General features: G+C 53.1%; 7 protein-coding genes across 15 annotated transcripts in view; 4 read left to right on the plus strand and 3 right to left on the minus strand.

Moving 5' to 3' along the window:
* The first annotated feature begins 72 nt into the window (after nt 1–72).
* ARHGAP4 (Rho GTPase activating protein 4) lies at nt 73–15,822 on the plus strand. Of its 2 annotated transcripts, XM_027534466.1 has the most exons (23): nt 146–229; nt 1,388–1,458; nt 4,096–4,303; nt 4,410–4,572; nt 4,784–4,846; nt 5,100–5,279; nt 5,877–6,005; nt 6,094–6,315; nt 10,092–10,193; nt 10,321–10,512; nt 10,613–10,697; nt 10,942–10,969; nt 11,189–11,291; nt 11,817–11,877; nt 11,989–12,066; nt 12,148–12,282; nt 12,391–12,496; nt 12,599–12,832; nt 12,922–12,995; nt 13,086–13,269; nt 13,460–13,552; nt 13,738–13,852; nt 14,948–15,822. In XM_027534466.1, exons 3-23 carry the CDS (start codon nt 4,098–4,100, stop codon nt 15,179–15,181), a joined length of 2,787 nt encoding a protein of 928 aa, XP_027390267.1. In that variant the 5' UTR covers nt 146–229; nt 1,388–1,458; nt 4,096–4,097; the 3' UTR covers nt 15,182–15,822. The 2 variants fall into 2 exon arrangements, with proteins under 2 accessions (XP_027390266.1, XP_027390267.1); XM_027534465.1 differs by lacking the exon at nt 1,388–1,458 and having other exon boundaries at nt 73–229.
* A 114-nt stretch (nt 15,823–15,936) lies between these two features.
* On the minus strand, nt 15,937–18,921 carry AVPR2 (arginine vasopressin receptor 2). Its single transcript, XM_027534467.1, has 4 exons — nt 18,294–18,921; nt 17,726–17,777; nt 16,561–17,442; nt 15,937–16,401 (listed from the first exon to the last, which is right to left on the minus strand). The coding sequence occupies exons 2-4, from the start codon at nt 17,748–17,750 to the stop codon at nt 16,196–16,198; spliced, it is 1,113 nt and encodes a 370-aa protein (XP_027390268.1). The 5' UTR covers nt 17,751–17,777; nt 18,294–18,921; the 3' UTR covers nt 15,937–16,195.
* Nucleotides 18,922–41,168: 22,247 nt separating this feature from the next.
* On the plus strand, nt 41,169–64,613 carry L1CAM (L1 cell adhesion molecule). Of its 4 annotated transcripts, XM_027533857.1 has the most exons (29): nt 41,169–41,285; nt 50,366–50,561; nt 53,193–53,207; nt 53,735–53,840; nt 54,022–54,224; nt 55,201–55,323; nt 55,448–55,618; nt 56,049–56,160; nt 56,320–56,504; nt 56,646–56,777; nt 56,882–57,025; nt 57,614–57,725; nt 57,855–58,021; nt 58,133–58,289; nt 58,483–58,607; nt 58,739–58,849; nt 58,994–59,191; nt 59,375–59,445; nt 59,580–59,802; nt 60,382–60,497; nt 60,700–60,901; nt 61,001–61,123; nt 61,219–61,392; nt 61,481–61,600; nt 61,707–61,862; nt 62,438–62,572; nt 62,765–62,837; nt 62,942–62,953; nt 63,346–64,613. In XM_027533857.1, exons 2-29 carry the CDS (start codon nt 50,486–50,488, stop codon nt 63,575–63,577), a joined length of 3,774 nt encoding a protein of 1,257 aa, XP_027389658.1. In that variant the 5' UTR covers nt 41,169–41,285; nt 50,366–50,485; the 3' UTR covers nt 63,578–64,613. The 4 variants fall into 4 exon arrangements, with proteins under 4 accessions (XP_027389658.1, XP_027389662.1, XP_027389660.1 ...); XM_027533859.1 differs by lacking the exon at nt 62,942–62,953 and having other exon boundaries at nt 41,182–41,285; XM_027533860.1 differs by lacking the exon at nt 53,193–53,207 and having other exon boundaries at nt 41,182–41,285.
* Nucleotides 64,614–70,436: 5,823 nt separating this feature from the next.
* LOC113887488 (60S ribosomal protein L21-like) lies at nt 70,437–70,976 on the minus strand. Its single transcript, XM_027534622.1, has one exon. The coding sequence runs from the start codon at nt 70,946–70,948 to the stop codon at nt 70,466–70,468; it is 483 nt and encodes a 160-aa protein (XP_027390423.1). The 5' UTR covers nt 70,949–70,976; the 3' UTR covers nt 70,437–70,465.
* A 23,819-nt stretch (nt 70,977–94,795) lies between these two features.
* Nucleotides 94,796–122,818, plus strand: PDZD4 (PDZ domain containing 4). Of its 3 annotated transcripts, none has more exons than XM_027534261.1 (8): nt 94,796–95,330; nt 116,771–117,024; nt 117,992–118,082; nt 118,514–118,612; nt 119,027–119,089; nt 119,515–119,616; nt 119,803–119,880; nt 120,107–122,818. In XM_027534261.1, the coding sequence occupies exons 1-8, from the start codon at nt 95,271–95,273 to the stop codon at nt 121,670–121,672; spliced, it is 2,313 nt and encodes a 770-aa protein (XP_027390062.1). In that variant the 5' UTR covers nt 94,796–95,270; the 3' UTR covers nt 121,673–122,818. The 3 variants fall into 3 exon arrangements, with proteins under 3 accessions (XP_027390062.1, XP_027390060.1, XP_027390063.1); XM_027534259.1 differs by having other exon boundaries at nt 94,799–95,330; nt 119,803–119,913; XM_027534262.1 differs by lacking the exons at nt 116,771–117,024; nt 117,992–118,082 and having other exon boundaries at nt 94,802–95,330; nt 119,803–119,913.
* Nucleotides 122,819–125,403: 2,585 nt separating this feature from the next.
* SSR4 (signal sequence receptor subunit 4) lies at nt 125,404–129,276 on the minus strand. 2 transcript variants are annotated; one of them, XM_027535510.1, is made up of 6 exons: nt 129,072–129,276; nt 127,167–127,285; nt 126,320–126,394; nt 126,065–126,154; nt 125,740–125,805; nt 125,404–125,565 (listed from the first exon to the last, which is right to left on the minus strand). In XM_027535510.1, the coding sequence occupies exons 1-6, from the start codon at nt 129,136–129,138 to the stop codon at nt 125,461–125,463; spliced, it is 522 nt and encodes a 173-aa protein (XP_027391311.1). In that variant the 5' UTR covers nt 129,139–129,276; the 3' UTR covers nt 125,404–125,460. The 2 variants fall into 2 exon arrangements, with proteins under 2 accessions (XP_027391311.1, XP_027391312.1); XM_027535511.1 differs by having other exon boundaries at nt 127,167–127,282; nt 129,072–129,189.
* Nucleotides 129,277–129,427: 151 nt separating this feature from the next.
* Nucleotides 129,428–135,871, plus strand: part of IDH3G (isocitrate dehydrogenase 3 (NAD(+)) gamma) — an 8,553-nt gene continuing 2,109 nt past the window's right edge. The window contains exons 1-9 of one of the 2 annotated variants that reach the window (XM_027535508.1): nt 129,431–129,574; nt 132,985–133,023; nt 133,344–133,355; nt 133,630–133,727; nt 134,017–134,129; nt 135,067–135,127; nt 135,210–135,342; nt 135,468–135,601; nt 135,786–135,871. The exon at nt 135,786–135,871 is cut by the window's right edge and continues 17 nt beyond it. In XM_027535508.1, the coding sequence (XP_027391309.1) occupies nt 129,494–129,574; nt 132,985–133,023; nt 133,344–133,355; nt 133,630–133,727; nt 134,017–134,129; nt 135,067–135,127; nt 135,210–135,342; nt 135,468–135,601; nt 135,786–135,871 (757 nt within the window). In that variant the 5' untranslated portion in view covers nt 129,431–129,493. Of the gene's footprint in view, nt 129,575–132,984; nt 133,024–133,343; nt 133,356–133,629; nt 133,728–134,016; nt 134,130–135,066; nt 135,128–135,209; nt 135,343–135,467; nt 135,602–135,785 lie in introns of both variants that reach the window. The other variant, XM_027535509.1, reaches the window with a different exon arrangement.

Raw genomic sequence — 135,871 nt, forward strand, 5'->3', positions numbered from 1 at the left:
GCCAGGCCCGGGGCGCCCCGCCCCAGGAGCCGCGTTGGGGGCGGGACAGGACAGGGCGGGGCCGGCGCAGGGTGCTGGCTGCTGGCCCGCGGGTCCCCGCGCCTGGCCCGCTCGAGGCCGCGTGGGAGCAGCCGGGCTCAACGGCGCGGCCGCCCGGCGGTCATGGCCACGCATGGGAAGCTACGCCGAGAGCGAGGGCCGCAGGCTGACTATGAGGCGCAGGTCAAAGGTGAGAGGGCACTGGGTGCTCCTGGCCCGTTTCCCCGCGGAGACCCCAAAGGTCGTGGGAGACCCTGCAATGTGCTGGCTGCTGGCCCGGGGCTCGCGGCCTACCCCCAGCAACCTCCGGAGCGGGCTGAGGGAGGGAACCCGAGCCCCCTGCCCGCCTCCTCACGCCCCTTCGGCCTCAACCGCCACTGGTCCCACTTCCTTCCTCCTTCCCTCCATTCCTGTCCTGGTAGCTCTGCTCTCCTAGGTTCTCCCTGCCCCTCAGGAGCCCGAGGAGGAAAGGGGGGCACCTGGTTTCCCTCAAAAAGTGGCATTCTAGCCACCAGAAAGTGGAACACCTTGACTTTGCTGAAGGGGGCTGGGTAAGGGGGTCTGGGGGCTTCAATGGGTGGATTAGTGATGATTTTACCCTAAGACCACTCCAGTCCTGTAGCCCAGTCCCGGTTGCCCTTCTTTGGGCCCTGCGGTGGTTCCGAGTTGAAGGCCACTCTGGGTCCAGCTGGCACAGCGAATGGAGGACTGCAGAGCAGACCTCTTTGGGTTCTGATAAACACTCTGTGCAAATCGCATGCAAATGAGTCTTGCAAACTTAGTCGACAGCTTGTCTCCGGGTCTTATTCAGGGTGTGGTGGCTCTCGCAAAGGGAAGAAAGCCACATCCAAGCACCAGCAGTTTCCTGGTGTCTCAATCTCTCGATTTTACTGATGAAGGAGACGCAGCTCAGAGTGTGCTCATGGTCACACAGCACCATAGGTCCTAGGAGGTGTAAGAAAATGAACCTCGAATGTCCTTCCAGTCCAGAGGTGGAGAGTCCAATGTAATTCTGCGATACAAACAATTTGCACTAAAGTGTGCACGAGTCCTTCCTGTCTGGTAAAGGTGGGCTGCTGTCCAGACCCAGCTTGATGTGACTGAGCATGGCGAGCCAGCTCTCCAGGCCTTGCTGCATCATCCCTCAGATGGAGAGAGCAATCCCAGCCTGTATCCCCCAAACGTCATGAAGCTGAAGGACTTTGGAAACCCTTCAGTCGGCAGATATGTGTCAGTTCACTCACACCAAAAAGATTGGGCTTTGAGCAAAGCTGTCTTTAGATGTTCGTCACCTGCTGTGGGCGTCTAATGACTTGAGCTTCTGTTTCCCATCTCCTCCGCTCTCCAGCCCCCGCCAAAGAAACTTCCTACTATGCTACAAAAAGAGGATCAGTATCTCAACACCCGAAATTCTGAAAGGTCAGCACAGTCATGGTTTGGGAGGCTGTCTTTTCTGCTTCGCTTGTCAGCAGAAGTGAGACTGAATGCCTCGCTCACAGGAAATGTTGTTGGGGCCCAGTCCTGGCTCTGCAATGCAAGCAGACATGGATTCCATCCTTTTGACAGATGTTTTGTATGCGTCGGTTCTCTGCCAGGCCCTGAAGATACAGCGAGGAGCGCACGAGAAGCCATCCTTGCTCTCATATGGCTCACAGTGGAGGAGACATATAGTAAACAACTTATCACACAACTTGTTTCAATTATGATGAAAACCACTGTAAAAGAAAAGCGCAGATGTCCAGAAAGGAGATGGGAAGAGGGCCAGCCTAGTTTATGGGGAAGTCGGGAAGGGTTCCCTGATGAGTACACCTCAGCTAAGATCTGAGAGCGGATGCTGCTGTGGCCTAGAGCCTGGGGATTTAGGTAGGTGCCAGCTGTGCTCAGACCCTGCCGACTCTTGTCTGCTTGACACCAGGTCTGCTGGATCTCAGCCAAGGCTTGGTTGCACTGAAGAAGAAATGAACATTTTGGTGTGCTGGCCCGGCGAGCACTACTCACTTATGATAGGTCCCCAGGGAACTATTGTTCCAGGAGGGTGAGCAGATGCCAGTGGACAGCGGGGCAAGCCAGGACATCTCAGTTCTTTCTTGGAATCAAATGAAATTGACTTTTATCCGAAAAAATGTTACCATGATTCAGTGAATAGTCTCATGATTCCAAGTGGCTGAGAGCCCACTCCAGGCGGCCTATGGAGTTGAGTCGGCCCCTGGGGCCAGGCCTCAGACAGTGTAAGGAAACGGCGTTGGTTTCACCATCAGGAAGCAGTCCCGCCCACCCAGGCTTCCATTAACCCAGCTTGACTCTTAGGTGGAAAGAGAGTGCTCCCATTCAGTGTTTGCAGTGAAAGCATAGGCTTGGTGGCCCCCAGGCCTATCACTGAGCTAGTCCCAGCGGTGGAGTGGGGGGAAGGGGCCACAGCTGGGGTACCTGGAGCCAGGGAGACAGACCCAGGGGTTGAGAGTAGGAAAGGGACCTTCTCCAATGGCAAATCAGAGGAGGAGATGGGAGTGCTGGGCAAGCAGGACCCATGGAGGCTGCCGCAGGCTCCACAGACCCCCCTGGGATGGCACTGATGGGACAGAAATCCCAAGTGTACCAGTACTGAGTCCTTACCCACAGCCACCCTGGGTCCTGCCACTTCCTGCCTCCTCTAATTCTGGCTCTTGGTCGAAACCCCCAATTTTCTATTGCCTAGATGGGTGCAGTAGTGGCCACTGGGGCTGGGCACTTTTCCTTTGTCACCTGACCCCTGCCCAGGCTCTGAGGGCCCAAGTGGGCCCTGAGAGCAAAGCAGGACCCTATGGCTCCACTGCTGTGGCTGCCCTCTCCCTTGCCGTCTTCTCCCTGCCGCCCCTCACCGGCACGGCTCTCTTCAGCCATGCTGCCTGCAACAGCCTTCACAGTGCCGTCTGTCTGAACATTCTTCCCCTGGATGTCTCCACGGCCCCTCTGTCACTTCCTTCAGCTCTGTGTTCCAAAGCTGCTTGTTCCTGACCACCTTCCTCTAAAAGAACCCCTCCCTGCTGCCACCTCCTGCTCTGCGTTGTCACCCCTTGTTCCCCTGCTGTTCCCCCCACCCACACTGTTCCTATCCCTGCTCCAGGAGGGCAGGAAGTGTGTCTCTGAGTCTAGACCCACTGGGTGTATAATCAACATTCTGCTGAATGAAGACATCAGTTAATGCCCCTTCCCCACCCCCGGCATCTGGACAGCTGTTAGTACAGGGGTGACCCACTTGCCAGAAGCCAAGATACAGGGCTTCTGTCCCTGGGATGCCCAGGGCTTGCCAATGGCTTACTTAAGCTCGTCATTCTCATTGAGGTGGTTCTTTGATTTGGGTCTCTGTGGAGAAAGTGGCATTGCCAAATCAAGCCAGTGATAAGATGTCACAAGCCAGCAGTGTGGGGACCCTGGGTGTGGCTCTCTGCTGAGAGTGTTGGGGGTGCCCTGGAGTTGGGTCATCAGGAGTCGGTACTGGGAACAGAAATCAGCCCCATTGCCTCAGTCCTGTCACTGGTCAGCCCCCACCGGCCGGCCTGGCCCTTGCAGTGGGGCCGCCCTTTCTCCTGGGGGCCGAGGGCTGGGTTTCCAGTTCCCGAGGCCGCAACTTCACAGCAAGTTTGGCAAGAATGCCGTGGCCGCCCCAGCCCTGTGCAGCCCTGTGCAGCCCCATGCGTCCCTGTGTTTATCGAAGAGGCTGCCCTTCCTGGAGTCCTGGGCACCTCAGGGACCGCAAATGGCAGGGGAAGTTACTGGGGGCTTTCTGGGAAGCAGGGAATCATGGGAAGGCCACGTGACTGATGCCTGGCCGGGATGGGCCCCACTCCGTCTTAGCCCTGGCCCATGGTCCCGTGAATGGCCTTTCTGTTCCTTGGGCCCTAGCCCACCTGGCTGGTTCCCCTTAGCTTCCGCTCGGAGGTCCATTTCCTCAGGCCTGCCCGGAGCCCAGCTGGACTGCTGAGCCCGGTACTGGCCCCTCTCCCCCCGGGGCCAGCATCACCTCCCCGGACTCAGGGGCCCCACAGCCCCAGCCTGAGCTGCCCTCCCACCCTGCAGAGATGCGCTGGCAACTGGGTGAGCAACTGCGCTGCCTGGAGCTGCAGGGCGAACTGCGACGGGAGCTGCTGCAGGAGCTGGCTGAGTTCATGCGGCGCCGCGCCGAGGTTGAGCTTGAGTACTCCCGGGGCCTCGACAAGCTGGTAGAGCGATTCTCCGGCCGTGGAGGCCGCCTCGGGGGCAGCAGTCGGGAGCACCAGAGCTTCCGGTGGGTCCTGGGGCCAGGCAGCTGGGATGGCCAAGGTGGGGGGAGGGGAGGCCTGACGCCCACTCCTGGTCGGTCTGAGCCCCGATCTCCACCCCCCCACCCCCAGGAAGGAGCCGTCCCTGCTGTCGCCCTTGCACTGCTGGGCTGTGTTGTTGCAGCAGACTCGGCAGCAGAGCCGGGAAAGCACAGCTCTCAGCGAGGTGCTGGGCGGGCCCCTGGCCCAGCGCCTGAGCTACATTGCCGAGGATGTGGGGCGCCTGGTCAAGAAGGCAAGACCCCTGCCCTGGGCCCGGGAGGCGGGCAGACCCCAGGATCCAGCGAGGGCAGCCCGTGGATGCTCAAAGCCCAAGTGTCAGGAACGGGAAGGCCCTGGAGGCCAGGGGGAGCTGGTGGGAGCCTGGAGTGCTGAGCTGAGGGCTGGCGGGATGGATGTGGGTGTTGCCCTGGGGCAGGGTGGCACTCAGCTCGCCTCCTCCCCAGAGTAAGGATCTGGAGCAACAGCTGCAAGAGGAGCTCCTGGAGGTGGTGTCAGAGCTTCAGATGGTGAGAGCCTGCGATTACAGGGAGGCCGTCACCTCACCTCTCCCGGGGCCAGGCTCAGGGAGAAGGATCAGGTGCCTGGGAGAGACCTGGGTTTCGGGGATCGTAAGCCGGGCCCTTTCTCCCTGCCCTGGGTGCTGAGTGCTTGGGCCAAGTGCTCAAGGCCCAAGTCCCAGATGGGCTGGGAGGAGGACGGGGCGGGCTGCCTGTGGCCACGGCCTTGAGCAGGCCTGCCTGGCCTCGGGCCTCCCTGCAGGCCAAGAAGACCTATCAGGTCTACCACACGGAGAGCCTGAGTGCTGAGGCCAAACTCCGTGAAGCCGAGCGGCAGGAGGAGAAGCGGGCAGGCCGAAGTGCCACTGCCACCACCACCAGCACCGAGTCTGGGCCCCTCCGCAAAGGCTCTGTCAAGAAGGGAGGGCGGCTGGTGGAGAAGGTGGGCCTGGGGGGCACCTGTCTGTGTCCAAAGGCTCTGGCTTTGTCCTTTGTCCTTTCACGTCCTCAACCCTCACTGGGCCCTGCAGGGAGGTGGTGTGTGCATCAGGAAAGCAGGGCTGGCTCTTGGGGTGGGGGGCTCCCCAGGCTCGGTTGGTAGACACAGGGGGCAGGAGAACGGCCTCTAGGTCCAGGACAGCCCACATGCTCCCCTCCGTGCAAACCCAGCTGGCAAAAGAGCTATCCCAAGCCTGGGGGTCCTACCTCCCACCCATCCTCGCCTCATACGGTGCTGGGAGATCTTAGAGGAGTGAGGGGACACGTTGGATGGGGGGCCGAGTGATCAGCAGGGAGGACGCATGTTCTAGGTGGTCCCCGAAGGAAGGATGGGGAAGTGGAGGCTGGCAGGGTTTAGGAATAAAGAATCTTTCAACTTCTGGGCTACATAGTTTGAGGAGCCCAGTGGGATAGTGGGGGAGCTGTCCAAATGGGGAAGGGAGGGGTGGGGAGTGTGTGTCGAGGGTGGTGGATACACAGGAGGCAGGGCTGGGGTATTCGGCCATGTGGATGACCCGGGGGCTCATGTGATCCTGAGCAGCGTCACGCCAAGTTCTTGGAGCACAAACTCAAGTGTACAAAGGCTCGCAATGAGTACCTGCTAAGCCTGGCCAGCGTCAACGCCGCCGTCAGCAACTACTACCTGCGAGACGTCATGGACCTGATGGATGTGAGTGTGGGGTGTGGGGAGGGGTCCGGAGGGGTCCGGGCGCCCGTGCCCTGAGCCCTCCCAAGCCGTGTCCTCGCTTGTTCCCCAGTGTTGTGACACAGGATTCCACCTGGCCCTGGGCCAAGTGCTCCGGAGCTACACGGCTGCGGAGAGCCGCATCCAAGCCTCCCAGATGCAGGGCCTGGGCAGCCTGGAGGAGGCCGTGGATGCCCTGGATCCCATAGGTGACAAGGCCAAGGTGCTGGAGGTGCACGCTATCGCCTTCTGTCCCCCGCTGCGTTTCGACTACCAGCCCCACGAGGGGGATGAGGTGAGGGTCTCTGCCCAGCCTTCAGGAAAATGGCTTTGTGTTCTGATCTTCACTGTGATGGTAGCTGAGTGGAATGGATTTCCTTCCCTTTGCTGAGACCTCAAACCTCTTGAATGCCACTTACTTCTCAGACCCTTGTGCAGTGGCCTCAAGGCAAATGGGGTTCTGGAGTTTCTGCACTTGCATTGAAGCAAGCAGACCTCCCCAACCCACTTCTGTGGTACAACTAGTGAACACAACATCCCCCACAAGGGCAAACATAGCCAGCATGGCAGCAATTTTGAGGCCGGCTTGTTGGTGGTAGACAGCTGCCCGTATACTGTTCTTTTGGTGGTTCTGTGTGCTTTAGACATTTCACAATGCAAACTTGGGAGGGAAAGAAACCATACAAACACTAGCATATAACTAGGCATCTTCTTTTTTGGCCACACCATGTGGCATGGGGGACCCTAGTTCCCTAACCAGGAATAGAACCTGTGCCCCCTGCAGTGGACCTCCAGGGAATTCCTCACTAGGGCACCTTTTTATGCATCTCTGAGCTGTACTCTCCTTTACCAGTTTATCCTCATGAGCGTGGACTGGGATTACACTGGATTGTAATGTACACTGGGGTTCCACTGACCTTTTTCTTTTTTTTTTGCTTATTTCATTTGTATTTTGACCGAAGTCATATCTGATAAAGTCAAATGTTACTCAAGGCATTCAAGGGCACACCTCCCTTCTCTGACCCACCCTTCCTGTTCCTGATTCCCACTCCCCAGATGCAGCCACTTCCCAGTCTTCTAGCTGCTGCTGCTGCTGCAGACAATGCATCAGGTGCTGCTTGTGCTTTGCAGCTTGTCAGAGGCCCTACAATCCCCTTCCGTGGACGATTAAGGCTCCACCCCACATCACCACCGTCTGTCTCCACCATATCAGGCAATCTTTTCTCTTCAGAGCCCTGCTGTGGAGCCATGCAGTCTCAGCTTGTAGGCCTTGATTGACTTCTAGGCCAGCACAGTCCAGGACCTTTCTTTCCCCATTGTCCTGAGCATCCCTGCATTAGACCCTCTGCATCCCAGATCACGTGTCTTCCTCTGTTTTGTTTTATTACCTTGTTTTCACAGACATCTTCCTACATACTTTCCTGACTTAGACTGTCTGAAAAAAAATGCCTGTATTCTGTTCTTGAAATTGGTTGGTAGTTTACCTGGGTGTAGAAGTCAAGGTTGAAAAGCATTTTCTTTTTGGAATGTTCAAAGTATCCCTCCAAGCTTTCAGTAGTATTGTGGGTGAGAAGTTCAGCTGCCGTTCTGATTTCTGCACTGTTGTCTGTCACCTGTAATTTTTCTCGTTGAAGCTTTTAGGATAGTCCCTTTCCCTCATGTACAATTTTATAATGATATGCCTTGGGGATCCTTTTGCCTTCATGATGCTGGGCCACCTGTGGGCTTTGTCAGTACAGAAACTTAAGTCGTAAGGTTTTGAGCTCATATTGTTCCTTTGGTAATTTCCGTCCATTAATTTTCTTTGTGCTTGCTTTCAAGAATTCTTGTAATTAGATATTGAACTTCATGGGTTGTCTAATTTCGTTATCTTTTATCTTTCCTATTTCTCATCACTACAACTTTTATGTTTATTAATACTATATAGGTGTATTTAAAATGTTTATTTGGCTGCATTGTGTCTTTAGTTGTGGCATGAAAGAGCTTTCTCTACTTGTGGCATGTGGACTCCAGAGCTCGAGGACTCAGCACTGCATACATGTGAGATCTTAGTTCTCAGACCAAGGATTGAACCCAAATCTTCTGCATTGGAAGGCAGATTCTTAACCACTGGGCCACTAGGGAAGTCCCATCACTATACCTTTTAATTCTGTTCTCTTAGAGACTTTTTTGACTTATCTCTGCCCACCCCTTTTTAATTTTTCTTAAAAATTTACTTTCATAAGTTTTTTTAAACAGTTTTGGTTTGTTTTACATGTTCTTATTTAAAATAGCCCTTTGTTCTTATTTCATGGATACAGTATATTCTCAAATTTTTCTGAAATGTTTATCATTTTTCTTGATATTCCCATGTCCCCTACATTTTTTCTGTTTTCTTGCATTGATCTCTGTCTTCCACTTAATTTTTTTAGATTTTTTTTTTTGTGGACCATTTTTAAAGTCTTCATGGAATTTGTTAGAGTATTGCTTCTGTTTTGTATTTTGTTTGTTGGCCTTGAGGCATGTGGGATCTTAGCCCCCTGACGAGGGATCAAACCTGCATTCTGTGCATTGGAAGGCAAAGTCTTAATCACTGGACCACCAGGGACGTCCCTATGTCTTCTACTTTAGAGCTGTCCCTCAAATTGCTGCCAGTTCTTGGCTGTCAGTTCCTATTCCCGAGGAGGCACTGAGAGATAGATTAGGTATTTGGTATGTGTGAGAAGAGCTTGTCAACAGTGGTTTTCCCCACAGGGTGGCTGGGTAGGGACTTGGAATGTTCTGTGATGCTCGCTTTCAGCACGGGGAACTGGAGGTGTCTCAGCTGCTGGAAAGAACTTCAAGGACTTGGGGGAGGGGCTCGGCTCTCACTTGGATGCTGTCAGGAGGCAGGGGTGACTCTGATTCTGTGTTTTGATAAATCTTCTCAAGAAGACAGGGCGGAGGTGGGTAGAAAGAGGCTAGAGCAGTCATTAGCGAGGAGGGAAACGCCCGGCACTCTAGCCGGGCCAGCGGGAAGTTTGGTAATTTTTGTGGCTTGGACAAAGTTCTTGTTCTGGTCCGTGCTCGGATGTGCTGATGAGGTGATCTTGTTTTTATCTTCAGCCGCCATGGCCAGAGAGTGGCTTTGTGTGATGCTGATGCTCTGTGACGTTCCTTATGTCTGACAGGTCCACGCCGAGGCACAGATGGTGGTGGCTGCTGTGCCTGCTCATCAGGACTAGTCTCTGATTTATCCTTTCCAAAGAGTCAGTTTCTCATGATCTGCCCATTATGTGGGCTTGAGGGGGGTGGGTCTTCTCACGTCAGCGTTTCCTAGAGCCTGGATAGAAATATTTCATTGCTGCTAAGTAGCTTCAGTCATGTACGACTCTGTGCAACCCCAAAGACGGCAGACCATCAGGCTCCCCCGTCCCTGGGGTTCTCCAGGCAAGAACACTGGAGTGGGTTGCCATTTCCTTCTCCAATGCATGAAAGTGAAAAGTGAAAGTGAAGTCGCTCAGTCGTGTCTGATTCTTAGTGACCCCATGGACTGTAGGCCACCAGGCTCCTCCATCCATGGGATTTTCCAGGCAAGAGCACCAGAGTGGGGTGCCATTGCCTTCTCCGTGACTGCTCTAGGCACCTCATATAAGTAGTCTTATACTTTTTGTCCTGTTTTTTTTTTTTTTTTTTACAAAAGGCTTATTTCACTGATTATAATGTCCTCAGGGTTCACCCATGTTGAAACATGTATGAGAATTTCCTCCCTTTTTACTGCTGAATAATATTCTACATAGAGACACCACCCTTTGCGTATTCACCCATCAGCTGCTGGACACTTGGGGTGCTTCCACCTTTGGGCTATTATGAGTAGCACTGCAAGTACATCCATGCATGAGTCTCAGTGCTCATGAGTGTACACTGCCTTCCTCTCAGAAGGGGTCCTTGCTTCAGATCTGGCTGGACCAGGTGTCAAGGCTGGTGACCCTCTGCAGTAGCCCCTGAGGCAGTGAAAATCAGCCCCAGAAACCTCTGCACCTGCTGCACAGCCCACCCCGGTGTCTCAGGTGCAGCCCTAACTGCCCCCCTACCCAATGCTGCACCCTGCAGGTTGCTGAGATCCAGGTTGAGATGGAGCTGCGGGATGAGATTCTACCCAGAGCCCAGAATATCCAGAGCCGCCTGGACCGCCAGACCATCGAGACAGAGGAGGTACGGGGTGGCCTAGACACACGGAGCCAGATGGTTGTGATCTCCTTTTCCCCTTCCTTCTGACTCGACCTCCTTGTTCTTTGTCTCTCCCCCATTTCTTCCTGCCTGGGTGCCATCTCCTCCCAAGGTGAATAAGACGCTGAAGGCCACACTGCAGGCCCTGCTGGAGGTGGTGGCGTCAGAAGACAGTGACATGCTCGACTCCTTCCAGGCCAGCCTGTCCACCGAGTCCCTCAAGTCCACCAGCTCGGACCCGGGGGCTCGGCAGGCTGGCCGGCGGCGGGGCCAGCAGCAGGAGACTGAGACCTTCTACATCACGGTGGGGAGGTGGTGCTGGACCAGGAGGGCGGGTGGGGTGGTGGGGGCCAGGGAGGGCAGGGCTAGGACTAAAGCCCTGGGCTCTTCCGGGGGCTTGGCAGAAACTCCAGGAGTACCTGAGTGGACGGAGTATCCTTGCCAAGCTGCAGGCCAAGCATGAGAAACTGCAGGACGCCATCCAGCGAGGTGGGCCCCCTGCCTCGCCACCCCCAGGGCCTGGAGCAGCCCAGCCATGGTGTGGCTCTCCTCCTGCAGCCTCTCCCTGGCCAGAGAGGGTGCTGGGCACACAGGAAGGAAGCCAGCCAGGGTCTCAGCCCCCATCCTGCTCTTTGTCCTGAGGCTGCCCTTACCTGTAGGCTGCCCTGTTCCTCTGCCACGCGCCGAGAAACCTCCTGGCCCAAGAGGCACACCAACCCTTTCTCCTTCCCAGGTGACAAGGAAGACCGGGAGGTGACTTGGTGAGTCCTTCGAGAGGGACCAGTTTGTCCTGAGGACCCATGGTATCCCCACCTCCCCTCTGCTTGTTCCTCGGTGGCCTTAGTTTCCTACTTATTTTGCCCAGAGGGTTCTGGAATAACTTGCGAGCCCCAGCATCCAGTTGGGCTGGGCTGGGGGGTCCAGGCAGCCTAGTGTCCAGGCCTGCTCCCCTCAGAGGCAGCTCCTGTTCACCGCGACAGGACCCAGTACACACAGAGAAAACTCCAGAAGAGCCGTGCCCCCCGCCCCAGCTCCCAGTATAACCAGAAACTCTTCGGGGGAGACATGGAGAAGTTTATCCAGGTACTTGCCTTACCCTTCAACTGAGTGCAGGCCCCTTCCTGCTTCAGCCGTGCCTCCAGCCCTGGGGCCCCTGTGAACCCAAACGAGTTACCACGAGCTGAGGACTTACCAGGAGCACGGATACCCGCAGGCCCCACTTCTGGGATGCTTGCTAGGGAGGGAAGTCAGGAAAGCACCAGAGATCAGAAAAGGAGAAATGACACTATTGTTTGGGATGATGTGATTCAGTCTCTCACTGTTCAGAAGAATCAGCAGGTTATTTAAGTGAACAAACCCGAGGTTCATGATATTGCTTGATTTGAGGTCAGCAGAGAGAGTTGGGTGGCATTTCCACTCCATAGCAGGAAACAGATAAAATGTCAGGCACGGCACCAGGGATCAGACACCCCCTCCCCACTGGGCATACATCTCCCTAGCCTTGTTTCTGACTACAGAATGCATTAAGACAAAATGAAAATGAGTGAGTGGCAGGGTGTGCCGTGCCATACCCACCGTGGAGGGCACTCTCTCTGTCCTTGTCCGCAGAGCTCAGGCCAGCCCGTGCCCCTGGTGGTGGAGAGCTGTGTCCGCTTCATTAACCTCAATGGTGAGTGAGATCTGGGGCCTCCCGCCTCTGGCCTGCCTGGCCCCTCGCAAGATTGGAGGAGCGGGGGCGGGGAGGAGGTTTGGTGCCCACCAGTTTTCCATCCTCCCACAGGCCTGCAGCATGAGGGCATCTTCCGGGTGTCGGGCGCCCAGCCCCAGATCTCGGAGATCCGTGATGCTTTTGAGAGAGGTGGGGACTGGTGAGGTGTGGCGGAGGGTGGGGAGGCTGGGAGAGCCGGTGTCACAGGCCTCTCTCCTCGCCCCCTCCCAGGAGAGGACCCGCTGGTGGAGGGCTGCACTGCCCATGACCTGGACTCGGTGGCGGGCGTGCTGAAACTCTACTTCCGGAGCTTGCAGCCCCCCATATTCCCACCAGACCTGTTTGGAGAGCTGCTGGCTTCTGCAGGTGAGCCAGGGGCCTGGGGGTGGGGTGGGGGTGGGGGGCTCCCCACTCCCTAGTGGCCACCTTGCCCGGGCTCATGGCTTCTCCCTGGGGTGATGGCCTTGTCTGCAGAGCTGGAGGCTGTGGCCGAGCGGGTGGAGCACGTGGCTGGCCTCCTGGCCCGGCTGCCCGGACCCGTGCTGGTGGTCTTGCGGTACCTCTTCACCTTCCTCAACCAGTGAGTGCTTCTGGGGAATGGGGGGGAGCGCGGGCATCCCAGGTTGGGGTGCGGTGATGCCGAGCCGGGAGCTCCGTGCCTATGACCTGTCTGTACCCCCAGCCTGGCCCAGTACAGTGATGAGAACATGATGGACCCCTACAACCTGGCCGTGTGCTTTGGGCCGACGCTGCTGCCCGTCCCTGCTGGGCAGGACCCAGTGGCTTTGCAAGGCCGTGTCAACCAGCTGGTGCAGACCCTCATCATCCAGCCTGGACGGGTCTTCCCGGCCCCGGCCCAGCTGCCCGGCCCCGTCTATGAGAAGTGCATGGCACCACCTTCTGCCAGCTGCTTGGGGTAGGCTCTTGGTGCCGCCAGGAGAGAGAGACTGGCTGCAGGGGGCACCCTGAGGATGCTCAGCCACCTCACTCTTCTCTGGACTACAGGGATGCCCAGTTGGAGGGCCCGACGGGGGACAACGAGTTGGAGCTGGAGCCGGGGACCTCAGCCCAGGAGGAGGGTAGGGGTGGGGAAGGACAGCCCCATGGGGTCCCTGGCCAGGGCATCCACGCCACCCCGCCACCTCACTTGCATCTCTTCTCCTCCCCAGACCAGGAGGGTGTCGTGGAGGCCGTGGCTTGCTTTGCATACACAGGCCGCACGGCCCAGGAGCTGACCTTCCAGCGCGGGGACATCTTGCGGCTGCACGAGCGGGCCTCAGGCGACTGGTGGCGGGGCGAGCACGCGGGGGCACGGGGGCTCATCCCCCACAAGTATATCACTCTGCCTGCGGGGTGAGTTTGGAGGCTCTCCTTCCAGCCCCCCCCCACCCCCGGGCTTCCAGCCCCTCCCGCATGCCAAGTCCCAGGTTCCGCAGGCCCAGGCTGTGCCTTGCTGACCGCTGCTGGCCCGCACTGTGCCCTCTGCCCTGCAGACCCCAAACCCAGAGTAAGCATTCCAAGTGTCTTGTCTTTCCATCTCCAGAGCAGAGAAGCTCGCGGCGGGCCAGGGGCTGCTGGCCGCCGGGGACCTGCTGAGCAGCTCAGAGGGGCTCCCCATGGTGGAGCTCGTCCAGAGGTGAGCAGGAGCGGGGAAGACCCCTTCTGCGCCTTGCTTGCCCATCCCAGGCTGGAGGCAGGACGGCCAGGGACCAGCTTTGCTGTTTCTTTCCCTTTCCCATGCCCTGGGCTGGGAGAAGCCCCTGCCTGGGAGCGCGGGGCCTCCCAAGGGCCCCCTCTAGGCTCCCTGTCTGTGCCCTGCAGGCCAGAGCCGTGCACCCCACCCGAGATCCCTCTTGGTATCCCCGGGAGTCACTCCGGGTACCGACGGCCCTGCGTGGTCCCAGCATCCCCAGAACGACACGTGGAGGTGGATAAGGTGAGCGCTGGGGATAGTCATGTGGCAAGAGGGGTGCACTTCCCCAGGGGTGGGTTCTCTGCTTCCCCTTATGAGCCACTGTTCCTGCCTGAGGTTCAAGTCTGACCCTCCTGATCGCAGACACACTGGCCGAGCCCAGCCTAGAGAGGGGCAGGCCGGTAAGGGGGTGAGCTTGGTGGGGAGGGACTGGCCTGGAGGCAAGGTAGTGGGAGACCTGGGGGAGAGCACTCACACATTTAGGCCTCACGTTTGGTTCATGAGTGGGAAGCAGCACATGGGACAGGCTTCAAGGCTGGCATCTAGAGCCAGGCTAGGTGACAGGTGGTAACATGGCAGGCGCTTTGTGAGCCAGAGAAGATGAAAGGGGCAGATGGAAAAGCAGCTGAGGGAGGTGGTGAACTGGGGAGCCTGGCGGGGTCATGGTTCTTACAGGGGAGCAGAGAGCAGGTGCCAGATGGGGCCCTGGTGTGGGGTGCAGCCTGGGGAGACCCAGCTGCCTGCTGTGCCCACTGGCCCAAGCAAACCCCTTCGTGGGCTCCTGGTGGGCACTGCCAGAAGCCCTGGGGGACAATGTGAGCCTGGGGACAGAGAGTGAGAGAGCCCGCCATGTCCCAGGTGTGGCCTGGCGACCGGGCCTGGGCACTGGGGACAGAGGGGTTATCAGGGACACACATGTGTGGTGGCTGGGGGAGGATGGGCCAGGGCTGGGGGGCAGAGCATCCATGAGACCCCAGGGCAGGTGGTCGGTAGGCTGGGCCAGGTGGGCTGTGGGGGAGCCCTGGCCTGGGACGTCGGGGCACTTGAGAGGCTGAGGGCCCCCCAAGCCAGGGGGTGGTGGCTGTGATCTCTGCCAGGGAGAGAGTGGGGAGAGGATGGGTACCCAGGGCCCACCCTGAGGGGCTCCCATTTGAAGGCTGAGCTAATCACTGCAGTCCACAGAGGCAGTGGCTGAGGACTTTGTTTCAGGGGGCAGAGGAGTTCAGAGGATCAGCAGGCCTGACTCCTGGGTCAGGTCACTGTCCTGGGGGCAGGGGACCGACTGGGCAGGTGGGGCCCACTTGTGCCAACATCCTGCCTTTCTCTCCTCTCCGCCAGGCTGTGGCACAGACCATGGACTCTGTGTTTAAGGAGCTCTTGGGGAAGACTGCCCTCCGTCAGGGCCTCGGACCGGGCACCAACAACTCTTCGAGCCCCGGGCCTCGCAGCCCGAAGCCTCCAGGCTGTGGGCGCCTGGGCAAGAACAAAGGCTTCTCACGGGGCCCTGGTGCCCCAGCCTCACCCTCGACCTCCCATCCCCAGGGCCTAGACTCACCCTTCAAGTCCCACTGAAGGGCCCCCTCATCCTCTGTAGGCCCTGCCCCAGCCCAGGGCAAAACCGGCCAGGCACCCCCAACCCTTTGCTTCTCCTTGGCCCTGTCCAGCATACCTGCTCGTGACCCTCTGCAGAGAGGAGGAAGTGGCCGCTCCAGCTCACCCCTGCCTTCCCTGCTCTGGCTTGGGCCCCTCTGGGAGGCTGCCGCAGAGGAAGGCAGGGGCAGGCCCCTCCTGGCCCTGGGTGTGAGGGCTCGTGGCTGATTGTCACCCTTGACAGCCAGTAGGTGGCGGGTGCCTTTGCTCAGCTGAGGGTGCCAGCCTGGTGGGGGTTGACAGGCATTGGCAACCATTCATAAAGTCCTGTGCATTGACTCCCAGATGCGAGCCGGTTCTCTGTCTGGCTGGGCGGGGGGGTGGTTGGAAGGTGGGTACAGGGTCAGCCTCTTGGCACCCCCAGCACTCGAGGGCGGGGCGCCCAGCTTCTGGGGCTTCTTGGCACAGGGCTGTGTGGCTTGGGGACCTGCATCTTGGAAGTCCTGTCTCCTGTGTGGTAGGTTCCAGATCCATGCACGTGTCTGTGGGTGTGGGAGGGGCCTGAGAATCTCTCTGCACTTCCCCCACATTTAATGCAATAAACATGCATGAATTTTTTAAAATACCATCCTTGTAGAAAAGGGGGACAAAAAGAAGCAAATATAGAAAAATATGGGAAACCTATTGAAAATGTGTTCCTTTCTCCAGTACCCCAGTATCCAAAGAGACTCACCAGGTGGAAAACGAGCCGGAGTTTTTATGAGGCAAGGTCAGAAGGAAAGGCCAAGGGGGACAAGACGGGGTGGGGGCAAGGATGGCCCCTGGCCCAACCGCCTTTTTTTGCCCCCTGGGCCCCCAGGACTTCCACTGGCTGGCTGCATGTCTCGGCCGGGCCCCCGTGGAGCCAGTTTGTAGGCGGTCAGCTGAGTTCCATGGAGCCTCTAGAAGGAAAGTAGCGCCCACCCCCACCCCTACCCCCGCTGCCACCCCGATTTCTCAGGAGGGGGTGTCCTTGGCCAAGAAGGAGCTGGCTGTGGCGCATGACTCTTCTTGGGGCCCCGGGCTGGGCGGGGCGCGCCTCCAAGTGCAGCAGAGCAGGCTTCGCAGCTCGGAGGAGATGCTGCTGCTGAAGGAGGCGTAGATCCAGGGGTTGGTACAGCTGTTGAGGCTGGCCAGCAGCATGAGCAACACGAAGGGAGGCCCTGTGTGGGGCGGGAATCGGGGCTGGGGCTGAGGGGGCCTCGAGGTCAGCGTACCTAGGCTCGAAGGCCATGCTGGCTGCGTTGGGGGGGTGGAGGGGGATGAAGGTGCACATGCACCAGGATTGGGTGGGCCCCGCAGCCCCAGCCATCGCCACGCACCTTCCCGTGGTGCCTCCGGGTCCCACGCGGCCCACAGCTGCACAAGGAAGAAGGGCGCCCAGCACAGCACGTACACTATGACGATCACCAGCGTCATCTTCACAGTCTTGGCCACGGCCGCCGACACCCGGGCTCCCTCGGCAGGGCTGCCCGGCCGGCACCCTCGGCGGGGCCCGCCGGCCCTCGGCACTGGTCCCGGCCCCAGGCTGGCATGAATCTCCCGGAAGATGAGCACCTGACAGGCAGCAATACCCAGGGCAGGAGCCACAAACACCATCAGGGCAATCCAGGTGACATAGGCGCGGAGGCCCCAGGGCTCGGCAAAGCGGGCCCAGCAGTCAAGGACCCCGCTACCATCCACGTCACGCTGGGCAAAGATGAAGAGCTGGGGCAGGCTGAAGAGCAGCGAGAAGGCCCAGGCCAGCAGCACCGGCCGGTTCCAATGAGTGCCACCCCCATGGCGGTGTGCCAGCATGGGGCGGCAGATGGCACGGTGGCGGTCCAGCGTCATGGCCAGGATCATGTAGGAGGAGGCATACATGCCCACCATCTGCAGGTACTTGACTGCCCGGCACAGGGCATCGGGCCCACGGAAGCGGTCAGTGGCGTCCCAGGCCAGCTGGGGCAGCACTTGGAACAGAGCTACAGCCAGGTCAGCCAGGCACAGGTGGCCGATGAAGACGTGCATCGGTGCCCAGCGGCCCCGCCGGCCCCGCCGCACCAGGGCCCCCAAAACCAGGCCGTTGCTCAGGGCCACGGCCACGAAGACGGTGGAGAGCAGGGCCAGCTCTGCCTGGGCTAGCAGCGGGTCCCGGGCAGTCAACAGCTCCCCTTCACTGCCGTTGCCTGCTGGGGTAGGTTGAGAGAGGTGCCAGGGCACAGCTGGGCAGAGGTGGGGGCAGAGGGCCAAGTCAGTGAGTCTATTCTGCCTGGGCACCAGGCCACTGTCAACCTGGGCCCTCTGTTTCCCTCCAGCCTCCTCCCTCCCGGTTCCTGGCCTTCCAGCACAACACATGTCGTCCAACACCCCCCACCCCCGCAACCACCTCAAACCTCATGTGGTGGGGAGGAAAGGGCAGCCCCAGGCCCAGGTGAACCAGAGGGCCGGCTCTTTCCAGTGAGGGAGGCGGGCTGAGTTGGGGGCACCGAGGGACAGGAAACTTACCTGAGGTGGTGGATGCCATGAACATGGCAGGGCATGCAGGAGTCCTGAGCGCCTGGGGGAGACGAGGTTGTGAGCTCAGCCTCCCACCCAAGGGGCCAGCCGTGCTGCACAGAGTCTCTGGATAAGGGTCCTTAGAGCCTTGGCCGGGGTGGTGGGGTGGGGGCCTGTGCCTGTGACTCTGTGTGTGTGTCTGTGAGACTGTGTGTGTGACTCGTGTGTGTATGAGAGAGACTGTGTGTGTGTGTGTGAGACTGTGTGTGTTTGACTGTGTGTGTGTGTGTTCATTCTCATGTCTGGGCCCTGGGGGGTACGTCTTAGCCTAATCGACGTTGGTGAGGTCTGGCCACTGAGGCAGACACGGACCTTGGCGCCCACGACCGGGCCGGGAAAGATGGCACCAGGGGTCATCAGACAGATGGACGAACTCAGCCTAAGACCCATCCAGGCAGCCCATGAGAAGCAAGGCAGACATACAGAACCCCCCCCACCTCCTGCCCTGACAGAGGCCCAGAGAGGGAACCGTTGGAGGGCTGGGGGCAGGGTAGGAGGGCTGCTACGTCCCCCTTACCTGGCTGGACTCCCGGGCTCCTGGGCAGCGGGGCGGCAGCAGGCGTAAAGGTGGCCCCAGAGCTCAGATCAGCTTTCCATGGGCGGCCCCGCCCCAGCCAGTCCTCTGGGAGTGACCAGCTCAGGAGGGGACTTCCTCCCCCACCTCCGCGAGCCTCCTGGCCTCTGGTACCGGGAAGTAGGCTCCTGGCCTCCTCTGCTTCCCTTCCTGGCCTGCCCAAGCCATCTCAGGTCCGTCCCTGGGGCCCCAGGCTGCCCCTGAGAAGGCCTGAGCCCTCCTGAGCTGGGCCTCGCTATCCCCCAATGCTCCCCCAACACCACCTTATGACAATGTCGGGTCTGCGGAGCTCTGGGCCATCCCCGAGTTCACTGTGTCTTATTTTCAAAGTGGGGTAGCTGCGACCAGAGACGCACTGGCTCAGTGCCACACAGCTTTCTCGTGGCAAAGCCTGACTCCCCTTTGCCGGGACAGGCTCCTCTGGCTCCTCTCCGAGCACCCGAGCACCCGAGGCTCCTACTAGGCAGAGGGAGGGCTTGTCCCCAGCCAGTGAAGGCCCCTCCCATCCTCAATTAGGCCTCCCGGAGATGAGGGCCGGAGATGAGGGGTGAGAAGGTGGTGGAGTGAGGTCCTGCCAGCTCCCTCCCCTGAGGCTCTGGGGGAGGCCGGACACCCCACCCCCCTTCACAGCTACCTGTCTGTCTCTGTACCCCACATCCCATCTCCCCCTCCTTGCGCTTCCTCAGCCTCCAGAACCCCCTCCCCTCCAGCCCATTATTTCCCCCCCTCGACAGCCCTCTTGTGCCTGACCTCCCTCAGTCCAGGCTGGCCCAGCCCAGCCCCAGGAAGCGGCCTACACACCGCACGGAGCCTGACTCCAGGCTGACATTGGCCCTGTCTTCCTGTTTGTTCATCTTCCCTGTTGACCTGCGAGGTTAGAGACCAAAACCACCTCTCCCAGAACAGGCCCGGGTATAGCCCAGGCCAGGCCTCCTCCTGGCCGGACTCTGGCAGCACCAGTAGGGAGACATTAGGACGGGGGTCCACCTGACCTTACGCACCACACACAGCACACACCACATGCCACAAACACCACACACCCACACAGCACACACACTGCACACAGTACACAGCACATACCCACACACCACACACACACACACACCACACACACACATACCACACAAACCATACCCACACACATCCACACCACATACCCACACCACGCACCCACACACAGCACACAGGACACACAGCACACACCCACACATACCACACACCACACAAACCACACCCACACACATACACACTACATACCCACACCGCACACCCACACCATGCACCCACACACAGCACACAACACACACATTACACAGCAGCACACGCCCACACACAGCACACACCCACACCACACACCCACACACAGCATATCACACTCGCATCATGTTCAGTATTCATACAGCACACAGTACGCTCACACACTGCTTGTACACATGCTCCACCCCACACCCCCGCAATACACATGGGTATTTATAATGGTTTTTTCTATTTGGGAGTCGGTTGTAGAATACCAGCTCCGCATGTCTGAACACATCAGCCATACCTCCTAACAACAAGAGCATCCTCACTTTCTGCCTGTAACCACATGAGTGTTATTAACCCAGAAGCATAGAAAGAACTTTTCAGCTGCCATCTGGATCTACTAAAAAGGTAGAAAGTGGAGTTCCCAGGTAAGATTATAGAACAGATTTTTCAAAGGAAAACTGTAAGCCACTGGGAAAAACTCACATCACATCACATCACACTGACTCAATGGACATGAGTTTGAGCAAATCCCAGGAGACAGTGGAGGGTAGAGGAGCCTGGTGTGCTGCAGTCCCCGGGGTCACAGAGTCGGACACGACTTAGTGACTGAAACAACACACTACCACTCAGTGTGTCTTTCTTCTTGCCTTGTGTCCCTGTGTGCCTCATAGGACCCCAGTCCCCAGACTCCCCCATCGGCCTGGGAATCTGAGATACCTGCTTTGCCACTCCCCCACTGCGTGACTCTGGAAGGCTGTGACCAGCTCTCTGTGACTCAGCTTGCCCCTCTGTAAAATTGGAATCCAGTGACTGAAAGTTGAGCCCTGGATCTAGGATGGGCAGAGACCTGAGCCGGCTGGTGATGAAGTGCCAACCCCATCACCTCCTTATAGGGTTCTCTGCCCAGACCCAAACGGGGCCCCACAGGGCTGGATTCTGGCGGCAAGCTGGCGCAGGGCCGGGAACCATCTCTGCTCCCTGTGTTCCTTGTTTCCTGTTGTCAAGAGTCCAGGGAAAGTCACAGGGAAGGCCCCTCCCTGCGGCTTTCTCTGGGTTCCAAGAAGCAAGGGGAGGAATTTGTGTCTACACCAAGGCCAGGGTGTAAAGGGAAGCAAGTGCTGGGGACCTCTGGAAGGGACAGACAGACCCTGAGGCCAGTGGCTATGCCTGGAGAGAGACTCTGGCCTCCCCCAGCCCCTTGAGAGCCTGGGCTGAGTCCTGCTGCCTGCAGCAGAGACCTATGAGAGAGAGACACCCCAGGAGGGCCCTGCCCCAGCCACCAAGAAAGACTTAGCCATGGAGCTATGCTGATTAGCCTCAGGTGGCCTCAGGCATGGGGCAGAGCTGAACAGACACTCTCCCCACCCCCTCAAGCCCCTTCCCCAGCACAGCCCCCTCTGCCCTGCCCAGGACTGCATTTGCAGAAAGGTTCTATGTGTGGCCAAGGAGCATGCCCTGAGCTCCCCTGGCCCAGTGTCCGAGCAGAAGGCCACAGAAGGCTGTTCCCCAGGTACTGGGTGCCAGGGCAGAGGTCAGAGAGGAGGTCAGGAGGGGCAGGACCCAGATTCTGGGAAGTGCAGTCCTGTGCCAAGTGGTGTGCAGGCAGGCAACAGGTGATGGTGGTTGTTTTTCAGTTGCTCACTCATGTCCAACTCTTTGCGACCCCATGGACTGCAGCATGCCAGGCCTCCCTGTCCATCACCAATTCCCGGACCCTGCTTAAACTCATGTCCATCGAGTCAGTGATGCCATCCAACCATCTCATCCTCTGTCCTCCCCGTCTCCTCCTGCCTTCAACCTTTCCCAGCATCAGGGTCTTTTCCAGAGTTGACTCTTCGCATCAGGTGGCCAAAGTATTGGAGCTTCTGTATCAGTCCTTCTAATGAATATTCAGAACTGACTTCCTTTAGGATTGACTGGTTGGATCTCCTTGCAGTCAAGGGGACTGTCAAGAGTCTTCCCCAACACCACAGTTCAAAAGCATCCATTCTTTGGCACTCAGCTTTTTTTATGGTCCAACTCTTACTTCCATACATGACAATTGGAAAAACCATAGCTTTGGCTAGATACGCCTTTGCTGGTAAAGTGATGTCTCTGCTTTTTAATGTGCTGTCTAGGTTGGTCATAGCTTTTCTTCCAAGGTACAAGCGTCTTTTCATTTCATGGCTGCAGTTACCATGTGCAGTGATTTTGGAGCCCAGCAGGAATGGAGACCAAAGGCATTTCTCAGGCCTTGGGGAAGACCCTGGAAGGCTATTTTAGGCATGAGCAAGAAAGAGGAGCCAGTCCAGGACACAAGGAAAGAGTGACAAAAAGCCTGGAGAAAAACCAGGGGAGCAGAGGTTCCCAAGGTTGGGAGGGGAGACAGGTACCGTGAGGGAAGGAAAGACACGAGCCAAGCCGAGGGGAGGCCATATCTCAGGTCAATTGGAAAGAACGCACACCTCAAAAGTGAAGTATGTTTTATTCGGCAGACTTTTGGAGGACTGCATCGCAGCAGACCAGCCTCTCAGAAAGCTCTGAGGGACGGTCTCCAACAGGTAAGGGAGGAGCCAGGATGTATAGGAGTTTTTGCAACTAAAACCAGGTCATGGGAACATCAAAAGATTAGTGTCGGCTAAAGAAAGCTAGACAACTCAAGTGACTGCATCCAGTACTTTTCTGTGTGTGGCAAGATGCAGAGGTGCAGGTGACATTCTTTGTCCACATCAGACATGGAGAGAGGGCCTGTAACTGGGCATCCCCCCAGGAGCAGGTGTTGCAGACCGCAGCTCCTGCCTGGTGGTGGAAGGAATGCGTGATGTCCCAGTGAGTGAACCAGTATGACAGGGACCAAGCAGGGCCAGGAGGCAGGCTGAGGACACAGATGCCCTGAATCCAAACATGCACATGTGCTTTTGGGCAAGTGTGTGCTGGGACAATGGAAAGATAGGGTGACCACTCGCCTGAGGTCTGAATGAAAGTGAGCAGGGATCTTGAAAGTGAGACAAGCCCCGTTTGCCCACTGCGGGGAGGCCGGGCAATGGCACTTGATGGCTTAGGAGCCCTGCAGGCTCCGAGCTCTCTCCGGGTCCTGGATGAGTTTTCAAACATTAAGTCATGAAGTCTTCCCTGGTGGCTCAGGGGTAAAGAATTCACCTGCCCATTCAGGAGACACACGTTCCATCCCTGGTCCGGGAAAATCCCACATGCCTTAGAGCACTTAAGACTGTGCGCCACAACTAGTGATCCCGTGTTCTAAAACCTGTGCTCTGCAACAAGAAAAGCCACCATGATGAGAAGCCTGTGCACCCCAACTAGGGAAAAGCCTGTGCAACAATGAAGACCCAGCACAGCCATAAATACATAAATAAATACACATTTTTTAAATTAATTAAATAATCATTTTGGTCTCACCTCTGCTGGTGGGATCTTAGTTCCCTGACCAGGGATTGAACCTGCACCCTCGACATTGAAAGCACCGAGTCCTACCCGCTTGATGGCCAGGGAATTCCCCAGGAATGACTCTGTAAAATCAACTCTATTGAAGGATGATTAGCATACAGTAAAATTCATGACTTGTTTCACGAGATCTGACACATAATACAGTCGTGTAAGTGAAAGTGAAAGTGAAAGTTGCTCAGTCGTGTCCGACTCTTTGCAACTGCATGAACTCATCCGTGGAATTCTCCAGGCCAGAATACTGGAGTGGATAGCCTTTCCCTTCTCCAGGGGATCTTCCTAACCCAGATCTCCCACATTGTGGGCAGATTCTTTACCAGCTGAGCCACAAGGGAAGTCCAATACAGTTGTGTAAGCACCACTATAATTATGATATGGAACTGTTGCATCACTGCAGAAAGCTTCCTCATGGCTCTTTGCAGTCTCCTTCCCCTACCTAGAGCTTGGCATTTTCCTATCCCTATATCTGTGTCTTCCCTAGAACTGTCTACATGTACAATGCAAACATGTGCAATATTTCATGTCTGGCTTTTTTCACTCAACAGGATGCCTTTGAGTTCATCTCTATGGCTGTTTGTATCAGGACTTTGTTCTTCTTTCTTACTAAGAAGCATTCTATTGTCCAGATGGACCACAGGCAGCTTATTCCATTAACAGTTGATAGACAGGTCGTTTCCAGTTCGGGGCTTTCATAAATAAGGTGACTCTGAGCCCTTGAGTGCAAGCCTTTCCATGCTTTAGCTTCTCTAGCGGGCAGCCTTAGCCCTGGGACAGCCAGCTCCTGTGAGAAATAGGTTTCATTTGATAAGAAACCAGCAGATTGTTTTCTACACACCCCGGATCGTTTTGCATTCCCACAAGCACAGTTTCATTTGCTCTCCATCTTCACCAGCTCTTGCTATGATTGGTCTGTCATTTTTCTTTAGCCTCTTTCAATTTTAACCATTTCAGCGGTATTTTATCCAGGTTTTATTTTGCATTTTCTTTTGACTGATGATGGTGAGAATCTTTTCATATACTTACTTGCCAGTTGTCTATATTCTTTGGTGAAGAATACAGAATATAGAATTCTTTGGTCCAATCTTTGGCACTTTTTTAAAAGTTTTCTCTCTCATTTTCTTTCCATTTTGTGTGTATTTTGGTTACAAGTCCTCCAACAGAAAGGTTTTGCAAATAGTTTCTCCTGCCCTGTGGCAAATGGTTTTCTAAGTTTGACAAAGTCTAATTTTATATATTTTTTTCTATCATGGTTTGTGTTTTTTTGTGTCCTCTTCAAAAAGTCTTTGAATAATTCACTGTCCCAGAGATATTCTATGATTTCTTCTAGGTGTATATTTCTAGCTCCTAGAGTTAGGTCTACAATTCATTTCAAGTTAAATCTTGTGCATAGTATGAGGTAAAAGTCTGGGTTCCTTGTTTTCTGTGTGGATACAGATTTGTGCTAGAACCAGTGGTTCAGAAGACTGTCCTTTTCGTCTTGAATTACCTTGCACCTTTCCTGAAAATTGATCGTATGCGTGTAGGTCTTATTTTTTCCGGACTCGCAATTCTGTTCCTTTGATTTCTAAGCCTATCCTTATACCTTATACCAAGGCTGGCTACACTGCCTATTTAAAAACAAAAATTATGTATGTCTTTATTTATTGTGTGGCTGTGCTGGGTTTGGGTGCTGCTTGGGCTATTTTCTAGTTGCAGAGAACGAGGGCTACTTTCCAGTTGCTGTGCATAGTCTTCTCATCGTGGTCATTTCTCTAGTTGGGGAGCACGGGCTCTAGGGTGCGAGGGCTTCAGTAGTTGCAGGCCTGGGCTATAGACCACAGGCTCAACAGATATGGCAGAAGTGTTTAGATGCTCCTAGACAAGCATGATCCTCCTGGACCAGGGATCGAACATGTGTCTCCTGCATTGGCAGGCAGACTCTACCACTGAGCCACTAGGGAAACCCAAGGCTACACTATCTTGACTACTCTAGAGTGATAGTAATTTATTTTTTTGGATCATACCGCACAGCTTGTGGGGATCTTACTTCCCTCATAAAGGATCGAACCCATGCCTTCTGTGGTAAAAGCTCAGAGTCCTAACCCCTGGACTGCCAGAAAATTCCCTACTGTAAGTCTTGAAATCAGATAGCATAAATCTTGTAAATTTGTTCTTTCTCAAAATCCTTTTGGCTAGTCTAGGTAATTTGCATTTCCATGTAAATTTTAAAATCAGCTTGTCTGTTTCTCCAAAAAAATAAAAAAAAGCCTGCCAGGATTTTAATTGCTATTACATTGAATCTGTAGATAAATCTGGGGAGAATTGGCATCGTAACAGTAACAAGTCTTTCAACCCAAGAATGTGGTGTTTCTTTCCATTTATTTAAGTTTCTTTAATTTCTCTCAGCAATATTTTGTCGTTTTTGATATACAGGTTTTACACATACGTTAAGTTATCCCTAAGTGTTCACATTTTTTATGTTTTGTAAATGGTAGTTTTAAACTTCAATTTCTGATTGCTGTTAGTTTATAAAAATACTAATGATTGTTGGATATTGACTGTTTATCCTGCAACTTTGCTAAACACTTATTGGTTCTACTGGTTTTTGCAGATTTCTTAGAACTTTTTCTTACATAGGCATTCATGTTCTTTCTGAATCAAGACACTCTTACTCTTTTTTTTTTCTGATCTGTATGCCTTTTATTCCCTTTTCGTGCCTTACTGCACTTGCTAGGGCCTCCAGTGCAGCAAAGGGTGAAAGTGATAAGAGCAAACAGCCTTGCCTTGTTCCTGATCATAAGGGAAAAGCAATCTGTCACCATTAAATATGACAGTAACTGTGGGTTTTTCATAGACACCCTTTATCATGCTGAGGCACTTTTCCTCTATTCCTAGTTTACTGAAAGTTTTTATCATGAGTGGGTGTGGAATTTTATCAAATATTTTCTTGCAGCTATTGAAATGATCACGTGATTTTCTTTTTTTTTTATTGTTGCCTTGTTAATATGGTCAATTACACTGACTGATTTTCAGCTGTCGAAGCAAACTGTCTCCTTATTTGGTCATGATGTATTATCTTTTTACATATTGCTAGATACGATTTGCTAAATTGTAAAAAAAAATTATGCCTCACAGCTTGTAAGATCTTAGTTCCCTGACCAAGGATTGAACCTAGGATCTTGGCAGTGAGAGCATGAGTCCTAACCACTGAAATGCTAAAATTTTGATTAGTACTTTTACATCATGTGTGTTCATGAGTGATACGGCTCTGTAGTTTGCTCTTCATGTAATGTTTTCAGTTTTGGTATAAAGATAATGCTTACCTTGTAAACTCAGTATACTGAGTGATATTTTGATGTACATATTCATCACCCCACCCTTTTAAAATTTAAAAAAATTTTTTTGGTGGTGGTGAGAACCCTTGAGATCTACTCTCTTATCAGAGTTCGAGTATACTATCATGCCATACATTAGGTCTCCAGAACTTATTGAACTTATAACTGAAAATGTGTACCCTTTTCCAACATCTTCCCATTTCAGCTGGCCCACAATCTTTAGTACTCACCATTCTCTGTTACTACGTGTTCCACTTTTTTGGATTCTATGTATAAGTGAGATCATTTGTCTCTCTGTATTATTTCACTTAAATTCATTAAGTTCAACTATTTAACAATTTTTAAAAATTCCTCTACAGAAAGTAAGTCATAAGAGAAAGAACAAAATTGATTTGGGACTTTTCTCCTTTTCTAATATAAATAGTTAATGTTGCACATTTTCCTCTCATCACTTATTTAATTGAATTCCCAGTTTATGATATGTCATATCTTTAGTTTTATTCAATTACAAATATTTTCTACTTTAACTTGTGATTTCTCCTTCCATCTATGGGTTACTTAGAAGCATATATTTTTTTCATTTCCAAATAGAAATTTTCTTGTGATCAGAAGTCGTGCTTTGTGTGATTTCTATCCTGTGTGACTTATTGAGGCTTGCTCTATTGCCCAGCAAGTTGTCTATGTATTTGAGAAGAATGTGTATCCTCTTGTTGTCAGGTGTAGTCGTCCATAAATATCAGTTAGGTTACTGTGGTTCAAATCTTCTTTAGCTTAACGATTTTTTTACTATTTATTCTGTCAGTTACTGAGAAAGGAATAGGTAAGTCTCCAACAATGTTTTTAAATTTGTCTGTTTTCAGATCAGTTTGGTGCTGTCCATTTTTTTTTCATGTATAACTCTGTTATAGCGTGCTTACATATTTAAAATGATTATATCTTCTTGATGATTTGTCCTTTTTCCATTATGAAATATTCCTCTTTACCTCAGGTAATATTCCTTGTCTTGAAGTCTACTCTATCTGATGTTAATGTAGCTATACCGACTTTTTTATGTTCAGTGTTTTGCATGGTGTATCTTTTCCTGTCCTTTTACTTGCAACTTCTCTGTGTCTTTGTGCATGTAAATAGCACAGAGCTATTTTATCTAGCCTGATGTTCCCTGCCTTTTAACTGGTGTGTGTGGCAGATTGTGTTTTTCAAAGGTAGCCGCAACAATATTTCCCGTCCCACATGCTCTTCTGGAACCTTTCCATTTTCCCATCAAGAGGTGGGATTTAACCCTCTCCCTATAATCTGGGCAGACTTGTGACTTACTTCTAATCAAGATGATATGGTAAAAGTGGTGCTGCTTGATTTCCGAGGCTAGATCAGGAAAGGCAATGCAGCCTTTAGCTACCACGTGATCAGTCCAAGTGCCCTGAAGCTGCCATGCTATGAAGAGGCCCAAGGTAGCCCTTGATGGAGAGACCACATGAAAACGCTCTGAGACGACATGAAGATGGAAAGAAAGGTACCTGACCAGCTCTAAGCTGCCGCAGCTGAAGCCACTGTCTAATGACAACCGCGTGAAAGACCTTCAGTCAGAACTGCCCAGTTGAGCGCTTCTCACATCCTTTTTTTTTTTTTTAAACTGTGAAAAAAATAAAATAAAAACTGTGGAATCACTGGATAATATGGTCCTCCTTTGTTTAGCTTTTTGAGGAATGCCTGTCCCATATACATGACTCACAGAAACCATGCACAATAAGAAAATGATTTTAACTATTTAAAAACACTAGGGGAGGGAGGTGGGAGGGAGGTTCAGGAAGGGGAACACATGTACACCCATGGCTGATTCATGTCAATATATGGCAAAAACCACTACAATATTGTAAAGTAATTAGCATCCAATTAAAAGTAATTAATTAATTTAAAAAATAGAAACACTAAATTTGGGAGCAATTTGTTACAAAACAGCAGTAACAGGAATAGTTTTAGTACATTTGGTCCATTGATATTTTACCAAAATTATTGATATCTTTGGGTCGATCATGTCAATGTTTGATTTCTATTTGTTCCATCCTTTTTTCTTCTTTTTCTCCTTTTCTCCCCCCTTCTTCGGGGGAGAGGACAAACTGGATTTTTTCAGTATTTCATCTTCTTTATTGCCTTGGTAGTGCTAAATCTTTGGTGTTATTTTAAAAATTGTTGCTCTAGAGACTACCATTTGTTTCTTTGGTTTAGCACACTCTACTCTCAAAAAAATAATTCTACTACTTTATAAACAATGTAAGACTGTTAGAACAGTATTCCAATTCCTTCAGTCCCAACTTTTGTGTTCTGGTTGTTATATAATTATTTTCACACACAACATACAAAAAGATAACTCTACCTTCCATTGTTATTATTTTTACTTCAAAGAGTAAATAGTCATATTTTAACTCTTTCTGGTCTTTTTCATTCCTTTCTTCAGTCTGATATAACTTATCTTCCATTTGGGGATGCAACTTTATTTTGTCTTAATTTTTGTAGGATATATTTTCTGGATATAGAATTCCAGATTAATTTTTTTTCTTTTTTCCCTAGCATTTGAAGGTGTTGTTTCATTACTCTCTGGCTTCCATTTGTTTTTAGATTAGGGGTCTGCTGTCATTCTTAGTATTCCTCTGGATATAGTTTGTCTTTTCTTCTCTGGCTGCTTTCAAAGTTTTAAATAAATTTTGTTTTTTAGCAGTTTGACTATGAAGTGCCTAAGGGGTATTGGAATTATGATAAATACATTATTATGTTAAACCCTCTGTCTGGTAATTATAACCTCCAGGCCATCTATGAGTCTGGTTTCATTAATTCTTTTCTTTTGATGATGGTTCCTATTTCCTTGCTTTTCTACATGTATCTTTTTTAAAAAGAATTGAATGCCAGACATTGTATGTAATAGAACAGTAGGGAGTATAATAAATAACATTTATGCCCTATACCCTGAGAAAACCATAATTCAAAAAGACACATGCTCCCCAGTGTTCACTGAAGCACTATTGACAATAGCCAGGACATAGAAGGGCTTCCCTGGTGGCTCACATGGTAAAGAACCTGCCTGCAATGCAGGAGACCCAGGTTCAATCTCTGAGTCAGGAAGATACCCTGGAGAAGGGAATGGCAACCTACTCCAGTATTCTTGCCTGGAGAATTCCATGGACAGAGGAGCCTGGCAGGACATAGAGACAATCTAAATGTTTATTGAGAGATGAATGGATAAAGAAGATGTAGTACATATATACAATGGAATATTAGCCATAAAAAGGAACAACGTTGGGTCATTTCTGAAGATGTGGATGGACCTAGAATCTGTCATACAGAGTGAGGTAAGTCTGAAAGAGAAAAACAAATATCATATATTAACACATATATATGGAATCTAGAAAAATGCTGCTGATGAACCTATTTGCAAGGCACAGGTAGAGACACAGATGTAGACATGTGGACACAGGGGGAGATGGGGAGGGTGGGATGAATTGGGAGATTGTGATGAACATATATACACTACCATGTAGAAACAGACAGCTAGTGGGAAGCCTCTGTACAACACAGGGAGCTCAGCTCACCGCTCTGTGATGACCTAAAGGGGTGGGATGGGGGTGGGGTAGGAGGGAGGTCCTAGAGGGAGGGGATTTATGCACACATATAGCTGACAGAATGGAAACCACAATTACTAAAAACTAACCTGATCACTTGGATCACAACCTTGTCTAACTCAATGAAACTATGAGCCATGTCGCGTAAGGCCACCCAAGATGGACGGGTCATGGTGGAGAGTTCTGACAAAATATGCTACACTGGAGAAGGGAATGGCAAACCGCTTCAATATTCTTGCCTTGAGAATCCCATGAACAGTATGAAAAGGCAAAAATATAGGACAGTAAAAGATGAACACCCCAGGTCAGTAGGTGCCCAATATGCTACTGGAGATCAGTGGAGAAATAACTTCAGAAAGAACGAAGAGGCTGAGCCAAAGAGAAAACAACACCCAGTTGTGGTGAGACTGGTGATAGAAGTAAAGTTCCATGCTGTAAAGAGCAATATTGCATAGGAACCTGGAATGATAGGTCCATGAATAAAAGTAAATTGGAAGTGATCAAACAGGAGATGGCAAGAGTGAACATTGACAATTTTAGGAATCAGTGAACTAAAATGGACCAGAATCGGTGAATTTAATTCAGATGATCATTGTATCTACTACTGTGGGCAATAATCCCTTAGAAGAGATGCAGTAGCCCTCATAGTCAACAAAAGAGTCCAAAACACAGTACTTGGATGCAATCCCAAAAACGACAGAATGATCTCTGTTCTTCTCCAAGGCAAACCATTCACTATTACAGTACTCCAAGTCTATACCCTGACCAGTAACGCTGAAGAAGCTGAAGTTGAATGGTTCTATGAAAATATACAACACCTTCTAGAACTAACACACCAAAAAAGATATCCTTTTCATCATAGGGGACTGGACTGCAAAAGGAGGAAGTCAAGAGATACCTGGAGTAACAGGCAAGTTTGGCCTTGGAGTACAAAATGAAGCAGGGCAAAGGCTAACAGAGTTTTGCAAAGAAAACGGACTGGTCATAGCAAACACTCTCTTCCAACAACACAAAAGATGACTCTACACATTGACATCACCAGATGATCAATACCAAAATCAGATTGATTATATTCTTTGCAGCCGAAGATGGAGAAGCTCTATACAGTCAACAAAACAAGACTGGGAGCTGACTGTGGCTCAGATCATGAACTCCTTGTTGCAAAATCCAGATGTAAATTGAAGAAAGTAGGGAAAACCACTAGACCATTCAGAAAGAAAGTAAAGAAGTAAGTGAAGTCACTCAGTCGAGTTTGACTCTTTGCAACCCCATGGACTGTAGCCTGCCAGGCTCCTCTATCCATGGAATTTTCCAGGCAAGGATACTGGAGTGGGTTGCCATTTCCTCCTCCCGGGGATCTTCCCGACCCAGGGATCAAACCAGAGTCTCCCGCACTACAGGTAGCCTCTTTACTGTCTGAGCCACCAGGGAAGCAGGTATGACCTAAATCAAATCCCTTACGATTATACAGTGGAAGTGACAAATAGATTCAAGGGATTAGATCCAATAGAGTGCTTGAAGAACTATGGACAGTTTGCAACATTGTACAGGAGGCAGTGATCAAGACCATCCCCAAGAAAAAGAAATGCAAAAAGGCAAAATGGTTGTCTGAGGAGGCCTTACAAATAGCTGAAAATAGAAGAGAAACAAAAGGCAAAGGAGAAAAGGAAAGATATAAATGCAGAGTTCCAAAGAATAGCAAGGAGAGATAAGAAAGGCTTCCTAAGTGAGCAATGTAAAGAAATAGAGGAGAACAATAGAATGGGAAGGACTAGAGATCTCTTCAAGAAAATTAGAGATACCAAGGGAACATATCATGCAAAGATGGGCACAGTAAAGGACAGAAATGGTATGGACCTAACAGAAGCAGAAGATATTAGGAAGAGGTGGCAAGAACACACAGAAGAACTGTACAAAAAAAAGATCCTAATGACCCAGATAACCACAATGGTGTAATCATTCACCTAGAGCCAGACATCCTGGAGTGTGAAGTCAAGTGGGCCTTAGGAAGCATCACTAAGAACAAAGCTAGTGGAGGTGATGGAATTCCAGCTGAGCTATTTCAAATCCTAAAAGATGACGCTGTGAAAGTGCTCCACTCAATGTGCCAGCAAATTTGGAAAACTCAGCAATGGCCGCAGGAGTGCAAAAGGTCAGTTTTCATTCCAATCCCAAAGAAAAGCAATGCCAAAGAATGTTCAAACTACCGCACGATTGTACTCATCTCACATGCTAGCCAAGTAATGCTCAAAATTTTCCAAGCCAGGCTTCAACAGTACGTGAACTGAGAACTTCGAGATGTTCAAGATGGATTTAGAAAAGGCAGAGGAACCAGAGATCAGATTGCCAACATCCGTTGGATTATAGAAAAAGCAAGAGAATTCCAGAAAAACATCTACTTCTGCTTTATTGACTATGCCAAAGCCTTTGACTGTGTGGATCACAATAAACTGTGGGAAATTCTTCAAGAGATGAGAATACCAGACCACCTTACCTGCCTCCTGAGAAGTCTGTATGCAGGTCAAGAAGCAACAGTTAGAACCAGACATGGGACAATGGACTGGTTCAAAATTGGGAAAGGAGTACATCAAGGCTGTATATTGTCACCCTGCTTATTTAACTTATATGCAGAGTACATCATGAGAAATGCCAGACTGGATGAAGCACAAGCTGGAATCAAGATCACAGGGAGAAATATCAATAACCTTAGATATGCAGATGCCATCACCCTTATGGCAGAAAGTGAAGAGGAACTAAAGAGCCTCTTGATAAAAGTGAAAGAGGAGAGTGAAAAAGCTGGCTTAAAACTCAATATTCCAAAAAGGAAGATCATGGCATCCGGTCCCATCATTTCATGGCAAATAGATGGGGAAACAATGAAAACAGTGACAGACTTTATTTTCTTGGGCTCCAAAATCACTGCAGATGGTGACTGCAGCCATGAAATTAAAAGATGCTTGCTCCTTGGAAGAAAAGCTATGACAAATCTAGACAGCATATTAAAAAGCAGAGACATTACTTTGCCAACAAAGGTCTGTCTAGTCAAAGCTATAGTTTTTCCAGCAGTCCTGTATGGATGTGAGAGTTGGACCATAAAGAAAGCTGAATGCTGAAGAATTGATGCTTTTGAACAGTGGTGTTGGAGAAGACTCCTGAGAGTCCCTTGGACTGCAAGGAGATCCAACCAGTCAATCTTAAGGAAATCAGTTCGGAATATTCATTGGAAGCTGAAGCTCCTATACTTTGCCCACCTGATGCAAAGAACTGACTCATTGGAAAAGACCCTGATGCTGGGAAAGAATGAAGGCAGGAGGAGAAGGGGATGACAGAGGATAAGATGGTTGGATGGCATCACCAGCTCAATGGACATGAGTTTGAGCGAGCTCCGGGAGTTGATAAAGGACAGAGAAGCCTGGCATGCTGCAGTCCATGGGGTCGCAGGGGGTTGGACATGACTGAGCAACTGAACTGAACTGAATAGCTGATTTACTCTGTTGTACAGCAGAAACTAACACAGCATTGTAAAGCAATTATACTCCAATTATAAAACGAAGCAGAAACATATTTATGTCCCCCAAAAGACATGCCTCCTCTTCTGTTAGACTATGCATGTGTGTGTGAATGTGTGTGTGTGTGTGTGTGTGTGTGTTGGATGTTGGTTCTGAGTCAATTTGCTCTGTAGTTGAGCTACATCTGCGATTTCTTGTTGCTTTAGGTAGATTCTGTTCTCCGTGATCTTCAAAGATTTCAAGTAAGGACTTCCCTGGTGGTCCAGTGGTTAAGACTCCAAGCTGCCAGTGCCTCAGGGCATGGCCAAAAAGAAAATAAAAATGATTTCAAGGTAGGATCAGAGCCTTCTCTGTAGCAGGACTTGTGATCTGAGACTCCAGTAGGTCCATGAGCATGTGCTTTCAGTCTTCTGCCATAGCAGCCTTCTGCTTTGGGTTTTTATTCACCCTAAGTCTCAGTGGGAGACTTAGGCGGTGGCCTGGAAGGTATCTCTCAGTCCTCCTTATCCTGACTTAGGATCTCAACATCCTTGTCCCTTCGACCTGGGGAGGCTCTCTCTTAGCTCTTTTGCCCCTTACCAGCCACCAACTAGCACTGGAAGGTCTGGAGTGTGGTTTCCCTCAGCCTAGCTGCCCTGTCTGCAAACTTTGTTGGTGAAGGTCATGGCAAAGGGTTGGTGGGTGAATGCAAACTCTATGTCTAAGGTTCCTAGGAATTCAAACTGTCACATCATCCCATACTCAACGTTTAAAAAATTTATCAAAAGTTCCTCTGTTTTCTGCTCACACTAGTGTCTGGCAGCTTCCTTCTCCTCCTGCTGCAGCTGCTGTCCAGGATAAAAGCAGCGATGGGTCTTTTTCCTGGGAAGGACTTGTCATTTTTCAGATTTTGGCCCACTTTTGTTGTTGTGATTTCAGATCCCTGATAGGCTTCAAAGAAAAAAACCTATGACTCTGTTCCCAGACAGCAGCAAAATAGCCATCTATTGACTTTGGAATTTCGGCAACTGCAGAAATCTCTCTTTGGTTCTCTGAATGTTCCTTTTTATGGCTTCTGTTCTCCTCTCATGGATATTCATCTTATTATCTCCCTGAGGAAGTTAAGAAGTTTTTAAGAAAATATTTCTTATTCCTCACAATCCTGTTTCCCATCAGTTGTTTTCCTCTTCGTTTTGATCTTTATTTTTCATGCTTTCATGTTGGAGGCATTCTCAGATGTTTAGTGAGCCTTGGTTGTCGTCTCATATTTAAGGATGGGATACTAAAGAGCTTATTGCAAGAGGCAGGCTTGTCAATATGAGCCCCATGGTAGGGTGAAGTACCTGGGCTGTTTTTGAGGGGAATCCCAATGTTACTCTCTGGGGTCCCTTTCTTGTGGAATGTTCAAATGGTCCAGAGAAAGACCTTTAGTCTGATAGTTGTGGCTGGTTGTCAGCACTTGAAGAACTGAGTCATTGAGAAGGCCCAGATGACCCCATGTTCAGTAGTAAATAAACAGTCTCCTTGTTTTCAACATGGTAATCGCTCAGCTGTTCCTGGTGTTTTCTAATTGAGACACTCATGCTTTCATCATTCCCAAAGAATGAAGTTATTTTTCTTCTGGGATGGACGATGGCATCCAACTGACTCTTGTACAGTTTCATTCCCCTCCCCACCCCCATTTCTACTGAGTTCTAAGCCTGCGTGAGCTCTGTCCTGTGAATTCAGCTGGTGCTCAGTCGTCCCCACTGCCTTGGCTTTCTTGGATCTGCTACAGTGGTTACTGCTCTGCTATCATAACTTTGTTGCTGCTATTTCATCTCCTATTATTTTTGCCCTTGGAATTTTTGCTTTTAAAAAATCATTTACTGTCATTATCATGGGGCTTCGGCGGGGGGGTGGGGAGAGAAAGTAAATGCATGTGTTTAATCTGTCCCCTTTGTTTCCAAGTCCACAGTATGTGGAAAAAGTCTGGAGGAGCCACTGAATGGAAACAGAGTAAGGTTGGCAGTGGGTGTGTGACAGGGCTATGGTGCCCACCAGCCAGCTTGTTTGGAGCCCGTGAGTCCCTAGTGATCTGTCTACACACTGGCTTGGTTTCATCCAGTAGCACTCTCTGCAGCCTGTTGGTGGGGAGCAAAGTCAAATAGGCAATTCTGTTCAAAACCTGGGGGTTTATAGGGAAAACAAGAGACTAGGTGACTTAGGTGTGGTTAGACTGGACAGGCCCAACAAGATGCCTCCAAAGACATAGCTCCCTGCTGTGGGAGCATCTCCAGCCAGTGATTTACACATAGCTGCTGTTTTTGACAACTCTCTTCCTGGCTTGTAGATGGTTGTCTTCTCACTGAGTTCTTACATAGCAGAGAGAGAGAGAGGGCATGGGGACAGGTGACTGTGGGGTCTGATGTGTCATCTTATAAGGACACTAATCCTATCAGATCAGGGCCCCACCCCTATGACCTCATTCAAACTTAATTATTTTCTCAGAGGCCCCATCTCCAAATATAGTCACATGGGAGGCTGGGGGTTCAACATATGAATTGTGGGGGGAGGGGGACACAAAATTCAGTCCATAGCAGATGACCAGACTATATATCAAATAGCCCATCCCAACTTTAGCCTTAGCTGCTTGGATCAGGAGCAAGCACTGGCCAAGAACAACCAGTCTGTATAGACTAGTTAGTTGCCTATCAGGTTACCTGGGATGAAGGTTCTTCCCAAATAAGGATAGTGAGGATTTGGGCCAATAAGCTCCTTTCTTGTAGGTACTTGAACTGCAGTGAGATTAGAGGCCAAAAGACATGCAGAGGAAAGGTCACATGTGACTTTCATGAAGCAGTCGAAGCCAATGGGGAGCAGAAACTAAGATTAGGGAGAAGCAAAGGGATGAAGAAGACAGCCACAGAGCAGAGGTTATATTGTTGGCTGGTGGTGGTAGGAGCTGCAGGTGCTGAGTCACCATAATAGCAGCTCAGGGGTGGGAGGCTAGGCATATAGATCAGAAAACCTGGTCCACAGAGCTGCTTAAAAATCTGGTTCAGATTCCCCAAAGCTCAGGTGTCGGGTTTTGCCTGGGGACCTATCCATATGTCTGAGGTCAACCTCGTCATGGTTAATTTTATGTGTCAACTTGACTGGGCAACGGGATGCCCAGACATGTGGTCAAACATCATTCTGGGCATGTCGGTGAGGGTGTTTGTGCATGAGATCTATATTTGAATAAGTAGATTGAATGAGGTCGATTGCCCTCCGTAAGGTGAGTGGACCTCATCCAATCAATTGAAGATCAGAATAGAACAAAGAGGCTGAGCGAGGCGGACTCTCTGGCCAGATTGCAGGAGCTGGGACATGGGTGTTTTCCTGCACATGGGCTGGAATTTACACGGTCAGGCCTCCAGCTTGTCAACTGTAGATTTTGAAACTTCTCAGGCTCCATACTTACAGGAACCAATTCCTTCTAATAAATCTCTTTCCACACACACACACACTCATACACATCCTATTGGTTCTGTTTCTCTAGAAAACCTCTGACTGACACAATGGCCTTCGTCATTCTTACAGGAATCCTCCCTCAAGGCAGAAACTTGAGCGTGAAGAGATCTGCTAAAAAGCTGAGGTGGGATATGGAAGGGAGAAAAAAGTCAAATGGGATCCAATAGATTGGGTGCAGGGGTCAAGTGGAGAAGGCAATGGCACCCCACTCCAGTACTCTTGCCTGGAAAACCCCATGGACGGAGAAGCCTGGTAGGCGGCAGTCCATGGGGTTGCACAACTGAAAGACTTCACTTTCACTTTTCACTTTCATGCATTGGAGAAGGAAATGGCAACCCACTCCAGTGCTCTTTCCTGGAGAATCCCAGGGACAGGGGAGCCTGGTGGGCTGTCGTCTATGGGGTCGCACAGAGTCGGACACGACTGAAGCGACTTAGCAGTAGCAGCAGCAGGGGTCAAGGGACTGGAAAACTTGGAGCTCAGCTCAGATGCAGGGGTGGTAGAAGGGTGGAAGCTAGAGAATGAGAAGGGAAGATTGAAGGTCATGCCCAGAGAGGTGGCATTTGGAACTTAACACCTCAGAGCAATTCTGTGGGTGGTGATGAGGCACAACTGTGAGATGGAGAGGCTGAGGTGAGGCCAAGAAGGTCTTTAGAGATAAGGTCAAGGAACTGAGAGGTGGGGATGTCGTATGGGTGAAGGGCAGGTTGGCAGAGTGATAGCACAAGAGGGAGCAGAGGGTGGCCAGGCCCGATGAGGAGAACCTCAAACAACATGGTGTCTGACTTTCAGACAGAGCAACCCTGGAAGAGAATGGGAAGCAAGAAGCAGTACTTTTCATGACCTGCTCCCCAAAGTTGCCTGTTATCCCTTCTGTCTCTTTTTATTCATTAGAAATGAGTCACCAAGTCCGGCTCACACCTCTTGAAGAGATGAGCTTCAAAGAGCTTGTGGCCACAGGTTAAAATCGCCAGACTAACTTTAGACTTGTTAAGGAGTCATGTTGAAATGGGAACTACAGTGCTTCTAAACAAATAAGAGGGGAGAATGAAAAAAGAGCACATTCAGTCTGTCTAAAAGATGGCCCAGAGCTGAGGGAATGGCTGGGACAGTAGCTGGCGATCAGCTTTCAGGCCCACTTTTTTTTTTTTTTTTTTTCAGTTCAGTGCAGTTCAGTTGCTCAGTCATGTCCGACTCTTTGCAATCCCGTGGACTGCAGCAGGCCAGGCCTCCCTGTCCATCGCCAACTCCCAGAGCTTGCTCAAACTCATGTCCATCGAATCGGTGATGCCATCTAACCATCTCATCCTCTGGCATCCCCTTCTCCTCCCGCCCTCAATCTTTCCCAGCATCAGGGTCTTTTCCAATGAGTCAGTTCTTCACATCAGGTGGCCAAAGTATTGGAGTTTCAGCCTCAGCATCAGTCCTTTCAATGAATATTCAGGGCTGATTTCCCTTGGGTTTGATCTCCTTGCAGGCCAAGGGACTCTCTAGAGTCTTCCCCAACACCACGGTTCAAAAGCATCCATTCTTCGGTGCTCAGCTTTCTTTATAGTCCAACTCTCACATCCATACATGACTACTGGAAAAACCATTGCTTTGACTAGACAGACCTTTGTTGGCAAAGTAATGTCTCTGCTTTTTAATATGCTGTCTAGGTTGGTCATAGTTTTTCTTCCAAAGAGCAAGTGTCTTTTAATTACATTTCCCTTGTGGCTCAGCTGGTAAAGAATCCACCTGCAATGTGGGAAACCTGGGTTGGGAAGATCCCCTGGAGAATACCCACTCCAGTATTCTGGCCTGGAGAATTCCATGGACTGTATATAGTCCATGGGGTTGCAAAGAGTCAGACATGACTGAGCAACTTTCACTTTCTTTTAAGTAATTTATATTGGAGTATTGTTGACTTAGGGCTTCCCTGGTGGCTCAGAGGTAAAGAATCTGCCTGCCAGTGCTTCCCCTGTGACTCGCTCTGCCCACAGTCCTCTCTTATTCCTCCATTTGTGCATATGGCAGTCATACAGAAACAAGTGCAAATCCCAGCTCTACCATTCACCTTCTGGGTGATCTTGTGTCAGTCATTTGACCAGTGTGAAGCTCAGTTTCTTCATTTGGGAAATGGGAGCAATACTGGTGCTGACGTAGAGTGATGTGCTGAAGAGCAGGTGGGTGAATGCAGGCGAACTGCTCCATATAGCACCCCTGGTTGCTCAATTGCCCCCCTGCCCCTTGGGCCCCTCTCTTGGAGAAGGGGGTAACTTGTGGACACAATGAGCTAAAGAGACAAAGACACTCTTCCCAGCCTTGCTTCCTGGACACATTCCTTGAGTTGGTTGATGTGTTCCACAGTTGACCTCACTGGTTGGTGTGAAAAGTAAGTATGCCAAGACTCGACATGTGCTGAGAACAGTGGCAGGTCTAAGGCAATGGTCAGTAAATGGGATGTAGTGGAATAATAGTAATGAATATACTATGAGAAATGGAGACTGAGCCCATGACTCTGCGCTTAGCAGGAGCACACTGAAATAGCTCTATCCCCTTCTTACTTCAGTGTGGTCATTCTCATCCCAGGGATCAGCATGGAACCCTAGGGTCCTTAATTGCAGCTGGCCGAAGAGTTTGGGAACTTGGGGGTGGGGGGGGAGGGGAGGGTGCTGAGTGAAGGCACAGGCCAGGCCTATCAGAGGTCAGATCAGAGCCGGCAGGAAGCTAAGCCTATCGGAGATCAGATCAGAGCAGAGGCAGGAAGCCAACCGCAGCTCAGTGCCTCATGGAAAATACCCCGTCTTGGGTGCCCATGCCTGCCCTCTGCCCAGCTTCTTCCAAGCCCAGTTCCCAGCCTACTGGCCTAGTGCCCCAGCCAGCCCCAGCCTCCTCACAGCTCCTGAAGGGGCCGGCCGGTTGGCACAAAGGCCCAGCCAGCTCTCCTGCCCTGGGTCTTTTGGAATCGAAGGGTAGGGGGCCACTGGCCACCCTGGGACACACCTTGCCCCAGACTCCCTTGGTTCTCCCTGCCCCAGCCCCCCGCTTCACTCAAGATCCTGAAGAAGCCTGGCAACCTTGCATCCAGACATTCCCTGGGGGCACGAGGGACCACTCAAAGTCTCCCCTTCCAGGGATTGTGAGGTGGGATGGCGAATCGAGGCCCCCTACCACGAGGGCCTCTTGCGACTTGCACGACTTGCCTTAGGAGGCCGAGCTGAGGGACCGAGTATGCTTCACTGGGCCACAGGCATGCCCATAAAAATACCATGGCCACCAGGGCCGCAATCTGCCATCTGGGCCCTAGGCCTTCCTTGCCCTGCGGCTGGGCTCGGCTGGCTCCGGAATAGCTCTGCCCTCCTCGTGGCCTCAGAGGTCATGGCCGCCAGCCCTGGTAGGGGGCGCTGGGGAGGGGATGGTCCCCGGGGGCCTTCCAGAGAGGGGGAGGGCTGGGCCACCAGGAGAGGTCGGGATGAGGCCATTCCCCAGGACAAAGAAATCAGACCCCAGGAAAAGGGACAGAGAGCGGGGGAAGGGGGGGTGGGGGGGTAGTTCTGGGGATGTGTGATGGCAGCTCGACGGGAGACCCTCTCAGCCACCTCCGCACACCCCCCTTTCCTGGGCTCTGCGCTGCTCAGGAGCGCGCGCCCCGCTGTGCCTCCCTGGCGGGCTGAGATCCAGGCCCCAGCGGACAGAGCTCCTAGGAGAGGTTCCAGAAAGAGCTGAGAAACTCGGGAATCCTGCCGGAGGTCGGGGGAGATGAGCGGTCCAAACATCCCCCGGCCAGGGCGCGGCCGAGCCCGCTTGGTGTGTGGGTGCCCGCCGCTCGCCAGCGTCCTCGAAGGCCGGGTGGAGTCTGGGGGTCATCTGTTTCTCCTCCCCCCACCTCGCTCCCCGATTCCTCTCTCCGCCGCCCGGCACTACGCCTCGGGGGGCACACCAGCTCCGAGACTCCTGCCCGGGGCCTCCACTGCGGAGCGGATGCCCGGCTGCGGGGCGCCGCCGGGCCAGGGACTCCAGGGCTACGGGTGCGGGTCCGGCGGGACCCGGCGGCCGGGATGCCACTGAGCTCCCGAGGGGGGTCACCGGGGTTCCCCGGCCTGCGCCGGCCTCGGTCGCCGGGTCCCGCTGGGACGAGGGGCACGACGGGGCGGGGCGGGCGGCGGGAAGGTGATCTCACTCCCCCCGCCCCCACGTCCCCCGCCCTCCCCGCGCGCACGCCCGCCCCGCCCCGCCCCCGCCCCCGCCCCGCAGCCGCGGCCGCCGCAGCATCGGCATCGCAGTCTCGCTCCGGCGGCGGGTCCGAGGCCGGCGCGTGTGGAGGCTGGGCGGGCAGCCCGAGCGGCGGCCGCAGCGCAGGTAAGGCGGCCAGGCCAGCCCTCGCGCACGGGCCGCGCGGGCAGCGCCCCGAGCCTCCTGTCCCAGCCCTGCCCTGGGGGGTTGGAGGGGTGAGCGGATGGGCGAGAGCGGGGAGCCCCACCCGGACCAGCCCGCAACCACCAGCGGAGCGGCCAGAGCCCCACCCAGGCCGGGCGCTCGGCTCCGGGCCCCGCGGAGCGCAGCGGGGCAGGGAAGGAGCATCCCCGACAGGTGAAGACTACCTGGGCGGTACCCCCAGTGCCGTCTCTCCGGGGGGAGTCGGGCAGGGTCGGTGCGGGCCGATGGGGGGCCGAAGTTGGCACGTCTCGCCGGGTGTGCGTGCGCGGGTGAGAAGGCGAGAGGGGTGAGACCCAGGGACCCCCACCCAGGCGTCCCCATCAGCCGCCGTGGGGTGTGGCCCTGGGCGTGGCTGCCCCCTTTCCCCGTTCAGGATCCTGTTTGGTGGAACATTCAGCTGCCCCGTGTGCTTTCGAGGCAGGTTGGACTCGGCCGCCCCTGGGAGGGGAGGGAACTGGGCTGGGCGCTGCCCGACTCTCCGCCCCAAGGTAGGAGAGGGGGGCTTTGTTCTCCTGCTTTCTAAACCTCAACCTGGCCTCTCCAGGGTTCTCCTCCCACCTTGTGCCATGACCAGTCTCCTGCCCTGGAGCCCGCAGGTTCTGCGGGCTCTCGGGACCCAAACAGGAAACCCCGAGTGAGGTGGGCCTGGGCACCCACTAGGGTGCCGCTGGGCGCATGGATGTAGACTGTGGCCCATCAGGTGGGGGGGTTGCAGGAAGGGGGGGCCGCGTTGGTCTGGTCGTGACTCGGCCCTGCCCACTGCAGGGCTTGCACCCATGGCTGTCTTCCTTCTGGCTGGCTGGTTATGGGAGGAGACGGCGATTCCTCTTGCCCTTTCCTAGGGTACATTTTCGGAGACTCTTGGTTGGCAGGCCCAGGGCCATCCGGTCCCCCCAAGATGTGGGGGGCCTGACACCCTCTTCCATGGAGGTACCCTACTTCAGTTAACTCCACCCAGAGAGCAGGGGCTTCTGGGCAACTGGGTGCCATCTCTGCTGACTCACGTGGCCCTGAGGGTGAATAAGCCAGTCACCCTTCCCTCCCATGAAGTGCCCCGAGTCCCACCTTCCTGGTCCCCTGTGGGGTGGCTGGGGTCGGGTGGGAGGCCTCTTGCCTCTGACCAACGCCTTGCTGCAGGTGATGGAGCTCAGCCCGGCCTGGCCAATCACAGGGCCTCCATGCAACACCCACAGGTGCACCCACGGGCTCCTTAGCTCTCGTGGGGGGCTCTTGGCTAATCTATGGCCACATGGCAAGTCCTTATCAGTGCTGAGGCTGCGACACCCCTCCGCCTGACGTTTGTCTTTGCTACATCCTTTCTTTTCATGTGTGTGTCTCTTTCTCTTCACGTGTGTGTGTGTGTGATCCCCAAAGTAATACATCTTATTGTGGTAGGCTTGAAATATACAAAAAATAGAACAAAAGAAATTAGGGATCTTTGGGGATCTGATCACAGAGAGAGACCCCCGCTCAGCACACCCCAGCCTCAGTCTCCCTGCTTGGCTACAAACCACTCCCAAAAGGCTCCTCCCCCAGCACCCAGCCCCCTGCCACCGGGCAGTTGGGAGCTCCTCCCAGCTCAGGAGCTCTGGGGCCCATGGGGCGCACATTCATTCATGGGGCAGCATGCCCTGCCAGGTGCCGGCCTGAACCAGGCTCAGGCCCGCCCATGGAAAAGCCAGGGACACACTGGACCCGCACCTTCTTTGTCTCCAGATGGGTTTTCTGTTTTCCTTTGTGACTCCCTGCAGGGTAAGAGGAGGCAAGAATTGAGGCAGGGCCTTGTCCCGGGCCTACTCCAGTGGGCAGACGTGCCCAGGCTGTGTGCTCCTGTCAGCCTCCTCCTGTGCTGGGGTGGGTAGCTTCCATGGCATGCACTTGGGCGAGGCCAGCTGGGGAGGCGCCCCTGTGCCACACCCGCCATTCCATGGCCCAGCGATGCAGGCCCCTCTGCCCTTTCCCTTCTGAATCGTGGCGTTCTTGGCTGTCACGTGGGGTTTGGACCCCTTCATCTACAAGGTCCTTTTCAAGGCAGACGGTCCCTGGTGCCCCTCTCGATAGACAGAATGTCTCCTGGGGCACTCTTTCTGTCCAGGGGGCAGGCAGCCTTGCCGTACCTGGCCTGGCGAGCCAGGGCGAAGGTGCGATGGAAGCCTTTCTCCAACCCCTTCTTGGGGGTGAAACAGGAGTGGGTGGGAGCAGCTTCCCAGCGGGTGCTCTGGGTTGAGCAGGGGCCTGTTCTGGGGGAGAACAGAATAACGGGGCCCACATCCCTCTTCCACCGGGCCCCCCCCACATGGCATCAGTGGCCATCCAGAGCACCGCCCACCCAGGGCTGTGCCCCACCCTGGGATGTGGACCGTGAGGGAGAGAGAGGATCTGAATCCCTGCTCTAGGGTCCCAGGTGGGCTGCTGGCTTGGCCCTGTCCCTCCTCCCCTAATTAGGAAGGCTGGGTTGAGGTCCCTGGGTGGGGCCTTACCTCCCCCGTCTTTCTCCCTCCTGCTAGCTCTGACCTGGCCATTCCTGGATGCTCCCCCGCCCCCCGCCCCGTACCCTGTTCTCAGCTGTCTCTTTATACCCTCGCCCCCCACCTGTCAGCTTCCTCCTCCCTCTGCTTGCTTCCTGCCCCCTCACTGTGGGGGGGGGCATTCCACTGTCCCCCTCTCTTCAGTCCCCAGGCGCCCTTGTCCCTTGTCTCCCAATTTCCCCTTTTGTCTGTCTCCCCTCTCAGCGTGACCACCTCCCAGCCCGGTCCACTGGGTTGGGCCCCGGCCTCCCATGGAGCTTTGTCTGACCTGCAGGGTGGCCGGGGTGGGGGGTGGGGACGCCTGGTGGCCACCAGCAGAAGACTGGGGGCAATCAGCAAAGGCCAGCCCACCTTCTCCCCAGACATCAACAGGATCTTTGTGGCTTCCTAGAGGCTGTGGTCTGAAAGCGGGAGGGGCCGGGAGGGTGGTGAGTTCCTCTGCAGGGGGAGGGTCTGGATGGACTGCTGGTCTTTCCAGAAGCTTTTCTTTGTCCAGTGCCCCCCACCCAAGGCCTGGGCCTATGCCCCCACCCCCCACCGTGTTCTCCCCAGGTCACAGAGCTGGGGGAGGGGGTCACAGACCCTGCCTCTCCCCTGCCACGGGGCAGTCCCTGCCAGCCTCTGGCCCTCAACTTAGCGGGGCCAACGGGGACAACCTCCGGTTGAGAGGAGCAGGAGGGCTGTGGTGTCCTAGGCCTGGCCCTTCCTGCCCTTCTGGTGTGTCCCAGGAGCCAGGCTTTGCTCAGAAGTGTTCAGAGCCAGGTAGCTGGTCTGGAGGTTTGCACCGGGCAGCTTTGTGTGTGTGTGTGTGTGTGTGTGTGTGTGTGCAGCTTCCCCATATTCCTATTTGCATGCGTGGGCATTAGCCATCTCATTACACGTGTGCAATTGTGTGTGTGTGCGTGTGCTTGGGAGAGCGTATGCACACAGATTGTCCTGTACCCGCGTGGATCCTGTGCTAGGAAGGGGCGGGGCTGATGCTGGTGGTGGCTTCGGAGGAGGCTGTGTGTGTGTGTGTGTGTGTGTGTGTGTGTTTCCCTGCGCCCCTGTGCTGCAGAGGCTTCCTGCTGGGGGGCGGGGTGCCCTCTGGCCCCTCCCCTGGCCGCCTGCATTCATGCCTTAGGAATGCTGAGGCCCAGGGGACAACAGAGCCTCCATTGTCCATCTCCAGGCTTCCGGTGCCCCCTCTGCCCTTTAACCCTTTGGAACAGGGAGCCCTGAGGCAACCAGAGGGGCCCGGCTGTGTCTGAGCTGTTTCCAGGAGGCCCCTTCTCGCTTGGGCCAGTTGTCCCGGGGCCAGTGGGGCTGTGCAGCTCCGGGTGGGCCTTGGGCCGGGCCCCTCCTGCCTCTCCTGTTGGCTGGGCACCTTTCCTCTCCCACAGGACCTGCCACCTTCTCTCCTCTGGGGTCCTGGAGTGGATATATGTCGCCCCTTCTTGCCCGGTCCCTGAAGCCCCCAGCCCCCTCTGGTGCCAGGTTCATTTCTCAGGATGGGGGCTTGCGATCTTATTCTGAGCCCACTTTCCAGACCCAGAGGGAGGGCTTAGAGGGGATGAGGGGCCCCATTTTAGGCCGTGGGCATCAGTTTTCCCAACTGGTCACACACCCTGGGAACCTCCCTGCTGCCCAGGAAGGGAGTCCATGCTGCCCCTAAGCTGTATCTGGAGAGAGGGGCCCTCTAGGTAGCCAGGTCTTTGTGAGGGGGGCCCTGGAGCCTTTGGTTTACAGAAAGGGGTCAGAGCATCCCAAGGTTCTGCATGGCCAGGGAGAGAGGAGCCAGAAACCAAGAACTGTCTGCCTTCTCTTGTGCAGAGTCCTGGGGGGGGCAGCGGGGAAGGGGGTTGAGGGGTAGGGTGGTTTCTGCTTTGTGCTGAGATGGGATGTGGGTCACCTTCTACTTCCGCGTGGCCCGCTCCCAAGAGTTCCCTCCCAGTTGCCCGCATTTGCCTGCCATCTGCCTAGCAAATAGGCCCTTCCCCAGGGGGCAGGCCGGCTTGAAGCGCATCCCTGTCCAGACCCCTGACCCTCTGCAAATGCAGGCAGGTGCACGCACAAAGATGCCTGAGAGGCCCAGAGGCGAGCTGACCCCCCCGGAGTTGTCTTTGGAGGCTTTGGGGGCCCCCACGCCATCTAGAACCCCATACCTGGTGAGCATGGTGCTCCGGTTCTCTGAGCCTCAGTTTCCTCAATGTATACAATGGAGATAATGATAGTACTGCTCCCCCAGGGTCATTTTCAGGATTCAATGAGTGATGCATGTAAGGGTATTTAGAAGTGTCCCTGGCTTGTGGGACGTGCTAGCCACAAATTCAGTTAATAAAATAGGAAAGGGGGAAATGTCTGACTGCCTTTGGGGAGATTCCCCCCTCTTCCTTTCTCAGTGGAGACCGTCCACTCTCCCCTCTCTCCCACAAAGAGTTAACCTTTGCCCCACCCCTTCCTTACCCTGTAAGGAGAATGGTCCATTACAGGTGAGCTGGTGTTGCCTTGGAGACCGCAGCCTTGAAGGGGCTGAGGGTGTGCTCTCCCTGAGAGTGGGGCGAGGCTGGGATCACCGAGGACTCAGCAGCTTCCTCTAAGACTTCCAGCCGCCCCCACACCCCCACCCTCCACCTCAGTACCTGTGAGGGCTCCCACCCAGGAGCCTCTTTTCTGTAGTATCTAAATTACCCATTAGGCTGCGGCAAGCTTTCCTCCCTTCTTCCCCCATCTTTGCCAGTGGAGCGAGCTGGCTCCCATCTCCATGGAAACCCGCCAGCCATAGCCTGGTGGGGAGGGCGAGGAGGAGCCTTAAAGAAACACAGTGCCTGGGGTGGAGGTGACACACACCCCACCCCATTTGTATACCCATCGACAGCCTGGAAGATTCCCCACCAGCCCTGCTGAGCAGACAGCCCAGGTGTAGGTGCCCCCAAGCACCCCTTCAGGCCTACCAGATCATGGCCCTGGCACTGCCACTCTGGACTATCTTATATACCCAGGCTGAGCCCCCAGCCCTGCCCCCTGCTCAGAACAGACCAGCAGGGGCACCTTCCTGTGGCAGGAGCATTTCTGTCCGTTGGGAAGGGCCCGGGAGGAGGCCAGCCAGGAGATTCCCAGGGTGTGTGCAAGGAGAAAAGCAGCCCTCCCAGATCCCAACCTGGCTTCACAGCCTCCCAAGTGTGCCCGCCCCCCCCCCCCACACCGCCCCGCCCTGTCCCCATTTAGAGGATGGAGGCTGGAGGAGAGGACTGGCCTGAGGATTCAGGGTGTGGCAGGGTGGGGCTCCTCCAGGGTCTCACTGAGGTACTCCCTGCTGGCTCTTGCATCTCAGAGCCTGCCACACCCTATCTCCCTCCCTGCTTTCCCCTCCTCTTGAGTTTGCAGGAGGCCTCATGGAGGAGGGGTACTCAGCCCGCCCTGGTCTCTCCTCCCCCAGTGTGCGGGCACTCACTGTTGAGCTGGCCCATGGACGCACGGGCACCCCCTCTGCCCGGGGGCGGCTCACTGTGTGCCAGCAGAAATCTTGGAGCGAGGTCCTCTGAGTACTTGTCCCTCCTCCCTTGTGGGACTCCCCACCTGCTTCCTAAGGGTCTGCCAGCAGCGGCTTGTTTCGTCTGTAACCGCCCCCCATCCTACGGCCACAAGTGGTCAGGGCCCTGCTGCTCTGTATCTGTTGTTGCAGGCTTTGTTTGTCTCTGCCTTCTGTTGGTCTCTCCACCATCCAGTCTGCCCTCCGAGCCCAAGAAGCCCCATTCCTGTGATTCGGGTCCATCTCTCCCTCTGTGGCCCTTTCCTGGCACACCCCTGTCTACAAGGATGTGGAAGAGGTGCCCCTGGGCTTGCACACACTCACACATACACTCAAGCACGCACGCACATACACACCCCTCACTCATCTTGCTCTTTTGGCCATTTCTCATCAGTTGCTTTTTGCTTTTTGTCTTGTCCTTTGTGCTCCTCACCCTTCTCCTCCCTTTCCCCGCTGTCCAGGTCTCTGTTTCTGGGTTTCTCCACATGGGTTACTGTGGTGGTCCAGCATCTGTCTTTGTCTCCCATTCCCTGCCCCCCGACCCCCCCAAGCCCTCCTGCTCTGTCTCTCCTGTTCCCTCCTGCCTCTTTCTCGCCCTGTCTGTCACCCTTCAGTCTTCCTCAGCCTGCCCCCCCTCAGCGGCCCCCACCCCGCCTTTGCAGACGTGGCCTTGGCTCCATCTGTACACCAGCTTGTGGAACACTCCCCCGCCTCCTTTGCCCCTGGAGGTGCTGATGGGGGGTGGGGGGCCTGCTGTGCTGACAACCTGAGCTGCTTGCTCTGTAATTGCCTGAGGAATGGGGAGAGATCAGAGACCCAGCCACAGCTGTCAGGGGCCTCCCCACCTTCTGGCTCCTGCCCAGGCTCCAAGGGCCTGGAAAGGTGGTGAGCTGGGTGGCAAAGACCAGGAGACTAAAAGAGTTTGAATGTGAGACTGCGGGGTGTCAGGATGGGGCAGTAAGTGGAGCCCACAGGGATTGGGGCTATCCTGTATCCCCTGCATATACACCAGGGTACACATGCCAAACCCCATTCTGGGGACAAGCAGCCATCCTCTTTCCAGCAAAAGGGAATGCTCCAGCCTCACAGCCCAGAAGGACAGCCTTGGAGATTCTTGCTTGTCTCCCTTCCCTCCCCCTCTGAAGACCAGAGCACTCAGAGCTCCCAAGGCAGCTGTTTGATTGCCTGCCCTCTGATCTGAGTCTCCTACTGCTTCCTACAGGCCTTGAAGCTGAGGCCAAGGTCGCGTGAGGCCCACCCGGCTTGCGTTGACTTGGTGGACTGCCTCCTTTCTGGGACCCAGCTTGGCTCTTGCCCTGGGGAAGTGACCAGGCCATTGCCACTTACTCTCCTGGTCACTCTCTCGGCCATCAGCCTGTCCACGTTGACCCACCTGGGTGCTTCCTTCCCCGCCTCCCCCTCCAGCTTTGGGTCTGGGAGTCTGAGAGCTCTAGGCTGGCAGCTATTCGCTACTGTCTATTTTGCCTGCTGGGTCCCAGGGCAGTCTGCTGAATTCACCATACTTCTCAGGTCACCTTCCACAACACCAAGCTGTGGCTTCTGGCTGCCTCCTGATTGACTGAGTCTGGATGTCTTGGCATAGCATTCCAGGCCTCCACACCCACTGCTGCTGCCTTCTGAATGAGGCTGGTCCCCATGTTGATCAGGTCCTGGCTGGGAGGGAGTTTGCCTGGGATGGACTTGGTGAGCTCAGGCATCACATCCAAGCTCCAGCCCTGAAGCTCTCGGTCACTTTTACTATTGTCTCTTTCTCACACCTCTTCCTGTTTGGGGGTCACAAGTCTCTGTCTTCTTGGAAGTGCCCTGGGGAAGTGACCAGGCCATTCTTCTCGTTGTTGGCAGAGAAGCACCCTCCACTGGGCCCTCGGTCACTGGGCCTTCTGGCATGCAGAGGTGGCCTGTGCATATAGCTGATAGACTTGGGCTTGGGGTGGACACATCTATCAGTTGAGCCCTGAAGACTCAGAAAAAAAATCCAGAAGGTAGGCCTGCCAGACACTCTAGATGTAAGAAATGCTGTCCCAGAGCTTTCCCTGAGCCCTGCTCTGAGCCTGGCTTGGAGTATCTGGAAGGGGGGAGGCCACAGTTGCCTCTGTTGGCCCCCTAGGAGCCCAAGGGACAGCTGAGAGGTGCTTTCCTCCTTGACTCCCTCCTGCCACTTCTTGAGGGCAGGCTTCCTTTCCCCTTCTTTCTTCTTTTTCCCTCAACCTGTTCAATGAAATGCAGACTTCTTGGTTCCCTTCCCTTCTTGCCGTGTTCCCACTTCCCTAGTCTCCCTGTCCCCTACCAGGTTTTTAGGCCTGAACAGCACCCAAGGACCAGTTGGTTCCAAAACCCCCAGCAATGAGACTGTGACGAGGGTTCTTCTCTACATATGTGTGTGTGCATGCTGTGTGTGCGCACAGAGATAGCAGACAGGAGTCATCCCCCAGAGACACAGATGCGCAGGAGCACACACCCATACTTCTGTGTGCCTGCAGTCATACACACACCCATTCATGAGTGCCTCCTGGTTGCAGAGAAGAGGGACATGTCCTCCTGTGTGTACGCACATAGTCACACAGCTACTGCACACCCAAATCCACACTCATGCCCACAGGCACCTGCTTATGGGCCCTTGAGTCACACATCGGGAGGATGGGCACAGAGCAGCCTGTGGCATGCCCAGGGGAGCGGATGGGGCAACAAGTTGGTTGTGCTGGGGAGGTAGCTGGTGGAGGCACAGCCAGTAGGAAGGGAATGAAATGCGAACTGGAGGCCCAGCTTCTCCTGGTCTCTTCCAGGTTTTCTTCTCCAAAATGGGGGGGTTGGGGGAGGGAAGAGTGGAGGGGGCGGGGCTGGGGGCGGGGCCAGGAGCCCAGGCTCGCCCAGATGTTAGTCACTAACATCCGTCCGTTTTCTCTCCTCCCTCACCTTGCCCTTCCCCTCCTTCCCTCTCGCAGTGCCCTCACCCCCGGCTCCCTCCCACAGCCACCCACCAGCCACCCTTCCCTCCGGCCGGAGCTTGAGCCAAGCCCGGCCGGCTTTGCCGGCAAAGCCGAGCTGCCGGCGCCGCCGGGAAGATGGCCGTGGCGCTGTGGTTCTTGTGGCCTCTCCTCCTCTGCAGCCCTTGCGTGCTCATCCAGATCCCTGAGGAATGTGAGTAATTGGAGGGCGCCGCGGCGCCTCCCTTCCCCGCCACACTGGGCTTTTCTTTATTTTCTGCCTCCTCACCTTCTCTGGGTTCCAGACCCCCCGACCTTCACTCCCTGGGGGCCCGGAGTGCGCAAGAGGTACCCGGACTTTGGATCCCCCTGTAAAGGACCGGGTGGAAGACTCGGGCTGTCTCAGTACCACGGACAGGGACCAGAGACGCGGGAGGGCGGGTGCTGTTTCAGCACCACGGACAGCAGGCCTGACGCCTGACCCGCCCCCTCAGGCCTCAGTGTCGGCCCCAACCCGCCAAGGATGGGGCAAGCGCGAGAATGTCCTCAGCTAGCTAGACCAAGCCTCGCTCTGGCTTCTGACTTGGGTAATCCTATATCGGGCCCTTGGTAGCCCTTTCCATGAACTGAGACAGGAAAAGACCCCTTGCAAAGATCCAGCAGCCTTCTGGATCCTTAAAATGTGATGTGTAGTTACTTAGTGGGGGATTGGGGGTGGGGCTGTTGGAGTAATCCCTTCGAGGGGGGTTTCTGGGGAGGGTGGCTACAGGGCTGTGACTGAACGTGAGTATTTGTGTATGCTTTTGAGCTGGACAGACTATGTAATTTGTCTGGATATATTTTTAGATGTGTATGGTGTGATACATTGACTAAGTGGGGATATTCCAAGTGTGATTTTGATGTCCTGTGTAGGTAAGTTTGTGAGTCACTCTAACCACTACTTACTGGTCAAATTTGTGAAGCTCTGTAGGTATTTGACTGTTGACATTGGATTGTACTAGTGAGTCATACGGGCCTGTGAGTACCTGTCTGTGTGTGGACCGTATGTTACTGTGATGGTGTTTTCTCCTGAGTGTGAGCAGGAGATATAAACACACTGCTATAAGCGGCTTTGGGGCTTGTGTGAGGGACAGTTGACATGGTAGCATTTGTGTATCTTAAATCTGCTCCTTGTTCACTCCAGTCCCCTCCCCCCTCACCTTTCCGCCTTTGTCTCTGAGCCTGCACCGGTTGGAGGCCAGCATCACTGAGAGATGAGCTGTGCGCTGAGGCTGGGGGAGACTGTCCAAGCCAGGAATGGGTCAGGGGCTGAGGGAGGTGACCGTGACCGGCCCCTGACATTGAGGGGTCCTGAGGGTTTGCAGGAGGTGGGGAGGGTCTGATGGGAAGAAAGGTTGGGGCTGTCTCCCTAGATATACACATGGAGCTCTGTGCAGTCACACCCGAAACCCTACCCTAGCTGCAGAGGCACACAGATCAGCCACCTATATCCAGCCAGGCACAGAGACCCCCCAAGAGGACACACGGGGGCACACAGGCACACACAAGTGAGAGGTTGAGATACAAAGGAACACAGCCATCCACACGAACACAGGAGCAGGTAGGCCACACAGAGTCATACAGTAAACACAGGCAGGCACTCACAGCCTTCCAAAATACTCTGGCCAGACACATCCGTATAGAGGCACATGGGTGGATACTCACAACGTCACTGCAGCACTGCCTGGGGTGTGCCCACATGTGCCCAGACTCATACTTTGGCACATTCCCACACATGTGCTCGTCTGCCTCCCCCTTCATCTCTCCCCAGTGACTTTCAGGCCTTACCCTGCTATACCTGTGTGCAGAGGGGTGTCGGAGACCCACGGCAGGTCTAAGGGGGCCCTGGGCACTGGCTGGCACTTGTTACTGACCCTGATGCAACGTGGCGAGCAGCCTGGTACCTCCCAGTTGGAAGCTCTCCTCCAGCTCTCTCCCTCCCCGGCCCCTCCAGGCCCCTTTGTCTCCTTCCCTGCTTGCCCCATCCTGTGGTCCCTCTCACTGTCTCTGCCTCTTGGGCTGCCTTCACTGGCCCCTCCCAAGCGCAGAACCCTCTTTGCAGTGTTCCCAGGGAGCCCCGTCCTCTCTCCTGGGGGCCCCTACCCTGAGGTCTTCCACAGAAACAAAAGCTTTCAGAGGCAGCCCACTGCTGTCAGCCACCCCAGCCAGTGCTCTGCTGAAGCCTGCTGGCACTGGGGGCAGAAGCCCCGGCCTCAGCTCCAGGGAGCTCGGTGGCAGGCTGGGAGGAAGAAAGGGGAGAAATTGAGGCCTGGCGCCGGGCCGGCAGGCCCTAGAAACTCAGATTCAGCAGGGCCTTGGGGAGGATTTGGAAGGGAGGGGGCCGCTGGGCCCAGGTAATTGAAAACACTGAGCTGTGCTAATTGGATTAGGAGGGATATGAGCTGGAGCAGGGGAGTGTTCCCGGGCTGCTGTAGGCGGGCTGTCTGCCTCTCTGGCTTCCAAGGTATCCTGGGTGGAGGGCGGGGGGTCAGTTCTGCAGACCCTGCCAGGAGGAGGCAAGGATCTGGCCACAGTGCAGTCTTTGTTAAAGTCATGGATTTCTTTCTCCCTGCCCGCTAGTGCTGAGGCCTACTGGTCCTGGCCATTGCCCCACCCCAGAACTGGCGATCAGGCTGTGTCCTGGAGGTCTTGACCTGCCATAGCTGTAGCGTGGCATGTGTCCCCTTCTTACAGCCTCTCCCAGCCTCCCCCTCCCCCAGGGTTGTCTGTACTTCTTTCTGCCTAAGCCATGGGGCGACTTGTCAGCCTTTTTCTCATTCTGTCCCTTGCTGCATGGATCTCTCAGATGAAGGACACCATGGTAAGTTGGGGGGAGGGTGGAAATGTTTCCCAGGAGGCCCTATATGCCTTGTGCCTCATGCAAGCTGCAGTCTTTTCTGCTTCCTGGGTCCTGTGGCACCTGGTGGCGGGGGGAAGGGGGGCGGCTTTGTTCTGTCTCCAGCAGGTGGGTTTCCTCCCTGGCTTTCCACTTGTCTCTGGTGGTCCACCCTTCCCTCTGGTCCTCCTCTCTCCCCGTGAGGGGTTTGCCCTCGTTGGTGCTTCTGCCTTTGGCTTCCCCTGTCTCTCTTTTCTTTCTTTCACATGCTTTGTCTTTCTGTTTGGCTTCTTCTCTCTCTTCTGGTTTCTTTCTCTGTGACTTTTGGTGCCATCTTCTCTCTGTTCTGGTCCCTTCCACCTTTGCCCAGCTGCTTTGGGCTCAACTTGCTCCTCCCCGCCCCACCACCCAATGGCCATGCGGCCTGTCAGGCTCCAGACCTGGCTTCTGTCCCCATGGGACAAGGGTGAGGGCCGAAGTGCTCACTATGTCTGTCCCCCCTCCTGCCCCAGTGATGGAACCCCCCATCATCACGGAGCAGTCTCCCCGGCGTGTGGTCGTCTTCCCCACAGATGACGTCAGCCTCAAGTGTGAGGCCAGCGGCAAACCCGAAGTGCAGTGAGTGACCGTCACCCTCTAAGCCCTGGGGCTGACCACTGACTTGACCCCCCAGCCCTTGTGGTCCCCAGGGCCTTCCCCCTCCTGGGCATCCCTCACCAGCCAGGGTCGTCGCCCTGGCCCAGCCCCTGGCCTAGCTGCCCGGCTTCAGGGCTCCTCTGAGCCTTTTTCTGCCCCACAGGTTTCGCTGGACTCGGGATGGCATCCTCTTCAAACCCAGAGAGGAACTGGGCATGATCGTGAACCAGGTGCCCCATTCTGGCTCCTTCAGCATCACGGGCAACAGCAGCAACTTTGCCCAGAGCTTCCAGGGCACCTATCGCTGCTTTGCCAGCAACAAGCTGGGCACCGCCATGTCCCACGAGATCCAGCTCATGGCCGAGGGTGCGAGGCACTGCAGGGACCAGGGAGGGTCTGGGGCATGTGAGCGGGTCCCCAAACGGATCTGCCGAGCATGTGTGAGGCTCCAACCCGAGAGCTGACCTCTCTCAGCTGATTATTAAGAGTGCCAAGGGACCGGGCACCCTGCTGGCCCACAGCCACCTCTTGCCTCCTCCCCCTGTTCTTTTGCCACTCTTTCTGGTCAGCTCCATCCCCCCTTCCCTCTCTTCTGTGCTTTTCCCTTCTTGGCCTTGGGGCTTGCTGCCTGGGGAGTGCCCTGGGAGGGCTTGTTGACTGAATGTGGGCAGGACTGAGCCTGTCTGAGCCTGGGCTTCAGCTTCTACCCCATCCACCCCTCAGTTGCTGTCTGCTCTCCACTTCCCTCCAGTCATCTCCTCCCATGTCCCCTCCATCAGTGTGTCTCCTCTCCCCTCCGTTGTGCACCTCTCACCTGACCTCTCTGGCTTCCCTTCTTACCGCTGTCTGCCTCTGTCTTTATCTGTGTCGCCCTCTCCCTGGGGTTTCCCCCCCCAAGCATTCCATCCTCCTCCATGAGCTTTCCGCCTTCTGAGCTTGCACTCATCTCCTCTCCTCTGCCCCTCCAGTTACCTTGGGAACCGTTGCCATGGTTTCTGTGTCAGGATGATGGAAGGGGCTATGACTCCAGCATCCCACCACGGCTCCCCTCCCCCCATCACTGCACCTCAGCCTTCCCCCACCCGCCCTCATCCCTTCCTCCTGGTAGGAGCTAAGAGTTGTAGAGAGTTAACCCTTCACGGCCATCTGGCCTCCAGCCCATCTCATCTGCATGCTGCGCTGGTCTCAGCCTTGAGCCCAGAGAGGATCCAGAGTCTCTGCCTCCCTCATGTCCTGGCTCGCCAACCTGTGCCCTCGGGTAGCCCTCCTCCTCTCCCCCTGCCCTGCCTTCTCCAGGAAGAGACTGGAAAATCCACGGGGCCGGCCTCTCTGTCCCTTCCAGGTACCCCCAAGTGGCCAAAGGAGACAGTGAAACCTGTTGAGGTCGAGGAAGGGGAGTCGGTGATTCTCCCTTGCCACCCGCCCCCCAGTGCAGAGCCACTCCGGATCTACTGGATGAACAGCAGTGGGTGCCCACGAGGGGCTGCTGCCAGGGGCAAGGGACGGGTCAGTGGGTGTATGTTCCGGGGGAGGGCTCCTGACCTCTGACCTCTGCCTCCTTCCTTCCCGCCCCTCCACCCTGCCCACAGAGATCTTGCACATCAAACAGGATGAGCGGGTGACCATGGGCCAGAATGGCAACCTCTACTTTGCTAATGTGCTCACCTCGGACAACCACTCAGACTACATCTGTCACGCCCACTTCCCTGGCACCCGAACCATCATTCAAAAGGAACCCATTGACCTCCGGGTCAAAGCGAGTGAGTTCCAAAGTCTCTGATACACTGCCCTACTCTTCTCCTACCCTCATGGTGCATCCCATCAGTCTTCTTCAAAGACAGCGTGGCCCACACACCTTCCCTGGGTGGTGAGGGCAGAGATAGGGCCCTCTCTTTAAGAAGAGGAGGATGGAGAAGGAAATGGCAACTCACTCCAGTATTCTTGCCTGGAAAAGTCCATGGACAGAGGAGCCTGGTGGGCTGCAGTCTATGGGGTTACATGACTGAGCATGTGTGCATGAGGGTGGAGGGAGATGGGTTGGTAGCAATAAACTGGTAGAACTAAAAAAAAAAGAAGATGAAACTGAGCCTCGGAGGGCTCCCTGGGGTGTCCAGAGTCACCCAGCCTGGGAACTTAGTGCGTCGGAGCTGGGGAAGAGTGCACCATGCTGCCCGCCCTGTCTCCTCACAGCCAACAGCATGATGGACAGAAAACCACACTTGCTCTTCCCCACCAATTCCAGCAGCCACCTGGTGGCCCTGCAGGGGCAGCCCTTGATCTTGGAGTGCATAGCTGAGGGCTTGTGAGTCTGGGTCCCCTGGGAGGGGAGGGGCAGGGGGTGGAGCCTGTGCCGTGGGGCGGAGCATGGGTGGAGCCTCTGCTGTGGGGCAGGGCTGAGCAGCCCGGTCCTCTCTCCCCTCTGCTGTCTCCCTTGGCCTCTGTGCTTGGTGGCCCCGGGCAGCCCCACGCCCACCATCAAGTGGCTGCGCCCAAGCGGCCCCATGCCAGCCGACCGGGTCACCTACCAGAACCACAACAAGACGCTGCAGTTGCTGAACGTGGGTGAGGAGGACGACGGCGAGTACCGCTGCCTGGCTGAGAACTCGCTGGGCAGCGACCGCCACGCCTACTACGTCACCGTGGAGGGTATGGCGCCACTGCGGGCATTCAGGCAGCCAGAATGCCATGCCCACGGTCACGGGGGGTGGTGAGGGTGGGCAGAGTCAGGGCCAGCCCGAGAGCTGGTCACCCGCTGTGAGCTCATATCAGTTCTTCCCTTCCTGGCAGCTGCACCATACTGGCTACACAAGCCCCAGAGCCATCTGTACGGGCCAGGGGAGACTGCCCGCCTAGACTGTCAAGTGCAGGGCAGGCCCCAACCGGAGGTCACCTGGAGAATCAATGGGATCCCTGTGGAGGGTAAGCAGGGCTTTGAGCAGGGATGGGGAGCGAGGCTGGGGGGCCCTGGGGATAGTGACTCACTGCCCTGCCCTGGGCCCATGGCCCACCTGCCATCTGCTCAGAGCTGGGCAAGGACCAGAAATACCGGATCCACCATGGAGCCCTGGTCCTGAGCAATCTGCAGCCCAGTGACACTATGGTGACCCAGTGTGAGGCCCGCAACCGCCACGGGCTCCTGCTGGCCAATGCCTACATCTATGTTGTGGGTGAGTGTCAGCCACCTTGCCTTATAGCCCCCTGGCCCGTCCCTGAAGTCCTGCCCCGGGCAAGGCCACCAGGCCAACTCAGCCACCAGCTGGTCTGTGTGCTGTGGCTGCCCTGCTCCTGTCTGGAGCCTTCCCCATGTCTCCTGCCCATCCTGCCAACAGTGGGGCAGGGTCTTACTGGTATTTCCAGATGAAAAAGCAGCCTCTGAGCGTGGTCCCCGAGCAGAGGCTCACCCTGGCCAGGATGCTTCTGTCCCCAAGCCTCAGGGAAGGTGGGCTTGGGGAGACCCAGAGAGCTTTCAGGAAGAGGCAGGCTGTCTGTGGGGGGGGCGGGGAGCCTCACATAATTGATAGGATATTGGAGACTGAGACAAGAGGCTGAGAGAGGCTCAGCCTGGCAGGGGCCATAGGGAAGCAAGATGGGCAGGGCTCATGGGGGCCTGGTGGAGTCACTGTCAGCTTCCAGAGGCTGCCAGCTCTCCTGGGAGAAGCTGCCCTGGTGATCCCTGCATCTGCCTGCTGACTGCATGTGGGCGCTCGCCCGGCCCTGAGTTCGGCCCTGTGTCCCATTGACTGCTCCTCGCTCAGAGCTGCCAGCCAAGATCCTGACCCCAGACAATGAGACATACATGGCAGTCCAGGGCAGCACCGCCTACCTTCTGTGCAAGGCCTTCGGAGCCCCTGTGCCCAGCGTCCAGTGGTGCGTGCTCTGACCCTGGTGGCAGGGGGTGGGGGGCACCTGGAAGCCATCTTCCAGCCCAGGCAACCAAGGAGGGCCAGGGGTCCCAGCCCACTGGGGTCTGAGCAAGGCCTGCCTTGCTTGTGCCAGGCTGGACAGGGAAGGAAAGACAGTGCTGCAGGACGAGCGCTTCTTCCCCTACACCAACGGGACCCTGGGCATCCGAGACCTCCAGACCAATGACACTGGGCACTACTTCTGCCAGGCTGCCAACGACCAAAGCAACGTGACCATTGTGGCTAACCTGCAGGTCAAAGGTCCGATGCCCCTCCCTGCTGCTGCTGATTGTGGCCAGCAGCCCCTCCCTGAGGGAGGGTCAGGGTCTCTGGGGGACCCTGGCATGACCTTCTTCTCGTCCTCATCCCCAGATGCCACTCGGATCATGCAGGGGCCCCGCAGTGCAATCGAGAAGAGAGGCTCCCGAGTGATGTTCACATGCCAGGCCTCCTTTGACCCCTCCCTGCAGCACAGCACCACCTGGCGCAGGGATGCTCTCGACCTGCAGGAGTTGGGGGACAGTGACAAGTGCGGGCCCAGCCCCAACCTGGGCTTGGTGGAGGGAGGGGGCAAAGGGGGGGTAAAGCAGGATGCCCAGACCCCCTGGCCTCATATGTCGGGGCAGGGGCGTGACCTGCTGTTGAGTGGAAGAACCTGGAAGGAGAGGGAGGAGGGAGGAGTAGCTAGGACAAGTGTGCCCCCACTCCTCACCCCCCACCAGGTACTTCATAGAAGACGAGCGCTTGGTCATCCACAGCCTGGACTACAGTGACCAGGGCAACTACAGCTGCGTGGCCAGCACCAAGCTGGACGTGGTGGAGAGCCGGGCAGAGCTGCTGGTGGTCGGTGAGTCCCCAGAGGGTATCCGCCTCGTGGTACAGAGGCGAGCGAGACGCAAGAGCCCAGGCATCCGTCGCAGGGGGAGTGGGCCAGCTGGGTCATGAGTGGGCCCGAGATCCAGCTCCTGTGGCCCCCAGGGAGCCCCGGACCTGTGCCCCAGCTGGAGCTGTCTGATCACCACCTGCTGAAGCAGAGCCAGGTGCGCCTGTCTTGGAGCCCAGCTGATGACCATAACGCCCCCATTGAGAGTAAGAAGACAGCAGCATGGCACTCTGTTTGCCCTCCCTTCTGGCTCCCTGTCCCTTCCTCTGGGAGAGCCAGACTTTGCACGACCCCCCCCTCCCCTACTCACCACCCACCGATGACTCCACTGCTGGTTCACTTCTTGGCAGAGTATGACATTGAATTTGAGGACAAGGAGATGGCACCCGAGAAGTGGTACAGCCTGGGCAAGGTGCCCGGAAACCAGACCTCCACCACCCTCAAGCTGTCGCCTTATGTCCACTATACCTTTCGAGTCACTGCCATCAACAAATATGGCCCTGGGGAGCCCAGCCCGGACTCTGAGACTGTGGTCACGCCGGAGGCAGGTGAGCACCAGGGAAAGTCAGGAAAAGGGATGGTGCCCAAGCTCCCTTGCTGCCAGGGGTTCCCCTGGGGCGGCGACTGCCTCCTGACATCCAGGGTTACAATAGGTCATTTCTTCCTTGGTCTTCTGCCTTCATGGCCTTGGTGGGCGCCCACAGTGTTGATGTGTCTACATTACTTTGCAGCCCCAGAGAAGAACCCCGTGGACGTGAAGGGGGAAGGAAATGAGACCAACAACATGGTCATCACTTGGAAGGTGAGGATCCTGGGCCGAGCTCACCCCTGGACCTCAGATCAGGACTCAGGGGTTTGCTATCCCCCCAAAGTACTGGCTGTCCTAAGGACCGGGGACCTTGACCACCCAGCTTCTTTTCTGCTCTCCCCCTCCAGCCGCTGCGGTGGATGGACTGGAATGCCCCCCAGGTTCAGTATCGAGTGCAGTGGCGCCCCCAGAAGATGCAGGGGGCCTGGCAGGAACAGATCGTCAGTGACCCCTTCCTGGTGGTGTCCAATACATCTACCTTTGTGCCGTATGAGATCAAAGTCCAGACCGTCAACAGCCAGGGCAAGGGCCCTGAGCCCCAGATCACCATCGGCTACTCTGGAGAGGACTGTGAGTATTGGGCTGGCCCTGCCCATACCCGGGGGGTGGGGTGGAGCCCACATGTGCCTCCCTGGCCCACTCTCCGCCACTGACTCAGGGATCCAGCCCGGTGCCAGCTCCTGCCTCTTAATACAGTGCATTTCCTAAGAGTAAGGCTATTTGCTTACGTAACCAAAAAGCTGTCTTGCAAATCCAGAAAGACAGTGACCATCCATAAGTTGGTATCTATAACTTAACTGTCTGTTTTGATAGTAGCCAATATCCCCAGTGTGGGGCCCAAGACTGTCTTTCCCGCAGTCCATGGTCCAAGTCAGAATCTCCTGCATGGCATCCACTTATCCTGCTTATTCCCTTGCCTCCAATCTAGAACATGACCAAATGTTCAGTTTGATTATGCAGTCAAGATCTTTTCTAGTTCCTCTGTCACATAGTTACTATTTCCTCTCTCTTCGGGGAGAGACTCTGAGACTATGTAAACGCCCTTGCTCATTAAACTGCCCACCTGTTACATTGCATCCAAATCCATCTTCCCACTCTGGGTGGGCAGAGTCCTGGGCTGGCCTCATCCATGTCACTGGCCCTTTGCAGACCCCCAGGCAAGCCCTCTGCTGGAACCCGTCAAGGCCCTCAATTCAAGCACTGTGCTGGTCAGGTGGCAGTCTGTGGACCCAGCCCAGGTCAAAGGCCACCTCCGGGGATACAATGTAAGAGTCCATCACATGGGGGCTGGGGAGATCCCTGGGGTGATGGGTGGGGTGACCAGGAGTGATAGGACTGGGCCTGGGTTTCTGCCAGTTGCTCCCTTGGGAGGGCCATGGGGAACACGCACCCCACACTCCACCCCACCCCGACCCGGGTCACTGCCAGACCCTTTCTGTCCTTCCGGGGTCTCCTGTCTACCTGCAGGTGACGTACTGGTGGGAAGGCAGTCAGAGGAAGCACAACAAGAGGCACGTCCACAAAGGCCACGTGGTGGTGCCAGCCAATGCCACCAGCACCATCCTGGGAGGCCTGCGGCCCTATAGCTCCTACTGGGTAGAGGTTCAGGCCTTTAACGGGAGGGGACTGGGGCCTGCCAGTGGGATGACCTTCAACACCCCTGAGGGAGGTGAGCTCTGTGCCCTGCACCCCTACCTCCACACCCCCTGTCCCTTCCTACATGGGGTGACTGGGGCGAGGACTTGCCACCGGTCTCTGTGCCCCACAGTGCCTGGACACCCTGAGGCGTTGCACCTGGAGTGCCAGTCAGATACCAGCCTGCTGCTGCACTGGCAGCCTCCGCTCAGCCATAATGGTGTGCTCACGGGCTACGTGCTCTCCTACCAACCTTGTACGTGTGTCATGGACCCGGCCAGGGGGTGGAGGGGGGAGCCGGGGAGGGGGCTGCACTGGGGGCCGAAGCCCACCGCTCACCTGTCCTTGCAGTGAATGACGGGAGCAAGGAGCAGTTGTCCTTTGACCTCCCGGACCCTGAGCTGCGGACACACAACCTGACCAACCTCAGCCCCCGCCTGCGGTACCGATTCCAGCTGCAGGCCACCACGAGGGAGGGCCCGGGGGAGGCGATCGTACGGGAAGGAGGCACCATGGCCTTGTCCGGTGAGCTGGCGTGGGCTCCGAGCAGGCGGCAAGGGCAGGCCAGGGGGCGGCCTCCAGGTCCCATGACCCTTCTTCTCTCCATTGCCAGGGATGCCGGACTTTGGCAACATCTCCGCCATGGCTGGCGAGAATTACAGTGTGGTCTCCTGGGTCCCCAAAGAGGGCCAGTGCAACTTCGGGTTCCAGATCTGGTTCAAAGCCCTGGGGGGTGAGCCTCAAATGGGGGTTCAGGGCCCAGAGGGGCTGGGGCTGGCATGGACCCAGGGTGCTGCCAGGCCCTCCCTGCTCAGTCGAATTGCCCTCACCCACTACAGACGAGAAGCTGGTGGCTCGTCTCCCACCGCAGTACGTCAGCTACAACCAGAGCTCCTACACACAGTGGGACCTGCAGCCTGACACCGACTATGAGATCCAGCTGCTCAAGGAGCAGGTGCTCCTGCACCAGATGGCAGTGAAGACCAACGGCACCGGTGCGGGGGCTGCGGGCAGGCTTAGTCAGCTTCCCTCCATCCCTGAGCTGCCCACGGCCCCGCCAGAACCTCTGTGCCCCTAGGCTTGTAATGGAGAAAAGTCCAGGTCCCTGAAAAGAGCCCTTTTTTTTTTTCACATCCTCCACTGGTCCTGTTGCCAGGGAAGCCATTTCTACTGAAGCTCTTCCTCCCTGTTCCCCCAGAGGGACCCCGACTTTCCCCTCCCCATCAGCTCGCCCCTCCCCCGGGCTGTCTGAAGTCCTCAGATGTCCTCAGCTGCTCCTGTGCAGTCCCTGGTGTGGGGGGTCCCTGATGTGGGGATCCCTGGCAGGGGGGTCCCTGGTGTGGGGGATCTCTGGAATTTGGGTCCCTGGCGTGGGGGGGTCCCTGGTGTTGGGGGGTTGGCAGGGTTGGGGGTTGGCAGGGGACGGAGCCAGAGGCTTGGAGGGAGGTCCTTGACCAAGGCTGGGGACTGACAGGGTGGGCTCGGGTCCTGCAACTGCAGTGTCCCTGGGGGCCCTCCGCATTCAACCCTGGACTTGGCCTCAGTCTCCTGCCTCCTCTCCCCTCCGCAGGCCGAGTGAGGCTGCCTCCCGCTGGCTTTGCCACTGAGGGCTGGTTCATCGGCTTCATCAGTGCCATCGTTGTCCTGCTTCTTGTCTTACTCATCCTGTGCTTCATTAAGCGCAGCAAGGGTGGCAAGTACTCGGGTACATCCTGGCTGTGGCCCCCCCCCTTGGTCCCTGAGCCCGGGCAGGACAACATGGGCACACTGCGGGTGGCGGGCAGGTAGCCCGAGGGGAGCTGTCAGTGTTGAGCATGTGAAGGACCAGGCCCATGTGCCTGGAGCCAGGCTGGGTGATGGGGCAGGGTGAGCAGCTGGGCCTGCTCTGTGTCTGCAGTGAAGGACAAGGAGGACACCCAGGTGGACTCAGAGGCCCGGCCCATGAAGGACGAAACCTTCGGCGAGTACAGGTGAGCTGGGGGTGGAGCCCATGCCCCCGGGCCACCCAGTTGTGCGCTTTTCGTGTGTGACTGCATCTCTCTGTCTCTCCTTTGTGCTGCGGGGGTGATGGCAGGTCCCTGGAGAGGTAAGGCTGGGCTGTCACGCTTTGGGGGCAGGGACCCTCCTGTGGGTGATTTGTGCCAGGCCTGTACACTCCCCATGCCTCCTGATCCTATAGTTCCCTGGTTCAGGGACCAGCCAACAATGCTGACACTCAGCTCCCAAGCCTCCCTGTCCCTGTCTCTGGGGACGGGCTGGACTGGCACCCCTCCTCAGCCCATCCGGAGATGGGAGCCCCAACACCCCCAGGGTGCAGGCATGTAAGCTGCACGTGTCTGGAGTGAAGGCCTTGTCCCCAGTGTGCTCAGAACACACGGAAGTGGGGCAAACCTGGGCCTTCCGTCTCAGGCCAGCGGCTGCCTGCTCCTGCTGGCTACCGCTGGGCCACCTCCCATGGTCCCCGCCCTCCCCTTGCAGTGACAATGAGGAGAAGGCCTTTGGTAGCAGCCAGCCATCACTCAACGGAGACATCAAGCCCCTGGGCAGCGATGACAGCCTGGCGGACTACGGAGGCAGCGTGGACGTCCAGTTCAATGAGGATGGCTCCTTCATCGGCCAGTACAGTGGCAAGAAGGAGAAGGAGGTGGCAGGGGGCAATGACAGCTCCGGGGCCACATCCCCCATCAACCCCGCCGGGACCCTGGAGTAGCGGGGTCCAGCCAGGCCAGGCAGAGCACCACCCAGGGCCAGGCCACGGGGCTATCAGAGATCACCATGATGGCCCAGCCCAAGGCCTGTGCTGGGTCCCTGACCCTGGGACTGAGGCCCGTCCTTCTCTCCAGTGAGTTCGGGGGCCGAGGAGGGGATCTCGCTGCCTCAACGCCCTCTTCTGACTCCCCAGTCCCCACTTGATTGCCAAAACCCAGCTGCTCTGCTTCTTGGGCACACACTGCTTTTTCACTCCAGCTCGGGGGCCACTCACATGCCAGGAGTCTTCAGGTGCTGCCTCACCAGCCTTTGGGCAGGGCGAGGCTGTGGTTGAGGCGAGGAGGCAGGCACAGCTGTGGAGGGGGTCTCCTAAGGACCAGGGTTGGCACCTCCAGCCCCAGCCACTCGTTGGCCAGTAGGACTGGGACAGGGGACTGAAGTCGGTGTCCCCGCTGTCTGCCCCATCTTCTCAGCCATCTCTGCTCCAACTGGGATGGGAACTGAACAAGCTGGCCACGGGTACAGAGGGGGCCATCTGAACAGACCAGAGTCCCCCCACCACTGCCTGTGTCAACTTGGCCCACCCCACCCTGCAGCTGGCTTTCAGGAGTTCCAGACACATGCTGCCTTCGGTGCCCACCAGAAAACATCCAAGTGGGCTCCGCTGTCCCTGCCCAGGCCCACCTCTTCCCCCGGCCCCAGGACCCCTTAGCAACCCACCCCCCCAACCCCAGTCTGAACTTGTTCAGCCCCTTGCTCAGCGATCCCCCCCAGCGCCCCGCCTTGGAAATGTAAATACACCACGACTTTGCAAGTTTGTGCCCTCGCCCTTTCCCCATATGCCACTAGTGTGTAGGCAGATGTCTGAGTCTGTAGGTGGTTTCTAGGTTTTCTAGCAATTAGCTTTGATGATCCCATCCCAGGAAAAAAGAAAAACAGACAAAAAAAAAAAAAAAGGAAAGATCAGTTCTCCCAGCAGCCACCATCGCCCTGAATGCCTTTGCTTGGTCTGTCGATGAGCCCTTTACAAAAAAAAAGTATATATATATATGTACATAAATATCAGAATTATAAAAGGCAAATAAAAACCTGGAAACAAAGAGGCGCTCTTGTCATTTTACCCAGCACTGGGTCCCACACTGTGGTTCCACCTGGCCTGTTCCCCTTACCCTGCTGGCCTTCCAGGGGCGATCTGGGCTCTCAGCCACAGTTGGGCACCTTGTTCCTGAAGCTTCAGGCCCTGAGGGGTAGAGCACCCTGGGCTGCCTGGCCCTCTCAGGCAGTAAAAACCCCCCTCAAATGAATGACAGAAACTTCAAGTGGACCCGCTGGGACAGACGGCCAGCCAGTCCTGCGGATCTGTGTCGGTTTGCCCAACTCCCCTATTCAGCGGAGGTCTTGGTGTCTGTCCTCTTTAGCTGAGTCACTACAAAACACCAGTAGAAGGCATCTTTGCCCCCGTTCTCACCATCAAATCTACCCCCTCCACCCCAGCCCCAGCCTGGAACCCTCAGTGAAGTGAGCTGAAATCTGAGGTCACCCTTTCTACCTAGGTACCAGGTCCCACCCCACTGTGGCTCATCAAGGATCATTCTCCTGCTGTATCTTCCTTGTCTTCTCTGCATCTCTCATTTTTGGCTCCTGTTGACTAGTTCTGGGGGCAAACATGCAGTAACCACCTTTCATCCGTAAAAACACCAGTGAGTAACACCACACACCTCTGCAGCTCTTGCCCTGCTATTCTGCTCCTATTGATGGATCACCCCTCAAGACTTGTCTACCCTAATCATCCCCTCTTAAATCTCCACCTAAAACAGCATCTGCTTCTTGGCCCCAAGACGTGTCTTCTTGTTCTTACATAACAATAGAATGTCTTCACTGAGCTGAAGATGCATTTCCCAGACTCCTTTGCACCTAGGTGGGGCCACTGGGATGGAAGCACGGGGCTGTGCCCTGAAAGAAGCACAGTGTGTCTTTCCCTGCCTGGCTCCATCTCCTGGCCAGCCTGGGAGAGTGGAAGTTGGCTGTTGACGATGACAGAGCAGCAACATAGAAAAAGCCCAGGGTCCTGATGAGATGCAGCTGCCATGTCAACCCTGGGCTGCCTTTCTGGATGGTTAAAAAAAACTTACAGACTTTGTTTTCTAGAACACTTTTAGGTTTACAGAAACATTGAGTGGTGAGTAGAGAATTTCAGCGTAGATTTCAGTTCCTCACCAGTTTCCCTCTTTATTCCCCTCTTCCATCTCTTACAACTGATGACCCAATAGTGATTTGTTATCATTAACTGAAGTCCACAGCTGCCATTAGCATTCACTCTTGGTGTTGGATGTTCTGTGAATTTGGACAAATGTACGGTATCATACAGAGTAATTTCACTGCCCTAACATCCCCCCAAAATGTTGTCACTGGGACTTAGCATGCACGACATAAAGTGCGCACCTGAAGTTGGCACTTTTGAATCCACCACTCGCAACACTGGCAACACAGAAAGCCCTATATGCCCCTACCCACTACTTGTTCCAGACACAGCCCCGCTTATGGCATCTTCCCTCCCATGCCCTGCTGGGGAATGGTGTGGACTTCCCACAGTTTACACATCCATGTGCCTATTGGTGGACAAAGGGTTGTTTCCAAGCTCTGGCTGTTCTGGGTAAAGTGGATCTATGCAGTCCTTTCTTGGAGGTGCATGCCCCAGGATGAGCGTGACTAGGCCAGGTATTAAGCTCTTGTCTCTTGAGTGCCAACTGACTTTGCTCTCCTCTGCATCTTGACTCTAGAGCGGAGACTGCAAATCCCATTCCTGCTTGGCTAGCTGGCCCCATCCCAAGCTCTGCTCTCAGAGGCTGTTAGAGGGAGACTGCGAGGCCCAAGGAGGAAGAAAGGGTGTGCTTTCATGGAAGCATCACCCTCACAAGTCCTCCTTCACCCCTCCTCTGGCCTTGAAGACAAGAGGGGCTGTGCTTTGTTGCATCCTCAAACCAAGGCACCCATGCCAGGTGACAAATGCCCCTCTTTTTGGGGCCCCCCTGGGGCTCTTTTCTGAGCCTGAAGACCCCAGCATTGGCTAGGCTCTGCCCCTACCTGGACACTGGTCCTCTCAGGACCCCCATCAATGTGGCTAAGTTTGAGGAGTTGCAATCCTGCTTTTTGTTCCAGCCTTAGGGGCTGTATGAGTTTGTGGGGGCGGCTGTGACCAAGGACTACAAGCTGAGGGGCTTCACCAGTAGAAATGTGTTGTCTCCCAGCTATGGAGGCTGGATGTGCAGGATTGAGGAGTTGGCAAGGCCCTATTCCCTCTGTAGCTCAACTGGTAAAGAATCCGCCTGCAATGCGGGAGACCTGGGTTCGATCCCTAGGTTGGGAAGATCCCCTGGAGAAGAGAAAGGCTACCCATTCCAGTATTCTGGCCTGGAGAATTCCCTAGACTGTATAGTCCATGGAGTTGCAAAGAGTCGGATGCGACCAAGTGACTTTTCATTTATTATTATTATTCCCTCTCAGGAACCCGGGGAAGGACCTGCCTTCGCTTCTGCTTCCTGATTGGTTGAAACTAGACCGATGGAGAAACTGGTAACAAGGGTGGCATCAGGAATCTCATCTTGTGGCTTGAAGGTATCATTTGCTCCTCACCACTCACGGCTCCACCTCTCACATGAAAAACCCAAAGAGGCTGGGAATTAAGTCAACACTGTGATTCTTCAACCTGCACGATCAAACTCTGTGCTTGACTTGCAGCACGTTTCAGCTCCATGGCTACAAAAAGTAAGAGAACTTTTTTTTTTTCTTTCTTTCTTTTTTTATTTTATTTAAGAGAACTTTTAGGGCTGTTGTGGAAGCCCTCCAATGCTTTGCAAGGGGATACCCATTCTGCACGAGACCCGTTGGCCATTAGACCTGTGAGGAGGGCCCAGTCTCAGCATTCTCTGGGGGTGTGGGCACAGGGAAGACCCAAGAGGAAACATCTTTAACCCGAAAAGAATAGTAAGATTTTTGCTAGTTATTACTGACAGACATCTGGGAGCATTTGTGTGAGAGTGGATTTTAAGGATGTTATACCAAAAGGGTGGAATGTAATGTTGGATTAGATACAATTTATTGAGCTGGGTGCATTTATTGGAGAGTCTATATTCATGTTAACCCATGTAGCTGGCAGGGACTCTAACTGACTACTTGGTTGGATGACTTCAACTTGGACTCCACTGTGGCCTAAGTTCGATGAGATCAAGATGCCAGCACAACCTTGGCTGCTGCAGGGGCAGGAACACAAAGATGTAATTGCTAGTGGGAATTGCAGGTATTTCTGCCTTGATTTGAAAGTTACGGTTGGGATGACATGGCTCGTATCCCCATTTATCTATTTGAGTCTGTGCAGAAGGTGGATGGATCTTGGAGAAAGACTACAGACTGATTTCAACTTCATCAGGCAGTGACTCCAATGATAGCTGCTGTTTCAGATAGAGTTTCTTTCCCAAAGCAGTAATCACACAACCCCTGGTCCCTGCTATGCAGCTATTGGCCTATTGACTATTTTACTCCATACCAATATGCAAAGGGATTCCCTGGTGGCTCAGACAGTAAAGCATCAGCCCCGCAATGCGGGAGACCCAGGTTTGATCCCTTGGTCAGGAAGATCCCCTGGAGAAGGAAATGGCAACCCACTCCAGTACTCTTGCCTAGAAAATTCCATGGATGGAGGAGCCTGGTGGGCTACAGTCCGTGGGGTCGCAAAGAGTTAGACATGACTGAACAACTTCGGAGAAGGCAATGGCACCCCACTCCAGTACTTTTGCCTGGAAAATCCTATGGACAGAAGAGCCTGGTAGGCTGTAGTCCATGGGGTCGCTAGAGTTGGACACGACTGAGCGACTTCACTTTCACTTTTCACTTTCATGCATTGGAGAAGGAAATGGCAACCCACTCCAGTGTTCTTGCCTGGAGAATCCCTGGGATGGGGAAGCCTGGTGGGCTGCCGTCTATGGGGTCGCACAGAGTTGGACATGACTGAAGCGACTTAGCAGCAGCAGCAGCAGCAGAACAACTTCACTTTTTTTCTTTTCTTTTCTAATACATGAAGTCCATCAGAAGCATTTTGTTTCTGGCAGGGCCAATAGCACACTTAAGGGTCAAGTCACCTCTCCTCCTCTCTGACATAACGTACTGCTCAGAGACTCAGGACTATCTCACATTTCTCACAAAATCTACTGGTCCACTGCACTGATGACATCATCCTGATTTAATCTGATGAGCAAGAAGCAGAGAGTACTAGAGATGCTTTGTAAGACATACACAGACTAGAAAGTGGGAGATTTACTCCATTAAAATCTAGGGATGTAAAACCTCACTGAAGTTTCTGGAAGCTCAGTGCTGTACAGAATGTAAAGTTACCCTCTTCAAGGTGAAAGACAGCTGCACCTATATCAGCCACCTCTAAAAATGTCTGGTTGTACTCTTTGGGATCGTGGAATATATATCACAGGCAAGTGTGCCACGTTGACCCATCAACTGTGTAACTCGTGAGGCTGCCTGTTTTGTGTGGGGATCTGGGCAGGAGATAACTCTGCAGTGAATCCAGGCTGCTCTCTCACTTCCAACTGGGCCTATGACCCAGCAGATCCAATAATGCTCAAAATGTCTGTGGGAATTGGTGAGGCTGTGTGGAGTCTCTGCCCAGCACTGATAGGGGATCACTGTGCAGAACTCTAGGGTTTTATAGAAAGGCCAGGCCCTCTTTTTTCCGATAACCATTCTCCTCTGGAGAGGCAGCAAAGGAAAATTCTCCAAGTAGGCAGAGCTTGGAGTGGCACAGCTAATTTTTCACAATTTTCCCCCCAACTTTATTGAGAGATCATTGTGTAAGTTGAAGGTGTACAGCATGATTTGGTACATGTATGTGTTGCAAAATGTTGACCACAATAAAGTTAACGAACACATTCTCCACCTCACAGAATTTTCATTTTGTTGTTGTGGTGGTGAGAACGTTTAAAATCTACTCATAGCAACTTTCAAGTGTACACTACGGTAGTATTAACTCTAGTTACCGTGCTTTACCTTAGATCTGAGAACTTATTCATCTTCTAACCAGAAGTCTGTGCCCTTGATCACCAGGTCTTCTTTTACCTCAGCCCCTGAAAAACACCATCCTTCCCATTCTATCTCTTCAGCTTTTTTTGAGTCTACACAGAAATGAAATTACACAGTATTTGTCTTTCTCTGTCTGATTTATTTCATTGAGCATAGTGCCCTCAAGGTATACCCACATTGTCCCAAGTGGCAAGATTTCGTTATTTTTCATAGCTGAGTAATATTCCATTATATATATATTATATACTATATCTTTTTTATCCATTCATCCCCCGAAGGACACTCAGCTTGTTTCCACGTCTTGGTTATTGTGAGTAATGCTGCTGTGACATGGATGTGCAGAAAACTCATCAAGATAGTGATTTGATTTCCTTCCAATGTATACCCAGAAATGGAATTGCTGGATCCTATGGCAATTCTATCTTTTTTTAATTATTTTTTTTAACTTTTGGCCACATCATGGGGCTTTCCTGATTGCTCAGATGGTAGAGAATCTGCCTGCAATGCAGGATACCCAGGTTCGATCCTAGGTTGAAAAGATTCCCTGGGGAAGTGAATGGCAACCCACTCCAGTATTCTTGCCTGGAGAATTCCAAGGACAGAGGAGACTGAAGGTTATAGTCCATGGGGTCGCAAAGAGTTGGACATGACTGAGCACCTAGTGTTGTTGCTATCACTGGGGCATTCAGGATCCTAGTTCCCCAACCAAGCTTAGAGCCTTAATCACTGGACCACAAGGGAAGTTCTGGCAACTCTATTTGTTTTTTTTTCATTTGCACAGTCCAGGTCTTTATTTTTACACCCATCAGGCCATGAATTCATAGGGAATGGGCTCCAACAGTTCGGGTTCCTTTCCATTGGTCCTCACAAAGTGTGCTTCTCTGGGTGGAGCAGGCTGGCGCTTCAGCTGAACCCAAGTCCCTTTCTCTTTGGCTTCCTTCTTTTTCTGATCATTTTCCTTCACACGTTTCAAGAAGCTATCTCGGCTCTTAGAGTGCTTAATATGCTCGATACGCACATTAATTCTCTTGGCAAGAATCTTGCCCTTAACTTGTTTGTTTACAATGATGCCAACAGCATGCTGGGTGACACTGTAGACTCTTCCAGTTTTGCCATGGTAACATTTGTGGGGCATTCCTTTTTGAACAGTACCCATTCCCTTGATATCTACAATATCACCCTTCCTGTAGATTCGCATGTATGTGGCCAAAGGAACAACTCCATGTTTTCTGAAAGGCCTGGAGAACATGTAGCAGGTGCCCTGCCTCTTTCCCTTTGTGTTGGTCATCTTGGCGAATCAGCCTGAGGGGCCGGGAGAGAGACGAGAGGCGGCGGGAGCCACGCGCTGGCCTGGCAACTCTATTTTTAATTTCTGGAGGAACTTCCATACTGTTTTCCAAAGTAGTTGCACCAATTTACATTCCCACCAGCAGTACAGAAGTCTTCCCTTTTCTCTACATCTTCGCTAACACTTGTTATCTCTTGTCTCTTTGGTGATGGCCTTTATGACAGGTGTGAGGTGATCTTTCATGGTGGCTTTGATTTGCATTTCTCTGATGATTAGTGGTGTGCATCTTTCCATGAACCTGTTGGCTATCTGGATGTCTTTGGAAAAATGTCTATTCGGGTCCTTTGCCCATACTGAAATAGAATTAAATTTTCTGCTTCCTCTCCCTCCCTCTTATTACTTTATATAGCAATCCTTTTGATGCATAACTTTACAATTTAGTCTCTGGATCACAGACTATTCAAGTGGAACTATGACATTTAGAGGAGAAATTAACATTATCAACACCATGGCTGTCATCAGAGATGATTAAAAAGGCTTTGCGGGGAATTCCCTGGCAGTCCAGTGGTTAGAGTTTGGCACTCTCACTGCTGGAGCCCAGGTTCAATCACTGGTCAGGGAACTCAGATTAAAAAAAAAAAAAAAGGCACTTGGGGATTGGCCTCTCTCCTCCTTGGGGAGAGGGTGGAGCATATTTTTAGGGAGGATGCTGGCATTTGGTCCAGCAGAAACATACAGTCATCACCATTGCTGATGGAAGTTCAAATACATGTAGAAGGGTTCGGACTGAGACTGAGAAGCTGAAAGGCATACAAACCCAGAGCTCGGCCACACTGGGCTTTCAATACTTCCTCCTCTTCTGACTGTCTGTCTGTTGGCTTCCACAAGTAGGCGCCCTAGAGGAAGACTGAAAGGTTGGAGTCCTGTCTGCCTTTGGTTCCTCCGGTTGACCTGACCCTTCCCCCAAGCCTTGGCAACAGCCACTTGGCAATAGCTTGGCGGCACCCTCTCCCTGGGCTCTGATTTCCAACTCTGCAGGGCTCCTTCCCTGAGCTTTGAGGCCTGTATCCAAGCTCTTTCTTGAGTTCTTCCAGCCTTGAAGGTGGCACAGGCTCCCTGTGGCCATTGCCTCCTGCTGCCTGGCTAATCAATTCTCTGTATTATATCCTAAATTAAACCCCCAATGCCGAGAAGCATCAAAAGAAGATGCTCAAGCCCAGCGATTATCAGAGAAATGTATATCACATGAAAACAACAGTGAGATACCATTTCTACCCATTAGACTGGCAAACACACACAAGCACAGATAATATGAAATAAATGCTGGCAGAGATGTAGGGCTACAGGAGCCTTTGTGTACTGCTGCTGGAAATACGGACTGGCACGGTCATTGTGGAGAAGAATTTGTCAGTATCTAGTTCAATTAAGTATGTACACACCTGGCCTAAGACCCTATAATACTGTGTCACCTAAGATCCAAGGTATATGCTGTCATGTGAGACAAAGTTTGCTGTAGCTTTATTTTCGGTGACAGGGAGAAGCAGGTAGGACACTAGGGAGCACTGTGGGCCCAGGGGTTGGGACTCTGTGCTTTTGCTGGGTTCAGTCCCTGGTGGGAGAACTAAGATCCCACAGGCTATAGGGCACAAGCAAAAAAAAAAAAAACAACCAACCAAACAAAAGATTTACATGTAGACCCAGTGTCATAAAGAGAGCCTCAAAGCATGAGGCTGAGTGACTTCTGTGGCCAGCAAGGACAGAGTAAGCCATCTGAACCCCAGCTTTCACTGAGAACAACTAGGCAAGCTCAACAACGCATGAAAACATTTGCTGGAAAACGTGCAAGTGATAACAGGTAGTGAAGACTCATGAGGCCAAGGTATGGAAGAGGGAGCAAAGTGAGAGAGACATGAGCTCAGCATTTAAGGATGTTTATCCTCTAAGGCCACCTGCTTGGGTCCCACGGGGTCAGAGAAGCTGAGCAGAGCTGTGGACAGACTTACAGGGCAGAGGGTCCAAACCTGGAGTTCAGGGCCCACCAAAGGTCTAAGAGTGAGTGTAAGGTGGAACTAGAATAGCCCTTGACAAGACTGCAGTCCTGTCCCCTAAGGGACTATACTCAAGATCTGAGCTATTTCAATCCCCAGAAACTGGATTCAGGAAATCCGGGATTTCTCATGTACCAGCTGTCCACCAGATGCAAGTATAGATTGTCTCTGGAGGAAAGAGTGGAGTCCTAACCGCAGGACCACCAGGGAATTCCCTATTTGTAGATTTGTTGATGAAGGCCATTCTGACCTACGTGAGAAGATATGTTGTCCCAGTTTTGATTTGCATCTCTCTAAAAGATTCTTTACATAGGACTACAACTTTCCAAGATATTTGCTGAAACTGACTCCTGATGAAAGATCAAAGAGGAATTTCAAAAATACAGCATCACTTGCTTCCTTTTAGATCAAAGAGCAAAATGAATATCTTGATTGTGTGACAATTCCTTTAAAAACCCTTCCTCCACTCTTGACAATATATCGTTGCTCTCTACCATGAGCTTTATTAACATAAAACGTTAAAATAGTCGATATATACATTGTGCCCAGCAAGTAAATTGGCAATCTGACCTAAATTCAACAAGATAAACCAGAAGCAAGATAATTTACCAAATTAAAGCCCTTTAAATATTATTGCATATGGTATTCATTCCATGATGCAAGGGGTAGCGTTTTGTCCTTACTGGAATGGACAGTCAGTGTGGCCTCCTCTGCCATGGAATTGACTGGTGTCACCCTCTAGCGTGAAACAGCTGGCTTGGTGGGTAGGAGGGTGGCAGGCCCTCTTTCAGACTCAGTTGTCATTCCAGCTGGGTGGCGACACCTCTGAGGCAAGGCCAGGGTCTCCAGAAGGCTGTGTATACAAAGCTGTGTACATTTTGACTCAGCGTTCGGTGTATGGAGCTGTTTCTCTTGCAGCCAGGATTCGCGGCTGTGGGCATCAGGGGCTGGAAGCTTCCTAATCCCTTGACTTTGTGCTCTGCTGGGCACAGAAAGTTAACCATCAGAGCCACCAACAATAGATGAGAGCTCCGATCTCTCCACAGCCTCTCCAACAATTGTTTTTATCCTGGCCATTCCAGTGAGTGTAAAGTGATATCTCATTCTGGTTTTCAGTGGTGTTTCCTGGGACTTCCCTGGTGGTCCAGTTGCCAAGACTCCACACTCCCAATGCAAGGGATCTGGGTTCAGTCCCCGGTTGGGGAACTATATCCCACATGCTGCAGCTAAAGACTCTACATGCCACAACTAAGACCCGGTGCAGCCAAAGAAATAAAAATTCTGTTGCCTGAGGGATAAATAGGATGCATTGTTTTTCACATGTTTATTATCCACTCATATGTTTTCTTTAGTAAACTGCCAATTTAAATCTTTTTTCTGTTTTTTATATTGTGATTTCACAAATAGGTAGTGACACTGATCCAGCCAAGATACTGAAGGAGGAAACAGACAGAACAGGCTCCATCTTGAAAGCAGGACTCCATCTTGGGCCGGACTGTGGACTTTGAGCTATATGCCCAGTATCTGTGGAAACAACATACCAACTGGAAAACCAGGTCCCTGGAAGAAAGAGCCCCAGGGCTCATACCTAGACTCTCTGTTGCCTAAAAGAATATCCTAATTATCTGTGTAACCAAATAGAATCATACATTCTATTATGCTTATTGGGGTATGATCACAGGCCTATTGATAATTGTCCACTGTTAACTACCTAAGCTTAAGGCGTATGAATCATGGGTTAACTTTCATTGTATCTTTCTTTTCCTTTGTTCAGACTAGTTTCAGGGAATTTGGGGAGGTGGGTTTGGACACATACACTTAGGGTATATAAGGTTTTCACAAAAACTGTTCGGGGTCCTTGGCTAAGAGGAGACTCTGTAATAAGCTGCACTCCACTATCTGCACTGGCCTTCTGAGTGAGTTTGTTTCCCGGAATGCATGGCTACAACACTACCTTTCCATCACCTCGAGATTCCCTTCTGTCCCTTTTATAATCACACCCCATTTCCCCTGCCTCCAGCCCTTCCATATTCCTTGGTAATCAAGATCTGTTTGGTTTTGTTTTTAGCTGTGCAGCACATAGAATCTTATTTCCTTAACTAGGGACCCGTGCTCACTGCAGTAGACACCTGGAATCTTAACCAATGGCCTGCCAGGGAAGTCCTGGGATTGCTTTTCAACACTGAGCACAATCCTCTGGAGATTCTTCCAAATTATTGAGCGTATCACTAGTTCCTTCCTTTGTATTTCTGAGGGCTCCATAGTGTAGATGGACCACAGTTCTTTAATCATCCATTATTGAAAGACATTGGAGTTCTTCACAATTCTGGGCTATTATAAAGGAGCTACATACTGCTATAAACATTCATGTACAGATTTTTGTGTGAAAGTAAATCTATATTCTCTAGCATAAATGCCCAGGACTACAATTGCTAGGTCATACAGTAGTTGCATGTTTACTTTTATAAGAAACCTGCCAAACTGTTCTCCATAGAGGCTGTACCATTTTGCATTCCCATCAGCACATAGGAGTGATTCAGTTCTCTGTACCCTCACTGACATTTGGCGTTGTCACGATTTTTTTATTTTACTATTCTGACAGGCGTGTAGTGATAATCTCATTATGATTTTAGTTTGCCTTCTCCTATTGGACAATGATGCTGAACATCTTTTCATGAGCTTAGTGGCCATCAGTGTACCCTCTTTGGTGAAAGATCTTTTCATATCTTTTGCCCATTTTCTACTTGGATTGATTTACTGTTGGGTTTTGAGTTCTTAATATATTTACAATACTAATCCTTTCTCAGATATATGGTTTGTAAGTATTTTCTCCCAGTCGGTAGTTGGTCTTTTCATGCTCTCACTTAACAGAGTCTTTCAGAATGCAAAAGCTTTTAAATTCTAATGAAGCCTGATTTATTAATGTTTTCTTGTATGGATGGTCTTCCCAGGTGGCATGGATCATTCTTTTGGTGTCAAATTAAGAACTCTTAGCCTAGCCCTAGGTCCCAAAGGTTTTCTCTTTTTTTTCCCTTGAAAGTTTTATATTTATGTCCATGATCCATTTTGAGTTAATTTTGAGAATATAGTGTGAAGCTTAGAGACTTAGGTCAAGGTTTATTTTATTTTTTAAAACTACTCTGAACGTTTAAAATGTGTTTGTTTGTTCTGGCTGTGCTGGATCTTAGTTGCATCATGCAGGATCTTTTGTTGCATCACAACGGACTCCCTAGTTGTGGTGCTTGGACTTAGTTGCCCAGTGGCAAGTGGGATCTAAGTTTCCTGACCAGGGATCCAACCTGTGCCCCCTGCAGTGGAAGCAGAGAGTCTTAACACTGGACTGCCAGGCAAGTCCCTAAATGATATTGCATTGTAGATTTTGGTGTCCACATGTTTATATTTAGTATATAGAAATACAACTGATTTTTGTGGTATTCTGCAGCCTCGTTAAATTTCCTGTATTAATTCTAGGAGCTTCTTGGTACACACTTTGAGATTTTACACATAGACAACTATGTCACCTACAAATTGGTACAGCTGTATTTCTTCCTTTCTGATCTGTATGCCTTTTATTTCCTTTTCTTGCCTTAATGCACTAGCTAGGACTTCTAGCACTATCTTGAATAAGGGTAGTGAGAGCAGACATCCTTGTTTTGTTCCCTCTAGATCTTAAGGGAAAAACAGTGTTTCACCTTTAAGTATAATGTTAACTGTAGGATTTTTGTTGTTGTTTAGTCGCTCAGTCATGTCCGACTCTTTGCGACTTCATGGACCGCAGAATGCCAGGCTTCCCTGTCCTTCACCATCTATTGGAGGTGATTTTTGTAGATGCTCTTAATCAAATTCAGGAAAGTCCTCCTCTATTCCTATTTTTCTGAGAGTTCTGAATCATGAATAGGTGCTGAATTTTGCCAAATGCTTTTTCTGTATCCATTAACATAATCATGTGAATTTTTCTTCTTTAGGCTGTTCATATGAGCTGCACTGACTAATTTTCAAATATTGGACCAGCCTGTATTTCCGGAATAAGATTCTCCTTGGCCATGATATATGTCTTTCTATATTTTGCTGAATTCCATTCACCAATATTTTGTGAAGCTTTTTTTGTGTCTAGGTTCTTGAGGAATATGGGTTTGTAGTTTTTTCTTTTAAAATTTTCTTTGCCTAGTTTTGGTGTCAGGGTAATACTAGCCTCATAAAATAATTTAAGAAGTACTTCCTCCTCTTCTATTTTCTGGAAGAGATTGTGAAGAATGGATATTAATTCTTCTTTAAATGTTTGCCAGAATTCTCCACTGAGACCATCTGTGACTAGAAGTTTCTATTTGGAGGAAATTTTTTTTTGAAAGAGGTCCCTCTCAGAAGGTGAGAGCAGCCCTAGGGTATGGGGTTGTTAAAGGGTTTTTTTTTTTTTTTTTTTTGCTTTTATTTATTTATTCATATTTATTTGGCTATACTGGGTCTTCGCTGCAACATGTACGATCTTCATTTGTGGCATGTGGGATCGAGTTCCATGATCAAGGATTGAACTTAACGCTGCACTGGGAGCACAGAGTCTTAGCCACAGGACCACCAGGGGAGATTTTAAATCATCAATTCAATTTCCTTAATAGTTATAGAACTATCCAAAGTATTTATTTTATATTGAGTGAGCCTTGGTAGTTCGTGGGTTTGGTCTTGTTTTGCTGAGCCAGGTCTTAGTTGTGGCACGTGCGGTCTAGTGGTCTAGTTCCCCAACCAGGGATAGAACCCTGGCCCCTGAACTGGGATGGTGGAGTTACAGTCTTGGCTACTGGACCACCAGGGGAGTCCCAGGAGTTTGTGTTTTTGAAGAATTGATCCATTTCCATTTCTTTTTTTTATTTTAATTTTTGGCTTTGCAGCACATCTTGGACGATCTTAGTTCCCTGACCAGGGATCAAACTAGGGCCCCCTGGTGGAGGTGCAGAGTCCTAACCACTGGACCACCAGGGAAGTCCCTGTCCGTTTCCATTTCTATTTAAATTGTCACATTCATGTAAGTTACTGGTAGAATTCCTGATCCTTTTGATGCCTGAAGGGTCTGTGGTGATATCCCCCATTTCATTCCTGATACTCATCATTTGTTTCTTCTCCTTTTTTTCTCTGTCAATCTTCTAAAGGTTTGTCAATCATACTTATCTTTTCTTTCATTAATTTTTTCATTAGTTTTTCTGCTTCCCCTGTCCTTGATTTCTGGTCCCATGTGTATTGTTTCCTGCCTTTGGCTTGCTTTCAGTTCATTTTGTGTTTCTTTTTCTACTTTCTGGAGGTGGGAGTTCAGGTAATTGATTTGAGACTTCTCTTCTCTGAGGTATGCATTTAGTGCTATAAATTTCCCTCACAGCACTGCTTTAGCTGTGTCCCACACATTTTGCTATGCTGTATTTTCATTTTCATTTTGCTGACAAATGTCTGTCTAGTCAAAGCTACGGTTTTTCCAGTAGTCATATATGGATGTGAAAGTTGGACCGTAAAGAAGGCTGAACACCAAAGAACTGATGGTTTTGAACTGTGGTGCTGGAGAAGACTCTTGAGAGTCCCTTGGACTGCAAGGAGATCCAACCAGTCCATTCTAAAGGAAATCAACCCTGAATAGTCATTGGAAGGACTGATGCTGAAGCTGAAGCTCCAATCCTTTGGCCACTTGATGTGAAGAGCCCACTGGTAAAGATCCTAGTGCTGGGAAAGATTGAGGGCAAAGGGAGAAGGGAGTGGCAGAGGATGAGATGGTTAGATAGTGTAACTGAGTCAATGGACATGAATTTGAGCAAGCACTGGGAGATAGTGAAGGACACAGAAGCCTAGTGTGCTGGAGTCCATGGGTTCACAAAGAGTCACATACAACTGAGTGACTGAACAACAACCACAACAGACCAGTGATCAGTGACAAGGCCCTGGCCCTTTGACTTTGCAGAAAAGAATTCCCACAAAGATGGAAAGCAGTGAAACGAGTAAAGAGTTTATTAGGAGGAAGAGAGTATAATACATGTAGACAGACACACTGAAAAGGAAGAGTTAAAATTTACATAACCTCTTGCTCATCTGCCTCTGTAACTCAGCTTGCTCCTTGCAAAGTCTAGATCACATAGGTCATGCAGTCTCAGAAAGTGGGGACTTACAATAGTAGGAACTGGAGATTATCTCACTCACCCTTGTTCTGCTCTTTGCAACTGCCAGGCCCTTGCAAACCTGCTTAATCATACCTGTCTGTGTAAAAGTCAGACATCCCCCTCCCCATCTTGACTGCTGTTCTCTCGTGCATGAAACCCCTTAGTTTAAATGAGCCTATTAACAGCCAGTGTTGCCCACTACAGTCTGTGTATAAAAACTCTGTAACCCCTTTGGTCTGGGGCTCAGAGCTTGGAGTGTTAACTCCTCTGGGCCCGCCGGCGTAATAAACCTGAATTCTCCAACTCTCCGAGTATGGTGTTTGGTTTCTCGAGTACTGGTTTCTGCAACAACACAGGTGCACTCAGAGAGAGTCTCACCTTCGTGGTAGTTTAAATCACCTTTATGGGTCATTTCTTCTGGATTTCCTTTGGCCAATCATCTTGATTTGCCTGGTTCTGAGTCTGTATTTGGCTTATCTCAAGATCCTCCCACGTGTGTGTGCATCTTTCAACCAAGATGGAATCCAGCAAAAAGGACTGTAAATAGCCTTAGCATCACTCCCCTTTTAACCTCCAAGGAGCCTTCTAGTTGGGAAGGTATCCTTGACTTTGAGACTGAGAAATGTGTGGTCTCTTCTCCCTTATCTGGGCAAGGCTTAGCCTCCTTTCTCAATCATCTTGTTATTGATATTTTAGAGTTTCTGTCCACAGGGAATGAATTCAAATTGCTCACCCTGGGGGCGGGGGCCATCTACGTCTTGGTTCACTATGACTATTGATTTGGACTGATGCAAGAAAAAAATGGCCCAAGGGACTGGTTTGTCCTAAGACTGGAAACAAATCTGGCCATGGATTTCAAACTCTAGAGGTTCCATCTGTGCCCTTGAATTGGTGCCTCCTAAGACTTGGATGCTAGATGATGGCCATGAGTGTGTTTGTATTTCATGTCCAAGACATGGTATTTGAGAAGATAGAACAATTACAGAAGAGCTTCAGTTATCATGTAAATGTGATGTTACTTACATATTTGATGAAAATTTAGGAGAAATGTATTGGGCTTTACAAGAACACTCTTAATTAAACATTTAAATTATACAACCCCAGACTTAAGCTACTCTAGACTTGGATTGGACAAGACTTTATGAGGAACTTCAAAATAACACTCAAATAGTTAACTATTAGAAAGCTCGGGTAATAGGTCACAACAGCTAGCAAAATTAATAGAAGACAGGAAAAAAATGTGCGTTGCTTCCCAAGAATCTGATTTAACCTTTTCCCATTGGTATATTTAAAGCTTCTTCTATTTCAAGGCAAATATCAGGCTGCATTGTGAAATTCATCCTATTGTAATTCTGATCATTGTTTTGCTTTGCATTTTTCTTGCTGGTTCTTCAGGCATTGGCAATTTGCCCCTCGCCCAGAAAAAGTTAAAAGGACAGTGGAGATAATGAAGTATTGTAATGTGACGATTTCTTAATAACACAAGGAGGTGGTCCTTGGAAATATTCAAATGAAGAGTAGGAGCCTTCCATCTCCCCGGAGAAGATAAGGTGAGAGACTCCCCCTCCTGGACCTTTTCTTTCAGAATTTCCTCTTCATTCCTTTTAAATATATGCAAATCCTCTCATGACTCAGGAATGTCCCCCTCCTCCAGGGTCGGGGAGCATTGTTTTGCATTGTAATCAAGCTGCAGCCCCCGCAGACCTCCTGGCTTCCTGGGAGAGGTCTCACTATAGCCAACTGGACTCCAAATGGCCAAAGCTACAGGTTAGGGGCGCGGGGGCGGGGGGTGTCCCCCACGCCTTTGGAGAATCCCCTGGCATCAGCATCCCTCTGGCGGGGTGCTTGTGTTTGCACAGATTATTCTGATTTTTATCTTTTCTGCCTTTGTGGCCAGGTATTCCTGGTTGGGAGATTGTTTTCAGTTCTGTGTCTCCAACACACTTCACAGCCACGGAGAAAGGACACGTTTCCTTCAGTGGAGATGTGTTCCTTAAATATCCATCTGGAGGAAAAAGAAAAGAAAACACTTCTTTCCTCAAGTGTCACCATCAGGCAGAAAAGGGAAAAGTCATCAATGCACTGAGTCTTTTTCCCCTGTGAAAGTGCCTCCCTGCGCCAGGGCCGGGCGTGGGGGCTGGAAGACTGTACCAACCTTAAGTCTCACTGTGGCATGCCAAGTGGTTCCTATGCCACCTGTCATCTGAGCCCAAACCTCTGTGTCTTATCAGTGCTTCACAAATGCAACAGGCCTTTGTGGTAGAAAGGTAGAAAAGTTTCCTGTTCTGGTCACTTCTTGGGGTCTTCCTTGAATTGTGAAGGTGGCCAGGTTCACATAAAAGGTTAATCAAGTGTTTGCATTTCTCCTGTGAATGTGTCTTGTGTTAGTTTCATTTCCAGGCCCAGCCGGAGACCCAAAGATGGTAAAGGAGCATTTACCTTCCATGTCCCTTTGGGTCACCCCTGCTCCCCCCAAACAGAGATGTATGTGCAAAGGCTTCTCCAGCAGTGGTGGGAAAGCGGGGAGATGCTGAGGGGACTTGGAAAGAAAGAGGAAAGGAAGGGGCAATGCAAGAAGGGTCCAAGTGAGAGACCCCACACCAGCCCCTCCCCCAGGAACTCAAAAGGTGCATTTCCTCTGGGAAGCAATGGAGATCAGGCCCGGAGAATTTCCACCGGCCCCCTTACAATTTAAAAATGGTCAAGCCCTGACAGGGATAAGTCAATGCTTCCGCCCTCAGAGGGACTTGCATTTCAATGCCCTTGAGTTCCTAGAGGCGGGGAGAGCCTTCCAAGTGTGCGAACCCACAATGGCCCCTCCCCACTGGAGAGGCCTTTATTCCTGGAGGCCATTGTGAGCAGACCCGACGAATTTCTCAGACTTCCCTTAAAACTTAAAAGTGCCCCAAGACCCAAGCTTGGAGAAGCAAATGTCCCGCGGGCAAAGGGACTTGCATCTCAATGCTGTGTCCTTTGAAAGGAAAACAGGATTTTGGCCAGCTTTCCTGAGTTCTTCAAAACAAAGATCTGGAAAACCAAGCTGGATCTCAGGATTAGACCCTACAGAGCGTCTGCAACCTGGAAGTCTTTTTTTTTCCCCCTCTTTTAAGAAATAATAAATAAACCCTGACCGCTGCCGGACACCATGGACAAAAATCAATTCCAGTTGTACTGGAAATGCAAAAGGCAAAATAGCAAAACTTGTAGAAGACGACAGGAGAACACTTTCATGATGTTTGCAGTTGAGAAAGACTTTCTTAAGTGGGATACAAAAAGTACTAACTTGTAGGAGATGTTGATAAATGAGTGTTTTCTGAGCTCCTGGAGCACTGGGTTAGTTTGATATTTTCTGTTCCACACTCCCACCCCCCTGCCCCCATCTCCCCACAGAGTGGCTCCTGGCTTCTCCTTTCTGTTGCTCCAAGCTCCTGCTTTATGGGGAGCAGGTAGGATTACCCCGAGAGGATGAGCCCCTCAGCTACAGAAGTGCACTTTGTTTTGGGTGTTTTCTGAGATGTCCTGTCCTTGGCTGCTTTGTTATGCTCTTCATCCTTTAACGATATGTATCCCCTGCTTGGCTTCCGTTCGGTCTCCTCCCGAAGTGCTCTGGATCCTATAGCTCTTGCTGTTGGTAGGGACATTGGGTTACCGTCACAGAGTCAGCTCATGACTTGGATAGAGTGCTCTGATCTCAGGATGGGGCGGCCTCACTGTGGACTCTGCATGCCAATGCTAACTGCCTTGGGGCTGAGATCTGTCTCTTAGGGGTTTTTTTGGCAATTTAATTTTAACATCTTTCCCCAGTTTTCCCAATTTATGCATTCTTTCTGTCTCTTAGTTTTGTTGAAAATGTTTTTTTTTTTTTTTCTGGGGGGGGAGGGGGAGTTCCATGCAACTTATTGCCTTTGTGACATCACTGGAAGAGTCAAAACAGTCTCACTTCCTTGCACTTTCTTAAAAAAATTATTTTATTGAAATATAGCTGATGTACAATATTGTGTTAATTCCCTTCTCTGATTGTCAACCTGATGCGAAGAACTGACTCATTTGAAAAGACCCTGATGTTGGGAAAGATTGAAGGCAGGAGGAGAAGGGGATGACAGAGGAGGAGATGATTGGATGGCATCACCAACTCAATGGGCAAGAGTTTGGGTAAACTCCGGGAGTTGGTGATGGACAGGGAGGCCTGGAGTGCTGCAGTCCATGGGGTCGCAAAGAGTCGGACATGACTGAGAGATTGAACTGATACTGATACTGATTGTGGTAATTGCCACTGTACAGCAAAGTGACTCAATTATACACATATATGTTCTTTCTCATATTGTTTTCCATTATGGTTTATCACAAGATATTGAACATAGCTCCCTGTACTATGTAGTAGGACCTTGTTTCTTAGCCATCCTATATAAAAGAGTTTGCCTCTGTGAATCCCAAACTTCCAATTCTTCCCTTACCCATCCCCACTCCGCCTTGGCAATCACAGGTCTGATCTCTAAGTCTGTCAGTCTATTTCTTAGATGTTTGTGTCGTATTTTAGATTCCACATATCAGTGATATCATGGGTATTTGTCCTCCTTCTTCTGATTTACTTCACTAGTATAATAATCCCTACCTCATATTCTTTCTTTTTAAGAGTTGTCCAGGCTGTTCTTTTATTTAGTTATTTTTAAAATATTTATTTGGACATGGTATCTTCCATCATCATGGTAGCATGCAGGAAGTTTTTTTTCAGTTGAGGCATGTGGGATCTATTTCCCTGATCAGGGATGGAACCTAGATCCCACACATTGGGAACCTGGAGTCTTAAGCCACTGGACCACCAAGCAAGTTCCCAGGCCAATCTTTTCTTATGTCTGTTATTCTTAAGGAAAAGATTCCTCTAAGGTGAGCCAAGCTTAGCAACTCATTTTAACTTAGAGCAACTATTTACTGCTTCACGAGATTCAGCCATCTAACAGGATTCTCCTAAGTCAGCTCTCATTCCAGCTGCTGCTGCTGCTAAGTCACTTCAGTTGTGTCCGACTCTGTGCGACCCCATAGATGGCAGCCCACCAGATTCCCCCATCCCTGGGATTCTCCAGGCAAGAACACTGGAGTGGGTTGCCATTTCCTTCTCCAATGCATGAAAGTGAAAAGTGAAAGTGAAGTCGCTCCGTCGTGTCCGACTCCTAGCGACCCCATGGACTGCAGCCTACCAGGCTCCTCCATCCATGAGACTTTCCAGGCAAGAGTACTGGAGTGGGCTGCCGTTGCCTTCTCTTGCTCATTCCAGCAGTGCTCTGCATACCTGCTTGGGAAGCTCCGAGGGAAGCAGATGAAATTAATTAGGATACAGCCCATCAAAGCCAGGGCAAGTATTTCACCAGCTGTGTACAGAGACCTTCTCACAACCATGGCAAAGGCCACAGAATAAATATTTTTACCACTGAGAGTTTCATAGTCACTGTCCTTTTTGACTCACTCCTCCTCTCTTCAGCTCTCTGTCCTGACAGTCTCAGCCAGTCCACCATGTTTGTTCTCCCAGAGGCATAAGGATTTCTTTTTAGCTTATTTTTGTGGTTTACCCAACTAACCGGGAAATCAAGCCTTTGGGACAGAAGGTAAAATCAAATAAACAATCCTCTGAATGTCTGGGAAACGGCTGCTGGGCCTTCAACTTCAGGAGACACTTGGGCCAGCTGTGCTCTTCTACGTGGGGTCCTCCTCATCCCTCACCACATCGTCGCTGGTTCATATTCTTTTTTAAAGGAATGAGTTTGATCAAATGAGTAATTAGCACCTACTGATGTGATCAAGCTGGTTCCTCTAACTTGCTGAGTAATAATTTCTATGAAAAGATTTCGTCACATTGAATTACCTTTGTATTTTTGGACTAGACCCTACTTGGCCATACATAATATACTGATCTTTTGTTACATTGAGGGAATCCACACAGTTATTCTTTCCATTTGCTTATAAAAAATATAGGCAAGTATCTTTTTGACTTCAGGGTAGGGAAGGACTTCTTAAGCCAAGCATAAAAGGCATTAATCCGTTACAAATTTTGGTATATTTAACTATGTTAGAATTGGGGACTTCTGTTTAGCAAAGACTCAAGAAAGTGAAAAGGCAGGCCACAGACTGAGAAAATATGTGTAACATTTGTAACTGACACAAGATTAGTATCTAGAACATAGAAACAATTCTTACAAATTAGTGGATGGGTAAACAAGGGAAACAGCAACTGACTTTATTTTCTTGGGCTCCAAAATCACTGCAGATGGTGACTGCAGCCATGAAATTAAAAGACACTTGCTCCTTGTGTTGTAGACATGCATTCTGGGAAACAAACTCACTCAGAAAGACAATGCAGATAGTGGAGTGCAGTTTATTACACTCGTGGGCCAAAGGAAGGGTCTCCTCTCAGCCAAGGATCCCAACCAGTTTTTGTGAAAACCTTATATACCCTAAGTGTTTGTGCCCAAACCCACATCCCCAAATTCCCTGAAACTAGTCTGAACAAAGGAAAAGAAAGAAACAAAGTTAACCCATGATTCATTTGCCTTAAGTCTAGGTGGTTAACAGTGGACAATTATCTATAGGCCTGTGGTCATACCCCAATAAGCGTAATAGAATTATGATTCTATTCAGTTACACAGATAATTAGGGTATTCTTTTAGGGAGAGTCTAGGTTCGAGCCCTGGGACTCTTCCTTTTGGGGTCCTGGTTTTCCAGTTGGTATGTCGTTTCCACAGATATTTGGGCCACAGTCCGGCCCAAGATGGAGTCCTGCTTTCAAGATGGAGCCTGTTCTATCTGTTTCCTCCTTCACTTGGAAGAAAAGTTATGACCAACCTAGACAGCATATTAAAAAGCAGAGACCTTTGCCAACAAAGGTCCATCTAATCAAGGCTATGGTTTTTCCAGTGGTCATGTATGGATGTGAGAGCTGGACTATAAAAAAAGCTGAGCGCTGAAGACTTGATGCTTTTAAACTGTGGTGTTGGAGAAGACTCTTGAGAGTCCCTTGGACTTCAAGGAGATCAAACTAGTCAATCCTAAATAAAATCAATCATGAATACTCATTTGAAGGACTGATGCTGAAGCTGAAGCTCCAATACTTTGGCCACCTGATGTGAAGAACTGACTCATTAGAAAAGACCCTGATGCTGGGAAAGATTGAAGGCAGGAGGAGAAGGGGACGACAGAGGGTGAGACGGCTGGATGGCATCACTGACTCAATGGACACGAGTTTGAGCAAGCTCCAGGAATTGGTGATGGACAGGGAGGCCTGCTGTGCTGCCGTCCATGGGGTTGCAAAGAGTCAGACTCGACTGAGCAACTGAACAACAACAAATCAGTAGGCAAATGGAAAAAGAAAACACTACAAAAAAGGGCAAAAATCAAAACCAGGTGCAACATAAAAGAGAAAATGCAAATGACCAAGAAACTTAGGAAGGAAAGATTTGCCTTGCCAGTGTCAATGAAAATAATCAATAAGCAATCTATAATAGAATAGAAAAGAGTTTTAACTGAGCCAAAGTGAGGACTCTGTGGTGATCCAAGGATGAAAAAGCAGATAAAACCAAGGAGGGCCTTGGAATGCAGGAACAGAAAAACTACACCCTTATCGTCCTTCCCTCCCCCATGTAATATCAGGTCCTCCTGAGCAGGATAACCTGTCTCCCCTCCTTACCCCATAGGGGGAAGGTATTTGCCTTACTCTTCCCTCCACCCTTCCGTTGAGGCTCAGCTGGTAAAGAATCTGCCTGCAATGTGGGAGACCTGGGTTCGATCCCTGGGTTAGGAAGATTCCCGGGAGAAGGGAAAGGCTACCCACTCCAGTATTCTGGCCTGGAGAATTCCACAGTTTACAGTCCATGGGGTCACAAAGAGTCGGACACAACTGAGTGACTTTCACTTCACTTCACTTCCTTCCACCCAGTATACATGCCTCATACAATCAGCAAATGACCCACAAGACCATTATCCCACTTGTACCCCGGGTATAAAAATGTGAGAGTTGAACTATAAAGAAAGCTGAGCGCCAAAGAATGGATGCTTTTGAACTGTGGTGTTGGAGAAGACTCTCGAGAGTCCCTTGGACTGCAAGGAGATCCAACCAGTCCATCCTAAAGGAGATCAGTCCTGAGTGTTCATTGGAGGGACTGATGCTGAAACTGAAACTCCAATACTTTGGCCACCTGATGTGAAGAGCTGACTCATTTGAAAAGACCCTGATGCTGGGAAAGATTGAAGGTGGGAGGAGAAGGGGACGACAGAGGATGAGATGGTTGGATGGCATCACCGACTCAATGGACATGAGTTTGAGTAAACTCTGGGAGTTGATGATGGACAGGGAGGCCTGGAGTGCTGAAGCCCATGGGGTCGAAAAGAGTCGGACACAACTGAGTGACTGAACTGAACTGAAGGACCCCTGCTCAACGTCAGTTCTCCCTTGAGCTGGCCCGCTGGTCTAACAGCTCTCCCACTCTGATAAACTTTATTTCTCTCTCACTCTGCCTCATGTCTGGAAATTCTTTTCCAACCCGTGACCAGACCATGACAGACTCTAGCCTGGAAGACAGCTTCTCAGAGTCAGTCAGAGCCTGAAACAGTGTTCTGGAGATGCATGGTGTTCAGAGCAGTTCCATAAATTGTCAGAACAAAGAACATCAAACAAGTCAAGGATACATTCCTTTAAGTTAAAACAACAACAACAACAACAAACCAGACCAGCTGATGAGTCAGTAAGGCCTTGGCACCTGGGAAGGGAGCCTTTTCATCCAAGCAGCCCCAGGAAGGGGGACGTTTCATTTTTATTTTTATCATGGACAGTCTTTACTTCTGGTCAATGTGTCCTTTTCTTTCACAATTAAAGCAGATGTACAGTTTATATTCAATAGGCCACAAACAGTCTTAAATTTGAGTTAAGTCATGCATAAGCCAGAATGCCTTCCCCAGACCTCAGTGCGTGAACATTTCTACCATAATTAGTAATCAGGAAAATGCAGGATCATAGTGAGAGAGCATTTCCACCCACCAGCCTGGCAGATATGAAGTCTGAAAAAACCCAGTGGTAAACATGGCAAATTTTGTGTTATACATATTTTTTTTCAAAATTTTAAAAAGCATGAGAATGATAAATCCATCTGTGGCTTATTGTTGTGATGGAGCATTGGAGTGGTAGGGTCAGGATGGTATATGGCCCTGTGCCAGGGTTGGGTGGTGGCTTCATAGGTGTTAATGAGCTTTATTCTTTAAACAAACAAAATGAAAATGGGCCTTGAGTGGACCTGTCTGACAGATAGTGAGTAATCCAATTCTATGCATCTGCATTAAAAAAAAAAACAAACAAACTAGAAAACCAAATACCCATGACTTGTTCTTAAAACGAACACAAGAAGCCCCTTGGGTCCACCATTTGCTTCCTCTATGTCATCAACAGGGTTTTCAGTTTCGCTACATGGAATAGTCCCTGACAACTACTGTCAAGTGATCTTTGACAAAAGAGCAAAGGCAATTCAATAGAGAATGAATAATCTTTTCAAGAAATGGTGCTGGAACAACTGGATGTCCATATGCCAGAAAAAAAATAATCTAGATACAGACTTTATGTCTTTCAAAAAAATTAACTCAAAATGAGTAACGTGGAATGTGAAACTAAAAAATCCGAAAGATGATGACCTAGAGGAAAATCTAGCTGACTTTGCATTTGGTGATGACTTCTTTGGCTACACCACCAAAGGCACGAGCCATGAAAAACACAGAGGCAAACTCAAAGAATTAGGAGAGTACAATCTCTTCATTCCAGGATTCAGGCAGGAGGTAGATGCCCCCACACCCACCCCCTGTAAACCAATTGGAGATTCATTCCCTGTGGACCAAAACTCCAAGATGAGAAGAGCAGGACAATTAAGGGAGGAGGCTAGGCCCTGTCCAGATCACATTTCTCATTCTAGAAGTCAGGAGACCTCTCCGACCACGCATGCACAGAAAGGCTCCTTGAAGGTCAAAGTGGGGGAGTGATGTCAAGGGATGCTTTACCCACAGGCCTCTGGGATAGAATCCATCTTGGCTAAGAGATGTGTGTGCACACATGGGAATATCCTGAGTTGTACCAAATATGGACTGTGAACCGGGCAAATCAAAATGATTGGCCAAAGGAATGCCCCATATAAGTGATTTAAACTACCACAAGGGTATGACTCAAGGAGTCTCCCTCTGAGTCTGCCCATGTGTCTACCCACACATATTATTGTCCTCTTTTCCTCTTACTAAACACTTTACTTGCTTCAATACTGTCTTTGTGGGAATTTTTTAAAATTTTTATATATATATATATATATATTTATTTATTTATTGGCTGTGCTGGGTTTTGTTGTGGTGCACAGGCTTCTTTAGTTGTGGCATGCAGACTTAGTTGCCTTGTGGCATGCAGGATTTTAGTTCCCTGAGCAGGGATTGAACTCATATCTCCTGCATTGGAAAGCATATTCTTAACCACTGAACCACCAGGGAAGTCCCTGTGGGAATCCTTTTCTGCAAAGCCAAAGGAACAGGGCCTTTGTCACTGACCACTGGTCTAGTGGCTAGGATCTGGTGCTCTTACCACATCAACTCGGCCTCAATCTCTGGTTGTGAACCCAAGTTTCACTCCAAGCCATCACAGGCCGAGGCCACTCACCCGAGATCAAGATGACAGATGACAAAGAAGCCAGGCTCTCAAGAGATGAGAAGCTGGACAGTTTCTCGGTTGTGCTCTGGCCCCTGCTTCCCTGGGAGCTCCATTCTGGGGACGCCAGTGGGTAAAGTCATGAGTGACTACTGGGAAACAGGGCTTCCCAGTGGGGCACCCGGCAGGGCAGGGGTGAGGAAATATAGAGTCACGATAGCACCACTCCAGATCAGAACCTGGGCCAGAGTCACCTTGGTATTCAATGGCCATGGGGATTACAGTGGTGATACACCACCCACCTTGTCTGTCTCTTGTCTGTTGCAGCCTGGTTGCCTGCCATACCTGTCTCCCTCCTGCTCTGCTGGGGTGGCCCTCCCCGTCCTCCTCTTTGCTGAGCTCAGATCAAAGCCCCTGCTCCCAGATCCATCATCTGGCTCCCATCTTCTTCTCCCACACTCTCAGGTTTCGTACATTTGCTTTTTTTTGATCGCCGGAAGACATGGACTCGACCTTCAGCAAGAAAAGGGATTTATTTGGCATGAGGCTGGGTAGATCACCCAATGAGCAGAATGTCTCATCTTAAGCAAGTCTCGAGATGTGCAGCTGTCACTTGTTTTGAGAGTGGTCCAGAGTATGAAAGGGCCCTGTAGAAGGTCAGGGCTGCAGACCAAGCTGCTAGGCCACTAGAGCTAGAAGATGCAGCCAGTCTAAAGGCTCAAGAGGATCTGTCCATGGTAGATAGTGATGCCGGGACAGAGTCTGGGGGAAAGCCTCAGTAGAAGGATTCCAGTACAGATACATAAAGGTTTGGAGCAAGGCCATATCTTCCATGGAAGAGCTATTCACCACTCAAAAAGCAGCTGTTGTCATGCTACTGGGCTGTGGTCCAGACTTTGAGCCTGATCCCAGGATATCAAGTGCCTATGTGACTGATGATGCCCATCATGACCTGAATATTGGCAGACCTGCTGAGTCCTGTAGCCAGGAGGGCATGGCAGCAAACCAGTAGAGATGGCACCTTCCCGAACAGGCCCAACTGGGGCCCAAGGCCCAAGTCGGGTACACGGACAGGTAGTCAAGACCCCAGGTCACCTGCCTGCATCATACAGTACCCTCTCCCAGCTTACACCTTCTGGGCTTCTGGGCAGAGGTTCCCTATGACAGACCCATGCAGGGGAAACACTCAGACCTGGCTCTTGGGTGTGTCACCGTGGTGAGGTGAGTACTCCAGGTGGGCAGGACACTTGGCTGTCCCCTTGGTAGAGAGAGCTATGGCCTGAGATAAAGATGTCATGGAAAACAAGTTGACTGATTGGTCCGGGACCCAGGAGGAATAAGACTGGGTCAGTAGAAAGTGTTCTGCACCCAGTTCCAATGTGTGGTATGGAGGTCTTCCCCAGTTCAGATCAGTTCAGTTCAGTTGCTCAGTTGTGTCCGACTGTTTGTGACCCCATGGACTGCAGCACTCCAGGCCTCCCTGTCCATCACCAACTCCTGGAGTTTACTCAGACTCATGTCCTTTGAGTCAGTGATGCCATCCAACCATCTCATCTTCTGTCATCCCGTTCTCCTCCTGCCCTCAATCTTTCCCAGCATCAGGGTCTTTTCAAAATGAATCAGCTCTTCACATTAGGTGGCCAAAGGATTGGAGTTTCAGCTTTAGCATCAGTCCTTCCAATGAACACTCAGGATTGATCTCCTTTAGGATTGACTGGTTGGATCTCCTTGCAGTCCAGGGGACTCTCGAGAGTCTTCTCCAACACCACAGTTCAAAAGCATCAATTCTTTGGTGCTCAGCTTTCTTTTCAGTCCAACTCTCACATCCATACATGACTGCTGGAAAAACCATAGCCTTGACTAGGTCTTCCCCAGCACCAAGCAATTCTCACACACCAGCTGGTGTAATTCAGCGCAACGGCAACACACTTTGAGTCTCCCCGGAGATAGCATCAGATCCCACATGTTAAGGGCTCAGTCTCAAAAGACTGCCCCTCACCACTTCAGATGCCAAGCACAAGCCAGGTTGTGTTCATGGACACAGACGCTCTCGAAACCCCGTCCTGTTGAGTTTTTATTAAGGCTTCCTCACACAGGCATTATTGATGAAAGCTTAGGCCCTCTTGGGCTAGAGGTCCTGACTTCTGGGCTCAGGGCATTGCTTCTATCAGAGCTCATGGGAAGGGCTCTGTAGAAACCTGCCATCTGGCTAACGTGGACTCCTCATAATCAGGGATCACCTGGCCAAGAAAAGACTGCTGTATTGGCAGGGCAGTTGATCCTGAGAACTTCAGGAGCTAGCACTGCTGCTCTCCAACGACAGTAAGAAGTATGTCCGTGACACACAGATTCACTAGGGGTTCAAGCCCTGGTCAGGGAACTAGATCCTGTATGGGGTAACTGAGTTCGCAGGCACAACTAAAGATCCCACACATGGCAATGAAGATCCTGCAAGCTGGCAACACACACCTGGTGCAGCCAAATAAATAAATCTTTAAAAAATATTAATATACAAGCAATTTAATAAACTTGAATGATAAACAAAATAAGCAACTGCACAATGGTGGCCTAATAAGGAGAAAACCATTAAACACTCAGAGATGTGGTGGGTAAAGGTCTGGTTCAGTCGTCCAGGAGAATCACCTAGACCAGTGGAGATGCTTTCTGAGGGAGAGAAAGATCTAGAATGGGTGATGGAGGAGGGTACAGTAGATGGCAAAATGGACACGAAGCGCTCTTGTTGGAGTCTGCCCCCATGTTCGAGACACTCACGGTCTTATCGACTGTGACTTTTGTCTCTCCTCCCACCAAGAGGCAGAGTCCATTTTGGCAGGCTGAGAAGCTGAACTTGCCAATGTGTAGTGCATAGAGCCACATCCTCCAAAAAAGTTCAAGTTCCTTAAAAAAAATAAAATAAAAATGTACAGACATTAAAAAAAAAAAAAAGTTCAAGTTCCAGTCCTTGGTACCTGTGAACATGACCTTCTTTGGAATTAGTCTTTGCAGATGTTACTGAGTTAAGAAGGGGTCACGCTGGATTTGGGTGGGCCCTAAGTCCAAAGACTGGGGTCCTGAATTTGTATTGATTTCTTTATTTTGCTGCTCAGCGGTGAAAGTGCAAAGTCACAACCACTGGACTACCAGGGTGTCCTTAGAAAGAAGAAGGAAAGTTGGACCTAGACACAGAGGAGACACATGGGGAAGAAGGTCATGTGAAGACGGAGACAAAAACTGGAGCCATGCAGCTATAAGGCAAAGAAGAGCAAAGATGGCTAAGAGCCCCCAAGCACCTAAGAAGAGGCAAAGGAGGACCACCCCCCCTACCAGAGCCTTCAGAGGGAGCATGGCCCTACCAACACATTCATTTTGGACTTGAAGCCTCTAGAACTATGGAGAAAATACATTTCTGTTTCTGTTGTTTGAAGCCACCAAACTCGTGGCCCTTTGTGGTATGGCAGTCTCCTCTTGGGGCTTCCCTGGTGGCTCAGGTGGTAAAGAATCCACCTGCAATGCAGGAGACTGGGTGCCATCCCTGGATTGGGAAGATCCCCTGGAGAAGAGAAAGGCTACCCACTCAGGTATTCTGGCCTGGAGAATTCCATAGACTAAGTCCATGGGGTCACAAAGAGTTGGACACAACTGAGCGACTTTCACCTTCACCTTCACCTTCACCAGTCTCCTCTTGGGGTCTGGGATAGACAGTTATATCCAGCCAGCCCCTAGCAGGGTCAAGTCCCAGCAGCTTCAAGTGCCAACCAGCTTGAGGACATACCCTGACATCGGTTCTCATTCCCCTGAGACCACTTTCTGACATATGCAACCTACACACCAGCCCTGTCTCCAGGGGCATATACATCCACATCTCATTTCCAGACTCCAGGCAGGCCCAGCATATTCCTGATTCTTGTTCTCTAAACCAGGAGTCAGCGAGGAAAGGAGGGCTATGGAGGGGCCTCTGCCAACCGCTGCGGTGTAATTAAACAGCCCTGTGTGGTTATCGATTCCATCACTTGCCAAGGCCTGGCAATGAAGCAGGCAACAATTGAATCAAGTTATCTCTGCAGCCAGAGGGCTTGGACTCCGCGGCTCTCCCTGGCAGCCCATGGGAACCCGGCCCTCCATCTGAGGCGGCTTTCCAGGCCAAGGCCTTCTTTCTCCAGGCTAGTCCAAGGAAGCCAGGGCAGACTGTGGGAGAGATAAGGGAAGAGATGGAGGGAGCGTGAAAGTGGCACGCTGGGCTCAGGCGGGGACAGAGAGAGACGCAGGTAGGTAGCTAATCCGGTGCACCCGGGGCCCCAGCATCCCAAACCGCTCGGTTGGCTCTCCCAGAGACCCACCCAACCTCACGCTTTTCTCTCTTATTAAAAAAAAAAAAAAATGTTTTCGTTTTTAAAATTTTAACAAAGGTATACGTTTACAACGACAGCGAGAGAACGGCTGAGTTGGAGAGACGGGATCGTTAAAGGGAATCCGGAGAGACGGATGCTGCGCGAAGGATGTGCGAAAGGGGCTTAAATCGTGACCCCCCTCCCCCAGTCCCGAGGCCGCGAGCTCGTGGGGGATCCCGGGAGGCGCTCCTCCACCCCGGACCCTGGTATCCCGGGCTGGCCCCGCGCAGTCGGCATATCCAGGGCCAGGTGCTCCGGGCCGGACGCTGGCGATGGCAGGAAACCGTGGAATCGGGGACCCCCCGCCCCCCCGCCCCGGGACTCCGGGAAAGGCCCCGCCCCCGGCTTCCCGCGCTGGCTCCCGCGGCCTCCAGCCTCGCGCTCGCCCACCCAGCCCCGCTCCCCTCGCTCCCGCGCGCGTGCGCCCGCTCCCCTCTGCTGACGCGGGCGCGCGCGCGCGCCGTGTCCGTCGTCCCAGGCGGGAGCCGGAGACCGCGGGGCGGGCGGCTGGCCGGAGAGCGGGCGCCCGGAGCGCCTGGAGCGCGGCCCATCTAGGCGGGAGCGCGGGCGGGGAGGGGTGGGGCGGGGAGCCCTGGCTGCGAGCGGGGTGGCCGCCGATCCCCCGAGTCGGCGGGCCCGGACGCGGCGCCAAGCGCGAGGGCCGGGCTCCCGGGGCGGGTGGCCATGGGTGGGAGCCAGAGGTGGCAGCTGGAGCCGCGGAGCCGGCGGGCTGGGAGGGTTTCGGCCCGCGGCCCCTGACGGCCCCCAGCGGCCTGGCGCGCCCCCGCGCCTACGCGGGGGCGGGGGGGGGGGCGGTAGCCGTGCAACGCCCCGCGCGCCCGCCCATCCCCCGCTACCCTTTTTTTTTTTCCTGGCGGGGTGCGAGGGAGCATGCCCGCGCCGGGCCGCGGACAGCTAAGGGTTAACCGGAGGGGCGTGGAGCTGCCCCCACCCCGGGGGCGTGCCCCCCTCCCCCGCTAGGCGGCCCGCCCCCGAGCTAGGCTATGGCCCCCGGCCCCAGCCCGGGGCCCGAGGTCCCGCGATCGGGCCAGTGAAAGGCGTTTTCCCGTGGCCGCCCTCCTCCCCTCGGCGGCCGGCACCATGGGATGTAATATGTGCGTGGTCCAGAAGCCGGAGGAGCAGTACAAAGTGATGCTGCAGGTAGGGCTGCCCGGCCGCGGGGGCGAGGGGCGGGAGGGCGGCACCTGGAGGGGAGGGCCCGATGGAGGGGCCGAAGGGCCCCGAGCGGAGAAGGTTACGGAGGCATTTTCGTCCTCCGTCTCTAGGGCGGCTGGATGTTGGTGTCCGTGGGAACCAGGCACAGATGTGGGGGCGGATGGGAGTCCCTGCGTGGAGATCGGGGTACGGGACGCATCCCTGGGGCGCTCGATTGATTGCGAGGCGAGCCCTGGATCCCGATCGGTCCGGGTCGGGAAGTTGGGCTGAGCCCGGGTCCGCTGCGCGAGCACCTCGGGACCCTGAGCCGGGAAACGAGTTGCCGCCGGCGCCGGCGCGGGACGGGGGTTGCATAGCAACGGCCTGCGTTTCCCTGATCTCGCTGGCCCCGCTGGCCCCGCTGGCCCCGGGGCTGGGGAAGGGAGGTGGGCACTCTCGGAGCGCCGGGAGGCGGGGGCAAATCGCGGTCCCCGTGGGGCAGGGGTACGGGGGCCCGCGGGCCGCGCCCCGGGACCCCGCCGACGCCCGGCCGGCGCGATCAGGTACCTCCCCCAGCAACCCCTCTCCGCTCCGGCCCTGCCCAAGCCAACGGTGGGCTCCCAGGCCTTCAGGGCCTCGGGTGAGCGGCCGTCGCCGGGTCTACTAGAAGGGCAGCCCGCGGCCTTCGGTGCCCGGCCCGCCCTGTGCCCCGCAGGGCCTTTGGGCGGTGGGTGGGGGCGTGGACCCGGCAGTACTCTACGCCCAGAGAGATGGGAGACTCCAGGTCGCGCTCTCGGACCCGGAGCCGGGCTCCTTTGCTTGTGCGTGGCGTGACTTCGTGAGTGCGTGCTTGTGCCCCGTCTGTGTGTGCGCGGAGGCTCCTGCCACCCCGTGTGTGTGTACTTTCTCTGTGAGCCCTGAGAACCGTCTAGAGACATGTCCTGGATGGCTTGGTCTGAGACGTCCCCCGGGCTCCGTGGAGGGAGTTCAAGGTCAAAGGTGGAGGGGATCTGGACCCAGGGGCAGGCCGGGCTCACCCAGGTATACGTTTCTACTCTGGGTTTGTTGGTCCGGACCGGGCGCACGTGCAGGTCGGAGAGGTGCTGGCTGGGAGAAGGGGATCTCCTTAGGAAAATTGGGGAACCTCCTGCAGGCATTGGCGGTGGCGCGGGGGAGACGGGGGAGGACGTGGTGGGAGTGTAGGTCCTTGGGCCCACCCGGGTAGAAGCCGGCGGCGGGTGGGACGCGGAATCTTGCCCCAGTCTGGTGGCGCTCCTCCCCGCCTGTCCCAGGCCGGTCTCCGTGGACGCGCAGGCCTTCTGCTTTCCCTGCTCGTGGCTCTCCGCCTTCTTTCTGCTCAGCCCCCCCACCCCCGCCCCCCAGCCCCGCGGTTAGTTTCATCTGTCCTTCCAGGTGTTTGGAAATCTTGGCTTGGCTATTACCTTTTCCCCTTCCTGCGATCCGGTTCGGGAATGACCCAGGTTGGGATCACTAGAGGAGGCCTTCCGGTGGAATCCCAGGGGTCGCCCCCCACCCCACCCCCAACCGCAGCCCCCTGCTTGGTTTCATCTCTCCTTCCAGCTGTTTGGAAATTTTGGTCTGGTTATTTCTATTTCCTCCTCGTGCGATCGGGTTGGGGAATGACCCAGGTTGGGGTCACTAGACCAGGCGGTCCTGTGGAATCCCAGTGGTCTGCACCAAGGCTGCAGGGAAGGAGGTTGGGAGCGGTAGGTGCGTTGCCCTCGTTGGTCGATGAGGCCATGCCATCCCATCTTCACGGTTGCCTTTTCTTGCAATCGTTCCATCAAATAGCAAGCAAATCCAAAGCTCTTGAGTTGGCTCTTGATGGTAGTAGCACTTCATTAAGGGCCAACCCAGTGGGGATGTGTGGAAAGTGGAAGGCAACCTGCCCCACGCTGCAGGCCTGAGTTGAGCCAGCCAAGCTTGGGAGAGGATGCTGCTGTGATCTTCTGGATTCCCCAGGGCAGGAGTGGGGGTCCTCAGGTCTGGCTGGGTTAGCCTTCAGGGAGGCTCCCTGTTAGAGGAAGGCTTGAGGTGAACCTGGACAGGGAAGTCCTGGGCCAGGTCTCCTGGAGGGAGACCCCTGAGCCCTAGGCAAGTAGCTCCCCCGAGAGATGGGTCCTTTTCCTTTCCTAGTCTTTGCCAGCCCTCACCGACCAGGCCCTGGGGACATTGATCCCTTTTAAAGCTCCCATAGAAGTTTGGACAGAATCGGAGACTGGATGTAGTTTGATTTTACCTTTTACATCTTTACATTGATCTTTTAATTTTTACTGCACTATAGTTGATTTATATTGTTGTGTTTCTGCTGTACAGCAAAGTGAATTATTTATACTTACGTCTACTCTTTTTTAGATTCTATTTCCATATAGATCATTACAGAGTACAGAGTGGAGTGCCCTGTGTTACACAGTATGGCTGCAGTTTTTTAGAAAAGAAACTGCCCTTTCAAAGGAAAATCAAAGAGAATTGAATTGTAAAAAATCTAGAGAGAAGGGAAAGCCATTAGCTATCCCAAATGACTCCGGGTCTGTTGGCTAGCAGGGACCTTCTCCTGGCTTGAACCTCTTTTCAGAGGGAAGAAAGTTTTTGTCCAGAAGACCAGCTTCCAGGACCTCTGCCTACCTGCCACTTAAATTCTGGTACTTCCCGATTTCAGAGATGCTTCTCCATGGCTTGTCCATATGTGCCTGTGGCCCCAGCATCTTACCAAAATAAGGAACCCCACCAGGACACAGTGCAGCCCAGAGACACACACAAGGACACCTACACCACTTGCCATGTGGCTTCCTTATGCCCTGAGGCTCTTTCCTAGGTCCCCAGAGGCCTCTGACCCCCAGGTTAAGAAGTCTCAAGTCTCTATTCCAGCCTTGATTCCAGACCCTTTTCTCCAGATGATTCACAGGTATTTTAAAAAAAATGCACACATAGAGAGTTATATTGATGTATAATCCACATACCTTTGCAACATGTAAAGTTGAGTGGTTTTTAGTATATTCAGAATTGTGCAACCATCACCAATTCCAGACCATTTTCATCACCTTAAAAAGAAACATTGTACCCATTAGCAGTCACATGCCCATTCGTGCCAATAGCTCCTAGGCTCTGGCAACCACTAGTCTACTTGTCTTTATGGACTTGCCTGTTTCAGACATTTCATTTCAATGGAACCAGTTTCATTTTAGGAACTGTATGATACCTGATCTTGATACCTGATCTTTTTTTTTTTTTTAGTTCTACCAGTTTATTGCTACCAACCCGTGACCCTCCACCCTCATGCACACATGCTCAGTCATGTAACCCCATGGACTGCAGCCTGCCAGGCTCCTCTGTCCATGGACTTTTCCAGGCAAGAATACTGGAGTGGGTTGCCATTTCCTTCTCCAATACCTGATCTTTTGTTGTCCAACTTTTTTATCATGTTTTTAAGGTTCTTCCACATTGTAGCATGTTCTCGGTATGAAATTTCTTTTTATTACTCAATAATATTCCATTGTGTGGCTATATACCACATAATATTTATCGTCATCCAGTGATGGACATTTGACTTATTGCCACCTTTTGGCTAGTGTGAACAGTCATCCTGTGCACCTGAGAGTACAAATATCTGTTTGAGTCCCTGCTTGCAATTCTTTCGGGTAAATACCTAGAAATGGATTTGCTGGATTATATGGTAATTATGGTTATTATTTTGAGAGCTGCCAAACTCTTTTCCACAAAGCCTACATCATTTTACATTTTATATTCTCACCAGCAGTGTAAGAGGATCCTAATTTCTTTACAGCCTCTCCAACATACGTTTTAGATTAGAGCCAACCTATTATTTGAGGTGGTATCTGTCTCATTGTGCTTTCCAAATGCATTTCCTGATGAGTATCCTTCCTGTACTATTGACTATTTGCTTATCTTTTCTGGAGAAATGTCTATCTTTATGCCTTCACCACAGCTTTTACTAGAGCTTTGTAAATAAATTTTGAAGTGTGGGTCTTCCAACTTTGTACTCTTCAAGATTGTTCAAGATTGTTGTACTCTTCAAGATTCAGGTGTCTGTTCTGGGTCACCTGAATTTCCATATGAATTTTCGAATCAGTTTGTCACTTTCTGAAAAGCCAGCTGTGATTTTGTAGGAATTGGGTTGAATTCATATTGAATATTGCATGGAATAGATATTGAAATTGTATTGAATATTACATTGAGTTTGGGGGAGTATTACCCATGAACATGGGATGTCTTTTTATCCCACTTGTGAAATCTTAGTTCCCTGTCTAGGGATTGAACCTGGGCCCTTGGCAGTGAAAGCACAAAGTCCAAACCACTGGACCACTGGGGAATTCCCCGGGTCTTCAATTACCTTTACCAATGTTTTGTACTTTTGTTAAATGTATTCCTGAGTACTTTATTCTTTATGATTTTATTGTAAGAGTTGTTTTCTTAATTTCCTTTTCATTTTTCTTGTTGCCACTGTATAAAAATACAATTCAGTTTTTTGTATTGGTCATGTATCTTGCAACCTTATTAAACCCATTTATTAGCTGGAATAGTTGTTTTGAGTGAATTCCTCAGGATTTCCTATATATAGTAGAGATAGTTTTCCTTCCTTTCCAATCTTCCTTTCATTTCATTTTATTGGTGGAGCCTTGCGGTTCTTGGATCAACCAGGGATTGAACCCCTACCCTGTGGAATGGAAGCACTGAGTCTTAACCACTGGACGGCCAAGGAAGTCCCGTCTCTTGCCTTTCTTTTTCTTGCCTACTTGCTCTGGCTAGCACCTCCAGTGCACTGTTGAATGGAAGTGGTCAGTGGGCATCCTTGCCTTGTTCCTGATCTAAGTGGGGAGGCTTCCAGTCTTTGTCCCGTGAGTATGAAGTTAGCTGCGGGTTTGTCATAGATGTTCTTTATCAGGTGGAGGAAATTCCCTTCTATTCCTAGTTTGAGTGTTTTTATCATGGAGGGTTGTTAGATTTTGTTGAATGGTTTTTCTGTGGCCACTGAGGTGATCCTGTGGTGTTTTTGGCCCTGGGTTCTTCTGATGTGGTCTATCACAGGTATGTCAGAAGTGCAGCCTGTCAGAACCCCAGTTCCATTTCTGTTGTCCCAATCTTATCTTCCAATGATATTTAACCAAATGTGGGTGCTAGGGGCCTGGGGGGCCCAGGGAGAGCTTGGAAAATCTGGAAATGACCCTTAGTCGGGGGCCGGGTCATGCAGGTTGTTAGGAAGAGGAAGAAGCCAGGTCACAAAGGGTAGAAAGGATGATAGTCTGGTCACTGTACACTGAGACACCAAAGAGCCTTCGAGAGCCATTCCTGGTGTCCCTGCTTGCTGGGCTTGTGTCCTTCTCTCTGTCTGACACCATGACCCCTTGTCCTGGATCTGTCTGAGCCATTGATAGAAAATTCTAGAAAGGCAAACTATAGTGACAGAAAGCAGATGGTGGTAGTGGGGGGGGGATGCTGGTGGCCTGAAAAGGAAAGTGTTAAGTCACTCAGTTGCGTCTGACTCTTTGAGACCCCATGGACTGCAGCCCGGCAAGGTCCTCTGTCCATGGAATCCTCCAGGTAAGAATACTGGGAGTGGGTTGCCATCTCCTTCTCCAGGGGATCTTCCTGACCCAGGGATTAAACCTGGGTCTCATACATTGCAGCCAGTGGGGATGGCCTGCTGCTGCTGCTGCTAAGTCACTTCAGTCGTGTCTGACTCTGTGCGACCCCATGGACTACAGCCTACCAGGCTCCTCCATCCATGGGATTTTCCAGGCAAGAGTCCTGGAGTGGGGTGCCATCACCTTCTCTGAGGGAAGCCCTAGTGGTTAGGATTTGGAGCTTTGACTGCAGTGGCCCAGGTTCAGTCCCTGATCAGGGAACTGAGATGCTGCAAGCTGGCCTCAAAAAAAAAAGCAGGTGGGGGGCACGCAGGTCAGTATTTGCAGGGATGGTGGAAGGGGTGGGAGGACCCTTTTGGGAATGATGGAGATGGTCACTCTGTTGATTGTGGCGATGGCTTTATAGATGTACACATACCCCTGATATCAAAACTTTTTCAAACCGTATGCTCTAAATACGTGCAGCTGATCATACGGCAATTTTACTCCAGTAAAGCTTTAAAAACAAGAAGGCAAAAGGAGAAGGGGGCGGCAGAGGATGAGATGGGTGGATGGCACCACTGACTCAATTTAACATGAGTTTGAGCCAACTTCAGGAGATAGTGGAGGACAGACAAGCCTGACAGGCTGCAGTCCATAGGGTCGAAAGAGTCAGACACGACATAGCAACTGAACAACACATACACTTAACAAAAGCACTTTTCTTACCAAAAGCACATGGGAGCACTTAGCTTAGCAGGGGCCCCTGGTAGGGCCAAGTAAATCTTTCTTACCTTCTCCTTCAGGGCCCCTGCCAGGGAATACAGTGTGTGGAGGTACTGAATGGTTCCCTGACTCAGTTCCTCAGCTTCTACATGTGCCACATGGGAATACAGAGGGCCTGCCTCCTGGCATCACTGCCATTGAGAAATCAGCAGGGCATTTGGTCCCCTGGAATCTCATCTGGGTGGGCGAGGGGTTGTGAACATCTGATCAGGCACTAAGGAGTGGAAAGTGGATGGAGAAGGCCTTCCTCATGAAACTGTCACAATGTCCAGTGACAGAAGAATGTCCAATATTATCGTGAGAGTTTTCCTAACAAGAAAGAAGTGGGGGGGACTTACCTGGCCCTCCCGGCAGTTAAGACTCTGCCCTTCCAAGGCAGTGTGTTGGGGACCCCCTGGTCCGGGAACTAAGATCCCACAGGGTGGGGTACAAAACCAGACGGGCCCTGAGTTGTGAAGTAGAAAATATGAGATGAGTCAGGCACTGGACAGATACTGAGATGGAGGTACACTGAGTCCTTCTGCACATGAGCCGCACCAAAAGAAGAAAGACCGAGAAGCTGGGGTTCAGAGCTGGCTTCAGATGTTACAAAGCATCGCCCCTCTTTGTTAGTGCAGTCTGTCTCTTCTCAAGCTTGCTTTGAGCAGTGGAAATAAAAGGAATATTTTCATTTTGCATTGATCACTGAGGAAGGCTTCATTTGAATGAAAAGAATATTTCAGTCTTTATGGAGAATATTTGGATTACTGCAAGACATGGCCTTTGCCTTTGGGCCAACCAGGTTAGCCCAGAGGTACGTAGGTGGGAAGCTGTGAGCACACAACCAAGGATGACCTTAGGAAGTGCTTTGCTTCACTTGTCCAATGTGGCTTCAGTGGGGCATCCCTCACTCCCAGCCTCTCTCCAGGCAGGACTTGAGAGGTGCCTGAGAGGCCTGCTCAACCCTGGAAAGGCAGGAGGTTCAGGGCTGCTGGGTCGGATTTCAGCTTGCCCCTGGGTGGGCACCACCCACCCTTTGGGGAGGGCTTGGTGGGAAGAGAGACCCTGTGAAGCCCTTGCCTGTGGTCTGAATCCCTTCCAGGTGCCTGCAAGTCCCGGTTCCTCAAGGGGGCGCTCTGGGCCAGCACGACTACCCTGAGGCCCTTGTTAAAATGCAGAATCTGCTTCAACAGGTCCAGGGTGGGGCCTGAGATTACTCACATGCTCCCAGGGGATGGATGTTCGTGCTGCTGGTTTTAGCCTACACTGAGCAGTGAGGACCTTGAGCGGGACTTTGGATAAATCCGTGAACCCACAAATTCCATCAGTATCACCTAGCAAGAGAGTTTATTACAAATAAAAGGGAGGAGGCCTCAGCTCATATCTATCAAATCAATTTCCAGGGATGATTGTCCATGTGCGGCCCCCAAGGGACATAATCTGCTCTTCCAGGCCACGTGCAGCTCACTGAGCCTCTTCACGTCACCCACATCCTTACCAATAACCCATAGGTAGCTCACATGGGAACCCAGACACACTCACCACCCCAATACTAAAGGATCCATTGAGATGAAGGCTTCCTGTGTGCTTCATTCTCTCCGATCCTGCCCCTGGGCAGAAAGGGTGGGTAGAGTTTTAGGGGTGGATGGTATAGCTTGTCCAGGCAGCCTCAACTGGGAGCACACCATTCACTGGGTCAGTCATATGTTGTTGGCATGTAGTGTTGTTTCCCTGCTAGAATTCTAACAAATGAAGGCATTTTGCAGCCACCAGTGTAATTCATCCAGTTGAACTGATCCAGCTGGGGAGCATCCTTGGGTGGTCAAACCATGAGATGAAAGTTGTTGCGGAAAAGAGTCCCTGGGTCTCAAGATATCACCCAGATGACTTGTGCATTAGGAAGGGACAAGGCAGCTTTACCAGGGAGAGACTGAGTGATCACACTGAGCCTCCCTCACACCGTGTGGGGAGGGACACAGCCTGCCCAGGGTGGCCGGTCTCCTCAGAAGGCCTAAGCTGAATGTAACCAGGAAGGAAGGAAGCGAATCCAGACCCTGGGACTTGCTATGAGGCCAGTGCCCTGGACTCTTCCAAGAGGTCAGTGTCATGAAAGTTGTTTTTCAGTGCATAGGTTGTTGTAGATACAGGAGACTAGAGACCTAAGAGACTTCCCAGGTGGCCCTAGTGGTAAAAGAACCTACCTGCCAGGGCAGGAGACATAAGAGACATGGGTTTGATCCCTGGGTCAGGATGATCCCTTGGAGAAGGACATGGCAACCCACTCCAGTATTCTTGCTTGGAAAATCCTATGGACAGAGGAGCTTGACGGGCTACAGTTCATGGGGTGGCAAAGAGTCAGACACAATTGAGCAGTGGAAGTGGAAGTGGAAGTGACAAATAGATTCAAGGGATTAGATCTGATAGACAGAGTGTCTGAAGAACTATGGATGGAGGTTTGTAATGTTGTACAGGAGGCAGTGATCAAAACCATCCCTAAGAAAAAGAAATGCAAAGTCAAAATGGTTGTCTGAGGAGGCCTTACAAATAGCTGAGAAAAGAAGAGAAGCAAACGGCAAAGGAGAAAAGGAACGATATGCACCTGAATGCAGAGTTCCAAAGAATAGCAAGGAGAGGTAAGAAAGCCTTCCTCGGCGATCAATTCCAAGAAATAGAGGAAAACAATAGAATGGGAAAGACTAGAAATCTCTACAAAAATTAGAGATACCAAGGAAAAATTTCATGCAAAGATGGGCACAATAAAAGACAGACATGGTATGGACCTAACAGAAAGTGGAAAGTGAAAGTCGCTCAGTTGTGTCCGACTCTTCGTGACCCCATGGACTATATAGTCCATGGAATTCTTCAGCCAGAATACTGGAGTGGGTAGCCTTTCCCTTCTCCAAGGGATCTTCCCAACCCAGGGATTGAACCCAGGTCTCCTGCATTGCAGGCAGATTCTTTACCAGTTGAGCCACAAGGGAAGCCCAAGAATACTGGAGTGGGTAGCCTATCCCCTGTCCAGCAGATCTTCCTGATCTTCCTGACCCTGGCATCGAACCAGAGTCTCCTGCCTTGCAGGCGGATTCTTTACCAACTGAGCTATGAGGGAAGGACCTAATAGAAGAAGATATTAAGAAGAGGTGGCAAGAATACACAGAAGAACTATACAAAAAAGATCTTAATGACCCAGATAACCACAATGGTGTGATCACTCACTTAGAGCCAGACATCCTGGAGTGAGAGGTCAAGTGGGGCTTAGGAAGCATCATTAAGAACAAAGCTAATGGAGGTGGTGGAATTCTAGCTGAGCTATTTCAAATCCTAAAAGATGATGCTGTGAAAGTGCTGCACTCAACATGCCAGCAAATTTGGAACACTCAGCAGTGGCCACAGAACTAGTCCATTGTTCATTCCAATCCCAAAGAAAGGCAATGTCAAAGAATGTTCAAACTACTGCACAATTGCACTGTTTCACACATTAGCAAAGTAATGTTCAAAATTCTCCAAGCCAGGCCTCAACAGTATTTGAACCATGAACTTCCAGATGTTCACACTGGATTTAGAAAAGGCAGAGGAACCAGAGAACAAATTGTCAACATCCGTTGGATCATAGAAAAGCCAAGAGAGGTCCAGAAAAGCATCTACTTCTGCTTCATTGACTAAAGCCTTTGTGTGGATCACAACAAACTGTTAAAATTCTTCAAGAGATGGGAATACCACACCTCCTGAGAAATCTGTATGCAGGTGAAGAAGGAACAGTTAGAACCGGACATGGAACAACGCACTGGTTCCAAACTGGGAAAGGAATACGACAAGGCTGTATATTGTCACCCTGCTTATTTAACATGCAGAGTTCATCATAAGAAATGCTGGGCTGGATGAAGCACAAGCTGGAATCAAGATTGCTAGGAGAAATATCAATAACCTCAGATATGCAGATGACGCCACCCTATGGCAGAAAGCAAAGAAGAGCTAAAGAGCCTCTGATGAAAGTGAAAGGTGAGTGAAAAAGCTGGCTTAAAACTCAACATTCAAAAAACGAAAATCATCGTATCTGATTCCATCACTTCATGGCAAATAGATGGGGAAACAATGGAAAACAGTGAGAGACGATTTTGAACTGTGGTGTTGGAGAAGACTCTTGAGAGTCCCTTGGACTGCAAGGAGATCCAACCAGTCCATCCTAAAGAAAATCAGTCCTGAATATTTATTGGAAGGACTGAGGCTATAAAGAAGGCTGAGGACACTGAAGAATTGGTGCTTTTGAACTGTGGTGCTGGAAAAACTCTTGAGAGTTCGCTGGACAGCAAGGAGATCAAACCAGTAGAGGAAATCAACCCTGAATATTCATTGGAAGGACTGATGCTAAAGCTGAAACTCCAGTATTTTGGCCACCAAATGTGAGGACCTGACTCACTGGAAAAGACCCTGATGCTGGGAAAGATTGCAGGCAGGAGGAGAAGGGGACGACAGAGGATGAGATGGTTGGATGGCATCACTGACCTGATGGACATGAGTTTGAGCATTGGTGATGGACAGGGAGGCCTGGTGTGTTGCAGTCCATGGGGTCTCAAAGTGTCAGACACACTGAGTGACTGAACTGAACTGAACTGAACTGAGTGACTAACACTTTCACTTTCAGAGACCTAAGAACCAGGTGTGTGATCCTTGATTGGGTCCTGGATCTGGGGGAAAAAAAAGGTTATAAGGGCATTAGCAGTATAATTGGAGAGATGATTGTGTCTGTGTTCAATCCCTGAACACATTAAGGGTGTCAGGATTTCCCGGGAGGGGAAGCTTGGTGCCAGCTTTTTGCTTGGGAATGTGTGTGTTGAGACAGGAGGGAGCAGGTGCCTGGGATCTGGGTAAGGGGCATGCAGACGTCCCTGGGCAGATGCCGTAGACAGATGTGCCGATGGCCCTATGGATTGACAATTTTCCAGCTCCAGAGATGGGAAGGCATGAATGAAGACTTCTTTCTGGGCCCCGGAAAAGAGCCTGCCCTGCTCTGGGCGTCTCCTTTCTGGGTCCCGCGGAGCCAGACACCCAGCTGTATCCAAGGTGTTCCCTGGACACTGGCGACAGCAGAGCTGAGCTAGCCGGTGGGATTGGGTGCAGAGGCTAACTTTGGTTTCTGTTCTGCCTGGCCTCGGTTTCCCAATCCGCAGAGTGGGATTGGGAGAGGCAATCCAGCCGTGGGCGCCCCTCGAATTATGGCGTCAACCCCCTCCTCCTCTCCTGACCCTGGGTGAAAGGGGCGTTCCCCAGACCTTCCAGGGGGCCGTGGGGCCTGTGGGACCCCCAGTCATCCGGCCCAGGGCTCTTTTCTCAGACTACCCTCCTCGCCCCGCTCAGCGATTCTCAAATCCGAGCATCTGGGACGGATGCTGAGGGCCTTCCACCTGAAGCCCCCAGCCTCCTAGAGCCGGGGCCGGACATCCACCAAGGCTGGGGGCGGGGGCGGGGGACCAGAGGGGTAGGGGCCGTCGATCGGGCCGAGAAGCGCGGGAGAGACCCGGCCAGAGCGCGGGGGACCGGACCGGCTGGGCGACCCAGCCTTGCTCGCGTCGCCGCCGCGGCGCGCTCTTTGTCTGCGGCTCCGCGCCCGGGGGGCGGGGCGAGCGCGCCCGGGCCCCGCCCTCTGCCGCCTCGGCCCCGCCCCCTCCCGGGCCGCGGCCGCCTCGCCGCGGGCGGGAGGTGGGGCCGTGCCTCCGGCTTCGCTGATCAGGCCCCTGCTTGATCCCCATTGCGTCGCCGAGCTGTCTGCGTTGCTGTTCCCTGACCCCTTGCTCCTGTGTCCTCTCTTTGCCCTCATATCCCCACCATGTCCCACCGGACACCAATGTCCCTTCTGCTGCTCCACCGCCATTTGCCTCGCTCTTGCCCCCTGCCCCCCACCACGTGTTTCCCTCGATTCCCCCCCACCCCCACATATACCCCCTACCTTTTCCAGGTCTGACCCTCACTCTTTTTTGGCATTTAAAAATTTTTCGTCTTCTGAACCTACCTTTCCCAACAAGCATTCAAATGCTCTCACATGTCTGTCCTGGTAGAAACCAAACCTAGGGCTCTCCCACACCCCAAAGCCCCTTCCACCCCATTCTCTGCAAAAGCTCCCAAAGGCTGAGTCTATACAGGCCGGCTGGGCGTCCCCCTCCCCGACTACCCTCTTTTAACCAATCTAGAGGGTCCTTCTGCGTCCTGATCCCATCCAACCTCCCGTCCTTGGTACACTGTCTTGCCCAGCTTCCCTTCTTCACTTTCCTTCTCTTTGGGTGACTAAGCTCTGTATCTCTCTCTGCAACTGCTCAATGTCAAGGTGCCTTCGGGTTCTCCTTGGGCCTCTTATCTCCTCCTACACTCAATCCCTGGCTTATATACCTCCATCTCAGCATTTATAAAGGGTCTGCCTACAATGCAGGAGACCTGGCTTCGATCCCTGAGTCAGGAAGATCTCCTGGAGAAGGAAATGGCCACCCACTCCAGTACTCTTGCCTGGAAAATCCCATGGACAGAGGAGCCTGGTAGGCTACAGTCCATGGGGTCGCAAAGAGTCGGACACGACTGAGTGACTTCACTTCACTTCAGCATTTTAAGTCAAGGACAGTCAATCCCTACTTGAATTCAACAACAATGGTCATATGACACTGGTTTGGTGGCTTGGTTGGAGACGCATGTAGGTGGAGTGGGGGATATCTGCAAGTCTTAGGAACTTCAAAGCAGAGATCAAGATTTGCATCGGGGCTTCCCTGGGGGCTCAGTGGTGAAGAATCTGCCTGCCAGTGCAGGAGTCATGGTTCGAGCCCTGGTCCGGGAAGATCACACATGCTGTGCAGCAACTGAGCCCATGTGCTAAGAGAAGCCAGCTCAATGAGAAGCCTGTGCACAGCAACTCGAGAGTAGCACTGGCTTGCTGCAACTAGAGAAAAGCCCTTGCAACAACAAAGACCCAGCACAGCCAAAAATTAACAAATTTAAAAACTTTTTTTTAAAAAAATGATCTGCATTGAGTAAAACCAGTTCCCCAAGTCCTGCCTATCCCCCAGCTCTGTGTCTTTTCCAGTGACCTGCATCTCTGTGAGGGCACCTGTGGTCTCTGTGGGTTCAGGGAGCAGTTTTAATTTTTTATTGTGGGCAACGATGTATGTCATAAAGTTTCCCATTAGTGATATTTGAGTACTTTCAATGTGGTGTCATTGTCACCACCACCTAGTTCCAGAACATGGTGGTCACTCCCAAAGGGAACTTCCTACCATTATGCAGGCTCTCCCACTCTCTCTTTGCACTCCTCGACTTTCTGTCTTGATGGGTTTGCCTATTCTGGAATCATACAGCATGTGGCCTTCTGTGCCTACTTTCTCTCACTTGGCTGGGCTGCTGGGCTGTATTCATCCATGCTGTATTATTAGCATGTATCAGGACTTCGCTCCTTTATATGGTGGAATGATCTGCCGGGTGGACATTCCCCCATTATGCTTATCCATCTGCTGGTGAACATGGAGGAGGCTTCCAAATTCTGCCTATTTAGAAAAATGCTGCTTGGAATTTCCCTAGCATTGCAGCGGTTAGAACTCAGCACTTCCACAGCTGGGACCCAGGTTCAATCCCTAGTCATGGAACTAAGATCCCCACAAGCTGCGCCACGAGGCCAAAAAACAAACAAACAAAAAAATAGTGCCGATATGAGCATTTGTGTACAAGCTTTTGTTAGGGTGCCTGCTTTCCATTCTCGTGGTTATGCTGGATTGTATGGCAGCTCTAGAGAGTTTTCCACATCCACTGTTCTCCATTGACATTCCTGCAGCCTCATGCCCTCCCTTACTGTGCTCCTTCTAATCCCTCTGATTCCGGAGAAGCCCTGTGGAGACAGCACAGCAGGACCTTGTGCCTGGAATCCTTGTCCTCACCCCCTGGGGCCCTCCTCAGTGCAGTGGGCAGTGACCCAGGCACCCAGACTCTTTGCCCCGGTTCAGCCTCTGATGCCAGGGGGTGAGGGGGGACCTCCCCTTTCTTGCTAACCTCCCCAACACCCTGGATTGTTAGAAGGGTCTTCCCCTGCCCACCACGACTGCCTCCCACTTAGCCTTTGGAGCTTGGGTTGAGCCAGTCCCTGCGCCAGCTGTGTGCCAACTGTGTCTCCTCTCCCCTATTCCTCCCACTCTCGCCCCTCTCCCAGCTGCCACAGGCACCTGCCCTCTGGTTGTTGGAGGGGTCTCACCCCAGGGCCTGGCTTACTTTGAGGGGCTGGGGTGGGCAGGGCCCCCCTCTGAAGGCAGACCTGGGGGCCTGCTGTCTTCTCCCCCTTCTCTGACTGGTGCCTCGTGGGTCAGTGTGCCCCCATCCCTGGGGCCTCCTGCTGCCTTCTACTCAGACATGGGGCTGGGGGAGCTCGGGGCCCATTCCTTGGCCACCCACAGAAAACCCCTTCTGCAAATGCAGACCTAGAGCCGGTGGCAGGGTGCACATGGGGGAAATAAATGGAGGGTGGGAGGGAGTCTGCTCGGTCCTGCCCTAGGCCTGAGACTAATTGACAGCCCCATGACAAGGCCCTTCTCGAGCCTTCCAGAACCAGCTTCCTGGTGTTCCCTGGGGTGGGCCTGGGACCCTCCTGGCCACTTCCCCTAAGGGTGGAAACTGCAATCCACTCAGGGGATCCAAGGTCCTGGGAGCTGCCCCTTCCATTTTAGGGACACCTGGACAAGAGCGTGCCTCCCCTGAGCTTCCCCAGCTCAGATCTGGATGTGAAATCTGATGTGACTTTATCACCACTGCTCCCAAGGGGCCTGAGCCCAAAGGCTGCACCCCCCCAGCCCCGGGCCAGGCCTGCCCAGGGGCCGGGAATACAAAGCTGCCCCTGAGCCTGGGGCCTCGGGAAAAAACTCAGAGCAAGGCACAGGCTAGATTGTTCTTGTCTGTTTTCTCTAGGTAGGCTAGATTGTTCTTGTCTGTTTTCTCTAGGTAGCCAAGTAATGTTTACAGGAGAAAATGCTGTAAAGAACAAAAGACGAAAGTCACCTAGAAATACTAACTCCCAGAGATAACCAGCTACTGCTGGAGGAGTCGCTCCGTTGTGTCCCACTCTTTGTGACCCATGGACTATACAGTCCGTGGAATTCTCCAGGCCAGAATACTGGAGTGGGTGGCCTTTCCCTTCTCCCGGGGATCTTCCTAACCCAGGGATCCAACCCAGGTCTCCCACCTTGCAGGCAGATTCTTTACCAGCTGAGCCACCAGGGAAGCCCAAGAACACTGGAGCGGGTAGCCTTTCCCTTCTCCAGGGGATCTTCCCAACCCAGGGATTGAACCCAGGTCCTCCCGCATTGCAGGCAGATTCTTTACCAACTGAGCTATGAGGAAAGCCCCGACCACTGCTGATATTCTTCCATTTTCATGAATTTCCTTCCAGTCTTTAAAGAAAGGATTGTGTAATAATACTGATGCAGGTACCAATGAATATATATGTCAGGCACGCCCATTCCAAATAGTTTTCACAGCCCCGTTCACTCTCCAAGCTGCATACTTGTGGCACTACGATGCTCCTGTGGGCACATATCTCTCTTCCCACCTGCACTCCATCAGTTCTCGAAACTGGGCTCACACTGAGCTCTCCCAGAGGTGCTTGATAGTTTATTATGAGACTTGTCCAGCAATGCTATCTTTTTGAAGTCCATAAACAGTTTTTCAAAAAACAATTTAGCCATGGTATATAAAGTTGGGAAGAAAGCAAATTCTCAGATCTTCATTTCCCTGGAACAATGTTTCTATATATTCTTTTGCAGTCTTTTACCTTAAACATGCATTTTACATGATAGTCATCAGAATTCATGTGTCATTTTGTATCTTTTTTGAGAAACGCTTGTTAGAAGACTCTGGTAGGGCAGCTGTACATTTCCATGAGGCAGACACCTGTACTAAAGACTACTGTAAAGTTTTTGGCATTAGAAATAATGCTGGTACCTCCATACATTAAATAGAGAATGACCATATGGCCCCAAATATTTGAAAACAGGGTCATGAACCCTTGGACACAAATGTTCACCATAGTGTGATTCACAATTGCCAAAATGTAGAAACAAACCAACGTGTGTTGAGGGATGACCGATTTATCCACTCAGTGCAGTTTTCTGGAATAGGTTGCAATATTACCCATAAAAGAAATGAAGTACTGATGCCTGCTGTCATATGGGTGGACCTAGAAAACATTTTGTGGAAAACTGCCAGACATACTGGACCACCTGTTGTAGAATTCCACTTAGGAAATGTCTAGAGGCAATTGCACGAAAGAAAGATTGAGTGCCAGGGTGGGGTGAATTTGGAGAGAATAGGTAGGGGGTCTCCTTTTAGGGGCTGAAAATGTCCTGGAATTAAATAAATGTGATGGTTGCATGACTGTTCGGAGGCATGAAATGCCACTGAGTTGTACACCTGAAATGGTTAAAATGGTAAATTTGACGTTTGCTGTATTTTCGCACAATATAAATAATAATGAATGCTTCTCTGTTCTGAATATCCTTATCATTCATGTAATATAAATTCTGATTATTTTAGGATCTATTATTTATAAGAAATATACTGGATAAAAGGATATGATGAACATTAGCAAGGTTCTTTGTAGTTATCAAGATTCCTCCAGCAAGTTGACCATCTTGTGTTCGGAGGTGAAACACCTCAGGCCCACACAGAGTGCCCCCGACTGGGGATTGCTTCTGGGTCTAAGCAGAAGCCGGGTGCCCCAGCTCTGCCTGGAAGACAGACACGGGTACAGAGCTGAGGGCCACTTGGAGCGCTTCTCCTCTGAGCCAGGGTTGTGCCATTGGTCCTTGGGCCCGCTGACACGCACCCTGAGCCTTTGACCTCCCACGCTGGGAGGCAAGGCCCATGGGTAGCCTCCAGAACCTGATGGAAGGCGAGTCACCCTGAAAGCGTCTGCTTGGCATTCTCCCTGGGCGGGTAGGGGGGTTGCCAGGCCTGGCGTGACTCTTGGGCTTGGAAGGGACACACCGGGGCATTTCGCCTTAAGTGCGTGTAGCTGTCCGCGAAGCAAGAAAGAAGGGCGTTGGAGGGAGAGAAGGCGCCACAGGGGCCCAGCAAATGAAAAAGTTTGGCTGGAGTGCCAAGACCATCTCCACCTCCTCCACAGCTGCCACCCCAGAATCCCCTCCAATTCAGCCAAAGCCCCACCTTCTCCCCCCATCCCAGGGGTACCCACCATCCACACACCCCCAGCCCCTACTATATATAGTCTGCTCCCTGCCCCTCACCAGCTGGAGATACCAACCGTGGTGGGCATGTCTGGGTGAATGGATAGTCGTGACATGTTCTGCTCTGAGTGTTTTTTGGCTGGTCCTGGAAAACGGGCACTAAGAGATGTATACCTGACAGATGAGGAAACGGGGGAGGCTAAAGGATTCACCCAAGATACAACGCCCGGGCCAGAAACCTCTGCGCCCCAAGTCTCACCCCTTCCACATCCTAATAGGTGACGGCTGCTGTCCCTCCATGTGGATGTGTTCTGAATTGTTTCTCGAGTATTGCGTGTGTACTGCCATCCAACCTCGAGGTGGGCCTTGTGGGTCTCATTGTTCTTCCCATCCCTGACCCATCCCTCCCCTCCCCTGTCCAGGGGGATTCAGGTTTGTCACCCCGAGGTACATTTTCTCCTATCTGTGATGTTCATAAGCATGTGTATTGCCACAAACCACGTGTACGAATATACCACAACTTTTGGATCCATTTTACCAATGGCAGACCTGCACTCTTTCTGGTATTTACATCCCAGTGTCCTGAAGGGGCATCTCCTCAACCCTCCTCAAAAGGGTTCAGGGTCCCTTTTCCTAGAATCCCTGCTTCCCTACTGAGTTCTGGATTTTTCCAGTGTCCTGTTTAGTTCAGTTCAGTTCAGTCCAGTCGCTCAGTCATGTCTGACTCTCTGCGATCCCATGGACTGCAGCAAGCCAGGCCTCCTTGTCCATCACCAGCTCCCGGAGTTTACCCAAACTCATGTCCATCAAGTCAGTGATGCCATTTAACCATCTCATCCTCTGTCGTCCCCTTTTCCCGCCTTCAATCTTCCCCAGCATCAGGGTCTTTTCAAATGAGTCAGCTCTTCGCATCAGGTGGCCAAAGTATTGGAGTTTCAGCTTCAACATCAGTCCTTCCAATGAATATTCAGGACTGATTTCCTTTAGGATTGACTGCTTGGATCTCCTTGCAGTCCAAGGGACTCTCAAGAGTCTTCTCCAACACCACAGTTCAAAAGCATCAATTCTTCGGCAGTCAGCTTTCTTTATAGTCCAACTCTCACATCCATACACGACTACTGGAAAAACCATAGCTTTGACTAGACGGACCTTTGTTGGCATTGTTCTGTAAGAGTTCTTTATTCTGGATAATCCTGTGTCCATTCTGTGCCTGTCCTAACTGTAGTTATGATGTCTTTTGTTATCCAGAAGTCTTATAGTTTAACACAGTCAGAGTGATACCTTTTTCCATTCTTGTTCGCCCATGTTTTATCTCCAGGTGATTCCCTTGCTGTCTGGTGGTTAGGCCTGGGTGCTTTCGCTGCCATGGCCCACATTCAGTCCCTGGTCTGATCCCTGGTCAGGGAACTAACATTCCACACATCGTGAGGCCCGGCCAAAAGAAAAAGAAAAAATGGCTTCTCTATGTCAGCACCATAAAAACACTTATCTCACTCGTCCAAGCTAGTTTTAAAGCTCGATCCATTTAGGACTTGGGTCCATTTCGAATTGGCTTGGTGTGGGTTTGGAGCAGTGGCAGCCAGCCAAGGAGGTGGGGCGTGCCTCTGGCGGGTGTAGACTGTGATCTTACCTTGTGGGGGACTCTGATGGGCTGGCTTTGGTTCACACCTGTCCAGACAGGAGCAGGGACATTTGAATGGTGGCTTGGCCCGTGCACACATGTCTTTCTCTTCTTCATGGCTGAAGGATGAGGAAGCATGAGAAGTGCAGAATACTTCTTTGATCCTTGCCCTGAATGTCGCCATCTTGTTGGTAGCCCTCACCCTCCCTGGGAGGCACTCATGTCCTGCCCTGTTCCTGCCCCTTATTAGCTCTGGGGGCTCAACGGGATGGCTGAGGAGGAGAGGAGGTTGAAGGCGCCCCAGGCGCTTGTGGCAGGAGCAGCCCCGGAATTCTAAGCCTCTGCACCCAGAGCTCTGCTTCTGCCTGGTACCACATGGGTCAAGGATCGGATGGCTGCAGGGTTATCACAGGGGTGGCCTGGATCTACGTGTGTGTGCCCATCCCTCTCTTGACATCCCAGCCCACCCAGCTCTCCCCTCCCATTGCCTGGGCCGTTTCCATAGCAAAGCTGTGGCTGGCTACCGTTTCCAGGGAGAAGTACATCCCTGTGTTTCTCAGCGTCACCTGAGCATCCCACTGCACACCATGAAAATGTGAAATATGCCTCCTTCTGAAAATTCTGACTGCAGCAGCTCCACACGTCCCCTTCTGGACTTAAGGGCAATGGGGCATCAGTTAATGTTCTGAAAAACCCTGGTTGGGAGTGTTTGTCGATTTCTGTGGTGTGAATATTCCCACCACGACCACCACCCCGGCGTCACCGATCACTGGGTTGGGAAGAGACGCACAGCCACCCACCATCCTGTGGCGTGTCCTTCCAGACACACTAGACTAAAGGAACCCTAAGGGGCCATATAACTGGAAAATGTAGTAGTTAGAAAACCATAAGTTTGGAGGATTCATGGCCTTTGTTTTTAAGATAATTCATTTAGCTGTACGCTTGTACCATTGAAAGGTCGATACTGGATGTGCGTTAACGGATGCCTCAAACATTCCTTGACCCTTTTGGCTCTGCTAAGGGCTTCAAGGCCAGTCTGCCCATTCCCTTGGCCCCCAGCCTTAGCCAGACCTGCCTTTACACACCCCCTCATGTACATAGCAGCTGGTCCTTTTCTCCCACGCACCTCCCTTCCCTCCTCTGTTTATAACTGCAACCTCCCTGGCTCTCTTGATCCTCTAGGGCTGTGCTGATAACATTCTACAACTAATATCTGTTTCCTTGATACTCTTTGATCCAATAATTCCACTTCTGGAAATGTTCTCTATCACCACCTAGATTATACAAAGACATACATAGATAATAGGTACAGAATGTACAAAAAAAGGTGTCTCTGCAACCTTCTTTCTGATTGAGAACCACTAGTGATAGACAGTAGAGACCAAACCAACACAGAGTGGATGGTCCATGAATAGGCTGCCTGCAGTCACAAAGTGGGAAATGACCAAGGAGGAGATATGCCAACAGTCACAGCTTTTACATCCTTGAGATTGTGGGTGATTTCTGTTTTCTTCTTTAGGATTAAGTCTTTCTCAAATGTTCTACAGTAAAACTCTTTATTTGATAATTAGACAAACCTGATTAAAAAATCTTTCCTGACTATGGAAAAATTGGGGAGAGAGGAAAGAATTTCCTGAAATTGCTGTCTACAAAGGACATATCCAGGTAGCCACAAGATGACTATCTGGGTTCCATGACTCAGAGGAGCCACCGGCTGTCCAAGGGTCTTTAGGACTCTGTACTTTCCTGGAACGATACTCAGGGGCTGGGCTGTTCTTGACAGCCCCGAAACCACGATTTTGTAACTATACTGGCCATCTTGGTGAAAACCCTCATTCCTGGAGACGCCCAGCTTGGGGGAGCACTGTCACAATTGAAGACTGGGAACACTGTGGTCTTATCAGGGCCACTTCCTCAACCCCTCTCTTGGGCTCGGGTGTGTGGCATCCTTTTCTCTGTGGCAAGCCTTGGCTGCCTTGAGGATGGAGATCCAGTCCTTCGAGCCTTTTTGCTCTTCATGGCCCTTGCATCTGAACCTGTTCGTGGACTGACTTCCATTGGCAGAAGGCAGTCAAGCTCTCCCTCCCAACTCGGATGCTCGAAGGAGGAGGAGGGTGGCCCAGCAGGGCTCTAGGCGAGGCCCCCCAGCCCTCGAGGTGTGGCCCTGCCATCCCCAGATGGCTCAATGTGGTGGCGGAGGGGGCCAGGGTCAGCAGGGCCCTGGCGCGTCCTCACCGGGGCGTGTCTCTGCCACAGGTGAACGGGAAGGAGCTCTCCAAGCTGTCTCAGGAGCAGACTCTGGAGGCCCTGCGTGCCTCCAAGGAGCCCCTGGTGATCCAGGTGCTGAGACGCAGTCCCCGCCTCCGGGGGGATGGCTCCTGCCACGACCTGCAGCTGGTGGACAGTGGCACTCAGACGGACATCACCTTCGAGCATATCATGGCACTGGGCAAGCTGCGCCCACCCACCCCGCCCATGGTCATCCTGGAGCCGTTCGTCCCATCTGAGCTGTGAGTCGCCCTTAGGAGGGCCCCGGGCCCTGCCTCCAGAGAAGGCATGCCACCTGGGGCGGCCATCCCAGGCTACCCAGAGCTGCTATGTTGTTGCAGCTCTGGGCATGGCGGGGAAACCCCGAGTGGGTGCCCTCTATGGCAGAAAGCAGGCTCCTTGGCCTGCAGAACTGACTGTCACACCCCCGGGCTCAGGAATCTCTGGGCTTCTAGCCTCTGGCTGGAGGCCAGCTGGTTTTGGGCCCAGGGGGTCTGACACGCAAGCTTCCCATTGTATCTACCCCCAGGGCCACAGGAGGACCGTCCTGGGACCTTGCTGCCGGAAGGTTGGGGTCCTCAGCTATTCCTCCTCCATTCTCTCTTCTCCTCTGCCAGCATCACCCCTCAAATCTTCTTGCATCTTTGTCTGTTCCATTCCTCTTCCTGCTTTCAGCTTCTTCCATCCCTTTGACTTTCTTCTTTTGCCCACTCGGAAGAAGGGCCTCTCCTCCAGGCCTGATGGCTCATGACCGTGTGAGCGCTGACTCGTTTCGCTAGAGTCTCCCGGGCAGCAGGGAGGTGGTCCCGTGATCCCCTCCTCTGCAGAGAGGCAGACCAAGGGCTGGCAGTGGCCAGGTTAGCCTCGGGGCCAGGAGGGCTGCCTCTGGATGGAGACTAGGTCCTGCTCCGCTGCCCAGCCATCCTCCAGGGCCTGAATAACTCCTGGGGGCACTGCGTGAGTGGGTCCAGTGCCAGCTGGGAGGGGCCCCTGCTGACTGGCATGGTGAGAGGCATTGAGCTGGTGGTCAGGACAGGAATGGTCCAGGGCAGGGTGAGGAGAGCTTAGGCACGCCTGGGTCCTCGGTGCGGACGACCTCACAATCCTGTTCAAGATATATTCCTGGTCTCTGCCTGGGTGCGTGTAGCGCAGGAGGGGTATGGAAGAGGTAGCTGGGCTGCCACCTGATGCCCCACTTCTCCTGGGCAGCCCCCCCATCAGTCATGAGTATTATGACCCAGCGGAGTTCATGGAGGGCGGCCCGCAGGAGGCAGACCGGATGGATGAGCTGGAGTACGAGGTGAGACGGGTGGCCAGCCCTGGGATAGCTGTTGGCCGCCCAGCTCAGGCCTGGCTCCCACTGCCCCCAGGTGGCCAGACCTCACGGTCCTGTCCTGTGCGTGGCTTTTTACTCGGGCCCAAGGGCCAAGTTGGGCTGAGTCGGGGAGGGCACGCGTGAGATCCCTCACTTGGTTTGTGTTGCTGAGTCTGTGTCTTGCGCCTGTGTCTATCCCATGAGTCCCGTGTGTCCTCTGTGTGTGTGTCCTGGGTGTTTCCTGGGGTAGGGGAGACCACGGGACCTGTGTGCCGTTTGGGATGGTAAGAGAGAGCCTTGGGAGCTCGGCTGATGTGACACAGTCCTGGGGTCAGGGCTGAGCCGAGGCTGCCCCCTCCCACCCCCCCGACCCCCCCGCAGTTTCTCATTGTCTGTTTCTTCATCCCCCACGGCAGGAGGTAGAGCTGTATAAAAGCAGCCACCGGGACAAGCTGGGCCTGATGGTCTGCTACCGCACAGATGAGGAGGAGGACCTGGGCATCTATGTGGGAGAGGTATGAAGCTGGGAGGGGGCAGGGGTCTTCTTGAGGGCTCCATGCAGCCTCCCTGTGCAGCAGCCTCCCTGTGCAGCAGCACCCAGGAGGGGCCAGGGCACCCCGAGGCTCTAAGGCTGCTCAGAAGGAGCCCACTTAGCACCACAGGGAGGTTGCCGGTCAGCGAGGCCAGGGCAGCCCATGGCTTCCGTGTGTGTGTGTGCAGTCAGCTGGTCCTCCCCACAGGACCCGGGCTTGTAGTGGAAGAGCCCTTCCCAGCAATCACAGGGGTCCTTCTCCTCACCTGTCTGCTGCACTCAGAAAGTCAGCCCCCTGTTCGCTTGTGGGGCTGCCCTGAGGCAAGACTGCCCCTTCCTACCAAACGGGCACCTTAGTGGAGGGGGCCGAGGCCCCATTGATGCCCGTGCCTTGCAGGTGAATCCCAACAGCATCGCAGCCAAAGATGGCCGGATCCGTGAGGGAGACCGTATCATCCAGGTGAGCTTGGGGAACAGGCTCTCTCCCACTCAGAGCCTAGCCTGAGGCTGGGCAACCCCCTACCCCCGTACCTGAAACCAGGGCTAGGACTTACCTCCCTGCTGCACAACCATGCCCCCGGCTCCTGTGTGCTCATGGGATCTGCTGGCATGGCAGGCCCCTTGCTAGCCTGTCCCTCCGTGCCCCCGACATGAGCAGGTCTCCCACTCCACGTGTGTCTCTGAGCACACGTGCTCTTGGGTGGGCCAGGTGGTCTCCATCCATGGCATCTTCCACTTGCCTCCATCTTGCCACACTCCAAAAGCCCATCCTGGCCCAGGGTGCTTGCTTTGCAGCTCCAGGGGAGGGGGACCCCTGTAGCTCAACTGGGCCCTGCCCCCAAGCCAGCCCCAGGATCTCCGCTGATGGTCTCTGGCCTGCTGCAGATAAACGGCATGGATGTCCAGAACCGAGAGGAAGCGGTGGCCATCCTGAGTCAGGAGGAGAACACCAACATCTCCTTGCTGGTGGCCCGGCCCGAGAGCCAGGTGGGTGTGTGCCCACTCAGGTGTCCTGGGCCCCCGACCCTGGGTTAGGGCTTGGGCTTTCTGGCACCGATGGGGGGCAGGGGGGTGCGATTCCAGGGCCCATTGCCCTCTCTGGGCTCTGATGAAAGGGGGGTGCTCTGGGGTGGTCCTTGAGGCCACAGGGACAGCACAGGCCTGTCTCTGCAGCTGGCAAAGCGCTGGAAGGACAGCGACCGGGACGACTTCCTGGATGACTTTGGCTCTGAGAATGAGGATGACCTGCGGGTGAGGAAGCTGAAATCCCCCCCAGCCCAGCAGGTGAGGAAGGGGGGGTGCGGGTGGGGAACCGGGTGCTGGAGGGCAGAATGAGGAGGGGTTTGGGGGGGCTGTAGGAGATGCAGCAGACCCAAAAGAAGCCCTTGTAATTCCCACCCCCTGGCGACATCCCCCCCAACCCCGCCCTCCCACCCGATGGGGCCCCCACTGAGCAGGACTCCTCTTGCCGCCCCAGCTTGGACACGAAGAGGAAAAAGGGGCCCCCGAGGCGGGCCCAGGCCTGCACAACAGCCAGGAGCTGGACAGTGGGGTGGGCCGGACAGACGAGAGCACCCGCAACGAGGAGAGCTCCGAGCACGACCTGCTGGGGGACGAGCCCCTGAGCACTGCCAACACGCCTGGGCCCTTGCGCAAGTTCGGCCTGCAAGGGGACGCCCTACAGAGCCGTGACTTCCACTTCAGCATGGACTCCCTGCTGGCCGAGGGCGCGGGGCTGGGCGGCGGTGATGTGCCAGGCCTCACGGACGAGGAGTATGAGCGCTACCGTGAGCTCCTGGAGATCAAGTGTCACCTGGAGAATGGCAACCCACTGGGCTTGCCCTTCCCCCGGGCTGCGGCCAGCCACGGCGCTCTGGATGTCAACCGCAATGAGAGCGCGGGCCATGAGCTGGCCGTGCTGGAGGAGGAGCTGCGGCACCTGGAGTTCAAGTGCCGCAACATCCTGCGGGCACAGAAGATGCAGCAGCTGCGGGAGCGCTGCATGAAGGCCTGGCTGCTGGAGGAGGAGAGCCTGTACGACTTGGCGGCCAGCGAGCCCAAGAAGCACGAGCTGTCTGACATTTCTGAGCTGCCCGAGAAGTCAGACAAGGACAGCACCAGCGCCTACAACACAGGCGAGAGCTGCCGCAGCACCCCACTGCTGGCCGAGCCCCTGCCTGAGAGCCCCCTGCGGCGGGTGGCAGCAGCGGCGGGCAACTCCAACCTCAACCGGACCCCCACGGGAGCCCCTGGCGCCGCCCAGCCCAAGGCCACTGCCCCCCCTCCCCCGGGGAGCCCCGCCAAGTTCCGATCCCTCTCCCGGGATCCCGATGTGGGCCGGAGACAGCACTCGGCTGAAGAGCGGGTCCGCCACGGACCCAAGACAGGGGTGGCCCTGGAGCACGTGGGCCCTGAAGGCAGCCCCTACCTGTCGCGGCACCACCGCGGCCCAGGCCAGGAGGGCGAGCACTATCACAGCTGCCTGCAGCTGGCCGCCCCACGCGGCCTCGAAGACCTGGGCCCCGGCCCCTTGAGTGTGGCCGCTGGCCCCCGGGTGGGTGGAGGGGCCGCGGCTGTGGGCCCTGAAGCACCCCGCATGGAGTGGAAGGTCAAAGTGCGCAGCGATGGGACCCGCTACGTGGCCAAGCGACCCGTGCGCGACCGCCTCCTGAAAGCCCGGGCCCTGAAGATCCGCGAGGAGCGCAGTGGCATGACCACCGATGATGATGCGGTGAGTGAGATGAAGATGGGCCGCTACTGGAGCAAGGAAGAGCGGAAGCAGCACCTGATCCGGGCCCGGGAGCAGCGGAAGCGGCGCGAGTTCATGATGCAGAGCCGGCTGGAGTGCCTTCGGGAGCAGCAGAACGGAGACAGCAAGGCCGAGCTCAACATCATCGCCCTGAGCCACCGCAAGACCATGAAGAAGCGAAACAAGAAGATCCTGGACAACTGGATCACCATCCAGGAGATGCTGGCCCATGGCACACGTTCGGCCGACGGCAAGCGGGTCTACAACCCTCTGCTCTCGGTCACCACCGTGTGAGCACCCTCTGTGCTCCAGGGCGCGGGTCCAGTGACCTGGCCAGATCCCCATCTCCTGCCCTCGCTTAGCATCTAGCCTGTGTCTGTGTGTGAGCGTGGGACTTTGCTACCCAGACAGAAGCCCCCGCAGAGAAGGGATGCCTCTCCTCATCAGCAACTTCCTTCTCCTCAGGGAGAGTGACCACATCCACAGTTGGCCTGGGGACAGACATGTATCTGCCTCCCTTCAGCCGTAGGGTGTGTGTGTGTGTGTGTGTGTGTGTGTGTGTGACCTGAACCCAGGCACATGTATGTACACACACATGTACTTCCCTCTAGAGTGGCTACTTGGGGACAGGGAAGTCTACTGAAAAGGAGAGGCAAAGAAAGACTGTCCTAAGCACAAGAGAATGTCCATTATTTGTAGACAGAGGCAACCCTGATTTTTTGTGGCTCTTTCCCTTTTCTGTGCTTGCTAATTGTTTTGGTTTGTTTCTTTTGTTTTGTGGACCTGCTCTGGAGCTTGGCAGCTCCTTCAGGCAGCCTGACCAAGGTGGAATCCCCAAGTGATGGCTGGGAAGGAGGGGGTGGGGGGAAGAAGGGATGGGCGGGGGGCGGTTTGGGGGTGGGAGGGAAGGTGGGGAGATGAAGGAAAGAAGGGGAAGCAGCTTTGCAGGGGGCCTCCCCTCCGAGGTGTGGGGACAGGGAGTGTAGGTGTGGCTTGCCATGCTCACCCTGGAGGTCACCTCCTTCCCTGGTGGCCGTTGGGACGTAAGGGGCAGTCTCCATCCAAGACATCAGCGAGCCCAGGCTATGTCAGACACCCCTGGAGCTTGCCTTCTCTCCTGAGTGGCAGGAGGGGTCCAGAAGCCAAGTCCCCTGAGTTGCAGCAGAAGATCCTGGTGATGAGACCCATATGGAGCTAGGGAGCACCCTGGCACTGAGCGACAGGCAGGTGCTGCCAGCTGGGTGGACTGGGGAGCAGATGCCCTTGCACCTCACTTTGCCAGTGTGGACGGGGGCCCCCCTCAGGGACCTGTGTGTCAGTAAGAGCTGGTCTCAGGACCCTTCCGCAGTTCAGAGGGCCTCAGATGGGAGGCAGACAGGCTACCCATCCTTGCCCCCTGCCAGTGTCGTGAGAATAAAGCAAGCTGCCTTTTGAGGGTGACTCCTGGTCTCCTGGTATTCATTCTTCAGCACTGGGGGCTGGTTTGGGGCTTGGTGGGTCACGGGGAAGCTGAGAAACAGGGAAGTGTCCTGCAGTCAGCCTCCAGAATGCCGGGAGGAGGAGGGACAGAGCGCCAGGATCATTTCCAAGGTCTGGCTCGGTCACAGGGATGGTACCCAGGTGCAGGAAGCGAGGCAGAGACTGGACTCAGGACTGGCAATGGCCTGGTGCTGGCATGCACCTGAGGCCAACACTCTAGCTCTGGTCAGGTCCTAGAGAAGTGGTTCAGGGAGAGCCTTACAGGGCAGTGGGCTGTGGTCTTCTGGAAGGCAACGGCTAGCACTCATGAGATGTGTCTTTTGACCTGGGCTGGTGGGAACTCCCAGAGACTCCATACAGCACAGCAGTCCTGCTCAGTGCCAGGAACCCTGCTAAGTCTAGCAATTCCAGGGACCATGTGTGTGGCCAGCCCTTCAGCTTGGTGTCCTGAACAGGACAGGACACTGCCAGCACCTTAAGTGGGTGGGGATACATTTAAACATTTTCTTGGAAGAGCAATAGACTTCCTCTAATTTGCCAAGATTGGTGTGAGCAAGAAATCAGCCCATAGAAGTGGAGTGCCCTGCTGAATGAACAGCTGGGAGGGAAGACCCAGCATGGCACATGGAACAGCAGTGGTTTCTTCCTGAAAAGGGCAAACAGCTGACATCCTAGGCCTCTGGAGCTGGGGGCTAGGCATGGCAACTCTTGGGACACGAGTGTCCTCGAGAGGGGACACTCCATACACGTCCCTGCAAGAATGGGGTGCCCACGGCCCAACCTGTCACAGAAAACTGGCTAGAGCAGGTGACCAAGGGCACTTACTTTGATGGCTCTAGAGGCACCTCATTCTTGCTCTGAGGTGGGGTGCCAGATGCCCAGGGCTCCTGGGATGGGGTCTAGGACAGGCCTGTAACCTTGGGTCCCCATGTGAGAGCTTAGCTCTCATTGGCTCTGGCAGATGTGTCATCACAATGCCCTGGACCAGCAACTTCACATTTGGGTCTCACCCTCTCCCGGCAGAGTGGTGATGGAGCCTGCATCTTAAAGAGCCCCAGCGTGGCCAACTGCTACTGTGCGTTTTTAGGAGCAGTGCTCAACTAGCAAGCACCTATGTGGAATACAGAAAGCCCCTCAGCCAGGGTGCCCTCGCCCCTTCAGGTCTTAGGGGCACTCAGCTGTGACCTGGAACCTCCCTATTCCTGCCAGTCACCCCCTGCCCACCTGAGGGTGGGGGCAAGGAGCAGCTGGGATCCCAGAGTCCTAAGAAGGTTCCCAAACAAGTCCCTCCATGCTCCCAAGGACAGAGCCCACAGGAGATCCCCTACCTGCTCAGGTAGGTTTTGAGTCTACCCTGGTGGCTCAGACGATAAAGCCTCTGCCTACAATGAGGGAGACCCGGGTTCAATCCCTGGGTTGGGAAGATCTCCTGGAGAAGGAAATGGCAACCCACTCCAGTATTCTTGCCTGGAAAACTCCATGGATGGAGAAGCCTGGTAGGCTACAGTCCACGGGGTGGCAAAGAGTCGGACATGGCTGAGCGACTTCACTTTCACTTTCCCTTTTGGTGCAGCCTCCCTGGAGGCTTGTTATTCATTCTCTCTGGTAACAGGTGATGGGCGCCAGGTGCTTTGCTGGCTGATCCCAAAACAATCTCTCACTGATGCCCAGGAAGCAGCCAGGTCACAGGTGAGCAAACGTGTGCAGTGGGGAAGGACCCTAGGCATTCCCCCCTCACCCACCCGTGGCAGGAGGGAAACTGGACTGGAGGGACGGCTGTGGGTTGACTCGGAGCATGGAGCCTGCACAGGAATGCCTGCCAGGTGCTGGTGGGGCGGGGAGGGGTTGCTAGGAAGCAAGGTGCAAGGCCAGGCTGGAAAGGGCTGACAGTGGGCTCCTCAGAAGCTTGGGCGGGGGCGGGGGTCTGTCTCTGCCTTTCTCTGGGCCCCACCTGATGTCATGAGACAGGAGCATCCTGGGGGTAACTGGCTGGAGCAGAGAGCCTGCAAGGACTATCCCCCAGAGAGCTACTGGAACTCGATTCAACAGCATCAGCTCCATAGGGGTGCCTGCAACACCCCCCAGGAAAAACACAAAGTACTGGGGTGTGGCTTGTGCCCCGAGTTCCAAAGCCCAGGAACCCTTCCAAAGGCCAGAAGGGCTGCGCCTGCATATGCTACTAACCCCTGAGTTCCAGGCAAGCTTCCCACACCACTGTCCCTGGGACCCTGCCCTCACAGTGGCAGGTGGTCAGAAGGCCCTTCCCTAGGTGGGCCCAGGCAGGCTGGGTGAGGGCAGGCAGACAAGGCCACACTCTTCCAGAAGACGGGTGGGAGGGAAACCATGAAGGCAACCCTGAGAGATGCTGGGCACTGAGCATTCAGTCCCAAAAACCATCTGAGGGCTAAGAACGGAGTGGTAGTGACAGCCAAGGAATGAAGCAGACACACATGAGGAGGAGAGGACCTCCAGACCTGTGCCGTCTGCTCGGGTGGATGGATGCTGGGCACCCAGCTCTGCCCATGTGCGTGACCCAGCTCCAGTGCTCAGGATAGCCAATAGCTCTTTATTCAAAGAAGCAAGGGTGGGGGCGGGCACCACCCTCAGGCCTGGATGTGGCTCTTGGCGCTGAAGGCAAGGTAGTAGATCACTAGTCCGATGGCTGCGGCCAGGACTTCAGTGGAGACCCAGGGCCCGTTCCAGGTACCCTGCAAGAAAGGAGAACCATGGTCTCCTTAGACGGGGGAGGGGGCCAGCCACTCCAGGGGGCACAAAGACACGCCACCCACCTTGGCGAAGCCCCCAGTGCCCCCTCAAAGGTGAGGCTGGCCATGTGCCCCACCCCTTCCCCTGGGCTGAGCCAGTCCCCTCCTCCAGCTTACCCGATGGTCTACGCTGACTGTGAATAGAGGTGGGATGACAGAAACGTCCTCATTGTTTCTCTGAGCCTGTGAGGGAGGTGCTGGGGTCAGGGGGCTCTGCCGGGTGGGCAGGTTGAGGCAGAACCCTGCCCAGAGTTGTGGGAGAAGAGAGGTGGGCAAAGGAAAGGCATGGGGCTAGCTGGGGTGGGCGGTCAGGCAGGAAGGTGGCTACCCATCCATCCTGCTCTGAGTTGGGAAGGGGGATGGGGATTGCAGGGGAGAGAAAGCTGTGGCTGTGGGCTGCACCCTCCCTCCAACAGGCCTGGGGGGCTTTGGGGACACTCACCTTCCTCAAGAGGCTATAGGACTCCTCATCAAAGAACCGGACCTCATAGGTGCCCGCATGGGCGCTCTTGTGATCTAGGCTCCAGGACACCTGGGTGGGGTGCGTTTGGCAAGGGGTGGATATGATGGGCGTGCTGCTGCTACCAGCGCACAGAGTCCAAGGACCTCAGCTCAGCTGGCCAAGCCGCCCAGGGCTTCAGGCTGCACCTGCGAGCAGGTGGCCTCCCCCTAAAGTGACGGCCACAGCCTCCCTTACCTGGTAACGTCCCACGTCCTGGCCCCGGGTGACAGGAAATTGTTTTCCACTGACGTCAGCATAGAGAGCCATGTTCTGGGGGGAGGGGATAAAAAGAGAGTCACCTTCTCCCTTCTTGTGCTGTCTGTGAGGTTCCGCTATGCCCACGCCTAGGGTAAGCAGGTTGCCAGGCAGAGTCAGGGACTGTGCTGGGTCTGGTAGGGGCACCAAGTGAGAACCATGGGGGCCAGTCTCTCCATGTTGGTCTTGCTCCTTGGGGACCACACCTCCCCGCTGGCCTGGCCTCCCTAATCCCCAGCAAGCCTGTTAGGTGAACAGGGGTGAGATGACTGAAGTGTTCTCTTTTCTTCTCTTGAGTCTGGAAGTGAGTACTGGGATCAGGGGCACCCAAGGAGCTGCCTAAAGAAGGTGGTACCTAAGAAAGCCCAACTTCCATCTTTCTTTGGGCCTTCAGGTTGCAGGGACCCAGGCCAGGGCTGCTCAGTTTTTAAGTCACCAAATGCCCATGTAGACACACGTTTCAGCCAAGAGCAACCAGAAAGGGGATACAGGAGCCCTGGGGCTGAGCCTGGCTCTCTCTCTTCCCATGAGCATGCTTTCCAGACCCAGCAAAGTGTCTGCCTACACTGCTGCGTGGGGGAAAAGTAGACCTGGCCGGTGAGCTGGATGTTCTTTAGTCACCTGTGCCCTGTTCTCGCCTTCAGCTGGGCAGCGAAACCCTGATGCTCGCTCTGTCCTCGTGGAGCCCTGGGTCTGGGCTCACCTGGTGCTACTGAGGACCCAAAGGCTCAGGCTCCCTGCCCACCTCTGAGCCTTTGCCCTCTTGGCTGAAGCCCTGCTGCCTCACCTGGACCCTGTTCTTGCAAGTCAAGGAGATCTCCACGATGAAGACAGTCTCAGTAGAAATGACAGCATCCGAGGTGGTATAGTAGGAAGGGGTGATCTGGGGCTCCACACAGGCCTCTGCTGCAGGGAGGAGGCAGAGAGGGAGGGATAAGGCCTGGCTTTCGCTCACTGAGTTGCAGGGCAGAAGGGACCACCCTACCCCACTTCCCAGAGCTCATCCACTAAAGACACAATGGGCCCTTTGGACCCTGCCAGGTGGAGTCTGGGAGACGGATCCAAATGACCAATCAGAAGTGCAGGGGACAAGAGGGGTGGGGTAGCCTTTAAGGAAGGCAGAGAAAGGGGGATGGGAAGACTGTGTGTGTGGAACCTCGATGTCAGGGCAAAAGAACAGGTGAGCATGTTGGGGGGTGGGAAGTGCACTGTGTGAATTCACTGCACAACTCAACTCTGTACCTGGACCTACAGACAGAAAAGCCACGCAATGGTTTAGGGATACAGCCTGCCCTGGAATACCCCAAAAGCCCAGGGCTAGGCTGACCTCAATTCAGAGCTGCAAGGCCCTAGCTAGTTGACTGAAGACGTGCTCTGCAGACATAAAAGCACAAAAGCTTATGCGGGCTTCCCACATGAAGGGTCTCTGCCCCAGACAGTTGACAGAAAGCCAAGACTGGCCCCAGCAGTTCCGGAGGAAAGGAAATGGGCGATCTGGGTCCAGACGCACAACTTGTCCTCCTGCTGCCCTGAGAGAAAGAACACACCCTCACCATCTCCACACTGCTAGAGGCCACAGGGAAGGAAAGGTTTCACCAGGCACCAGCTGCTCTAACGCGGTGTCAGGGCAGGGCCATGACTTAGGCTGAGGCTTGGGACTGAACCAGTGGGAGGAAGATGCCTGGGAATGTCGGTGGGAAGTGGTTCTCAGGAGCCACGTTCCCCAGATGCTTCCACACTTTGCCAAGTTTGACCTTCCTCCAGACGCGGGAAAGCACAGTTTCACGGTCAGGTTTGTCCTTTCCAGGCATCACTGCCTACAGCATGGGGAGTTCCTGAGGAGCCAGTGACCAGGGTGTGGGTTGGGTGGCCACTGAGGCTGGTGAAACACTCCAGGCCATCAGGGGTGCTGGCCTGAAGTAGGGCAGATAAAGTGCTCAAAGTGGTCCTAACCCAGTCCAGGCCCCCAGGCCCATTGTGGGCTCCTGGAAGGACCTCCTGCTAAACCCACTTCTGGACTCCAGTGTCAGTCAGAACTCAGCCGGGCCACTGTTAACAACCTCTCAAGAATGTGAAGCCATCTGACTCTGCTGAAAAACCCTATACGGATCCAACAAGGCCTTAGGGGACACAAACCAAGCGTCTGATCCAGACACTCATCTTTCCCTCTTCAGGTCCCTTCTAACTCGTCTGCACTCTGGGCCCTTCTGCCTGGACCGTCTCTGCTTCCTCGCTTCACTCGGAGCCCCATTCCTAGGGAGGCCTGACCCCACATCGGGTCAGATGGTTCCTCTCCACCGGCTCAGTTTTTCGCTCCGATCGCCCTACACTGCAGAGCTTTGCTCCTGTCCACTCCCCTCCCCGCCCAGATCGGGGGCTCTAGGAGTGGCGGCAGGGACGAGTGTCACTTTCCCTGCTGGAGCTGGGGCCAGGCGCACAGAAAGGCTCTGGGAGTCTTCCTCACTGGAGCAGACGGGGCACAGATCAGGCTGTTTCTTCCAGCAGCTCAGCTGCTGGGTGAACGTGTGTGGTGCACGAGAGCATGGTGGCCTCGGCCGCCGCGACCAGAGACCACCTGCCTCTCAGAGGGAGAAGGCCCAGACCCCCGCTCTGCCCGCACCCGTCCTCCCCCGACGCACCACCAGTCGTGGGTGAGAGGCTCGCCAGAAAAGAACTCCGGCCAGGCCGCTACCTGAGCAGCAGGAGAGACCGGACAGCAGCAGTAGCGCCAGGGCGCCGAGAGATGCCAGCGCCGCCATCGCCTGTTCTCTGCCAAGGGAAAAAGAGAGTGGTTAGCCTGAACACGAGGAGTAGACGAGGAAGCGCGACGCGTCAGCGGCCGCCGCAGCCAATCGGGCGCCGGCGGGCTGGGCGGGCCTCTGACGTCGCCGGCGGTACTGACGTGTCTCCTCCCCGGACCAGGCGCCCAGCCGACCGCCCCCCAAAGATGGCGGCGGCGGCGCCTCCGGCGCCGGAAAAAGGCGTGGGAAACCGGCGCGGCCGTGTGCGTGCGTACTGCCGGGACCACGCCCCCTCCCGAGACGTCGCGCTCCGCCGAGTCTCGCGAGAGCGGCAGCTGCGTGTCGGAACCTGCGGCTGTCTTCACGTTCTGTCATGGCGCTGAAGGTGGCGACGGCCGCGGGCGGCGCTGTGAAGGCAGCGCTCAGGCCGGCCCTCCTCTGGCGTCCTTGGGAGGTGAGAGGGAGGAGCGGCCCACGGGGACATCCGCCGCACTCACTAAGAGCTGTTAGCAACTCGGCGGGGTTAGGCGGGCCGCCGCCGCGCTCGGACCGTTCTGGAGCCCGATTGGCTGCGGGCCTCACGGGGAGGGGAGCGTGTCGCGGCCCGGGGTTGATTGGCCACCTCCGCTGTCAGTGAAGGGGTTAGCTTAAGTTGACCCTGGTCTGGCGCTCCAGGAGTCTGCATGTGGTGGCGGGGGAGTTCCCGGCGAGCGGGGGGCAGTGTCACTTCCCAGTGTCCTTGTGGGAACCCTTGTGAGGCGGTCGCGTGTCCGGCCCGCCTTGCTCCTGTGCTCCTGGGAATCCGTTCCCGGCCGCCCGTCCTCCTCGGATTTCCCTCTTATGAACCGCTTTGCCACCTCTCCCAGTGGAGGTGGCCAGTCTGATTTTTCGGTGCCCCAGGGGCTTTCCCACCCTGCAGGCGCTGGGAATGGGAAGGAGCTAGGATTCCTGAAGCTGGCGGCGGGTCGGGAGGCCGCGAGGACTTTGCTTCCATCGTTCTCTGTTTAGGATCTTGCTTGTTCGGGTCTGATTCCTCTCGTGACACACTTCCATGAGGATAGTGTAGTCCCTAGGTGGGTGGGAAGTCCTAAGCGTCATCAAGTCGGGACTGGCCCGAAGGGATGAGAGGTCTGACCTCTCTCTCTGGGCTCCAGTTTCCCCTCGCTGTCAAAGAATCCACCCACCTCTGACCTTCCAGAACTCAGTGACTTTGCTGACACTCCTTGCGGTCACATCTCCTGGCATGCTTCCCCGCTCTGAGCCTTTGGGAAGGCTGGCCTGTCGCAGCTTCTGCCTTATTAAATTCTGTGTTAAGTGCTGACTTCTCCCACTTGCTGGCGAGAGGCTTTCTAAAGGTTCCTGGCCGCTAGGCTCTTGCAGGATCCTGATGGGGACATTTGTCTCCTTGCTGACTTCACCTGTGTGTGTGCTTGTGTTCATATTGGGCCGGGAATGAGGAGACTGAAAGGCTGCTAGCTGGGGAATGCCTTGCCCCAGACTGGTTGTCTTGGGTATGGGAACCTTTAGAGATGAAGCCCAGATCTTTGGTCCCAGTTAGTGGGACCTTGTGGGAAAACATGCAGACACCATTGGTACTTGATCCAACAGAAACATACTGAAGAGAGAAACTTCACTAAGGTGTGCAGCACAGGAGCCCTTTGGTTGAATCACATACCATTCTGGAGTGCTTTCTGTGGTACTCTGAAAGGACGAGGGTAACAGTCCACCTTCCTGCTTGATGAACAAGCTGGAGACCAATGCATGTATCACATCTTGCCTTGTCCTGGGGTCCTTTGATGGATAGGTTCACAGAATCTTTGTAACTCTCTGAAGGAAGGGGCCTGAGTCTGTCCAGAGCAAGGTCAGGGAAGTTGCTATCCCGAGAGCTCTCTGGGTCTTTGGCCAAAGCTGGATGGAACATGTAGCATTGGGACCAGATGAGGGAGAGGTTCAGCCCTGGTGGTAGTCATGGGACCCACGGTCTGGTGGGGGGTTCTTGCACTGAAATAGAGCCAGGCACGGTGTGAGTGGTGGCTCACCATCGTGGCCAGGTCACCTGCCCCGTGCCTGTGGGCCTCAGAGAGCTGGAACCCAGGAGGAATTAGCTGGCAGCCATAGGGGCCAGCCCAGCATCTCCTCATTGGTCACCAGCCTTGCACACTGGCCTGAGGGGCTGCTGAGGTGAAGGGGAGCCCTCATCCCTCAGCTCGGGACTGAACAGCTTGCATACCTCTTTTCACTTAATGCTTCCAGTGGTCAGATAAAGTAGGCACCTCTGTTCCATGGATTTCAGGTAAGGGAAAGAAGCTTAGCAAGGTTAAGCTGTTTGCCACCAGGAGTAGTGGATGGAGGCTTTGGACTGAGGTCTCCCTAGTCTCAGAACCTGCCATATCTTTCTTCATCTTTTGATGTGTTCAGTTCAGTCAAGAAATGTGTTTCGTGTCCCAGCTCTGGACCAGGCATTCTTCTGGGTCCTGGGGTGATAGTAGGAGATCAGACAGACACCGCGTCCACTCTGGGGCTTAAGGGTTGGAGAAGGAGTGAGGCAGCCATAACCTAGGGAGATGGGGATTGGGAGGAAGGGAACGAGTAGGGCTTTGCAGCCCAAGGGGACCAGCAGCTCAGCAGCCTTAGGGCATCGGGAAGGCTTCCTGGAGGAAGGGCAGTCTAAGCCACCATGTGCAAGTTTGTGTCGAGAGCCTATAGAGAGATGAATCTAGATACTGACAGTTGCTAGAAGGCAAACAGAAAAACCCCAAGCATGCATCTGGCTCCTGATCCGGGGGCTCCGCGGATCAGTAGAAACCCAAGGAGCATCTTGTCCTGTTCATCACCCCCTTCCTAACTCCTATACCTGCAGAGCTTTGTGCAAGTGGGTACCTTGTGAAAACCAGCCGGAGAGACCCACATGGGGTGGTCAGCCTCTGCCTGAGCTTTCTAGACTCCTAGCAGGAAGGCAAGGCTCTTTGGGAAATGGCCACAGTGACTATCATTGGCTGGCATCCTCTGCTGCTCCCCCAGCAGGCAAGTGGCAGGGCATCCCTGAGTGAGAAGGAGGGACTGTGGCTCAGTCCCCGCCTCTTTGCATTGAGCGGCACACAGGTGGGGCTCCCCAGAGAGGAAAGTGTGAGCCTGTAGCCCCCTGTGGCAGGAGCTGGGACCTGGGCTTCTTCCTCCAGGTGAGTGTGGGGACTCCAGATGGGTCCCTCTGAGCACCTGTCCCATTTGACTCAAGTGGCTGTTGCTCTGAAGCTCTCAGGCATGGCACCGACATGACCACGTGTGGCCGTTGCAAGTGGGGGGGTTGGGGACATCTGTCATCCACGCAGGCCACGAAGCATCTTTGCAAACCTTTATAAAGGCCTTAATTAAGGATGAGCATCTGCTCTTCTTCTGATCCTAGAGGGCTATTCCCCATGTGGCCAGTAGGGCTAATCTTTGGCTGGGCAGAGGGCTGGGTGCTATCTTTTCCCCTCTGGTTTCCATGATCCGGATCGTCGCCATGTTCTGATTGTATGCTGCTTTTGTAGTAAGGAGACGTGATGGAAAAAAATGACATGCATCACGGTCGTGGTAGCCTTGTGGTTTGCTATTATGGTTTCCCTTTTGTACTGTGTTGAGTGTGCCAATTTCTGCTCACTCAACAGACCGCACTGAGCAGGAAAAATTGGCTGAGAAAACTCAGAAACAGCAAAAGGCGGGGAGGGAAGCGTCAACATTTCTGTAAATGTCTTTGGACAGCGGAAGCTCCAGAGCCACAGGGCCTATCTGGGCATGGTGGGGGTGCCCACCTCCCCTGCCAGGAGCTCGGCTGACCCTGGCCAACTTGACAACAACCACTGGCATCTGGGTTCTCTCTGCCAGGTTCTAGGTTCCCACGAGGCCCCCCGGAGGAGCTTCTCAGTAAGTAACCTGCCCTAGTGCATACAGGCACGTGTCCGTCTGTACGTGTGTGCAGAAGAGTGTGTGTGCAGGTGCATGTGGATGGGTTTGTGGGCACCTGGGGTGTAGAGGGGTGTGTGTGTGGGCACATGTGTGTGCCACGCCTCTTGGCTCTGTTCCCTCCATGTGTCCCCTGAGGCGCAATCTCCACCTCTCCTCCTTCCCTCCTCTCCTCTCCTCCTCCCCTGAACCCTGGGGGCAAAGCCTGGTTCCCTGGGCCCTGCCTTGTTCTTCTAACCTCGGCTGATCTGTGTCTTCTTCCTTCCTGTCCCCGCCTCTAGCAACAAACAATTGTGAGTATCCTTCCCGCCTGCCTGTTTGTCAGGTTGGGGGCTTTTAGTGGCTTTGGGGTTGACCCAGTTCCAGGCGGAGGTGGGACCTGCTTCTGTGGTTGCCCTCCTGACTTGGGGGGACTGCAACCCCCCACGAGCAGCGCTGCACTGTGGGTGGGGCAGGGCATATGGTTGGGGTACCCTGAGTTGGCACCTCCCAATTGGCTGGCCCACTGAGTCAGGACTCGAGGGAGGAAGGGAACTGAAGGCCTGCCCCCTCCCCCCTCCCTTCCAGCCCCCGTCGGCGAAGTATGGTGGGCGGCACACGGTGACCATGATCCCGGGAGATGGCATTGGGCCAGAGCTCATGCTGCACGTCAAGTCAGTGTTCAGGTATAGAGGGGGACCCTGAGAACGGGGCACCATGAGGGTAGCGAGCCAGTGGTGGGCAGCCCCTTGTCCTGGTGCCTGCCCTCCTGACAGGCTGAGCCGGGTGAGGGGGAGGGCAGAACCCGAGCGACTCATGCCTTCTTGGAGTGTCAGGGCACCCCCATCAGCTGGCACAGCTAGGCTCAGTCTCCCCTTGGCCAGAGCCCAGGCAGAGTGGGCAACAGCAGAGGAGAGACCTCTGTGCCCTGTGCTCGGGGCCTGGGATCACCGTCCTGATCCCACTCTGCCCCAGGCATGCATGTGTGCCTGTGGACTTTGAAGAGGTGCACGTGAGCTCCACCGCGGACGAGGAGGACATCCGCAATGCCATCATGGCCATCCGTCGGAACCGCGTAGCCCTGAAGGGTGAGACTCCCTTGTGAGCTGACCCTTGTCCTTGGGCGCCCATGGGTGCTGCACCTCGGTGGTCTCGGTGTCACTAGCTGCTGTGGGAGCCTGTCTAGGCGTGGGCTCCCTCCCGCCTGGGGCCGCCCTCTTTGCTGGAGTCAGCTGTGGCTCTCAGAGTCTTCCTTCACACGCTGGGTGTCACACCGATGCAGGTTTAAGCCCCCACTGGTGGCCTTGGCTCTAGTTGGCACAGCTGTGGAAGTTACAGCTGGGAGCTTGACCCTCGCTGAGTGTTCCTCAGTTGGGTCCAGCTCCTTAAACTTTCCATCACTCATTCTGCACACTTGAGCCCATCACCTGCTCTGTAGGAGCAGTGAGTGAGCCGAGACAAAGGTAGAGATGCAGGCCCTGGCTGTCGCCTGGAGGGGCTGACATGCCAATGATAGGGTGCCCGAGGTAGCCCCGTGGGGACCTGAGAAGGGCCCCCTCAACTTGGCATTCTCTGACTGCCTTCTCTCAGGGGCAGCTGGCCCTCTGGGTGCCCTGGTTCCAGCCAAGGTGAAGGCGTGGTCTTTTACAGGCAACTCTTGCCTGCCCCTGAGCTGGAGCTCTTGTGGCACCTTGACACAAGGCCTGGCACGAACCCTGGCCAAGCTGCCCTTGCAGCTGGACCCTGGCCTTGCCAAGCCTCACCCAGGGTCTCGCAAGACCTTCTGGCTAGCTGCCAGCTGTTTTCATCCCTTCCTTCATTTAGTATTTATCGAGCGTCTGTTATGTGCCAGGAAGCCATCAGTGAACTCAACACTCAGACGCACACATCCATCCGCCCTCATGGCACTTCGACTGCAAGTGCGCTAGGGTGTTCTGTGAAGCCCTGCTCCCACCAGCTCAAATGCGGGAGTACACTGGAGCCTGGGCCCTTCTCCAGCCTGCTGGTCTTGTTTCTGTCCTGCAGGCAACATTGAAACAAACCACAACCTGCCCCCATCCCACAAATCGCGAAACAACATCCTTCGGTGAGAGCCAAGGGCGCAGCGTGGGTGCTGGGTGGGGATGGTGGTGGCCGCGGCCGGCTGATCTGATTTGGTACACCTGCAGCACCAGCCTGGACCTCTATGCCAACGTCATCCACTGTAAGAGCCTGCCAGGTGTGGTGACCCGGCATCGGGACATTGATATCCTCATTGTCCGGGAGAACACAGAGGGCGAGTACAGCAGCCTGGAACACGAGGTGAGTGGGGCGCAGGGGGCACCTGGCTAGGCCGGTAGTCAGGAAGGCCATGCCTGGACAGAACCTCATGCCAGAGGGCAGGCTCCGACAGGATATGAGTCTCCTGTCCCTCCTCGCCTTCCCAGAGTGTGGCGGGCGTGGTGGAGAGCCTGAAGATCATCACCAAGGCCAAGTCCCTGCGTATTGCTGAGTACGCCTTCCAACTGGCCCAGGAGAGCGGGCGCAAGAAAGTGACAGCCGTGCACAAGGCCAACATCATGTACGTCCCCAACGCTGCCCCTCTGCGCCAGGGCCCAGGCCTGCTCTCAGTGCACACATCGGGGGGAGGTGGAACGGGGTTCTTCCCACTCTGCAAATGGGACTGGTGGTTCTGTGGTGTTGGTGAATACCGTCCCTCTGGTGGGTGGTGGCCGTGGCCAAGCTGGTGTCCTGCATCACCCTAGGAAACTGGGCGATGGGCTTTTCCTCCAGTGCTGCAGGGAAGTGGCAGCCCGCTACCCCCAGATCACCTTTGAGAATATGATTGTGG

This window comes from Bos indicus x Bos taurus, chromosome X (assembly GCF_003369695.1).
Source record: "Bos indicus x Bos taurus breed Angus x Brahman F1 hybrid chromosome X, Bos_hybrid_MaternalHap_v2.0, whole genome shotgun sequence".
Taxonomy (NCBI): Eukaryota; Metazoa; Chordata; class Mammalia; order Artiodactyla; family Bovidae; genus Bos; species Bos indicus x Bos taurus.

Bases quoted from the DNA above. Each gene is read 5' to 3' on its own strand.
- ARHGAP4 (XM_027534465.1), top strand. From the start codon at position 163: ATGGCCACGCATGGGAAGCTACGCCGAGAGCGAGGGCCGCAGGCTGAC. The intron at 10,194-10,320 runs GTACGGGGTGGC...TCTCCTCCCAAG, and splicing joins AGACCATCGAGACAGAGGAG to GTGAATAAGACGCTGAAGGC. The intron at 11,292-11,816 runs GTACTTGCCTTA...CCTTGTCCGCAG, and splicing joins ACATGGAGAAGTTTATCCAG to AGCTCAGGCCAGCCCGTGCC.
- AVPR2 (XM_027534467.1), bottom strand. From the start codon at position 17,750: ATGTTCATGGCATCCACCACCTCAG. The intron at 17,443-17,725 runs GTAAGTTTCCTG...ACCTCTGCCCAG, and splicing joins CATGGCATCCACCACCTCAG to CTGTGCCCTGGCACCTCTCT. The intron at 16,402-16,560 runs GTGCGTGGCGAT...CGCCCCACACAG, and splicing joins CCCGGAGGCACCACGGGAAG to GGCCTCCCTTCGTGTTGCTC.
- L1CAM (XM_027533857.1), top strand. From the start codon at position 50,486: ATGGCCGTGGCGCTGTGGTTCTTGTGGCCTCTCCTCCTCTGCAGCCCT. The intron at 54,225-55,200 runs GTGCGAGGCACT...TGTCCCTTCCAG, and splicing joins GATCCAGCTCATGGCCGAGG to GTACCCCCAAGTGGCCAAAG. The intron at 56,161-56,319 runs GTGAGTCTGGGT...GGCCCCGGGCAG, and splicing joins GAGTGCATAGCTGAGGGCTT to CCCCACGCCCACCATCAAGT.
- LOC113887488 (XM_027534622.1), bottom strand. From the start codon at position 70,948: ATGACCAACACAAAGGGAAAGAGGCAGGGCACCTGCTACATGTTCTCC.
- PDZD4 (XM_027534259.1), top strand. From the start codon at position 95,271: ATGGGATGTAATATGTGCGTGGTCCAGAAGCCGGAGGAGCAGTACAAA. The intron at 117,025-117,991 runs GTGAGTCGCCCT...TCTCCTGGGCAG, and splicing joins CCGTTCGTCCCATCTGAGCT to CCCCCCCATCAGTCATGAGT. The intron at 119,617-119,802 runs GTGGGTGTGTGC...CTGTCTCTGCAG, and splicing joins TGGCCCGGCCCGAGAGCCAG to CTGGCAAAGCGCTGGAAGGA.
- SSR4 (XM_027535510.1), bottom strand. From the start codon at position 129,138: ATGGCGGCGCTGGCATCTCTCGGCGCCCTGGCGCTACTGCTGCTGTCC. The intron at 127,286-129,071 runs GTAGCGGCCTGG...TCCTCCCTGCAG, and splicing joins CGGTCTCTCCTGCTGCTCAG to CAGAGGCCTGTGTGGAGCCC. The intron at 126,395-127,166 runs GTGAGGCAGCAG...CCCTCCCCCCAG, and splicing joins CTTGCAAGAACAGGGTCCAG to AACATGGCTCTCTATGCTGA.